Below are 143,474 nucleotides of genomic sequence, written 5' to 3'. Positions count from 1 at the left end.
AAAGACCCAGATAATTTTAAATACGACCCATAAGGCTGCAGCTGTCCCCAGAAATGGAATTCTGATTAAATTCCTATTGCTCCTTTAAGAGCCAACTTAAATGTCACCTCCAAATAATAACTGCTGACATTTACTCAGTGCTTACTCTGAGCCAGGCACTTTGCTAAGGGCGTCTAATGGAGTTTCTCATTTCAGCCTCAAAATAAACCTCTGGGATAAGTATTAGTATTATACCCATTCTACAGATGTGGAAACTGAGAAGTTAAAGAACTTACCCAAGGTCTCATAGCTAGTAAATGGGAGAGCCAGCACTCTAACACCTGGGCCCTCAGTGCTGGTACATGGTAGGCATTCAATAAATGACCCAAATGATGGACAGTCTCTGCTTCCCTTTGTAGTGTTCTCAGTGTATCCTTTATAGCATCCTTCACATTTGCAGTGACTTATTCAGTGCTTGTCTTTCTAAATTCAACAATGCCACCATTATATCCCCCAAGACCTGGTACCATGCCTGGCATATTGTGGGTGTGCAATAAATATTTGTGGAAGGAGAAGATAAAGGAGGAAGGAAGGGAAGAACAAAAAGCCTTTCTAATTTGAGGGTTGAAAAATACAGTGACCCAATATGTACTTTTGGATGAAAAGAAGCGGTGTCACTGAGGGCTGCATGGGTCTTAGATTCAAAACACCAGGGTTACAATCCCAAATCTGCCATTTCCTGACCAAGTAACTCCCACACATAGAACTTGAAGCCTCAGTTTCTACATCTTGTAAAATGGTTTTCTTCTTTGGAGATATGAAAGTTAAATGAAATAACATACATGAATGAGGTCAGCAGAGTGCCAGCTGCTACTCAGTAATCTTTGGTTGTGCTATTGCATAAGAGATACACGGAAGGGATTGACATATTTCACATCATATAACGGAGCATGTAGTCATCACTGATACATAACATATTGCAGCAGACCAATAACTGTTTTGAGTGATTAGGCCAAATGGCCATATGTCTAAACATTAAAATATGATGTATGCAAGTATCATCAGGATCGTCTATTTTACGTCTCAATGCCATCTTTACCGAGACATGGATCAGTTTATATTTATAATGCAAATGCATTGTGCTATTCCTGGTCAGAATAGTTCAAACGTCTGTTCTTTTTTCTCCCCTGCCCTTCCTGCCTCCCAACAAGTGTATGTATTCCTTCCCCACGCTCTCCCTCCAACACCCTTCATCTGCCTGTCACTTTTCAAAGACAAGCTCCTCAGAATGAAATCTCTGCTTTCTTTGTTTTCCTGGTTTCCATTTTGTATCCTAAAATATTCACTTCAAGTTCCGCTTGACAGACGTCCCTAATCTAATCTCCACTTCTGCTTTCTAATTTTCGCAGTCAAGATAAAACAAATAGGTTGGAGTTAATTGCCGGAGCAGCGGGCCGGAGCTCTGAGCTGTGATTTATGAGCTGAGGGCAGGCGCTCTGCAACACATTTTTCTTAATTTATTTTTAATGAGTCTCTCAATTAATTTTCTTGGAAACATCTTAATGATGTTGGAGGCGGGTGTTAATGAGGTCTGCACCAGCTCCTAATTTTGCATATTTTAAAGTGCCTAATGTCATCTTGAACCCCTTCTTTCCATTTTAAGAGGAGTAGAGGGAGGGGGGAGATTATTGTTGAACGGAGAATTTTCACTCTTCATGCCTCAGTCTTTGCTTAACCTTTCAGACTTTATGGGCTTATGGTGTGTCTCAGAGCAATCTCCCGCTTCCTGCTCCCCTCCCCCACCTGCTCTGGGCTGCCCGAGTCTGAGGAGCCACTGCAGGAAATGGAGAAAAGACACAATCCCCAGGAACCTGTGAGTTCTGGAGAACCATCAGTGGCCCTTAGTGAGGATGTCCAGAGGTGATCTAACCTTTCCTAAAGCAGAAAGTGCATAGGGGAAAATACTAGTAGAAGAAACCAATCAAGGGGTGTCTTATTAGCATCTGGCCATTTGTTCAGAGAACATGGTCTTCCAAATGTCTCTGCAGAGCTTGGGGCACCAGATCCACCTCCGCATCCTGCAAGACCCAGAGCAAAGTGCTTGAGTACTATCTCTGAGCCCTCTCTACTACCTTTCAATTTCTTTTCTTTTTTTTTAAATTAAGATATTTATTTATTTATTTTTGGCTGCGCTGGATCTTCGTTGCTGCGTGCGGGCTTTCTCTAGGTGCAGTGAGCGGGGGGCTACTCTTCGTTGTGGTGCGCAGGCTTCTCATTGCAGTGGCTTCTCTTGTTGCGGAGCACGGGCTCTAGGTGCGCATACTTCAGTAGTTGTGGCACGTGGGCTCAGTAATTGTGGCTCGCAGGCTCAGTAGATGTGGCGCACAGGCTTAGGTGCCCCATGGCATGTGGGATATGCCAGGGCTTGAACCCGTGTCCTCTGCATTGGCAGGTGGATTCTTAACCACTACGCCACCAGGGAAGTCCCTACCTTTCAATTTCAAAAGCAGTCTCCACTAAGTCCTCATTGGTCTTTATTATGTATTTTCTAGTTAGAACTTATTTTTCTGATTAAATGGTCATTAAATGCTTATGATAGAAAATTTGGGAAACACGAAAGAATGGATCAAATAAGGAAAACCAAATTCTAGTGCCGAAAAACAGCCGCTATTAAAACTGTGGTGTTTCCTTCTAGACATTGTTCTTTTCCTATTCATGGGCTTTTGGTTTTATTTTATGCAATTGTGATGATGCTGAATATCATTTTTTCCCAGTTAACATAACATAAGTAACAAACTTCTTTCAAGCATAGTTTTTAATGACTGTTTAATATTCCATCTAGCAGATTTGTCATAATTTACCAAACCATTCCACTGCAACTGGGCATCTAAGCTAATTCTCAAACTTATCACACATACTATTGTGATGAACATCTTTGTACAGAAAGCTTTTTTACATTAGGGATTATTTCCTTTGGAACCCCTGAGGAATTACTGATTTAAAGACTATAATCCTTTTTAAGACTCTTAATATGTACTTCCAAATTACTTTACAAAGAGTTATGCCAGTTTACTTCCAATAGTAATACATCAGTGTGTCTATTTCTTCAATCTTGCCATAGTATAGAGTATCACAGTTGTAAAAAATCTTATCTGGCAGATTTTTTTTTTTTTAGGTGTTGGGGGTAGGAGTTTATTATTTATTTATTTTTGCTGTGTTGGGTCTTTGTTTCTGTGCGAGGGCTTTCTCTAGTGGCGGCAAGCGGGGCCCACTCTTCGTCGCGGTGCGCGGGCCTCTCACTATCGCGGCCTCTCTTGTTGCAGAGCACAGGCTCCAGACGCGCAGGCTCAGTAGTTGTGGCTCACGGGCCTAGTTGCTCCGCGGCATGTGGGATCCTCCCAGACCAGGGCTCGAACCCGTGTCCCCTGCATTAGCAGGCAGATTCTCAACCACTGCACCACCAGGGAAGCCCTCTGGCAGATTTAAATGCATTTCTTTAATTTCTCCGCCAAGTCCGCTCTTGGGATAATATTTCAGTTAAACTGAAGGCTGCTTTTACTCGGGGACTAACTAGACCATGAACCCCAATGTGGCCAAGGTTTTTCTCATGGCATGTAGTAAAGACTCAAGAAATGTTTGTTAAATTGCCTTATCCACAAAATGGAAAGTTGAGGATGTATCTCTGAGTGCCCTATTTCCACCTGGATCTGCCCGATGGCCTCTCCAGCTCAGCTTTCCGAAACTGAATGCATGTCTCCTCACCTTACCTTTCCCACCTTGAGTAAAGGTGGCCTCGTTGAGCAGTTCCCGTAGGCTCCAGACATGCAAGTCTTCTGCAGTGTAGCCCTGCTCTCACAGCCCCCCAACACATGCACATTCAGTCCGCCATCAAGTCCTGTGGATGTACTCCCCACATGTTCATGGCTGTCTCTCCTCTTCCTTTCCCACAGTCCTGTTTCAGACCCCTGTCTCTCACCTACACTAGTGCTGTCTCTCACCTCCCAATGGTCTTCTGCCTCCAGTTTCCCTCTGCATTTTAGCCTTTAATGTGCTGCCTTTTCCAACACAAACAAAAACCCTACAGAGATTCCCTCTTGGTATATAAAATATAGTCCGAAATGTCTGTGTCATTAGGGTCTTTCACACAATTTGACCCCCTAGTACTTTACCCACTTCTCAAATATGTCATGTACTTTGTTCAGGCCATTTCTTTAGCCTGGCATGCCCTTTTTCCACTCCCCACATAGCAATTCCGTGCCACCTCTTCCATGAAGGCTTACTCACCACCTTGGCTTTCACCTATGCATCCCTTGCACATGGCAGATGCCTAGTGAATGTCTGGTGAATGAATAAGGCATCTGTAGAAATGTGTTTCCTTCAAAGCTGTTACCCACTATACTTTCTGGACTGCTTTACACTCTAAGTTAGATGTTTATATTTGAAAGTTTAAAGAACCCTTTAACCTGGGGCTAGATGTTCATGTTTAAAAATTTTAAGAACTCTTCAGCCTGGGAAAAAAATTAGTTTCTCAGGGCATTTCTGTTTTCTGGTAGACTCCATTGACTTATTGCTGGACATTTCTTAATTTCCGTTAAAGTATCTTTTGAGTGCTTTTCCGGCTGATTCCTTGTGCTTAGTGTTTTGTCAGAATATTCCCTGAGAAAAGACCACAGGTTCTAACTTTAGGGGATAATGGGTTCAGATAAGATTCTGTACCCAGATGCAGACTTTAATATCTAATGGTCTTACAGTTCAAACAGAATCTCTCAAACATTATCTTAAAGCTGAAGGATTTTTTTTAAGCTTTCTGACCAATAGGAACAATTTACTTACAACTGTTAAGATTCTGGTCTTTGACCCTAAGCACTTGTCAAATAAATTAATAATAAGTGAAGCTCTGACATCAGAGGCATTGTTTTTGAGATACTTTTAGTTCTGGATTTATACAGGGAAAGAACAGAGATCGCTAGTGGATGAAAGCCAGGATGAACAGGCAAGGGTAATAGCAATAGTTTAAGATTTGATGTTGAAGAAGGCTGGCATTGGTTATGTTACATAACATTACTATTGTTTCTAATATTGACCACTATATTTTAGAGTTATTTTTAATACTATAATTAAATGAATCTCTCATTTTTTTATTTTATTTTTATTTTTTTAATAAATTTATTTACTTATTTATTTTTGGCTGCATTGGGTCTTCGTTGCTGTGCGTGGGCGTTCTCTAGTTGCAGCGAGCCGGGTGCACCTTCATTAGGGTGCACGGTCTGCTCATTGTGGTGGCTTCTCTTGTTGTGGAGCACAGGATCTAAGGGCATGGGCTTCAGTCATTGAGGCACGCAGGCTTCAGTAGTTGTGGCTCGCAGGCTCTAGAGCATAGGCTCAGTAGTTGTGGCGCACAGGCTTAGTTGCTCCACAGCATGTGGGATCTTCCCGGACCAGGGCTCGAACCCGTGTCCCCTGCATTGGCAGGTAGATTCTTAACCACTGTGCCACCAAGGAAGTCCTCTCATTTTATTTTTAATGTTTAAAATTTTGTCACCAAATGTATCAATCATGTTAGGTTTTGCTGTAGCAAACAACCTCAAATTTCAGAGACTTGACACAACCAACATTTATCTTTTGCTTGCACAAAGTTTAAGGTAGATATTTTTAGTAGGATGGCATTTCTGGGCATCTCCCTAGTGAGTCAGGGATCCAGGCTCTGCTGTCCCTAGGGCATTCTTGGAGTCCTTCAGTGGCTCCTCTGCACTGGGCTGGCCAGTGAGTGAAGGGAGGGCATGTGAAGGGTTGCACTGCACATTTTAGAGGTCAGATGTGTAAGTGTCATACTTCATTTCAGGGGTGCGCTGGAGCCAACTCATTACAGCTTGCAGCAGCCACTGGTTCAATTTCCAGGCATTTTTCAAGCTGGTTGTTAAACGCAGACATTATTAAAAATTAAATTATATAAACATACAATTAAATTTTAAAAAACAAAGGTAATAATTATTCAAACTACCTCTTTTACTACATTTTTCTATTACCTAGGCCTAAGATTATTTATGTCTCTTGTATCAGTAAGTGAGAAATATTATAGAATGGTGGCTTCTGTGCTTCTCTTCCTGACTTCATTTTCAATGACATCATGTTGGTTGTTTGAAATTAGATGATGGTGGGGCTATTTACACCATGGATATTGGAAAACACTATAAATCAGGGCTTGATTTATTGTTTTGTTGATTGCCTAGAGACTTTTACAAGTTATAGAGAAGGGCTTCCCTGGTGGCGCAGTGGTTGAGAGTCCGCCTGCCAATGCAGGGGATACAGGTTCGTGCCCCGGTCCAGGAAGATCCCACATGCCAAGGAGCGGCATGTGAGCCATGGCCACTGAGCCTGCGTGTCCGGAGCCTGTGCTGTGCAACGGGAGAGGCCACAACAGTGAGAGGCCCACGTACCGCAAGAAAAAAAAAAAAAGTTATAGAAAAAGAAATCTAAAGAGAAATCTAAAAATACAGATTAATTAAAATCATGTTGTATCTGTAGCCATTACACTATAAATAGCACAAAACATTGAGGAAATATTCTTCTAGTATTTGATAACCATTAACTGATTCAGCAAATTAGTTGCCGACAGTACTAATAAACAAGTAAATTCTAACATACATCTTCATTATTTCACTTACTCAATAATGTAAAAGACAATATCAACCAATATTCGTGTTGGAACTGTACTCATTCATCAAATTTGTAACCACAAGTTGGCTACAATACAAGAGTTTGGTAAAAATCAACAAAAGCATTCTGAGAGAATCAATTGGCTATATGGAAATTACAGTGAAGAATACTGCATATTTTAATGTAATGGTTATATTGTTAACTGTAAATAATGTGCTTCACAACCTTTCTATCAGCAAATTTATAATAAACTCAAGCACATATGCATATACTGTTTTATGGGGACCCTGTTGTTAAACAGTTACCAGCACACCACTGCCTCTACTTGTGGTCTATTAGCCAGAACTCAATTACATGGTTTCACCTAGATGCAAGGATTTCACAGTAATTAGAGTAGCTATGTGTCCATGAAAGAGAAAACTGGATATTCATGAGCATAGAGGTCTGTCCCACAGTCTATCCTTCTGGTCACCAAGTATCAGTTTCCTTCTTCTCCCCACATGTAGAACACAGTCACCTCTCCCCAAGGGGGATGACTCAAGGTCCAGATTTCTCCATCAGGTAAGATGTAACTCTTCTTAGCATGGCAACCAATGAACTAAAAGAAGGAGTTATCTTCTCTCCATCCCACCCCCACCCTATATACTGTAGTGAAGCAGGGGCAAGAATTGCAATTAAAAATTCCTAGTCAGAAAAGGAATGAAAAGGAGGTACACTGTAGTCTCTCATTCCTAACAAATGCTGGAGTCCTATGGTGCCGGCATTGTGAAGGCCTCCTACCCTGTCAAGGACCCAGTTCTGCTCTCTAGGAAGAAATCCCTTCATCTATGGATCACATCTGAAATGGGTATTGGGCAGCTGTATATATTTAACAGTCTATGGCCTGCTTTCTGCTTATGCTAGGGAGCCTAATGGTGTTTTATGACTCAAGCAGTTAACAGCTTTTTTAATCCAGACTCGTGGTTTCTTTAGCAGTACAGTTCTCTGAAAAACTAGTATAGGCTTCTGGTTTATTTGCTTCCCATTCAGTCTCACCAGCCAATAATTTCCTAGATATGATTTTCAACCCTGCCTCATATCTCTGCTTCAGTGCCCTCAAGCCAGTCTCCATCAATTCAAAGGCACTAGCTTGAGACCATCTGGAACCATCAATGAGAATGTCATACCTTCAGTCTGGTCTTTGTCACAAGCTGGGTCGTAGTTCACCTGAGAGGTTTCACCAGGCCTCTGTCACGTATCCTCTACTGTTTGGGGTCTGGAAGGAGTGAGTTTTTCAACCCTTTGACTATTCAAATGTCTGGACTTTTTTTTATTCCCATTAGTTTCTGTTTATAGACCTGCCAATTCTCTCCTGAGTTCATCTCCTTCATCTCCTTCTTATAATAACAGCTCAGCAAAAGCAACCAGTGAAAATCAACACACATTACAAACAGTCTGTTTTCTACACCCTTCCTCTAGAGCCGCCTTGCTCCATTTTCTTCTAGCATCTAGCATTAAGAAATCTGCTCTCTCATGCCTCTGTAGGTGACCCGTTTTTCTATCCCCTCTGGAAACTTTCAGGATCTTCTCTTTATCCCAGATGTTCTGAAATTTCACAATGATATTCTTTGGTAAAGGCCTAATCTTCACTTCTTGGTCTGGATACTCTGTGCACCTTTTCAGCCTGAGATTCATGTCTTTAAGTTTGAGGAATTGTTTTGTATAATTTATTTGATGAGCTCCTCTTTCCATTTTATTTCTTTTCTCTCTAGAATTCCTATTAGTTGGATGTTGGGACTTCTAGATTATGGGTCAGCAAATGTTTTTTGAAAAGGGTCAGATAGTAAATATTATAGGCTTTGGGAGCTATATATGCCCTCTGACACATATTTTTCTTTTTTGTTTAATGTACAACCTTTTGCAAATGTAAAAAGCATTCTTAGCTTAAGGGACATATAAAAACAGGCCATGGGCTATATTTGGTCTATGGGCCATTAATTGCCAACCTCATGTAGATATAAATATCCTATGTCTCTTATCTGTTCTCTCATATTTTTTATTACTTCTTGCTATAATTTCTGGGAGATTTTCTTGGTGTCACATTCCAACTCTTCTACCACATTTTTTAATTCAGAAATCCTATTTTTAAATTCTAAGAACTCTTTCTTATTCTCCAAATGTTCTTTTGTATGACAGCTTCTCAAATCTCTCTAAGGATATGAACTAGAGGTTGTTTCTTTTGTTTGTTTTGTTCTGTACATTATATCTATTTCCTCCATGTTCATTCTTTCTGTTTATCTATTTTTGTTTCTTCCTTTCAGGTTTGGGGTTTTCCTCAAACATCCTTGCCTGTCACTCCTATTTAAATGTGAGATTCTAAATGGGGGGAGGCTTTATTTGGGGGTGGGAATAAGGCATGCCAACTAATGGGCTTTACTTTAGGGTTGCCAGGTACAGAATGCTAGTGTGGGGACGTCTAGTCCTAGGGACCTCTAGTTTATCCAGAGAGCAAACTTCTGACCTCCTGCCTGGAGGGCCGATATGTTGCTGCTGCTGTTCTGTGCATTGAGGTTAGGAGGTGGGAGGAAGGTCAGCTGTTCTGGTCACTGATTTTGTCCAGTACCTGTGCCTAAATCCCAAGCCCTTTATGCATATCACCCTCTAAATTAAGCTGCGGCTTCCATTATTTGCTAAATGAGCCATCTCATTTAGTCATCTGCTTTCTAACTTCCAAAAATCATTGAGCTTTCATATCTGTTCAGTCACCCCTTTCACTCTCTTTCTATAGTGGGTTTGTATCTTTTTTTTTCATTTTATTTTATTTTATTTTTTAACATCTTTATTGGAGTATAGTTGCTTTACAATGTTGTGTTAGTTTCTGCTGTATAACAAAATGAATCGGCTATACATTTACATATATCCCCATATCTCCTCCCTCTTGCGTCTCCCTCCCACCCTCCCTATCCCACCCCTCTAGGTGGTCACAAAGCACCGAGCTGATCTTCCTGTGCTATGTGGCTGCTTCCCACTAGCTATCTATTTTACATTTGGTAGTATATATAAGTCCATGCCACTCTCTCACTTCGTCCCAGCTTACCCTTCCCCCTCCCCTTGTCCTCAAGTCCATTCTCTACATCTGCATCTTTATTCCTGTCCTGCCCCTAGGTTCTTCAGAACATTTTTTTTTTTTTTAGATTCCATGTATATGTGTTAGCATACGGTATTTGTTTTTCTCTTTCTGACTTACTTCACTCTGTATGACAGACTCTAGGTCCATCCACCTCACTACAAATAACTGAATTTCATTTCTTTTCATGGCTGAGTAATATTCCATTGTATATATGTGCCACATCTTCTTTATCTGTTCATCTATCAATGGACACTTAGGTTGCTTCCATGTCCTGGCTATTGTAAATAGAGCTGCAATAAACATTGTTGTACTTGTCTCTTTTTGAATTATGGTTTTCTCAGGGTATATGCCCAGTAGTGCAATTGCTGGGTCGTATGATAGTTCTATTACAGTGGGTTTGTATCTTTTTAAAACTTCTGTACAATCATTTTAATAAGGTCTCAGATGTAAACAGAGATAAACACACGTAGTTAATCCACCATATTTAATCAGGAGTCCTATATGTCTTGTTTTAGGATTTAAGATCACCTTGGATGAATGGAATGCCATTTACGGAGATCTGGAAAGCTGAGTACTATTTAGAGTGAATGATCTGAGTGAGGATATTTACTAGGTAAAAGTGGTTCCTCACTGCCAGGGAAAGCCTTCACCATTGAGTGATACAGTGTAGAACATGTTTTGCTTACCAGTAAGACTATCCTGAGCAGGAACAGCTAACTGTGCCCTAACTATTCTACTTTCTACTTGAATCTTCTTTAGTCCACTCCAGCCACATAAGTTGATATTCACATGAACTTCTGATACCACCCTTAGTATGAGAGGAAGTGAATATTTCTTTGCTGAGTTTGCTTTGCAGTGAGATATACTTTCAATATTGCTACCATTTTCATAAAGCACATTTTTTTAGAAGATTGGATGGAGTATTTAGATATCTCATGGTACCCTCTATACAAAAACTTTTGTGAGAATCAAGATATTTAACACTTCAGCCTCTAAAAGGAAGAAAATTCTGACATATGCTACAATGTGGATGAACCTTGAGAACATTATGCTAAGTGAAATACGCCAGTCACAAAAAGATAAATACTGTATGATCCCACTTAGATGAGGTACTTAGAGTAGTCAAAATCTCAGAGACAGAAAGGAGAATGGTGGTTGCCAGGGGCTGGGAACAGGGGGAATGAGGAGTTATGGTTTAAGGGTGTAGAGTTTCCGTTTTACAAGATGAAAAGAGCTCTGGAGATGGATGGTGGTGATGGCAGCCCAACATTATGAATTTATTTAATGCCACTGAACTGTACACTTAAAAACAGTTAAGATGGTAAATTTTATGTTATGTGCTTTACTACAAAAGAAAAGGAAGCGTATTTAACACTGAGCTTTATATTGTATCATCATTAAATTCTTTCAGTGAACACCGATTGAGTATCTAGTATGTACCGGGAACTGTGGTAAGCATGGAGGAGTGAACAGCAAACAAAAGAGACACAGTCTCTTCCCTCCTGGAGCATATATTCCCGTTAAGAAAGATAATAAACCAAGTATTTAAAATGAAGCAGGGTTAAGGAAGATGAGTGACTAGCGTGCTCTTTTGTAGGGTAATCAGGGAAATCCTCTCTGATTATGTGGCACTTAAGCAGAGATCTGAATGATTTTAATTTCTTATGCCATTTTTGAAGAGAATTTATAATTGTGATTTAACCAAACACCCCCACACACTAAAGAACTATACTTGGAGAAAGCTTTTAAAAAAGCTTTTAAATTTCAGTTGTCCCTTGTTCCTACAGTTGATGTTTTTGCTATTTGAGTATTCACCTATGCATTCTCTTTGGCTTTTAGCCCACATGCTTTCATTGTTTATATTCACGTTAATAATTGTTATTTCATGACATAGACTGAACTTTTCATCCAAAGAAGTCAATGTGCTTGAGTTGATTATCTCTCACCTATGAGGATGAGGCATTATTTTCATTTTATTTGTAAGGAAACTGAGGCACAGAGACCTAAAATCACACGAGACGTTTCTGGTGAAGCCACACACAAACTTAAGCCCTCTAGCTCCAAGTCTAGTTTGTTTCATAAGACCTGAGTCACCATGTTACTGTGGGAATTGAATTGACAACTTCTCTGAAAGCACCTAGTACACCCTTAAGTGCGTTGCAAAACTTATTTTTCCTTCGACATCTTTTAACTAATAACCGCCCCCTAGGGTGATAAAACCACCCCTTGTTACCACTCCCTATCTGGAAAAGGACTTCGCTAGCACAGGATTCACTTGGCAGGCATTTTTCTTTCTTCTTTGATTGTTTCTAGCTTCCTCCAGCATATGGTAGTAGGTATTTTGGTGATTTGGGGAACTGGGAAGAGTTGGCTGCTGGATCATTTTAGTGACAAGTGGCCACGAGACTAACTTAATGTGTCCTTTGGCCTGTGGACTCCTGGGGAGCATTGCTCCTGCTGTAGTAGAAAACACTGCACCTCCTCAACACTTTGTTTTGCTTTGGGTCAACCACTGGGAGACTCAGTAGCCATGGGAATGAAATTGCCCCTGGTTTCCTCACAGCCTGTCAGTCACTGTTAAATCAGAGAAGGCTGAAAAATTGATTCTTTTTTTGTCCCTGTTCAAACGTGGCAGCTGTTTAATTTCAATTAACAAACCTTGAAAAAGAATATTATGCCAGGACTAATTACAGCAGGAAGTTCCTTACTCATCTCCACTCCCCCTCCTAATTGAGGATCTGCAGTGTCCCCCAGCAGGGCTGTGAAGTTTGGGTTCTCAGAAATTCTGGTGCCTGGGGCTTTGATGTAGCTCTCTTTTCAAACGAGTGACATTTTAGGAAGCACAAGCTTCCAGGAAGGATTCATCTAACTTTTTAAAGTCTAAAAATTAGCTGTACAAATCAGACTCGTGTATACCCAAACGCCAACTTGTTCACATCAAACCCTTGCTTTTTCCTCTCTATAAACAGACTGTCTGCTTTCAGAGCTCCTCCTCCTCTCCTACTGGGGAAGGCTAACCCCCTTCTCCTCCATGAAACAAGTATTTGTTCTGGTTGACACATTAGAATCTCTAATGTGCAAAGCAACCCCTTACCTGCCACTTCTTAAGTTTCATTGCATCAGTCAAGTGTCTCAGCAGGAAACAGAATTCACACACACACCCCCCACAATGGTACAGATGAAGAGAATTTAAGGAAGGGACTACTGAGAGAGGAGGGGACGGGATTAAAAGAACAGTCAAGGAAAGGTGGGTCGCCCAGAGACTAGCAATAACGGGAAGCTGTTACTACCCCTACGGTAGAAGGAATAAGGAAAGGACAGAGTCAGTGAGAACTAGGAGAATAGCCCAGCAGAAACTGTAGTCACAGAAGGATGTGATGTTCCCAGAGAGGCTGAAGCAGGGAAGAAATCCCCTCCTGCTTCCCAGTCTCCTGCCTGTGCCTCCCTGGCCAACCCAGCCAGGACAGTTAACTGTTGCCTCTTGTGTATGGAGCTTGTTTTCCCAGTTTGTGTGTAGTCAACTGTAGACCATTATTATGTCTTCTATTTGTTATCCCATAGGCCCTAACCTAATACTGAGCACATACGTGCTCAATAAATGCTCTTATGTTATTTGAGTATAATTATTATAGTGTAAAAAAATATAATTGAAAAAAGAGATATCACTAGATATTATTATCATATGTATAATATATAGTGATATTTCTTCTTTCATCCCTTTGTATCTGCAAGGGGCTGATTCCAGGACCCCCTGCAGGTACCAAAATCCACCACGCTCAAGTCCCTGATAAAATAAGGTAGTATTTGCATATAACATATGCACATCCTCCCCTATATTTTAAATCATCTCCAGATTACCTATAATACCTAATACAATATAAATGCTATGAAAATAGTTGTAAATACAATGTAAATGCTATGTACATAGTTACTTTTTGGAATTTTTGAAATGCAGTTGGTTGAATCTGAGGATGCAGAACCCAGGGAGCCAACTGTATGTATTTTTTATTGAGATATACTTGATATGTAACTTGATATGTATACTTGATATTCTGTAAGTTTAAGATATACAATGTAGTGATTTGATACATTTATGTATTGCAATATGATTACCACCATAGCATTAGCTAACACCTCCATCATGTCTCATAATTATCATTTTTTTTTTTTAATATTTATTATTTGGCTGCACCTGGTCTTAGTTGCGGCACGTGGGATCTTAGTTGCAGCATGTGGGATCTTTTTAGTTGCAGCATGCAGGCTCTTAGTTGTGGCATGTGGGATCTAGTTCCCTGACCAGGGATCAAACCCAGGCCCCCTGCATTGGGAGCATGGAGTCTTAACCACTGGATCACCAGGGAAGTCCCTCATAATTATCATTTCTTTTTTGTGGTAAGAACATTTAAGATCTTGTTTCTTAGCAACTTTGAAGTATATTATACAATATCGTTAACTATAATCTCTTTTCTTCGATTATATTTTACACTATAACAATTAATTAGGGCTACCCTGGTAGCATAGATGGTTAAGAATCCATCTGCCAATGCAGGGGACACGGGTTCGAGCCCTGGTCCGGGAAGATCCTACATGCCGCGGAGCCACTAAACCCTTGCGCCACAACTGCTGAGCCTGCGCTCTAGAGCCCGCGAGCCACAACTACTGAGCCCGCGCACAACAACTACCGAAGCCCGCGCACCTAGAGCCCATGCTTCATGACAAGAGAAGCCACCACAATGACAAGCCAGGGCACCGCAACGAAGGGCATCCCCCCACCTCTCTGCAACCAGGGAAAGCCCATGCAGCAACGAAGACCCAACACAGCCAAAAATAAATTTTAAAAAAACAATTAATTATACGCAAATAATCTAACAAGAGCATTGATTGAGTACCTATGTGTAATATGATAATAATATAGAGTGATGTGTGAGTTATCAGTGTAAACCAATGAGTAGGTCTCAACCAGAGAGGACCCTCTGTTAAATAAAGTAAAGAAATAGTGGAGTCAGAGAGAAATGACAGTTAAAGGGCATGTTGGCCAGGTACACTGTGCACATGACTTTCTGGGTGCAAGTGCTATTTGAGAAGCATTTCCGTGGTCTTTTTTAAGAGTGTAAGTGATGAGAGGAGAGAAATTCAGTTTCCAGGAAGAAGGCTCAGCAGGGCTGAGTGCCCAGGCCCAGCTGGCTATGTGGGATCTATTTAAGAGCAGAGGTGGGGAAGGGGGGCAGCACAGGTGAAACATGGAACTAGGATTCTACAAAATCATCTAGAAAAGTTCAAAAAGGATTTTGTCACTACTTATATCTAAGGTATTGCAGAGTCTGAATTCCTTCCTTTTAAGAATTGCTCTCTCTCTCTCTCTCTTGCTAGATGATTGATTAGATGGGGACAGGTGTAAGGAAATGTCACTGTGCCACTGTCAGCTCACCACGTGGTCCAGCTGACAAAACTGCAGATTCCTTTGCTCCCTCTGACCCATCTGACACTAATGCTTGAAATGTGTATTTCCCCGTATTTAAGTAAATGCTAAGGCAGTCGTCATGCTGTTAAGAAACAGATCCATTTTGCATCAATGATGAAAATCCACAAATATCATGGAAAAATTAACTTTGATTCTTTTGGTATGCAGTGTGCACCTTTATCCACAACACATTTTAGATCATGGGCTGAATTCTTCCTCTGCCCCAGATCATTGCTGAGCCACCTGCTTCTGCCAATAGTTGCCTGCCAAGAAAGCAAACTAACTTAAATTTACCTTTGGTCAAGTATACTTAGAATAGAAAATTGTGTATTCAATTTAATAACCTTCCAGGGCAGTGGGGGTGGGGTGGTGACTGGGGGCAATGAATGTCTGTGTGAATTACCAAAGAAGAGTCAAGTTAAAAAGTCTCCTCCATCATGTAAATAAATCTTGGTTGACCCTGCTGCCCCTTCAGGTTAGTATGTGATTTTTCTCCTTTGTTTGGCTGCCAGCATTCTCAAGTGGGTGATTATGTCTTCCTGCCTCCTTTCCTCCGTCACACATTCGTTATTTAGCTCCCAAAAAGCTGACTTCATGGCACTTGTGATGGTTAATTTTACATGTCAGCTTGACTGGGCCATGGAGTGCCCAGACATTTGGTCATCCTAGGCATGTGAGGGTGTTTCTAGATGAGATTAACATTTGAATCCATACACTGAGTAAAGCAGATGGCCCTCCCCAATGTGGGTGGGGCTCATCCAATCAACTGAAGGCCTGAATAAACAAAACGTCTGAGCAAGAGGGAACTCCTCCTGCCTGAGCAGGGACATTGGTCTTTTCCAGCCTTCAGACTCATACAGAAACAGCTGCTCTTCGTGGGTCTGGAGCCTGCTGGCTTTCAAATTGGAACTTATACCATCAGCTCTCCTGATTCTCAGGTCTTTGGGCTTGGACTTACACATCAGCTTTTCTCGGTCTCCAGCTTGCCGACTGCAGGTCTTGGGACTTCTTGGCCTCTAATTCCTTGTAATAAATCTCTTTAATACACACATGCACACACACAAACACACACACACACACACACACACACACACACACACACACCACCACCACCACACTTTTGGTTCTGCTCCTCTGGAGAAGCCTAACACAGCAGCATTGAAGCTATACTTTCAAATGTCACCAGTGCTCTCCCTGTCTGGTTCTGTGGACTCGTCTCCACCCTCACCCTTGTAGATGCTGACACTCACTGTTCTGCCCACCCCTTGGAGGTCCTCCTTCCTCTCTCTGTCTCTTGGTTCTCAGTCCTCCTCTCATAACCTTCCCCAATTCTCACCGCTGCAATTCCCATTTCTCTATTAAATCATAACCCTGAGTTGCCCTCTACCTTTCATCACAGTATCTCCTACCACCTATTAGCCGTTGCTCCTCAATACTCCCATCTCATCTAAAATTCAGTGTCTGAATCTTCTTTCCCTTAAAATCATCTCTTTCTCCTCTTAATTCTTACTGTGGGTGAACACCTCTGTGTCTGTTTCCCCCACACCAGGTTCCAGTAATCACCAAGTCCTATTGGTTTTCCTTTCATCTCCCGACACGCCTTCTTTTCATTCTCTCCGCTTCAACCCTAGCCCAGCCCTCATCCCCACATGCAATAGCCTTCCTGTTGGCCTCCCCGCCTCAGTCTCTCTTGCTTCTCCTTCACCCTGCACACCACTGCCGGATGGACTGTAGCAGAACACTATTTCATCACATCTGTCCCCTCCTCAGTGACCTCCAGTGACTTAAGGAAAAGCCCAGACTTCCTTCCTGAGCCTCTAAGCCTCACCACCATCTGACCCACCCTTCCAGTGTGGCTCTCAAACAAGATGGAACTCCAGGTATTGGAGCCATGTTGCATAGGACTGCCCACCTGATACACCCTGTACTCCTTCCAACACTGAAAAATATAGAATGTAAATGACTTATTTTCTGATTCAAAATCCCCTTCCTACCTGCATTTTTTTTAACTTTGAGATTACATACAATCTGGGTGGAAATATGATTCACAGGAAGTTCACTATAAAACTTTTAGGGAGATAAATATTTCCTAGCCTGCTTTCAGTTGTTACTATTAGCTACAGTCATCATTGCCGTGCTCAGCTGAGTGAGCTGAGAGCAGTGACTCTCAAACCAAACTCCCTGGGTTTGAATCCCAGCTCTACCACCTACAGGCTGTGTGGACTTCGGCAAATCCCTTAACCTCTTGGGACCTCAGTTTCATCATCTACAAGATAGAAATAGCAATAGTCACACTCAGGACTGTTGTAAGGCTTTATAGAAAGTGGTTAGACCAGTATAAATGCTCACAATAAAGGCTGAGCTTTAGCATTCATCACATTGTTGTTGCTGACGGTGAGCTACCAATGTACTGAAATTACCCCATGCAGCTGCCCTCCTGCAATGCTGATACCACAGCCATGAATGAGTGGGCATCCTGATGCCCCCCATCTTGGCTCACCCTCAAAAGTTGTAAATATGTACAGGTCATAGAGGCCCCCTACCTGGAGGTGCCTCTGATTCTGTCTGTTTCTCAGACACTCCATAAGGACTGTTATATAAGTTATTTCATTTCAACCACTCAACCACCCATACAATGAAACTGAGGCTCTCAAGAGACTCAATAATGTGCCTAAGGCTACACAGCTAGAATTTCAGCTCAGATCTAGCTGTGCTTTTTTCTTGTGCCTCTCTGGTTTTGTCCTGTCTCTGCCGTACCCTCCAAGTCACTCTCGCTCACTTCCTCAGACCCCTCCACCCCATCTTCCAATAAGTTGTTATCCAGTCAGGACATTTACTTATTTTTAGTTGATTCAAACAGAGGCAAAGCAGTGAGATATCTTTTCCGGCTCTCTGGTTGTTGTAATTGGAGTTTCCACCTTCCTAAGCAGTGGAAAAAGAAGAGACTGAGGCCCTCAGAGCACCTGATACTTCTAAAGCTTTCCTGCGTATGTTATGCCATGGGGCGTTGAACATGATAGGCAGGACTGACCATGGCTCCTGCTTAATTGTTCCCATGCCAAGGACGCTCAGAGAATTGTAATTACCTTTTTTTTGCAGCTCAAATGCATGATTATCACAGCGTTAGCAAATGGGAGAGGTTTATAATCATTCCACGCAGTGTTACAAGGGCATGCAGTGCAGTCTGGGGAAGCCTGTTTCTTATGTGCCTCCAGTGGTTGTACTGTCATTACCGATTTAGTCAGTATAAGATCAACTAAGCTGAAGTAACAAACCCTGAAATCTAGTGGCTTAATACAACAAAAGCTTTTTTCCTTTTTATGCGAAGTCTGAACATTGGGGGTCCTCTGTGCAGTGCCTCAGGGATCTGGCTCCCTCAATATGGGGCACTGCCATCTCAACAGGAGGCTTCCAGAGTGACCATAGCAGGAAAGGAGAAAACACAGAGGCGGCACATGGGCCCTTAAACACCTTAGCCTGGAAGTGACACATGTCACGTTCACAAATACTTTAGTGGCTAGAACTCGTCACATGGCCCTACCTAACTGCAGATGGGCAGAAGAATGTCATCTTCCTGGGTGACTAGGAAGGAGAGGAGAACAGGATATGAAAGCACACTGGTAACTGCTACCATAATATTTACATGAGAAACTACAGAAACATAAAAACAGAGTTCCCCAAACTTGTCCTGATAAGAATACACTTTTTTAAACTATAAAAGTAATACATCTTCACGATAAAAAATAATTCAAAATGCACAGGAAGGTACCAGGTGAAGAGGAAAGTTTCCCCTCCTGTCTTATTGTTGCCCTCTCCCTCCCATCTTTCCCAGAAGTTTCTTATATATCCTTCCTGCTATTCTTTTTTACACAATAATATGTCTTAGTTTCATATCAAAACACATAGAGCTACCACCTTCTTTTAAATCCTTACATGAATTTGGTATAAATGGCCAAACAGCCCATTTAGGTTTTTTCTCATTTATTGCTCTCATAAACAATGCTGTCTTTGCATAGTTGATGTAGTACATCCTAAGAGAAATTTTTACACGTGGAACGCAGAGTCAGAGGGTATAGGCATTTTAAATCTTGAAATATACTGCCAAATTGCCCTCTCAAAAGGTGATAGGTACCAATTCGTATTTAAACAAAAAATGGTGTACCTGGGCTTCCCTGGTGGCGCAGTGGTTAGAGTACGCTTGCCAATGCAGGGGACATGGATTCGTGCCCCGGTCCAGGAAGATCCCACGTGCCGCGGAGCAGCTGGGCCCATGAGCCATGGCCCCTGAGCCTGCGCGTCCGGAGCCTGTGCTCCGGGAGAGGCTACAACAGTGAGAGGCCCGTGTATCGCAAAAAAAAAAAATGGTGTACCTGATATTTAAATATTGGTGACATTAAGAAATTTTCGTGGATTTTGTTAGACATGACAATGATACTTTTTAAGTTCTTATTTGTTAGGGATAATTACTAAAATATTTATAGGAGAAATAATCTGAAGACTTAAATTTGCTTTTTAAAAAACTTCAAACAAAAACAGACACGTAGATCAATGCAACAGAATAGAGAACCCAGAAATAAATCCATGCTTATATGGTCAATTAATCTGTGACAAAGGGGGCAAGAATATACAATGAGGAAAAAAGAGTCTCTTCAATAAATAGTGTTGGGAAAAGGGAACAGCTACATGCAAAAGAATCAAACTGGACTACTTTCTCAAACGTATACAAAAATAAAATCAAAATGGATCAAAGACTTAAACATAAGACCTGAAATCATAAAACTCCTAGAAGAAAACATAGGCAGTGTACTCTCTGACTCGGTCTTAGCAATATTTTTTGGATCTGTCTCCTCAGGCAAGGGAAACAAAAGCAAAAACAAACAAATGGGACTACATCAGACTAAAAAGTTTTTGCACAGCAAAGGAAACCATTGACAAACAGAGAGGCAGCCAACTGAATGGCAGAAGATATTTGCAAATGATACATCTGATAAGGGGTTAATAACCAAAGTACACAAAGAATGCATACAACTCCACATCAGAAAAACAAACACCCGATTAAAAAATCGACAGAAGACCTGAATAGACGTTTTTCCAAAGAAGACATACAGTTGGCCAACAGGCTTGTGAAAAGATGTTCAATATCACTAATCATCAGGTAAATGAAAATCAAAACCACAATGAGATACCACCTCACACCTGTCAGAATGGCTAGTATCAAAAAGACAACAAATAACAAGTGTTGGCGAGGATGTGGAGAAAAGGGAACCCTCATGCGCTATTGGTGGGATTGTAAATTGGTGCAGCCACTGTGGAAAACAGTATGGAGGTATCTCACAAAATTAAAATTAGGACTACCATATGATCCAGCAACTTCGCTTCCGGGTACTTACTGAAAGAAATCAAAACGCTAATGCAAAAAGATATATGCACACTAATGTTCCTTGCAGCATTATTTACAAGAGCCAAGATATGGGATCAACCTAAGTATCCATCGATTGTTGAATGGATAAAGAAGATGTGGTGCATACATTCAATGGAATATTACTCAGCCATTTTAAAAAATGAAATCTTGCCATTTACGACAACATGGATTGACCTAGAGGGTGTCATCTAAGTGAAATAAATCAGACAAAGAAAGACAAATACTGTATGATCTCACTTATATGTGGAATCTAAAAATCAAAACAAAACAAAAACAAACTTACAGATACAGAGAACAAACGGGTGGTTGCCAGAGGGGAGGGTGTTTGGGGGTTTGGCAAATATGTGAAGGGGATTAAGAGGTATAAACCTCCGATTATAAAATAAATAAGCGACCAGGATGTAATGTACAGCATAAGGAATATGGTCAATAATATTGTCACAACTTTGAATGGGAACAGATGGTTACTAAACTTATCGTGGTGATCAGTCATTTCCTAATGTATGTAAATGTTGAATCACTACGTAGTTCACCTAAAACTAACACAATATTTTACATCAAATATATTTCAATTAAATAAATAAATGAATATTTTAAAAATTAAAAAAACTCAAGCAAAAAAAGTGGATTGGGAATGGTTGAAACAAGACTGGCAAACCCTTGATCGTTGTTGAAGTGGGTGATTCATTATACTCTTCTCTGACATTTGTATATATTTTATATTTTCCATAATAAAACGTTAATTCTTTAGGTTTACTCTAAGAGGAGATGTGCGAGACCCTCATCACAGCACATTATCAACTTCCTGATTAAAGTCAGATGTGCCCTGGGTGACAACACTGTCTAATGTGGTCAGTCAGTCGGGAAGAACTGGAGGGAGATGGAGATTTAAGATGAGGAAGAAACTAGAGTTATAAGAGAAACAGGAGGAAGAGGTTGAAGAAGGAAAAGAAGTAGAGAGGTTGCCATCCTCTCCATCCTCCCTTCCCTCCAGGCGAACCACACAGAAGCTCCTGCTTTCGAGGGTGGAATTGCATTTGGGCTTATAAGACTGTGCTCAGCAAGGGAGGGTGCATGGCAGTGGGTAAGGAGACAGGAGCAGGGTGAGCAGGGAGAAAGAGAGAAGAAAGCTCACCGAGTACGCAGCACCTCCTTTGGTGAAGCCATTTGCCGTGATGGGGAAGGCCTTGGGGTTTACATTCAGAATTCCAGATTCACATCCCTCCCTGGGCCAAGCAGCTGTGCTTATCTTCCCAGCAGTGCACCCCAAATTGTTTGCAGGTCAGCCAGAATCAAGCCAGTATTTCGATGATTCCCCTAGTGCCCCTAAATTGTGCCCATGGATGTACGAGTGTATCTGTGTGTAACTCTGTGTGCCCAGCAGGAAAAAGAAATAATGCCTGTGAGAGAATTCAGAAAGAGAAAACCCTATTTTTTAGGTAGGAACATGAGCACTTAGCAGAGTGAAACCAAGTGTGAGTGTGGTTGGTGATTACATCCTCCTCTGGCAAGTTCACTGAAGAAATGTCTAATCCAAGAACTGTCTTCTCTTAGGATCTGAAACCCCGATCTCTAAGAATTATGTGCAAGAGATCACTATAAATGAAAGGTCCCTGCGCGGACATTCTTAGAACTTCATGAAAGGAAGGCACTCTGTAGCCAGATGACCACATATGTGTACTGAGCGTATGTACTGTGCTCTGCATCTGCATCATTGATCCCAGTCCTGTCCTTGCATCATACCCTTTCATGTATGTAGCAAGAGCCAGCAAAGTGGCCAAGACTAGGATGTGTTGGGGTCAATATACCCACAGCAATCCAGGATGCCCACAGGAGGTTATTTTCATCCTTGACATCCGGCTGCAGTTTGACATACCCTTGTGGTTGCTATAGAAGATGCCACAGAAAGGGAAAAAAATGTCTTGATGAGAAAGTGATTATCCCTTCCAATAAGAGTCATCCATTCAGTGCCAATCCACGGGAGGAAATCCACTCAGCACACAGCCAAACAGTTCTTCTAGTGACTTTCTGCCTCTGCGCTTCCACAGCCCTTCACTTCAATGGGGCAAGAGGTAGAAAGCATCATTTGCTTCTAAAGAGTCAGATCACTTTTTTAAATTATGCAAAAGAGTATTTGAAAGCTGGTCCCCTGTTTGTAAGGTCTCCTGATGAAGCTTCCACTACTCTGTCTTTCTCCTGAGCTTTAAGGCCTGGTCCTTGGCCAGAAAGGCAAACTCCCAGCCCATAAATACCAGAATGACATCCACAGTGTTCTGGCCTGTGGTGACAGAATGAACAGTAAATACAGACTGGCCCGTGTGCCAGTCAGAATAGTATGTACCCTGATGTTGCACTCTCTAATATGGCAGCCACTAGCCACTATGGCTTCTTAAACTTAATTAAAATTAAGCAAAATTTTAAATCAGTTCTTCAGCCACACTAGCCACATTTCAAGTGCTCAATAGTCACCTATGCTAGGGGCTGTCGCACTGGACAGTACAGATCTAGAACACTTCCATCATCACAGAAAGCGGTTGGGCAGCCTTACGGCTCTGATGCCATCATTTAAACTGGCATGACGTCTATGAAAGGCCCCAAAACCCATGTGAAGACAAACGACGAAAACATCGTAAATCAGATGCTAGCCAGGGAGCATAACTACGCATACGTCCTCTCCTCCATTCTTGCCTTCCTGTCCTGAATGTTATTATGTGTCTATGCGTACAGCGTACTCCCAGGTGTTGGGACTCTCAGGATCTGCCCAAACAATTCAGATTCTGCTCCTGCTCTTAAAGGACTAACAATTTGGTTCAGGAGATAAGAACTGTACATAAGTAACGGTAATACTAGTAGACAGTGATCGTTTCGTTGGAGAAGTGTGCTGAGTGTTCATGGAGTTCAGAGGAGCAAGAACGACTTCCAGCTCAAGAAAAGGAGTGGCTCTCAAAGCAGGAGGAACGTGGAGGTGGAAGAAAGACTATCCTGAGCTGGAGGAAGGGCCTGAGCAGAGGCCCAGAGGCAGACAGCTTGTTCCCTGGTGGAACCGTGGTCCTCCTCTCTCCCAGCCTCCAGCCTGAGGCTCTGTGCGGGACCCCTGCCGGCTGGCTGATTACCTCCATGCACCCTGCCAAGCAGTGGGGGATGCATGTCTACTCCATTTGCCCTCTGTTTTGATTGAGGGTCAGTCATAGAGAAGAGAATTCACTCTAGCAAGTTAAAGCAGCGTATTACAAAATTACCAGAGAAGCTTAAAGACACAGACACTAGGTGGAGGTTTCAAGAGTGACTCTGAGCACCAGACAATGGAAGAAACTGCTGTCTGGTTTGCGATCAGGAAGCCACCGTGGCTGGGAAGCAGTACAGTGAGGAAGTGGCCACCATCAAAAACCCGGACACAGTCACAGTGGTGCCGCGAGAGAAACAGTGGCCCCAGAAAGCATGGGCTCCACCCCATGCCACCTTCCATGTTTCATGCAGGGTCATCTAACTGGTAGAACTTAGAGCACATTCAAAACCCTGGGTGCAAAAGCACCTGGTAAATAAAAGAGTGTGGAAAATAATGGTTGCTAGCTTTCCAGGCTCCAAAGCACAGGAAGGAATGTTGGAAGAAGTGGGAATCCATTCTGCCTCCAACTTGCCATAGCCTCATACCCCCCAGTGATGGGAGGCTGGATGGCCAGTCATACTCCAGGCTGGTTAGAACGACTTTCAAAGGTCAGAAACTGAGACCCTTGAGAAGACTGCTAAAAGCAGCAAGCAGGAGACAACACTCATATAATCACATTAAGAGGAAAGAAAAATCCAGAAAATATTTTAAGGCGACTGGGAGTCCTTTAAAAATCAAGAGTTCTAGAACTATCCAACCTCTTTCCTTGGATGCAGCACTGTGATTTCTAGCTTTTTCGAAGAACTGCTGGAGCCAGTGGGGCTGTACAGCATCCCACCCAGGCACACACTGAGGAAGACTGAGGGAGGCTATTTTTAGGGTGAATTTCCAAGTCTGAAAAACGCCAGCAGGAAGCTGGCACCCAGCTCCTGGTTTTGTTTGTCATATCATCCCTGCTGAGGAAAGCAAACAGCAGGTAACTGTAGAACACACCTGTCTATAGCAGCTGTTTGATGTTAGCAGGCTTTGATTGTCAACTGAGCAATTTGCTTAGGATTTGGAAACAAAGGAAGGCAGTTGTGGAGAGCCGGAGGAGCAGGCGACATGCAGCATGCCTACGGGCTCCCAGCAGTCAGGAGCAGAGCACAGGAGTGAGAGATTGACACCAGAGGTGGTGCACTTTGGGGGAGCGACAGCCTCCTACGGGGAAGTAATGGGATCGCTGCAACAAAGTGCCAACTCCCTATTCCAATAAAGCCTCAATGTCACTAAAGACCATGCTACCAGTGAACAATTCTAATGAGTGTCAGGATGGGACCTAGGGGAGGAAACATGCATAGTTAGAGAAAAACATCAGTAAGGGCTCCAGAAGGATGCTAGCCAAAATGGTTTATAGTGACAGATTTATTACTTAAAAAAATGTCTAAACCTGCCTGTCTGTCCTTCAAGATCCAGCTCAAATCCCAAATCAGTTCATTCACTCACTCACTCACTCATTCATTCATTCATTCATTCAAGGGTATCTATTCAACTTACAACACACCATGCTAATCAGGGTGTCCATAGGGAGATAAGTGAAAGAGACAATCTTCTCTAAAGCAACTTCTCTCTAATAGGGAGATAAGACATGAATAAATAACTCCAGTACAGGGCAACAGGTAAAATGAAGTGATGTGAACATTTGAGGATGAGACAGTTAACTTCACTTTGGTGAAGGGAAATGGGGAGAACGATCTCGGAGACCTTCCTGGAAGAAGCGGCCTCTGTGAAAGCCTTCATGAGCACCCCATCCTTGGGTGTTCAGTCCCTCCAAATAACCAGAGTACTTTGCCGCTTAGCCAGCACCTACCTTATAAAGTTAGTGGTCTGTCAGTATATCTAGTCTTCTAAGTTATAGCTGACCTAAATAATGAACTTTGAAAGTATTTTTTAATGAATTGAGATAATATATATAAAGAAGGGTGTTTATCCATATAGTTGATAATTAATAAATATTAGTCCTTTTCTGGGATGGAAATGGGCCCAGAGGGAAAGGTAAATGTTGTAGTTGAATATAAGCTGGAAACGCAGGACAAGCCCTAGACCAAGTGCAATGTTAAGGATTGGTATTGGCAGCTTTGGTTGAATTCTTTATTATTCCTTGTTATAGAGCCAGTCCCTTCTGTATTCTGGAAAAGTGTTCACTATCATGTCAGGAAGAATTACTCTGAAAATCGCTGTTTGTTTCTAACTATGATATACAGAGGAGGCATACATGATTCTAACTGAATTAAAAACCAGATGTAATGTGGGAAGTGCTGAAGATCTTTCTAACAACTGCTGGGAATGAGGAGTATCTATAATGAAAATGTGGACATATTTCTTTTGACTTTTACACCTCTCAAACTCCAATTTAAATTTAAATCCAAATGCCTTGTTCTAAGAGTAATTGTTCAGCATAAAATTATGAACTCAGGGCTTCCCTGGTGGTGCAGTGGTTGAGAGTCTGCCTGCCGATGCAGGGGACACAGGTTCGTGCCCCGGTCCAGGAAGATCCCACATGCCGCGGAGCAGCTGGGCCTGTGAGCCATGGCCGCTGAGCCTGCGTGTCCGGAGCCTGTGCTCCGCAAGTGGAGAGGCCACAGCAGTGAGAGGCCCGCATACCACAAAAAAAAAAATTCATTACAATGCTTCTCTTCATTTCCTCTCTGGCTTCTTTTCTCTCTCAGCCTCCATGGATACATCTCGTCACCAAGCCCTCTGTGTAGAGTCAGCAACGACTACCGGCAGCTCATCCTAATTCCAAACTGCCATTGTCTCTCTTCTCAGTTTCTCTCCATGTTTCCTATCCCAGCGCAGCGTTAGAACAATGGCTTCGTACGAGCTGAGTAAGTGATTTGTGACTACATTTCTGCCCTTAGTAGAGGGACCTACCCTCTAAAGGGAGCTACTGCAGAAACTACCTTTTTTATCCCTCGAAAGACCTTTCCAATAATCTCCCTATATTTTTAAGTTTCCTGTTGCTTGCCCTTTGATGTGGACTCTCTCAGAGCTGGGCTCTGCCTTGTCTTCATTTGGTTATTAAAGCAGGCTTTCTGTCTTTTTAAAAGAGACATTCCCAGGCTTCCCTGGTGGCGCAGTGGTTAAGAATCCACCTGCCAACGCAGGGGACACGGGTTCGAGCCCTGGTCCAGGAAGATCCCACGTACCGCTGAGCAACTAAGCCTGTACGCTACAACTACTGAGCCTGCGCTCTAGAGCCCTCAAGCCACAACTACTGAACCCACATGCCACAACTACTGAAGCCCGTGTGCCACAACTACTAAAGCCCACGTGCTTAGTGCTTCTCTGCAACAAGAGAAGCCACCGCAATGAGAAACCCAGACACCGCAACGAAGAGTAGCCCCCACTCGCCGCAACCAGAGAAAGCCTGTGCGCGGCAACGAAGACCCAACACAGCCAAAAATAAAATAAATTTAAAAAATAAATTTATTTAAAAAAATAAATTAAATAAAAGAGACATTCCTAAAGAGGGAAGGTCATCAGAGGGCTAGGGCCACACGAAGACTGTCAGCCTGCAGAATGCTGCCTCCTGCCTCGGAACACAGGCAGGCTGCTGACAACACCTCAACGCAGGGAGAGGTGACCCTGGGTTGGAAAGCAAGGGCTAGGCCCTGGAAGCAGGCTCCTTAGCCCCTACAACAAGATAGCCACTCACCCTGGGAAGAGCAAAGATACAGAAAACAAAGGCTCATTTGGCATCTCTGATATATTTGGAAGTGAATAAGACAAATAACTTAAAAGGGGCAGGGGAGATGGATGACGCTGCTAACTTGAGACTGTCCATATGAGTCTCTGATTTATCAGCCTTCATAAGAGCGGATAAGCTCTCGAAACGAGTGCTCTGTGATTGTTGGCTGTACCTCCTGCTAATCTGTGTGGCTTTCCTGGCTGGGGGTGCATGTGTGGAGGCTGCAGGTGACTGTCACAGGGACTGAAAATACACACTTTGATTCCATTATTCACTGATCCACTGGTTTGCCTTCTTATGCTGGGGCTGTTCGTTGTGGCATTCCAAGGTACAACCCAAAGCTGGCAGGAATTGTATTTCAGAACAGGTTTGGGGCGGGGAAAAAAGAAAACTATTGCTGAGAGTGGAGCACTGTCATTTTTTTTACCCCTATTATTACGAAAGCTGTGTTCCTTGTTTTAGCAGAATGGAGTCAGAGAAACCGTGCAGCCATTCGGAAAGGAGGAGGGGAGTTCTCCCCAAGGCAGGGGGATGTGCAGGACCCAGCAGGGGGAGGGAAGCTATTATTAAAAATAAGGATAAGAAAATAGAGCTGTAAAGTGGGCGAGTAACTGGACTGAATATTGGTGCTGAACAGTGTCTGGGCACTGTCCGGGGCTGCCTGAGTAAGATTAAAATCTGCAGGGAAATTTTGTTCCTTAGCACTGGCAGAAATTAGGAATAAATTCAATTGCATTCTGCACAATAGCTGGAAGCGATTGAGGTTAAGTGGCCTCGCTCTCTGATGTGTTAGTATTACTGAGCACTCTCTGCCCATGTGACTCCCTGCAATCTGCTCTTGGAACACGTCGCCATGGCAACTGATGATTTCTATTACAGTACATTCAAGTTCACATTCTAGGCCTGTCATATGCTTGGAAATTTCCAGTTAAAATATTTATTTATGAAAAAAGCAAAAAAGAAAAAAAAAGCCACCCCCAGACTCTTTCACGGATAGAAAACAAAAAGATACCACAATGCAGCGTGATTTATCTACAGAAGAGAAGAGATTGTTGCATTTTCACTTAGCTGTTTGTTGCCACCAAACAAAAAATTCCCCATGGGGTGACCGACTTGAAATCTCACCTACTGTGGTTTGTGTGCAGGTGTAATGTTGGTCTGAGTGCAGAGTGACAGAAGTAGCCTGAAAAACCTGCAGATCAGAGTTTCCACTTGGCTCTTTGAGATGCATGGTTCCAATTTCAGCTTCCTACTAAGGTTCTGCATCTCTTTATCTTAGTCAACCCTCAGCTGGGAAAGAGCCGCACTCATTCCTCCGCCATGAGGAAGGGGAGGTAGGATCCCTCATTGGGTGGGTCAATATTCTGGGGTCCCCAGGTGTTCTCAAGCTGACCCAGGAGAGGAGGAGGGCAGCCGGGGACATAACAGGGCACACTGCTCTCTCATAGAAGCCATACCGTGTTCCATGATAAAGATCGATGTGGCTCTCTGTGTACACCTTCCAGGCACTGCCCGCAGGGCCCCAGGGACCCCCAGTTCTTTCAGGAAGACTTCTGTTTAGGCTTGATCATGCCCAGTGATTTCTCCCCAGAGAAAGACAATCAAGGGTTAACTAAACCTTTCCTGAGAAAGAAAACATTGTTTCTTAGCCAGGCACACCCAGGGAGGAGTTGCTAACAAGTCCTCCTCTACTTTTTCCCCTTAGTCAAGCACATTAAATATGTTAATAAAAGATTCCCCAATGCTTTCTCTATCAGGAGCTTCCAGGTGGCTGCGATGACCCTAGGTGCCCAATTACCTGGTGAGGGCATCCCACAACTCACAGATGGTTCTCTCCCTAGCTATTAAAATCTCCAGTATCTTGTGTGTGTGTGTGTGTGTGCGTGTGTGTGTGTGTGTGCGTGTGTGTGTGTTGTGGCTTCTGTGTCTGATTGGAATCATATCCTTGTTCCTAGCTAGGACCCACTTTGTTTAGAGGGCCTGTGTTTTCTTAACTCGATCATAAGAGTCACTGGACTGCTTGTTTAAAATGCGTATTCCCAAGTGTACCTCAGACTTACTGAGTCAGAATCGCCAGGGAGAGGCCTGGGAATCTGTATCTTACAATCAAGCAAATTTGAGTAGCACTGCACTTGGATTGTGAACATACTGGCAATGTGAGGGCTATCTTTCGAAAATTATCTAGTGACATACTCCTGATGTCTATATATAAGGCAGTGGGCCAGAAGTCTTCTGGGAAATTCCTAACCATTATTGGTGTAAAATGTGACGAAAAAGATTGGGCAGTGTTAAAGAAATGTAAAGAATAGATGGATGGTTGTGGTTCTGGAGAGTCCCCAGTAGAAGCGTGAATGAATTCAGTCCTGTTGATACAAAAGTATTTTCTATGCAACAAAATACTCATTCCATGTATAAGAAAATAACTTCTTAAAACTCAGATTAACCAATGTGCCAACCCAGAAGCTCTAAAAAAGGAGTATTGTGCATGTATACCAGATAGGACTGTTTGAGAATGAAGTTTGAATTCTAGGGTTAAATTTCTAGTGCCACTCAGCAGCTTTGTCTATGAGGATTTACAGGACAGGTGTTATGTTTACAGATTGCTGACTGCACATGTAAGAATGTAGGCGAGGCAGCATAAAAGATGGCAACGCTAAAGCCAGAAACCTGACCTGGGAGATGCATGTTCTGTGTTCAGCAGAGAAGATACCAAGCGTAGAAGTAGCCCCTGCACGCTACACTCCGTGACTCTCTACACTCCTGACACAAGTGAGTGATGCCTGGACGTGCAACTGTGTTGAGAGGCTCTAGATAAAGACTTTGGTGTCGATACCACTCAAATTGATAGTTCTCCCATGTTGTTCTTTTGATCCAAAAGGGTAGGTGGTCATGTAAGGTGGCCTGAGGGACACTTGGAGAAATTACAGCAGACATGGTTAGTTTTTTAATCAATTCAGGAGTCCAGAGAAGAACTTCTTTACACACACACACACACACACACACACACACACACACACATTTCTGCAAGCTCTGAGAGAGAGAGAGATTTGACATGGTCTTCTAGAGCCTGGACTGATGGATCCAGAAATTACCTTTTCAGATTCTGGGGTAGATTACAGACCTGTAGGCCCTATCTAACCAAGGAAACAGCAGGACCCCCAGCCCAGAATGGCTCTGGCCAAGCCTAGCTCAGGCTGTCACCTTTATGTGGGGCAGCAGCGTCACCTAGTGATCCTGTGGTTTAAGTACAAGCTCTTTTCCTGGGAACTATCCAATTTGATCAAACTGTAATGAGATCGATTTTCCATATTAATGAGTGAGAGTAGTTGTGTGTATAATCCCAGACTGGAGATGACCCCGAATTCTGTTTCTGTTTAGCTTGGAATGCATTTTATGACTGTGTGGCATTTGGATTTTCCATCAAGTAACATAAAAGAGAGCATGGCTGAGCTCATGCCAGGCAAGATGGGCAGGGGAGGCAGAGGGGTTGGCCAGGTTAATGGGGGGTTGGGTCCTTGTGTCAGTTCATTTCTCCAAGAAGCAGATGCTGAGATGGAGTTAGACGTGCAGGAGACTTAGTGAGTTTAACACCTGTGAAAGGAAAAGGGGAGAGGGATCACCATTCGGCAGGGAGAGCCTTCAGACGGCCGTGCAGATCTGACAGCTGTGAAAAGAAGATGGGATAAGAAGAGCCTCAGCCTGCAGTGCAGCACAGAGAAGGGGTTGGCCATCCCAACTGGGAAATCTGGTGCAAAGATCCAGAAAAGGAGGGCCCTGCTACCACTGCTATGACTGGTCATTGATCGGCCTCTGCCTTGGAGACTTTCAGAGCAGGAGGCGGCCAGTTACCTGCGCTCCGGGGGGCTGATCCCCTCTTGAAGGGAGACCTGAGCAGCAGGACGCTATGGCTACCACAGACTGGAAGGGAGACTGTGCCAGGATCACACACTCGCCAGCCAACCCGCACGTCCACACAGACACGATCGGAAACAGAGCATGCAGGAACGCTGTGGTCTGATGCATTTAAGTTGAGTGTAAACCTAGTACTTGTTCTCATTCCATTAATTAAACCAGAAAGTGCAACTCCTGGGCAGTGTTTATTAATCCCACCTTTCTAAACAACAAGCTGCTGGCCATCCGCAGTGTGACACTGAAACGAAGTTCAACGTCAACAACGTGGAACACCAACATCATCTTAGCTTCTTTGTTGAGGATGGATTTCAGTCTGAAAATGTCTATATCCTGCCCAAGGCATGAACAGTAACCTCACACCTGTGCTGATTCTCTTCTTCCTATAAACGGTCTTTGTTGCTGTTGACCATGAGACACAACTGCCCTGGTGATATGACCTGATCTCTGTATTTAAAAACATTAAGGAACTTGCTCAAGTTCAAAGATTGTCAGAAATCCAATTTGGGTGAATTAAGAAACCCAGATAGCACAACAGACAAGGGCACAAACTTTTCAAATAATAGTTAAGCCACAAAGGCCCAGGATACCTTGAATAAAAAATACAATGAGCACTTGACAAAGAACCTTGGAAAGATCTAAAGGTAGAAGAAAGCCCACTGTGGAAATAGAGAAAAGATGAGGAAGAGCCACACACACACACACACAAAAATGAATGCACAACTCTTTCTAAGGCTTCTCAAGGAAAGAAAGATAATAGCAGTGGAGAAGGCAGAGTGAGTTAACACCACCAAAGAGGTTAGAGGCGAGGAAAATGGTCTGGGGAGGAGGAAGTCTGGGCAATAAAGCGGCTGGACTAATAAATGAGAAGGGGTGTAAAATTAATGATGACTCTGAGCGGCAGAGATACAGAGCTGCTCTTTTAAACAGATCTTTAACAAGAAAAATAAAGGAAGGGAGCATAGATAATTAGGAAGTAATGAAGACCTTTAAATATAGATGTTGAAATAAACCAGGTAAGGGAATACTTGAAAACATGGTACAATATGTAAATCAGCAGGTCTAGATAATGCACATTCCCCAACCTTAAGGGAATTAGTTAATGAACTTGCAGAACTACTGGCCATTGTTTTCAAAGGCTCCAAGAGACCAGGGATTATAAAATGAAAATATTTGACCAGTATTTTACCAAATAAAAAAAAAGTAGCCTTGATAATTACTATACCTGCCACTATACACTCTCCCCACCTCCTAGGGTTGTTGTCATGACAAACGGAATTAGAAATATTAGCTGGTGGTGGTGTGGATGATCCAGGCTGACAGACTGGAGCTGGGACATATGATCAGGGGTAATGCAGATATTTGACTTTTTGTTCAATGGAATGTATTTGGAGGTTGTAGAATTATTTTTGCGGGGTTTTTGCGGGGGGCTGATACATTCCCAGAAAGCAAGGAAGAGAAAGTCTTCATTGTAGGTGCCAATCTATGATGTTAAATTTTCTGAAGTTAATCCACAGATAGATAAAGCAGTGTAGGCAGTATCAAAAATCTCCAAGTATTCTCTTTAATAAATAGACTGCAACAAGTTATTCTTTATTTTAATCAAGATAAGTAATGCATTATTTTTATAGAAAAAACAAAAAATACAGAAAAGCAATCATCATCATTATCATCACCTAACATCTTTCCACGCACTATAGCACATCCTTCCCTCCCTTTAAAATTGCTGCATAGTTATTTAACCAATAACTTTTGGACATTTAGATGATTTCTCCTTCTTTCTTCTTGCTACCAGTAACTCTGCAGCTAACATCTTTAAACAAACGTCTTCATATACTTATTCTTCTCTTCCCTTAGGTTAAAGTCCTATAAAAGGAATTGCCAAGTCAATTGAAATTTTCTTAGAATTTTTGTTCCATATTGCTAAATTATTTTCAAGAAAGAAGGCAGTTACCACTCCACAAACAATAAATCAAAATTCCAGATTCTTCATGTTTACACCAATTAGATTTAATACATTTGTTTAATCTTCCAGTTCAATAACATGTTAAACATCCTAAAGCCATTGAATTTGGATCATTAAATAGAACAAAACACCTAAGGAAATATATGTATTTTCTATATTGGCCTTAAACTATTTGGGGATAATTCTCTTTTCTCTCTCTCTCTTTTCTCCCTCTTTCTCTCCACCTCTCTTCTTTTCTTTCTCTCCTTCCTTCCTTGCCTGTCTGCCTGCCTTTCTTTTTGAGTCATAGCTGTAGTGACATTTTTTTATTAAGGGACAAGAAATTCAAATGGCACTGTTGAGAATAACAGTCTGGCTCTATCTTATAAAGTTTAACGTTTGCAAGCCTCTGAACCAGGCATACATGTTGGAGAAACACTTGCAAAAGAGAGTGAGAATGCCCAAGAATGCACACAGCAGCCCTGTCTGGCATAGCTAAGGAACTACCAACAGCCCAGGTGTACATCCGCAGGAAAAGGGATGAGTAAATTGTGCCATATTCCCACAATGGACTGTCGTACAGCAGTGAAATGGATGAACCACGACTAAATGCAATCACATGCAGGAATCTTAGAAACAGCATTGAATGAAAATAGCAAGCTGCAGAAGATTAGGTACAGTACGATACAATTTTTATAAAGCTCAAAAGCAAGCAAACTTAAAAAGCTTATTGCTAGGGGTACATACATAGGTGACAAAAGCATTTTTTTCATCAGGTAAATAATGAACACAAAATCCAGGACAGTGGTTACCTCTTGGGGGAGACAGGGTCAGAGGAATGAAACAGAAGGAACTCTTAGATGCCACACCGGGAATGGTTCAGCTCCCAGAGGGATCACACTTATTCATTTTATTGTTCTGTTTTATATGTGTTATAAGCATCTGAGTGTATCAACCACAGAGAGGTGGTTATGTATTGCATCACTCGTTAGCAAATTTCATTTGCTAATACGTCAGATAGTGCTCTTATGTCCCCAAAGAGCATAAGCAGTTTTTCACTGCTAAAACCAGGCCCCCATACTTTGCCGGCTAGAGGCCTGCCACCGAGAATACAGAACAGAGCCTCTCTGCAGGATTCCGCAATTCCCCAGAGAAGTGGCTGTGCCCTTACACCTCAAGTGGAGAATTCCCTTCGCTCTGGAGAATCCAGAAGGGAGGAAAATGAGCTGGCATATACTATAGGCACAGCTTCTGGAGGAATTCCCTAAGGCTCAGGGCTATGACCTTACCCATTCTCCTCTACTTTTCTAAAAATAGATCTCCAATTCTGGTGAATGGTTAGAGGACAATAGCCTATTTTTAAAGAAGTCCTAAATAGCAAAATCATTTTGCTTAAGCAATGAGCCAAGTCACCTCTAATGAGGTTGTGGCATTACTGGAAATAAGAGATATATTTAAATAAATAGTCCATACATTACCCCAATAAATCACTTGAAAAATATTCTCGAATGTACTAAATGTATTTTTAGTGGCATGTGCCTGACCTTTCTGGAAGAAGAAAGATAATGCTGAAACATTTTGAGAATGAACATTTATCCAAATTAGTAGTCAAGACACTAGTGAAATTGTTTCACGTTTTCTTAACACCTTTAACTATATCCTGCGTTTCAGACACAACTTATTTTTTCTACCTTTAGTAAAATACAGGATCTGTCTGTGAAGTAGCAGGAATATGAGAGGTGAAAGTTTTTTGATGACCCAATGAGAAATCCTATAATGGTCCTATTACTTCAAGGCCTCGGGCAGGATGGATACAGGTATCCGCAACATTTCATAAAATGACTCACAGTCCATAAAATGTTAGTTTTTTATGACTGTGTTTCCAAGTGTTTTATAAGCAGTGTCATATTCTTTCTTAATAATATTCACAATAAAAATGTAAATAAGACCCATCTATTCATTTAACAAACACATTCTGAGAACCTGCTCTCCGCCTGACGCTCTGCTAGGGACACACAAGTCTTCTCTCAAAGTCCTCACAGCCCAGGATGTCTTATAAAGCCCCCTGTATTAAATCTGCATCTGAACCTCTTAATATTATTTTCCACTGCCTGAAAAAATAATAATAATATTGACCTTGTTCTCCAGAAAATGCTTCAGATTGAGGTTTGGCAGGAAGAGGTTCCACACCTCAATCTTACTCATCTCCAATGCTTCCTCCAACCCCACATCCCTCTCACTCCTCACCCTCTGCTTTTCCCTCTTCTCTGATCATTAGCTGAGGATCACTGTCTTCCCTTCCTTTTCCTTTCCTCTCTCTCTCCCCTCTTCCCTTTACTAGAAAACTCCCAGAAGAACATTCACACCACTCTCTTCTCCCAGGAACTCCTTGTCAACTACAGCGTTTATTTTAGTCCTCTGTTCTACCCACACTGTACTCACAAGGTCAGTTGTGGCCTCCTCATCTCTAAAATAATGGCCTGGTTTTCCTCATCTTACTTGAACTTCTGCTGCAGCTGACACTGTGGACCCTGCCGTCATCTCTCTGCCTTCCCTTTGGAGAGGACCTTCTGCTAGTTTTCCTTCTGTGGGCTCCTTCTCAGCCCTCCTCACCAGCTCCCCTTTCTCTGCCCATCCCACCAGGATTGGCACTCACACCCCAAACCGCACCCCTTCTTATCCTGCTACTGTGACCACGAGGGTTCTCCTTGTGTGCCACATGTAGTCACACATCAGTGGCCCTGGGCAAGTTTGTCCCTTTGCCTGGAATGCTGAGCCTGAAATTCTCATCTTACCCATTCCCCTTTCCTCCATCTGCCCAAATCCCGCTTATCTTCCAGGGACTGGTTTAAAGGGAAGGCAGCATGTAGTGGGTGGGGGCATGGACTTTGGAGCCAGACGATGGGGGTTCAAATCCTGATTCTGCATTGACAAGCTGTGTGACCTTGTCAGTTAATTTTAACTTCTCTGTGCCTTTATTTCCTCGACTATAGAATGAAGATAACAATAGCACCTGCCTCCAAAGATTGTTATGAGAATTAATGAGTTAATATTTGTAAAGTCCTTAGAGTGGTGTCATTGTAAGTACCATGAATGTTTGTTTAAGGGGAAAAAAGTCAACTCTAAAAGTATTTTCCAAATGTCCGAGCTTTTAATCACCTCTTATTAGCCCACTTATAATCATGTATTGTGTTTTTACATAAGTATTTCCCCAGTACACTCTGTGCTCCCTTGGTCAGGGACCCTGTCACCTCTGTATTCCAACCTGGCATGAGGCAATTGTCAGGAAATATTTGTTAAATGAGTAAAATTCATAAGGGATGGGTTTTCCAGGCTACTCGATCTTAATGGCAAATCAGAGAGTGTGAGCCTAGAATGTCCTCGGGAGGTATTTTGGCAGGAGCTGAGGTCAGGGTACTCTTAGGCACTAGCACTTTCCATTCCCCCAATTTCTTCAGCCCAGTAAACTGATCAGGTGACAGGGGCCATAATAGTGCCAAGCCCAATTAATCTAAACCAGAATGGCACACACTATACCTTTCTGTATCACATCAGTTGAGTTTTATTTTCCATCCTTCATACCTGTTTCCTTCTCTGTGTGTAGCTAATGAGCTTTACGTTTAAAACATGAAAAGCCCATAAAACATGTAAATCACAAATCAACAGTGCTTTGTTCAAGAATATCCTATTTGATCAAGAAACTTCCCAAGTAATGCACTCAATTCAGCCACCAGGTGCCAGGTGGCAATAGGCGCTGTAATGGGAGGGCTAAGAAGAATATAAGAGAAAAGCTGTGCCCCCTCCCCTTGGGTGTGAGGGCTCACAATGCCGTAAATGATTAGAACACACCATCCTCCTCCTAGGTGAGCATCTTTAGAAATCAAAGCTATTCCCATAATAGCTTTACAGGTGATGCATCTGTACCTTTAATTAGCCCAATCGAGCATATAACTCGGTAAAAGTCTCTCACCTTTTTTGCTGCTTTCAACTAACTTCTGAACATTTCATTTTCTAGTAAGCTTTCGCTGCATAACAAGCAGTAATGAAATGACCGATATTAACCCATTGTTAGATTAAACAAAGTACATCATTGGCTGATAGCGTTCCATAGTATTGAGGCTTGAAATGGGTCCTATCCTATGATGAAAACATTTGGTATTTGTCTAATGAGACCATTCTTGTACCTACAAAGGAAAAAAGACATTGTATTAAAACATTTCATGTTAACGACGCTGTGTTCAGCACTTTCCGCTCCCAGCCACATCTGAGGGTGAGGCAGGTTTCTCGATATTAAATGCTGCAGTTGGGCCCATATTCTTAGCAAGATGTCTGATTGGCTACTCCCCAAATATAACTAAAATTGGCTTAAAATAGAACAATCACATGCTAACCTGTAGCATTAGCAACTCTATTAACAGCCAATTTCACATCCACACCAGAGGGAGTAAAAGGTAATTTGCTCATTATCAACACCCTCTGGCAGTGGAAGGAAATGACTGTTCATCAGAAAGTATTTTCCAGCGTAACAATAGCCGTGCCCATATGTAACCGCCTCACTCTCCCTTCCCTCCACAAATTGATCACTGGAGAACAGCTACAGGAAAAGGACTTTGAAATATAAATGGGTGTGATATAAGTAGCCTACCTGCCCACCCCTTCCGAAATCAGCCCTACCTTCATCTCACCTCGACAACCCTTTAGGGCTACAAATGAAATGTAGCCCTGTAGTGGGATCTACCCCACTGCAACAGAAATTGTTTAGATCGAAAATGTTCCCAAGTCCCCCCTACTTGACTAGTACCTAGGAGTACTTTGACCAACCAATTGAGTGTGGACAGATCTTGGAGCCCACTGTAACCAGATCTAATCTGTATACTCATCTAGTAATTGAAGAAAATGAACCATTTAGAAATACGGTATTGTCCCGATGGGGCAATTTTAAATCTCACCCACCACCAATATTTCTTCAGAAGTGAAGTTCATTTGTTTGCTTTTAATTAGTGTTCAGGAAACTTCAGCATAATGTGTTTATGTATTAGGATATAATATTGTACTAGTATAGTGGAAAAGTAAAGAAACAGATTTCTTAACCATAATTCAAATAGAGACATGTTCATTGCAGCACTGTTTACAATAGCCAGGACATGGAAGCAACCTAAGTGTCCATCGACAGATGAATGGATAAAGAAGATGTGGCACATATATACAGTGGAATATTACTCAGCCATAAAAAGAAATGAAATTGAGTTATTCATAGTGACGTGGATGGACCTAGAGTCTGTCATACAGAGTGAAGTAAGTCAGAAAGGGAAAAACAAATACCATATGCTAACACATATATATGGAATCTAAAAAAAAAAAGGTTCTCAGGAACCTAGGGGCAGGACAGGAATAAAGAGGAAGATGTAGAGAATGGACTTGAGGATACAGGGAGGGGGAAGGGTAAGCTGGGAGGAAGTGAGAGAGTAGCACTGACATATATACACTACCAAATGTAAAATAGATAGCTAGTGGGAAGCAGCTGCATAGCACAGGGAGATCAGCTCGGTGCTTTATGACCACCTAGAGGGGTGGGAGGGAAACACAACAGGGAGGAGATATGGGGATATATGTATACGTATAACTGATTCGCTTTGTTATACAGCAGAAACTAACACAGCAATTGTAAAGCAATTATATTCCAATAAAGATGTTAAAAAAAAGAAAAGAAAAGAAAAGAAAGACACAGATTTCTTACCTGTCACTCTGCTCAGCTAGCTAATTTTATTTGAAAATAGTCATCTCCTAATTCCAGTCTAGCTCTCTGGGCCTTCTCCTCTTCTTCCTACATCTGTCTACCCTGTCTCCTACACACAGAGTCCAGCTAAACTGCCTGAAGCAACTCTTGAGGTGTCACTCCCCAGCTCAGAAACTTTCAATGGCTCCCTATTGCCTCTAGATAAATTCCAGATTCTGCATCTTAGCATCTAAAGCTTTTCACAAACCTGCCTCTCCTTCTCTTCTGGCTCTCACTGGAAATTCTCATTTCTCTCCAATATCCTAGAATACAGCCCATCTTCCCTTAGAATCAAACGCAAGATCAAATGCAACCACCTCCATAGTCTTTCATGATTGTTCCAGTGGAAAGTGAACCACTGCACCTCTGAACTGCAGTAATCTTTTAGGATACTTTGCCACTTCATAGTGAATTACAGGGGGACTTACCCCAGAACTTGAAAATGAGACAAAGATTTTTCTGGGAGAGCTGAACCATATCTAGAGTCACCTTAGAGAGACAGAATAGCTTTCATATCTTCAAAATCAGACTGTACCAGAATAGCCTACTTAAGGAAAGAGATTATCAATCTTGAGATGCATAAATGGTGGGGGGAACATAGTCACAGAGGAGATGATGTCTGGACCCCTCCTAGTGATGTCCAGGAGACAGAAAGCCTTGGCCAACAGATGATAGTACAAGCTCCATTGGTGAGACCTTTGCAATCTGAGATGGTTATGTGATGCTATCCTAGCCAGTTGCCATTCAATATTGGACTCTTTAGATATCCCTTAGTCCTAATTCTGTCACCCAAAACCCTTTTTGGTTTCTCATGTTGGTCTGCCTATATAGAAAGAGAGTGTGCTGGTCACATGGACTGAGAGTATTCCAGCTCCTGTGACAGTGATTTCTCACTGTATATTAGTTAGTTGGCTATTCATTCCTTCAGTAAATATTACTGAGCATCTACTATGTGTCAGGCACTTATCTACTCATTTGAGATAAGATGGTGAACAAGAGAGTCCTTCATTCTACTGAGTTTACAGTCTAGAGGGAGATATAGACAAGTATGCCCACAATTCTAATAGAGTGTGATGACTGCCTTGTTAGGGGAGTTCACGGGATTAGGGTGGGAGCACGTTCTTGAGAAAGAACCCAGGCTCGAAGAGCCAGATAAGGCTCTGTAGAGGAAATAATATTTACCTGAATCCTGAGGCATCAGCTGGAGTTAGCCTGAAGATGACAGGAGGAGGGAAATAGAATGATGCACATAGCACAGGCAGCATAAAAAAGATTCAGGGTATGTCAGAAACTGAACATAGTTCAATGGTACTATAGTGGGGAATGTGAGTAAGGGCAGGCAGGAGGGTCAGGAGAGCTGCACGCAGATCAGGGAGGGCCATATACCATTTTAAGAGTCTGTACGCTATCATGAGAGCAGTGCAGAATTATTGAAAGGTTTTAAGTAAGTGAATGACATGCTCATATCTCTGGTTGCTGGAGGAACGGGCAGTATCATTAGAGATGAAGAGAAGAGGGCCAATAGAAGATTTATTTAGAAGATACAATGGGCAGGACTTGGTGAGTAATGGGATAAAGGGACTGGGAGTGGAAGTAAGCAAGAGAGAGAGAAAGAGAGAAGAATCAAGATGGTGCTCGAATTTCTGGGCTTGAATAAATGGGGTGGGTGGTAGTGCCTTTCACTGAGGCAGTGTGTAATAGTGGTTAAGAGCACAAGCTCCAGAGCTGGGCTACCTGGGTTTGAATCCCTGCTTTACCACTGACTACTGTGTAGTTTTGAGCAAGTTACTTAACCTCTCTGTGCCTCGTTTTCTCATCTGTAATGAAGACAACCAGAGTCCCTATATCAGAGTTGTTATGTAGATTATGTGGGTTAATAGCGGCATGCTCAGAACAATGCCTGGCATATAACACATGTTATATGTGTTTGTTAAATAAACAAAATAGATGACAAAGGAGGAGTAGCAGGTTTGGAGTAGAGGATTATGAGTTTTGCTCTGGAGATACTGAATCGCAGAAATCTGTGGAGCAGTCGGGACTAGCTCTCTAGATGGCAGTTGCATACATAGACCTGGAGCTCCAAATGGAGATCTGTGCTGGGGATTTTGTTCTGGGAACAATCCTCATATGAGTAGGAACTGAAATCAGTTACCTTCAAGCCTGGGCTCTTCCTCCAAGCATGAACCGCCATCCTGATCCCCTGAACATTCCTTACAAGGCAGTCATCACACTGTATTAGAATTGCGGGCATACTTGTCTATATGTCCTTCCAGACGGTTCACCATCTTATCTCAAGTGAGTAGACAAGTCCCTGACACATAGTAGATGATCAGTAATATATACTGAAAGAATGAATAGCCAACTAATACACAGTGAGAAATCACTGTCACGGGAGCTGGAATACTCTCAGTCCATATGACCAGCATAGGAAGACCCACATGAGAAACCAAAGAGGTTTTTGGGCGACAGAATAGATGCAACAGACCACAGAGGATGTAGGATGAGAAAGGGGAGGACAAGACAAGAGAGAACCTTTGAGACCATTTCGGGAATGGGCAGAAGGAGAAGTACTTGCCAAGGAAATTGAGGAGCAGTCAAAAAGCAAAAGGAAAACCAAGACCAGAAAGTGTTTCTAGAAGGAGGAAGTAGCCACTGGTGTCAAGTTCGTCGAATACAATAAGGACCAAAGAGAGCCCACTGGATCTGACAACAAAAGTTTGACTGCTGCCAATCAGAGTTGCTGCTGTCAGGGTGGGGGTGAGAGGAAGGTGGCAGAGGAAATATAAGGAGACAGCAAATGCAAACAATTCGTTCATGAAGATGCGTGAGTAGCAGGGAGGAGGGAGAGCAGACAGTAGATGGCGGTCAGGAGAGGCTTTTTTTGGTATAATAGAAGATACTTGAGTGTTTTTAACTGACGTTGATATGGGTTGAATTGTGCCCCCCAGAAATTCATACACTGAAGGCCTAACCCCCAGTACCTGAGAATGTGACCTATTTGGATATAGGGTCATTGCAGATGTGATTAGTTAAGATACGGTCATACTGGAGAAGGACAAGCCCCTAATCCAGCATGACTGGTGTCCTTATAAAAGGGAAATTTGGAGACAAATAGGCACACGAAGAGAAGGCCATGTGAGTACAAAGGCAGAGGTGGGAGGGATGGGGGCAAACTACCGGAAGCTAGGTGAGAGCATGGAACAGATCCTCCCTCACAGCCCTCAGAAGGAACCAACCCTGCCCACACCTTGATCTCAAACTTCTAGCCTCCAGAACTGTGAGACAATAAATTTCTGTTGTTTAAGCCACCCAGTTTGTGGTACTATGTTATGCCAGCCCTAGCAAACCAATATGATCGCTAATGGGACTTTCCACCATTTATCATATTAATCAGGAAGTAGATGGCATGCTCCAGCTGAGTAAGTCATGGAATGGTTCATAAAGGGACTAGGCATAAAGGTGTGGGCAGGATGTAAGGAAGCTATAAGGTACGTGCAGTGCCCAGGTAGAGTAAGAATGGGCCTTGACCATCCCCAGAACTCAAGGGCCATGGGAGGGAGCAGACCTACGTGAAAGGGGTAACAGAGCAACTGGGTGGAAGGGCCTGTGACAGAAGTGTGACTGGAGCCTCAGTCACTGCCGGGGACCTGCCAGGGCTGGATCTAAGGACACACGTTCAAATATGGCACAGTCCTGCCTCCCTATGATCTCCTGCAGATGCTCTGTATCAGCCAAGCCATCCAGAGGCCTGAGGGTCAGGGAGCTGGTTGATGCAGCGCCCACAGGTCCACCTCATGGGGCACAGAGCAGAGGAGAGAGGAGTAGAACGTAAGGGACAAACAGAAACCTGGCCCAATGCCTTTTCCCATTTTGGAGCCACTTGACTACATTACATATTCAAGTGTTTAAACTTTTAACTTGCTAATAAAAAGAATCATAGAGAGGGAGAAGCTATAGAACAAGGCTGCACACTGTGTGAGGCCCCTTACAGGAGGGAAGTGGACTATTTTGTGGCACCAGTATCCTCATAGTTATAGTTGTCATTGTTCATTTCTGCTTCACCAGATGCATACTGGGTTCTTGGCACTTTTTAATTGCTGAATAAATTTTTATATTTTCTATTTCTCTTGTTTCATCTTTGGAAATATCCATTGAGAGGGACTTTTTCTGCTATCACCTAACCTCTTGATTATTTAAAGTGACTGAGGTGTATCTCTCTTCTCCTAAAATACCTTTCAGATATGCCAGTGACTGTTAAGGAGAACAGGTCTGGTTTACAGTATGGGCACATAAGAGGCAGGAAGTGACTCCAAGAAAAGCTTCTGTTTATAGCATAATCGGTAAGAATCATTTCTTTTATCTCTGACTACAAACATTTATTTAACTAAACTTACCACAAAAATTATATTATCTAAGCTAGTATATGTTGACATGCTATCATTTTTATATGTTTCTATATTAGATTTAGCCAGTGCTTTGTTTCAAATAGAATCTTAATTCATTACAGAAGTTAGCATGATAATCATTGATAAGAATAACAAGTCTTTTATAATAAAGGCCGACATTCACATGTTCATAGCAGTTCATCTTCGGGTTTTGCAACCTGAATAATTTTTTTTTTTTTTTTTGCTGTACGCGGGCCTCTCACTTCTGTGGCCTCTCCCGTTGCGGAGCACAGGCTCCAGACGTGCAGGCTCAGCGGCCATGGCTCACGGGCCCAGCCGCTCCACGGCATGTGGGATCTTCCTGGACCGGGGCACGAACCTGTGTCCCCTGCATCGGCAGGCAGACCCTCAACCACTGCGCCACCAGGGAAGCCCCTGAATAATTTTTTAATCCCACAAAGTAGCACCAGCTATGTGATAGTCTTTTGAGCCCTTGGGTTGGCTTTTCCAAGTGAAATTAAGGAACTGAGTTGTGACAGTCCATCTCAGAAGTCTTCAGCTTCTCACACCATAATTAGGACTACAGTCCATCAGTTCCCTCCTTCTTGAAACAGAAAGACCAAATATGGAAGTCAGTCTAATGCCTAGACTATCCACGTAAATATCTGCACACTGTATTATTTATCTATGGCAGAAAAAAAAGGGATGTAATAAAATACAGAAATTTTTATAATGGGGGTAGAAGGTTGCTCCTGGGTAAATCATTTGAGGAAAATCAGAATTGAGCTTTGACACAATTTCTCCCTCATATGAATAGTGGGATTAAGGGGAGGAGAGAGAGCGGACCACAGAGAACATCAGTGATGGCAATGAGGAACCCAGGTGAGTCAGAGAAATGAACATGAAGGCAACCCAGAAAAGCAGTATTCAGAATCTTCCTGGGGAAAAGATGTTTGAGAGCTGGACAGCACTGTGGGAAGGAAACTTGTGAAGCAATGAGGAAAAGCCATAGATAGCCAAAAACTTTAATTTTTAAAAAAATTAAAATTAAAAAAGCAAAGACAAAATGGAGAGGAAGTGTGGAGTACCCCACAGCCCAAGCTATCTTCAAATAAAATGCACTTCCATGAATGGTCCTGACAATTCCTAATTTTTTTTAAAGTCACGCCTACATGCTGCAATGCACAGTAATCTTTTTATTTTTCCCTTCATCTGGGGGACAGAAATTCCCTTTGAAGCCTCTTTGTGATCAGAACTGAGGGAGCACCGGGGTTCACGGGGCCTGGCGGCTCTCCTCCCTCTCTGCCACCTGTGCAGTTGATGCACCCTTAGTTACAAAGCCTTGGACTGCTGCTGCTTTCAGTCAATCCGTTTAGCCGAAGGCCTCTGATTTGTTCACATTTACTACAACCCATACAGAGGGCTGGAGGATTTTTTTTTTTTTTTTTTTTTTTTTTACTATTGATCTGGTGCTTTAAGAGGGGAAAAAATCTCCTTGGCTGTCTAAACACTATTGATCCCTGCTTGGGAGTCGCAGCAGAAGTGTAGAAAGGGCGTGGATGAATTGAAATTTCATTTCCGACAACTTGTTCCTGTTATTTTTACCCTTTTGGACGGGGAGAAACAAGTTGCTGCGGCTTCAGTCAATGTGGTCGATAGCTCCACTGAGAAACTCAACACGGCTTCTGCCAGAGGTTTGGCAATGAGACATGATGTTGGATTTAGAGTGTGTGAAGCTGAAGGATGCTGGTGAAAATCACGAGGTCTTAAAGGCAACCAGAGGCAGAGCAACTGGCTTTGGGCTCGCTGAGACCCAGGGGCTTGTGACTTTGAAGAAAAGAAGGCTTACAGAGACTAATGACACCCCCGTTTGGGAAAGGCCCTGAGTAGTCACACGAGAAGCTTCACCGATTACAGGGTCCTCACTTCTGACTCGTGGATGGCTGTATGTTATAACCAAAGGAGAGGTACTCTCTAGCTGAAGCTAAATTTCAGACTTCAAAGAAGAGCGTTAGGTTGAGCTATTCCAGGAGGTTGCCCACGACCTGTCCAGGAAAAGGACCAACGCAGAAACTGGAGCTGCAGGCCCGCAAGGAACTAGGGGATGATACTGGGTCTGCAAGGGCACACATCTGCAGCCAGCGGCCTCAGGAAGCCCGCCTAGCCTGGAGCACACTGACTAGGTGTGGTTTGGTGCCAACAACACCAGCTTTGTTCTTACTTTTATTAGATGCTCAAAGAATACAGGAGAGAACCAGGCACCTTCTTCCTAATGGCAACATCTGGCTTTTATGCAGCCATGCACCTTTGATCCTTAAGGATCCCAAAGCCCTTTACAATCTGCTGTAGTGCTAATGGCCAGAGCAACGATCTCACAGTAAACGTGCCAAGTATTCCCCACACTGGCTCCCTTTTCTCAGTTTTTCAGTGTATAGAACAGTTCTCCACTCTGGGAGGGAAGAGTCCAGTTTGGATCCCAAACACTTCTTTTGTCACGTTTTTTGCAAAGTTTGTCCTCCCTTTTTTTAACTAAAAGTACTTCATCACCATTCTTAATAAACAGTACTTTATTTACATTTCCAATTATTTTACAGGCCTATTTCTGCCCCTATCCCCATCCCTCCCATTCCAGAAAAAGATGGAAATTTTCTCTCCTGGGAGCCAAGAATCTGCATTGCCGATGAGGTTGCAAATTCAGACGCAATAAACAGAATTAAGAAAAACTGAACTGGCATTTGACAGAAATTGTAAAATGACACTCAGAAATGTTGCTCTTGTGGAAATTACTGATATTAAAATATAAATCAGTGTCTTGTGTTTCCCGAAGCACCAGGGGCTCTATTAGGTTATGCAGTTTGATTGCTGAGCTGAACCTAAGAGACTTGGCAGTTCAGTGCTGAAGTTATCCCAAAGAATTTAACCCCTCTCCTGCTGGAGAGCAGGCACCCAGGCAAATGCCTATTGATCGTAGCATCTCCAAAAAGCCTTTGCTTTTCCACTGAACCCTTTGAAAACTGCAAGGAGGTGGAGGGGGCTAACATGGGGAGAGAAGGTAAAGGAATTTGGAAAATCCTTTCTCAGGATAACAGTCTTATTGCATAGTATCAGGAAGAAGGCAGCAGAGGGTAACTCAAGAAGCAGATTCTATGAAATTTTTTATTAATTATAACGGGGAAAATAGTAGACACCAGCATGACCAAGTGACCAAGGTCAATATCATTGGTAATAAGACATACTGATAGGGTGTAAGATGCTAACACTGGGGAAGTTGAGGAAAGGGTATATAGGAGCTCTCTGTACTATGTTTGCAACTTCTCTGGAAATCTAGTATTATTTCAGAAAGGTCTGTATATTCCTGTTTTTTCACCGGAGTCAACCATTGCTACCTTTGTAGAGACAAAGCAAATCACAAAAAACCATAATAAAGGCAGATTGTGTTGTTTTAAAAGGTGAATAGATAAAGTGCCATAGGAGTCTGAGGGGTTACCTACCTGGCGAGGCTGCTGTGAGGATTATTGTTCTTTTATGTTTAGAACAGTACCTTACATATAGTAGCTGCCACACAAGTGTTAATTAGCACATGTGGTTGGAAGGAAGATGACAGAAATGGCTATTGAGTTGGGTCTTGAAAGTGTATGCTTTTTGGACAGAGAGACAGATACCTCATTTTTAAAAAAAGAAAGATACTGAGAAATCAGGTGGGAGAGTTCTCAGTATGTCGGTTGATCCTAATGGCAACCAAGATGAAATGGAGTGTGTACTTCAGAAGAGGAAATTTTACTAAATGGCATGGGAATAATGATGGTGGCAGTAGGAGGGCTAAGTATGTTGCTCCCTTCCCTACGCTGAATCTCGCTACTCCATACCTCAAGTGGAGAAAGAGAAGGAGTGAATGCAATGAGCTGATGTATCAAGAGAAAACGAAGTCAAATCGAGGCAGAGAAAGGAACATTTGAGAAAAATGTTTGTAGGATCAAAGAGTTGGTCCACAATGAAACAGGGGTTCCAGAACCTATAGTAGAAGCAGCTAGTGGAGGTCCTAGAAATGAAGAGTGAATTGTAAAGAGGTCTCTTGGAGAGGACTATAATTAAGGGTACTTTATCCCTTTGCATTAGATCTAGCTGCATAAAACAGAGAAAATCCAAAACAGTGACTTAAGATAGAAGTCACTTATGATAGAAATTGCTCTCTCTGGGGAATTCCCTGGCCATCCAGTGGTTAGAACTCCACAATTCCACTGCAGGGGGCACAGGTTCGATCCCTGGTGGGGGAATCCCTCATGCCACGTGGTGTGGAAGTAAGTAAAAAAACAAACAAACAAATATGTAAGAAATTGCTCTCTCTCTCCAGGGCTGGCATGGTGATTCCATACCATCAGAGACCTAGGTTCTACCTCTATGAGCACTACATCATGTTCCAAATGGTTGCTGGAGCACCAGCCACTAAATCAGCATTCCAAACAATCGGGAAGGAGGAAAGAACAAAGAACGGCACATTACTCTTTAGCATTTCCAGGAAGTTCCCACAATATTTCCTCTTACATCTTACTGGCCAAAACTTAGACATATAGCCATACCTGGCTACCAGAGAGGCTGGGATAGGTAGTCTTTTGGATAAGTACATAGACACCCCAATAAAATTATGGTTCTGTTACATGAACGATTAAAAGTATGGATATTGGAACACGCAACTGGCAGCCTCTGTGAAAAGTACCAAAAGAGATAGCCATGGGGAGAGATTTTCACCTGCAGCAGTGAGTCTGATAAATCCTGGGACCCCTTCTCGTGTTCCTTCTAGACACTTATTTCTTCTGCCATTCCAAAGTCTCCTTTAGGAAGACCCAACGGGCCCTGCTTCCTCTCCAGAAAAGCCTCAGTCCTGGGGTTGAACTATGACCCAGTTAGTAACCCTGGCAAAACCATCCCCTTCTACCACCTCCCCCATCAGATATGCGCTACATGACCAGGGACTTCTTTCTTTTTGAACTGGATTTGGGTCCAAAGAAGTAGACTGTTCATGCCAGGCCTTCACACAGTATGGCTCTGTCCATGCATTCTTGGCAGAAGTAATTTATTGTACAAGGAGCACCCTGTCAATTCATGGTGTTCACATATTTTTAAATGGAAGAAACATTGAACATCCTTTCATCATTTCAATAATTAAGACCCCTAGGACTCATCACCCTTTTCTCATTGGTAGGAGATGGAACATTGGAGAAAAATTTAAAACCTAGCAAAAGTAAAGAAAGACTCATGGCTACGTGTAAGTAAACCTGTTATTTTGATAAATCCCCAAGGATAGCTTTAACTTTAAACTAAATAGCATCTCTTTCTGTGAAAACATAGAAACATGTTTTAGATGAGAAAAATAGGTCCTTGATATTCTTCCGTCTAGGTCATGAAGGAAAAGGAACAGATGGTGTGGCTTTAAGGCCAGTAGTCCCTCCATATACCCAAGCAGTTACCAGTTCCTTGGGGAGAGAGCTAGCATCAGTAATCTGTGATGATGGCGTTTGTGTAACCTAATGAAGGTAGATGGGGTATGAAGTACTAACATGTGTTTCCCATCCTGCCCCTGTTCAACCTGTGTTTCACTGAACTGTTCACTTGTACTTTTTTCCTTCTTCCCCCACAAATAAACAAAGTCTCTCTGAGTTAAGAAAGGGGAGGGAGGGACTTCCCTGGTGGCACGGTGGTTAAGAATCCGCCTGCCAATACGGGGGGCATGGGTTCAATCCCTGGTCGGGGAAGGTCTCACATGCCACAGAGCAACTAAGCCCGTGCTCCACAACTACTGAGCCTGCGCTCTACAGCCCGCGAACCACAATTCCTGAGCCTGCGTGCCACAGCTACTGAAGCCCGCACGCCTAGAGCCCATGCTCCGCAGCAAGAGAAGCCACCACAGTGAGAAGCCTGCACCACAACAAAGAGTAGCCCCCAGGGCTTCCCTGGTGGTGCAGTGGTTGAGAGTCTGCCTGCCGATGCTAAGGGACACGGGTTCGTGCCCCGGTCCGGGAAGATCCCACATGCCGCGGAGCGGCTGGGCCCCTGAGCCGTGGCCGCTGAGCCTGCGCGTCCGGAGCCTGTGCGCTGCAACGGGAGAGGCCACAACAGTGAGAGGCCCGCATACCGCAAAAAAAAAAAAAAAAAAAAAAAGAGTAGCCCCCACTCGCCGCAACTAGAGAAAGCCCACGTGCAGCAACGAAGACCCAACACAGCCAAAAATAAAAGAAAGAAAGGAAAAAAAAGAGGAAGAAGAGAATTTGAACATAAATAAGAGAATTTGACCCTGATGAAATCAATGAAATGGGCACAAATGGGGAAAACAATAGGACCCCAGGTAGGTTTAGCAATCCAGGGGCAGAAAGGCCTTTTGACAAATACCAGGAATGGAGGACAGAGAAGTAAACAGAATCTTAAGATCCTATCCCCTTCCTCTCAACACCTTTCTAGAGAATGGTGGAAATGATGGTAGGTACAATGATGGTAGAGCAGGTCCAAGAGGAGAGGGCCTGAGACAAATCTCACGTGTGTGTGTCTCTCTCTCTCTCCTTCTGCATTAGGAGCTTCGTCAGGGGATGAAAAAGGGCCAGAAGACCCAAAGCCTACAGTAAGACAAAGATGTAATCTATGCAGCCTGATGACCAGGACACAGACATCTCAGCACACTTCAGCTGGGAGAGATGCCCATGACCATGGACCAGGAGCCACTCCTGATGCCAGGTTGCATCCTAGGACCTCAGAAATGAGGCACACTCTGGAGAGACCTAAATAGGTGGAAGGAATCATGAACTGCTTCATTTTTAACCTAAAAATGATGGAGTTTTCTCAGAAATAACTAAGATTCTGTTTTCTGCCATTTGGGGGAAATGGGGTTTAACAAAGAGGTTGAGTAATAGAAAAATAGTTACCTTTTCTTTGCACACCTGAGTTCATACCTGCTACACTAGTCACCCATGTGAGACGCAGTGTTAGGTGTTTCTCGGGAATCTGTAAAGTGCTCTACGTGGGGGCTGAGGCCAACTTCAGGGGCACAAAACATCACTGTGTTTTGTGATATGACACATGACATCACCCTGACCAAGTTTTTGTTTTCACTACAGTTTTTTTTTTTTTTTCCTGCTCACAACTGTCACCAAGAAAAAGCCTGCTAGAAAGGCAGATGGCAGAACTTTTGAATACAAAAAGAGTAGTTCCCTGGGCAGTTGCAACAGAATTGGAGATGCTGGTGGAGGAGATGAGGCACGAGGATGTGAAGGTCTCAACAGTGATGCAGGAGATAGCAGCACAGAAGATGTAGAATCAGTTTAAGAAGAGAGAAGACATTGAAGTCCTGGGCCCAGAGATCAGTATCCATTGATCAGGTAGGGGGCCTCTCCCTCTGTGATGAGTTCTCTCCTCTACAAAATATTTGTCCAGCCACACTCCTCAGAGGGCATTGTGAAGGTTCCCGTGTTCATTTTATGAAGCATTTGAGGCTCCCTCAAAGCACTCTTCCTTATCCATCTGGCAAACATTACTGTCAAATGCTTCGAAAATTTATCATATAACCCTTCCCTTTTTTTCATCATAAACACTTCCAAATTGCCTACTGCTGCTATTAATGACTCACAGGATTCCCATGTCTCCTTCATGGAACACAGTTCAGCTCTCTATTTTTCCTCTGACTTATTTTACTTAGTAAGTATATTTTCATGCAAATATGAGAGCCTGTGCCTGCCACTTTTCCTCCCAAATGCTCTTGGCCCTTGCAACGATAGCTGTGTAACTCCATAGTAGATGAAACCAGCACAAGTTAGACAATCATTTTTCTGTCTTTGAGACAAAATTTCATTTGATTTAAGAATCATTTCCTGACTATCCAGTAAGTCTACCTCTAGAGGAATATTATTCTCAAGGATATGTTTACTCCATTCCAACTTTTGTGTGATGCTTGGGTTAAGTTCACGATTCCTATTAAAGAAGAATGTCCATCAAGGTAGAACCTGAACCAGTAAACTTTAGAGCTAAGAAAGAAAACAGTCATTTAGTACAGCTCCTCAGTTTACAGAGGGAGAAACAAAGGCTTGGAGAGGTGAGTGCCTTTCCAAAGGCTACTCCTTGACCTAGGTGCTGGGTCAGGATTAGCAGTTTACTGGCCTAGAGACCTATTCAGTGTTCTTTTAGGCCATGCTATTTTTAATCTTCTCATTTGCCTAACACCGTAGAGTAAATGTTTGTGTCCCCTCAAAATTCATGTGTTGAAATCCTAACCGCCAAGGTGATAGTGTTAGAAGGTCGGGTCTTTGGGAGGTGCTTAGGTCATGTGGATGAAGCTGTCATGAAAGAGATTAATGCCCTTATAAAAGAGACCCCAGAGTTCTCCCTTATCCCTTTCACCATGTGAATTTACAGCAAAAAAAGAAACAGCCATCTCTGAAGTGGGTCCTCACCAAACACCTAATCTGCTGGCACCTTAATCGTGAACCTCTCAACCTCTAGAACTGTGAGACAAAATTTTTTCTGTTGTTTATAAGATATGCAGTCTGTGATATTTTGTTGCAGCAGCCCAACCAGCTAAGACACCTTGCATGGAAATGATTTGTAACATTCACCAATATTTCCTCTTGGGGGTAAAGGAAAAATGTAGGCGTAGCCATATGACTTGTTTTGGCCAATGAAATGTGAGCAGAAGTGAAGTGTGTCACTTCTACTTTAAGAACCTGTATGTGATTCACCTAGTTCCCTTCCTGCTGGGATGGCAACAGGCAACATGCTAGATGACAGAGGTTCTACTAGCTGAGGACAATAAAGAGCAGAGCCCCAGCTGACTCATAAACGACGTGCAGCACAAATGAAAAATAAACCTTCATGGTTTTAAGTCCCTGAGATTTGTGGATTGTTTGTTACTGCAACATCACCTAGCCTCTCCCTACTGGGTAAGCCCAAGCTACATCACCATTCCCATGATGCATCTCTCTGCATGAAGACATAAGAGGGTAAACAATGCAGCAGATCAGAATACAACCCCATAAAACATTCCAAATTCTCACCAGCAATCTTGCTTCCTCTTGGCTTACATTAGGGATGTGGTTCACTACAAAGAATGAGTATTTTGATAGCTTCTCATTCTTGGAACTATTCTGCAGGTAAGTGCTTGGTGGAAATTTCCTCTGGTCTTAGAGTTTAAAACATAATGAATTAGATTGTTTTAATAAGTGCAGTGCATTATGACTTCAAATGTGTCATCCTATACTTACACACATACATGTGCACAAATCTTTGGTTTTCTTTGAGGCTTTTTATTTAGATAATTCTCAGCACTTTACAAGTTTCCTAACTTTACAAGCACCAACATTACAGTAACTTGATGCTGCAAAAAAATCACATTATCATATATTTCCAAATTAATAGTTAGAAATTATGGAAGGGAAGCTCCCCATGGAGTAGTAAGAGAGCCTCCCTGGCCTTGGGTAAGTCACTTAGCCTCTCTGGACTTCAGTTTCCTCCTCTGTAAAATGGGGACAGTAATAGTATCTACCTACCAGGGTTATCATGAGAATGAAGTTGGTGTGCACATCCCATTTGATTCATAATTAGTAGTTAACTATATTTGAGCCATTGAATACTTAGAAATCTAGAAAGTAAAATCATTTCAGCCCTTTTACTTTCCAAGAAAGATGTGTTCAGAAACTATTTAGCCTACCAAGTGGTGATTTTTCGGAAAAGATGTAAAACCACGGTCCTGTCTTCCTAGCAAAGGCTTTAACACACTTTTGAAAACACAACAGATGGGTAGGCAAGTAGGTATTGCTAACAGTTCGGAAATTTTTCCAAACTCCCTGCTCAGAGTACACATCCAGGTGGGAAAATCTTTAAAGGGCCAGACTCATTTATGCTTTTTCCATCTTAAATTCTTGGACTTTTTCAGGTTTATAACAAAGCTCAGGAAATGCTAAAGCTTAAAGGAGAATTGAGAGGTACCCAGCAAATGAAAGATGAGGTAAGCATCCTCACTCCTCTATGTACGTAGAGTTGAAACTTTGCTACAAGGGACATCTTTTCCAGTTTCATGATTCAAAATTCCAATAACAACATCCCAACATGTCACAGACAGAGGTGGACAGCAAAGCATGACATTTAAAAGCCCAGACTTGAGCTAGGTGAGTCTGGGTCCATATCTAATAGCGGTGTGATATTGGGCATGTTACTTACCCTCTCTGAGCTTCCTTTGCCTTACCTAGAAAATATGAATAATGAGCACCTATTTCAAAGGCTTGCTGTGAGGATTAAGTAAGATACTGCATGTAAAACACCAGTGCTTGGGGCTTAAGCACTTATTAAATATTGTTGCCGACATTTTCTCTTTATCTGGAATGATATGGAAACGGAGTGCTCTGTTTGGTCAAACTGTGTTATTTTGGTCAAACTGTGTTTATGTATTCCCTGACTTGTTCCAGAAAGGACTTAAAGGGGATGTTTTGGTTAGTATAGGGTTGTCCCACATGACATATGCTTTTTAACAGACCTCCTACCAAGAGGTCAGCAGCTTCTAAAAGAGGTGTTTCAGCTCCTTTCCTGCTGGATTACTAGTGGGAGCCATTGAGGATTCACTGAAAGTTCTGCAGGGAACGAGGATCTGGTATGGATTTTCTAGAAGGGCATTTCTTCATTCAGCTGATATCTCTGGGGCACCTTCACTGTGCCAGGCATTGTTCTAGGGCCTGGGGATAAATCAGTGGACAAAATCGACAAAGATCCCTGTTCTTGTGGAGGTTACTTTCTAGTGAAATAATTTCTCCAAGGATATGATATGATGGAGAAAACTATGTGGCAGTTGCCCAAGTACCAACAAGAATTGGCCCATCTTCCAAAGGTGGTGGACCACCTGCCATATGCCATGTGTATCCTAAGCCATATACTTTGTACAGTGTGCCAATTTTTAAAGAATTTAGAACACAATGAAATATACTCAGTCTTCACTATATGAACATAATTGGCTCCAAAATTTTTGCTCACAGGCAAAACCTCATGTAAGTGCCCATTAATTCCCATCACAAGTAAACAAAAACTGTAATTTTTTTTTTTTTTTGCGGTATGTGGGCCTCTCACTGTTGCGGCCTCTCCCGTTGCGGAGCACAGGCTCCGGACGCGCAGGCTCAGTGGCCATGGCTCACGGGCCCAGTCTCTCTGCGGCATGTGGGATCTTCCCGGACCAGGGCACGAACCCACGTCCCCTGCATTGGCAGGTGGACTCTCAACCACTGCGCCACCAGGGATGCCCTGTAATGTTTTTATAGATGGAAAAGCAAGCTCAGGAATCAAGTTAGTAATATCAATAAGAATGTTTGAATTTACTGTAGATAATTTTAAACTCTTATTAAACAAGTAAACTGTAAAACTTCCTGTAGCAATGTTAATTTTTAAGATTTCCTGCTTTTAATGTAAAATAGATAGCTAGTGGCAAGCAGCCACATAGCACAGGGAGATCAGCTTGGTGCTTTGTGACCACCTAGAGGGGTGGGATAGGGAGGGTGGGAGGGAGGGAGACACAAGAGGGAAGAGATATGGGAACATATGTATATGTGTAACTGATTCACTTTGTTATACAGCAGAAACTAACACACCATTGTAAAGCAATTATACTCCAATAAAGATGTTAAAAATAAATAAATTTAAAAACTAAAATTGTTGGTAGAACAAAAGATTTCCTGCTTTTTCTTTTTTTAAATTTATTTATTTATTTTGGGCTGCGTTGGGTCTTCGTTTCTGTGCATGGGCTTTCTCTAGTTGCGGTGAGAGGGGGCTACTCTTCGTTTCAGTGCACGGGCTTCTCACTGTCGTGGCTTCTCTTGTTGCGGAACACGGGCTGTAGGCACACAGGCTTCAGTAGTTGTGGCTCGCGGGCTCCAGAGCACAGGCTCAGTAGTTGGGGTGCTCGGGCTCAGCTGCTCCACGGCATGTGGGATCTTCCTGGACCACGGATAGAACCCGTGTCCCCTAGAAGTGGCAGGCAGATTCTTAACCACTGCACCACGAGGGAAGCCCAGATTTCCTGCTTTTTAAAACATAAGTCTCACTAGAAACTGATATGTTTTGAATGGTAGTCGTGGCTAAAGGTGGTTTTCCATTGTTTATTGAAGACTTGTCCTTATCCTCACAAAGGTAATTTCCCAAAGATGATGAATTTTATGGTATTGTTGGTGGACTCCAGTATTACTCTCGAAAGTGCCACCAAGCTTTCTTGTTCAAGTGCCAAATCCTGGGAAATGCTGCCATCTTGAATCTTGGTAATGCTTCTAGGGCCTGAGAGTGCTACTGAATCACAAGCTTCAGTTTAAGATCAGCTCCCCACAAGAAGCAGCATGAGACTATCTGTCAGTATTTTGAAGCCTAGAGCAAAATTTCTTCCTGGCCTTTGAAATACATGTTCAAGAAGGCATGCTCTTTGAAAAAAGACCCTTTAATCAGTACAGAAAATTTGCTTCAGTAAATAACCTATTTTCCAATCACTATCATGCGTCTGGTAGCAACTGTAGCCTCAGCACTCACCATTTTGCCTGTGGTTGGTAGCTGCTGCACATGTCACGTGACTTCAAATCGAGTGACCAGGTTCCACCCCCATATAAGCAAAACTGGGTACAGGCACACATCGTTGTATTGAGCTTCACTTTATTGCACTCCACAAATATTACACTTTTTACAAATTGAAGGTTTGTGGCAACCCTATGTCGAGCAAGTCTATCGACACCATTTTCTTTTTTAACATCTTTATTGGAATATAATTGCTTTACAATGGTGTGTTAGTTTCTGCTGTATAACAAAGCGAATCAGTTACACATATACATATGTTCCCATATCTCTTCCCTCTTGCGTCTCCCTGCCTCCCATCCTCCCTATCCCACCCCTCTAGGTGGTCACAGAGCACCAAGCTGATCTCCCTGTGCTATGCGGCTGCTTCCCACTAGCTATCTATTTTACGTTTGGTAGTGTATATATGTATCGACGCCATTTTCAATAGCATTTGCTCACTTTGTGTCTCTGTGTCACATTTTGGTAATTCTTGCACTATTTCAAACTTTTTCATTATTATATTTGTTATGGTGATCTTTGATCAGTGACCTTTTTAAAATTTTTATTGGAGTATAGTTGCTTTACAATGTTGTTAATCAGTGATCTTTGATGTTACTTTTGCAAAAAGATTGCGACTCACTAAAGGTTCAGATGATGGTTACCATTTTTTAGCAATAAAGTATTTTTAAATTAAGGTATGTAATTTTTTAGCTATAATGCTTTTGCAAACTTAATAGACTACAGTATAGTGAAAACATAACTTCTATATGCACTGGGAAACCAGAAAATTTGTGTGACTTGATTTACTATGATATTTGCTTTATCTCAGTGGTCTGGAAGCACACCCACAACATTGTCGAGGTAATGCCTGTATCTAAGTGCACAGCTTATGTAAGTGAAACTCACCTAGCAGTGGAGGCTTGTGATTTCGGCCGTTGTTGAAGACTTCAGATCTAGGACAGGATCAGATGGTGCCTGAGGGTCAGCATTAGACTCTCAGTTCTTCTCATGCCCCAGTACTGGTTACAGAGCTTTGAATGATGAAATGTCAGATTAAATCAATTCCTACTGCATATTGATACTCAAAAGGCATCTGCCTGGAATTTAGCGTTCATAAAGTACATAAGATTAGAAATAGTGTACAGTGACCTCTGTGCACAATATTAGCAAGAAATTAAGTTTACTGGAACCTCAGAAACACTTGCCTTTATGGAGTTCTGAGGTGAGCACAGCCTCTTCTTACAACTACCTACAGTAAAAGTAATACATGGTTCATGGAAATCACCTTATTACTCTCCCAGGGTTTTCATTCTGTTCTGATGAATAAAAACCCTTGTGTAATTTGGCCTTCAGGAGTGAATGGTTAGGTTCTGATTTCAAAAGCAAATTTCATTTGACATCCAGCAAAATACATTTGTTATTCAGCTGGTTTAGGGCATCCTCAAAGAAAGGATTATTTATTCCAAACCTCAAAGAAATTGCCTCAGAGACTCTGAGTCAATGCTAATGTCCAAATTAGATGAGATCATCTACATTAAAGATCCAATTCTGAAACCCTAGTGGTGCAACAATATTGGGCTAGCAGGCCTACTGCTCAGGGGACATCTAAAACTAGAAGGAGTGGGCTTTCTTTTAATTGGCCTGAGAGAGAGGGCATTGAGCTTTTAACATAGAGAGGCTCAAGTTGTATATCACTGGTACTTTGTTAATAAGTCCTCAGTGTGCAACATATGCAACAATCTGGTGACATGGCCCTCACCTTAGGATGCATATATTCAGCATCAAGGCAAGAGTATAGGGCATTTGACACTTCCATAGAGTAGGCATTGTATTGTCACCTTATCTGCTCATAGATGCGAAAGACAGTCCTGTGGCAAGGGGGGAGGGGATCCCAAGGACCCCACTCCCGTGAGCCTCCATACTCTATTCCCAGTATGGCGGTTATGAGAAAAGGGATTTAAAGCACTAGAATCAAACTGCTGCTCCTTGTCAGGTCAAGGATTTTGTTTTCTATTTAGAGAGCAGTGTCGGTACACCATTTTTTAGCTGCTCTACACATATTCTCTTAAGAGAGTCCCTGGTAATTGTCTTAATGGTAATTACATGCTTGGGGCAGTTGACATGCACTGTTATTTTTCAGAAAGTGGGGAACAAGGGACAGGAGCAAGAGAGGAAGAGGGAGAGTTTTGAGATAATGAAATGCTTTTAATGACAGAGCCACACCGTTAACCTAATTAAACTGTAAAGTGGTTTTAAAAAAATCCAGGTACTAAATGGAAATGAAGGCATAAATCAGCTGAGACAGCGGCACTTCTGGGAAACCTTCTGAATTCCGAATACTCTGACATTGCCGTGTAGGATTCTCGTGGTTATTCTCTGTCCACCCCACCTCCCCGGCCTTGTGCAGAGGTCTCTTAAACTGACCTGTCCAGTAGGCTTGATTTATGATGTCCATATCAGGTCTCCGGCTACCCCAGGAGTGTGCGTTATATAGCTCATATATTTAAGAAGCCAGTGCAGTCAGTGGGACATGGTGGCAGAGCACTGGCTGCAGGGTCAGGAGAGCAGAGCTCTCCTCATTCTGCTGCTAACCACCTGTGGGACTTTGGACACTGTCACTTGGATCACTTTGCCATTTCTGTGCACTCATGGCTTCTGTGTGCTTTTGCACCTGCAACTCTCTTAGAAGAATTGCCCTTGGGCTTTTGGGTTCACTTTGCTCATAAGAGCAGAAAGCTGGAAGTCCTTGGGAGCTTACGTCCCATGAGGCAGCCCTTAGCCATTGACTGGCTGATGCTGAGGCTGACAGCCCAGCTTTCATTGCATCTAAGCAGGACAGATTCTGAGGTGTAACTTACACTCCGGAGTTTCCTGTGGAATTAGGCTGAAGCCACTCCCGCAAAACTTTGTCTGAAATTGTGCCCTTGCTCGGTTTCTTTCTCTTCCCTGTCCTGCTTCCCCCACCTCCTTGCTGATTTCTCTTGGGAGTGTTTCTTGAATAGATGCCATGAATCCTCACCAAAGAGGCTGCTCTGGGTAATTTAACATAAGCAAGCACCTACTATAAAAGCACCAGTCACAGTTCCAATATCTAAAACTTGGAGGTGGTAGTGCTTGCCCTCAAGAGCGTTACAAAAGGTTTGCACGGTGATAGGACTCAAGCACTGGACAGGTTCACAGAGGGCTTCTTGCTAATTTCTTTTTACACCGTTGTCACCCACAACACTGGGAGTGGAAGGTGGCGTCCTCTATGACAGGGCACCCACCCTCTTCCCACAGCTGTACACCCCCAAGCCCACCCAAGCCGCTATGCTCCCCATTCTCTATTTTGATCTTGATCACTAATTTCCATCTGACCTAGCAGTAATTAACAAATCTTTTTCTCTCATAATCAAAGACAGGGATCTTGTGCAATCAGCCCAGAGATTTTACTTTTATTCCCATTGGGGTACGTCTCCAAAGAAAAGCACTAGGTTTATAGGTGAGGGAGGTCTTCGGTTTAGTGGGTAGAAGGGAAAGTTAAGAGACTTTTCAGAAGCCACATCAACTCCATCACTGATTCACAGTAGTCTTGACAAGTCCATTTGACATCTCACTATGTTCATCTCATCAGTGACAGAGCCATTAATATTTATAGACAGTCCACTAGGTACCTGAAATTATTCTAGGCACTGACTTTCTCTTGAAAAGCAGGGGAAGCGTCTATGATGCACCCACAGTAGTGGGTGAAGATTAATTAATGTAAATAAGTAATTGTCTGAATAATGCAGAGCACCCAGACACCTCACAAATGGATACTGTGTAAACATTACGCTGGATGAGTAATGACAGCTAAGGGTTGATGGACAAATTTCCAGCAAATTTAAAGTCTCTGTCAACCAGTGAATGAAAGGAAGCATTTTCTTGATAGTTCATAATTGATGCTTTTGTTTTTCTGACTGCTGAGGCGGGGGAGAGAGACAGAGAAGTGAGCAGCCTGAACAGCAAGCTCTTGAGCCTGCAAGCTGACATCAAGAATCTACACGATGTCTGCAAGAGACAGGGGAAGACCCTGCAGGAGACTCAGCTCTGTGTGGAGGAGGAGATGATGGATAGCGGCCACGTAAGGGCTTCAACATCCGTTTCCCACCTCTGCCCCCTCCGCTTCCACCTCTGCCCCCTTGGGCAGGACCAATAATAGAAAGTTCTTCCACTGGTCATTCAAGAGCATTTATTGAGCAAGCAATGAGAAAGAATTAAACACACACACCCTAACACACACACACACACACACACACACACACACACACACACACACACAAATGCCATCCCTGCCCTCAGAATTTTTCCATCTAGCTATCTCCAAGGTCATCTACATCTGAGCCTCTGTCTTTTCCTTATCTGGCCTTTCACACCTGGCTTTGCAGCATCTGAGGCCCATTGCCCTGAAAAGACCAGATCATAGTTATATAAAGAGAGTAGCATCTCTTAATGGATTTTAGACAAACTTCTAAATCACCCATGAAAATAACAACCATCCCACTTGCTCCAAGGTGTCACTTCCTATCGGTGCAGCAGGAGCTCTTTATTGCCACACCTGCAGCTCTCTGCCTACAAGCTTTTCTTCTGGAAGCAAGAACCCAATCATAGGACAAGGTGAAGTACAGAAGAGTTAATACCCCTAGAAGCAGCCCTCAACCAATGACTGATGGGTAGATGGTTGATTAAATAACCTATCTCCCTTGCCCTATCTCACTGGAGATAACTCCAGGCATGCTCTTTGCTCTGTCCCAGAGTTCCTCAGTGGGGCCCAGCATCAGTTGCCCAACAGTGCTAACTAGGTTGGTAACACACCCTTTCACAGTTTCCTTCCCTGCCTTGTTCATTTCCCCGCTCCCCCTACCTGAGTTTCCTAAAATCACCTTCCACATAAGCTGCTACTTGACGTCTGGTTCCTTGCCATAGGACTTGCTTCCAGAGGTGCCCGAGCCAAGATAGTCAGTAACACCTGTCCTGAACAGGAGGACCTCCTGGCATGATCATCTTTCTTGAGACTGTGATTTTGAACTAATACTTATCCATAGCCTAGGCAGTTCATCAGCTGAGGCAACTTCATTTCACCCTGAGGTTTTCTCCCTTGGAGACTCTAGCTCTAAACTCTTTAAGCCAGCCTCTAAATTTTTCCACACAAGCTGGGGAGCCAGCTGGGAGATATTTTCCCATAGCTCTGTAAACACTTTGGGTTGCCAAGAACTCCTAACTTGCAGTCTTCATTTCTGCTTAGGGACTTGAGTCCTTGGCAAACATAAGGCAGGTACTTGTTGCACAGACCTGTTGTTAGACCTCCAAGTTAGCATCTTAGGTGCTGTGTAAACCATCACCATCATCTTCAACATTTGCAGTCAAGGACCTGGTCTCTCTTAATTGTGTCTGTTAGAGTTCTCCCGGGACTTACCACCTCCCTATAAGAACTACAAATTATTCCTCTGCAATGCCCTAAAAATGCTAACAACAAAATAATTCTACCTTGTCTTACTGAGCACTACTGTCCTTTCTGTAGGAAGTCACAAATATAGAAAAATCCATTGGTTTTCCTAAATGGATCCCAGGAAGAATATTACCATAATTTATTTTCTTCCAACATTTTAAGATATTTTCACCATTGCTGTTGCAAGTTTATTTATTCCCCCAGTCAGGGAAAGCCATGTGGCAAATAAATGTACCTGGCAACTTGGAGGGAGAAAGGTATTGTCACATTTTTATTCTAATTGCCCAGAAGAAGGTCGAACAGCTTGAAGCAAGCTTTAAAACATGCTCTTTTTTCCCCAGCACTTAGTGCAGAATTTAAATTGCAGACTACGAATACAAATACACAATTAGATGTAGATGTAACACTCATCTACTCAGAAAATCATGCAAGATCTGCCTTCCACCAGGAAATATAATATGGGAACAAAGGGGGAACCCAAGACTTTCTGAAATTTTGACTAATATCTGACAAGGAGCTGGAGAAATAAGCAGGAGGTCATAGTTCAGGACACAGTTGTGTGAAAAAATCAAAATATTATATCAGATGTTATGTGTAACTAAAGGAGTGGCAGGCAGAGGGTAGGTGACCTTGTAAATCAAGAATACGTTGTGCTCCAGATCCCACGAACAGAGAGAGCTGTGCCTAGGGAAAACCAAGTGAGGTGCCTAGGGTACAAAAAGTGCCAACCCTGAGACTGAATGCCTCCTTTAAATTTGCACATCACTTGCCTCACTCTAGTCCCAGCCCTGCTCATGTATCAAAAGTGCCTCCATTAAAGTGAAAGGAGAAAAGGACAACAGAGATATCATAGTAAAACGATGATGAAACCAGAAAAAGAGCAGTTTCCCAGGCTCCTTTGGCCCCGGTGGTGGCATGGAGAGAATACCCTGATATTCAGTAGAGTTTGGATTGCCAAACTCATCTTTGCAGTGGACTGAGGAATTATTTTTAACAGAAAACTGTAAGAAATTTGATTTCTGCAGATAAAAGTAATTCATTGAATATATAAAGATTTAATACACTCGATGGAAATTATCACACAAAGATATCATTTTGAACGATTGGGAATAAAAAAACTTTAAGAGAAATTGCTAAATGCAATGTGGGATCTAGGATTGGCTCCTGGAACAGAAAAAAAAATAGTAGAAGAACTGATAAAATCCAAATAAACTATGTAGTATAGGTAATAGCAATTTACCAATGTTAACTTCCTAGTTGGACAAATGTACCATGGTTATGTAAAATGCTAACATTAGGGGAAGGTGAGTGAAGAGTATATGGGAACATTCTGTACTACTTTTGGAATTTTTCTGTAAATCTAAAATTATTCCAAAATAAAGAGGGTTTTTTTTTTTTTAAGTGAATCTCTTGTAAATAGAGATCACTGATAAGAAAAATGTCTAAACCATGAAGATGTGTCCAGAAGAAATGGATGTCACTGAAACACACAGTTCTACACTCTACCAATATAAGAAAGTACAAGAAATGCAATTTGTAGAAGATATAAAAAGTAATAGGTGAACCTATCTAGTGATATAAGGCTAAACCAGGCTTACATGGGAAATATCTCACTTCCTACCTCAAAAATAGGGAAAGAAGTTCTGACAATGACTGGGAAAAGATGGGGCTTTTCCTCTTAAATGAAGAAAAATAAAAATTATCAGGGATTCAGTTTTCAGAGCAATGCTAACCTGAACAGAAGAGTCAGCGCAAACTAGGAGAGAGAATAAAATGGTTTAAAAGTATTTTGAAAAGCCGGCTTTAGGTAAAGCAGCAGGGCCTGATGACATACTTCGAAGAGAAGTAGCCGCACAGCACAGGGAGATCAGCTAGGTGGTTTGTGACCACCTAGAGGGGTGGGAGGGAGGGAGACGCAAGAGGGAAGAGATATGGGAACATATGTATATGTATAACTGATTCACTTTGTTATACAGCAGAAACTAACACACCATTGTAAAGCAATTATACTCCAATAAAGATGTTAAAAAAAAAATAAGACCCAACGCAGCCAAAATAAATAAATAAATAAAGAGTACTTAAGGAATTGGCCGGTGTTATTACATAGCTGCTAGCGATTATTTTTGAGAACTCAAGGGGATAAAGAAAGTCCCTGTAGACTGAAAAAGGGTAAATGCAGTGCTCATCTTTTTAAAAAGGGAAAAAGGACAATCCCGGTAATTATAGACCTGTCCGCTTAACTTCAATATCAGGGAAAATATAGAACTTAACATCAATCAATTAGCATCAACTTGAAAAGCACAAAGTATTGGGTGGAAACCAACATGAGTTTTCAAAAGACGAATCGTGCCAGGCCAATTAATTTTCTTCTGTGATCAAGTGGCCACACAGGCAAGGAGGGAGCAGTAGCTATAATCTCTTTGACCATAAGTAGGGCTGAAAAGTAGTCTAAATATGGCAACAGTTCCTACAGGTGGCCAAGTCTCTATCTTTTAAGACAACTGAGGCCTGGACAGAAATCTATCTGAGAAACACTGGTAGACCAGATGGCCTCCGGAATCACGTCCAACCCCGGATGGCCATTTTAGGAACTAATCTTACTTCCATGAGATTATTTCCAACTTGCTCATTTTCTCCAGATCTCAGTTTAAAGGTCAAAGCAGAATCTAGTAAAATATCTATGTCTTCACTCTAAAGAAAACTTTTTTAAAAAAGAAGACAAAGAAGCAGTAGAAAATTCATTGATGCCTTTGTGACACTGCTTTTTGGTACAAATGTAAGTGAAATTCAGGCTTAATCCATAGTGTGTCATTTTCTATTCATGTAGAATTAAGAAAATAATCTTTTGAATACTTAAGGATAAATAAGTAGAAATTTAATAGGTCTCAGATAAGTCTAGGCATTTCTCCAAGTCTTTGAAATTTGATTCCTAAGCCCATAGGTATCTACAGTGTGCAAATGTTTAATCCTCATCCAAGAAAACTCTAGTTTCTCTGCAGGTATGAGCAGTTCTTGGATCTTTATAAGCAGGCAAATTAGATCAGGTACTACCTTTGCCCTGTACTGAAAGATTTTAGCGAACTCTCATCATCTGGTTGGTCTCTTATATTACCTCAAACCAAAATTAAACCCAGAAGTTTTAACATGTCCTCTGAGGAAGAGATGATTAGCAGTTCCCCAGTATCACTGCCAGGTTACTAAGCTTTATACTAGGAAAGGACATTCTTTACCCACAGGAGGCTTTAAAGTCAAAGAACAATTATGAACACACCAAAGTATAGATGATGTACTTGGAGGGGAAGCCCTAAGGAAAGAGTTTGGCTTCTTTAAAAGAAGAGCATTTCTCTTATTCTTTTGGGTAATGAAATAAGGGGAAGCAGAGAAAGAATATAATGAGGAGACTAGTCAGTTTTCAACTGGGTCATACACATCCAGCAGTGGAGAGGCAGGTCCAAATCAATACTTGCACACAAGCACTAGAAGGACCAGGAATCCTGTTTCTTAATTTTCAGAGATCAAGTCACTGTCAACAAAGCCAAGAGAAACAGGATTGGAGCAAAATTTGGTAAGGATTTTATTGGGTATTAGCTTTACTAAAATAAGCCCTTCTGCAGTAACCATACACCAGATGTTCACTCCTTTGCTTTAGTTCTACCCACATTAAGTACTTATTCGCGACCATGTCTTTTTCCAATTAGCTCCCCACCCCACAGTTTACCTGTATAGACAGAGGACTTGGTCTCTTGAGAACCTCCCCCATATATGTTTCTGTGCATGCACACCTGAGCACACACACAGACACACACACACACACACACACACACCCCGCTTCCAAGTCCCTTCTCTCTGAACCTCATTCACAGATGAGTTGTAAGAATAGCACAATTCTTATCTTGAAAAGAATGAAAGCACTTAACTAAAAACATTTATTATAAACGTTGGCAATTGTAGCTACACAGAGTAAATACAAAATTCAGCTTTGTTTGGCCTAGGAAAGAATTCTCTCAGGCCAAGGGTTCAGCTTGTCTTTGCCTGGGATTTTTTTTGCCTGGTGACCATTGTGGTGCATTTTCTGTTTTCTCTTTCAGATTGAACTGACACAGTCAGCTGTTGTCTTTCTGGCTCTGAACTGGGCTGATCAGCCTCTCTGATCTTATCTGTGCTGTCTCCACCCACTCTCACTACAGAAGAGTTTCTCTCTTTTGGGTCCCAGCTCTTACTGAATTAATCTCTTTAACACTCCATCTCTCCAGTTACTCAGAGCAAAACCATGGAGTTATCCTGCCTTGTATGACCATTATCTCCCACCATCCCACATCTAACGCAGAAGCAAATCCTGTGGAGTCTACTTTCAAATATACATCTAAAATCCAGCCATCTCTCCCAACTCCTCCCTTGGTCCATGCCGCTGTCACTTCTCACCTGGATTCTTGCAGTAGCCTCCACGCTGGTCTCCCTGCTTCTATCTTTGGCTCCCTACAGTTCATTTTCAGTCTAACAGCCAGTGTGTCCTTTGTGACATCTACAGGAGATCACATCACTTCTCTGCTCAGTACACTCCACTGGCCTTTCACCTCCCTAAAAGGAAAAGTTAAAATTTTCAGAAAGGCCTACATGGTCCTAGAGGACCTCACCTCCCTTTCCTTTCTCACCTCATCTGGTACTGTTCTCCCGCTTACTGTCTCTGCTCCAGCCAGAACAAAGTGGCTTCTCAAACACCACCAGGCACCTCCCACCTCCAGGCCTTAGCGCCTGCTGTTACCTCTCACTGGAGTGTTCCTGTTGTAGATTCCCACCAGGCTCCTTCCCTGCCTCCTCCAAGTCTGGACTCAGATGTCACCTTCTCAAAGCGATCTTCCATGAAAACAAAATTAATTCAAAATTACAACTTCCTCCATCCTGGCATTCCTCATCTCCCTCCCCTGCTTTACTCTCCTCCACAGCACTTTTTCCTCTTAATAAACTACATAACTTACTTCTGTAATTTGCTACCTCTCTCTCTCTCTCTCTCTCTCTCTCTCTCTCTCATTCCCTCTCTCTGTCTCTCTCTTCCTCCACACATTCCCCCCAGTAGATGCAAAATTCTTGAAGGCAGAGATTCTGTTTTATATACTTCTGTATCCCCATTGCCTAGTCGAGTGCTTGGCACATAGCTGGTATTCCCTTAATATTTGCTAAACAAATTAACTAAATGAAAATATATTCACACAATAGCTACCATGTTAATGTTCATAGCAGCATTACTCATAATAGAAACCGAAGCAATCCAGCTATCTATTAACTGGTGAACAGATAAACAAAATATGGTATATTCATACTATTCAGCAGTAAAAATCAGTATTCAGAACAGAATCCTGATTCTTGCTACAGCCTGGATGAACCTCGAAAACATTATGCTAAGTGAAAGAAGCCAGACACAAAATATGACATATTATACAATTCCACTTATATGAAATGTCTGAAAAGGGCAAATTCATAGAGGCAGAAAACAGATTAGTGGTTGCCTGGAGCTGGGGTAGCAATGGGAGTGACAAATGGGCATGAGGGAATTTTCAAGGCGATGGAAACATTCCAAAACTGGATTGCAATCATGGCTGCCCAACTCTATAAACTTGCTACAAATCATTGAATTGTACACTTACAGTAGTTGAATTTTATGATATATAGAGAATACTTCAATAAAACAATTAAAAAAAGTTTATTTTAAAAAACTTTGAAATTACTCTGTTAATGAGGCCAAGGCTACAAGCTCAAATTCTTGGGAGCCAATGAGATTGCTTATTCTCTATTTTGTTTCTTTCTTTCCTTCAATTCCTAGCTGTGTATGAATCTATAATCTAGGCCCTATAGGAGGAGACATAACCCCTGCCCTTTGGGAATTTATAATCTAATTAAAAGATAAAATGCACAGAGATCATTGCAATGCAAGGCAGAATATGAAATGCCACATTAAGGACATGCCAGGAAAGTGTTAAGTAGGAAGACAATAAGCAGAGAAGGGCGCTAAGGAGGGCCTACAGGCCACCCTCTTCACCCCCCTCTCTTCCACATGTCACCATGTTACTGAAAGTAGGATCCGACTGCTCGCTACTCTAAAGCCAGTACTCGAGACGCAAGGTTGGTAAAAGGAAACTTTGCTTTATTTCAGAGGCTGGCAACTGGGGAGGAGGGCAGACTCACATCCAAAGGCTGACTCCCCCCACTGACAATCAGTGGGCAAGAGCTTTTAAAGCGGAGTTTCGGGGGTGTATATGTGGAGGGAGGGGGCTGCATGCAGAAACAGCACAGTCAGCCCTGACAGTCATCTTGAAATTGGTCATCGGTGGGTCTGATCAGCGTCATCTTGATTGTTTTAAGTACAGTTAATCTTCAGTTGCAGGGTGGGTTTGTTCCCATTTCTTTGAGCCCATTTCTCAGAATTGTGGCAGCTTATGTCATGGCTACAGTCTGGTCATCATGTAATTAACTTTTTTCACCTGGGGGTTTCAGTATCTACAAGACAACTCAAGGGATATGGCTCAGAATATTATCTATAGCCCTTGAGGAGGAACTAAATGTCCTTGACTTTGTTTAATGACTAAACTATTATTAGTGGGTCTTGTTTGACTGCTTTACTTTGCTTCTGCATTTTCTCACTTCTCTGATAAAACTTATTCTTTGGCTAAAGTTTTTCTACAGACAAAAGGCAGGCAGAGCACATGGAGGGGAGGACCATAGGGTCCTGCTCCATTTCAACCAGGAATATTGGGCAAGAAAATATAGAAGCATCAGTGCAAAGGTCTCAATCGTACTAGAATAAACAACTCAGGGTTGTGTCCTATTAGCAGAATACCTGATACAGTGTAGGTGTTCAACATATGCTTATTGAATGAATGAATGAAAATGTAGGTGGGGTGTGGCAGCATTTCAGGTTGATTGTAGACTGGCAGGGAGAGATCTCACACACACACATACACACGCGCACACACACACACACACTCAGCATCTGCAAGGTCACATCTGCCTTCAGAAGGAGACAGAGTCAGTGCCCAGATGTGCCTGAACAATATCTCTGCCTCCCGTTTCCCAGCATTCCAGAAAGCTACTTCCCCAAGAGTTTGTCCTTTTATCTGGGCATTTTTAATAATCAAGTTTAGTCCAAGAACCATAACCAGAAATTCATTCCCTTCCAGGTCGATTGTGTTATCTTTATACGTGAAGACAAAACATAAGCATATTATCGAGTGTATCTTTATACTACTCTCTAGGTTCTTTATGTGAATGTTTTCTCTTCTGACCTACATAATAGGAATGGTAGATCTAAATAGTAGGAAGAAACTATGGTTTTTTCCTTCTTTTAAATCCTTCCCATAGAGTGGAAGTGCAAAGTGATGTTTAATTGTGAATAGAGTGAAATGTTTAATAAGTGCTCTGGAGATGAAAAGATAAATGGATGCATAGATGGATGTGAATGGTTGAACAAATGAAAAAAATCAAAGAATGAATGCCTGCTTGGTGACAATCTAAAGCCTTTCTGTATATTTGATCTCAATTACAGGATAAGAAGCAAGTGTCAGCATTTGAGGAGTCACACATGGAGTTTGAGCCCAATAAACAGTGTCATCTGAGACAACTCCAACAGCTCAAGAAAAAGTTGCTGGCCCTTCAGCAAGAACTGGAGTTTCGCACCGAGGAGCTGCAGACTTCTTACTGTTCCCTCCTGCAGTATCAGTCCATCCTGGAGAAGGAGACTTCCGACCTGGTCATTCTCCACCATCACTGCAAGATGAAAGAAGATGAGGTATAGATAAAGTAACTATGGAAATGTCCCATATGCCCATGTACCTACAGAAATCAGGCCAAAGCTACTAGAAAGCAAGCATTGGACTTAGAGAAGAGCTTCACAACATCTTGAGCAGGTTTTATCAACTTTCCCTCTTTAAGTCTTGATTTTTTTTGAAGCTGAACAGAGGGAACTAAACAGAACGGCATAATTGGGTGAAAGCTCCAGTATTAATGCACATGGGGTATGTGGTATGTGTGTACACGTGTGGGAGGTGTGTGTGTGCACGCACATATATGTGTATGGTGTGCATGTAGGTTTATCATCTCCATTCTATTACCATGGCAATTTAAATGCAAAAGACTCTGGTTCTCTGAGGGTTATGAAGGAGGTATAAGGTCTATTAAGTCAATCATTTTTAGAAAAATCAGGTTTTGGTCATATATACATTCCTGGCACTTGCACAGTTGATAAGATAACAAGACACTGAGTCTGAGTCAATCGCTGACAGCACCAGATCAGTCATTTTTTTCAGACTAGAGTTTTAGATCACGTAGACTTAGCTTAAGTACATTCTGGACATTCATTTCTATTCATGTCCGAGGATAGTATTTTTTTTTAAACCAGAGAGTATCATCCTTGTAGAATCCCAAGTAAATTCCAAAGAACAAAACCATAGAACTAAAATCAGTTGGGAAGTGATAGCACTGGCAGTAGTAAAACCATGGGTTCAAAGGAATGGGACAGGGACTTCCCTCGTGGCTCAATGGTTAAGAATCTACCTGCCAACGCAGGGGACACAGGTTCGAGCTCTGGTCCGGGAAGATCCCACATGCCGTGGAGCACCTAAGCCCGTGCGCAACTATTGAGCCTGCGCACTAGAGCCCGCGAGCCACAACTACTGAGCCTGCTCTCTAGAGCCCGCGAGCCATAACTACTGAACCTTCATGCCACAACTACTGAAGCCCGCGCACCTAGAGCCTGTGCTCCACCAACAAGAGAAGCCACCGCAATGAGAAGCCCTCACACCGCAACAAAGAGCAGCCCCTGCTTGCCGCAACTAGAGAAAGCCCGTGCGCAGCAACGAAGACCCAATGCAGCCATAAATAAATAAATACATTTATTAAAAAAAAAAAAAGGGAATGGGACAGGCAGCCTCCTCTGGCATTTTCTTCCTCTGCCCTTAAAGATAAAATTCCAAGGGCTATCTTGAATGGTGCTGTTTTAAGAACTAACTCCAGGGGTTTTATGAAGGGCCTTAAAGAACATGGAATTTTTTTTAAAGGAAATATTATGGCCAATAAGAATTTGCTGAAAAGGACTGGGAGGGAAAGGAACAAAGAAAGGTTATCCTACATAATATAATCTGGGACAAAGCCTGTGAGCATAAAACATGGTTTAATAAAGCTAATGCAGGGCTGTGTTAAAACTGTCTGGTTCATCTTAACTTAAACAAGAGTCCAGCCTAGATAAAGTCACCCTGAATTAGTTGGGATTCTATTTGGCTGCATATAACAGAAAACCCCATAGTAATAGTGTCTTAAATAAGATAGTTTATTTCTATGACATATAAAAGAAGGTCAGAGAGAGGTAGTCTAGGACTGTTATGGTAACTACATGTGTCATCAGATACATAGGGTTCTGTCTTTCAGCACCACCATCATCAGCCCAAGGCTTCCATTTTCTAGTTCACCTAAGACAGCTGCTGGAGCTCCAACCATCACATCTTCATTCCAAATAATCGGGTGGGAGGTGGGGTGGGGAGAGAAAGGCACACTCCTCCCTTTTAAGGACACTTCCCAGGAGCTGCACACAACACTTTCACTTATATACCATTGGCGAGAATTAGTCACATAGCTACAGCTAGTTCTTAGGAAGGCAAGGAAATGCAGTGTTTTAGTGAGGCTCACTATTGTCCCAAATAAAGTCAAGGTGTGGGATTCGGCAGGCAGCAGTCACAAAATGGGAAAACTTTGGAAAAATTACTTTAGGCATTCTGCCAAGTTCCCCCAATATTTTGTTCACAGAAGTATCAAACTTCTGTCTAATGTTGGGTTTCCCAACAACAGATCTTAAGGAGATGAATATAAGTACTAGTCAATTCAGGAGGTGATCCCAGGAAGCATGGTGGGAGAATAGGGAAGTGAGTCAAACAAAGGCAGGAAGCCCATAAAGAAAATCAAGAAGATCACTGCTATGGGAAACTGAGGTTCAATCCCTCTGGAGAATTCTGGGAGATAATGTAGAACACCCCTCAGATTGATCCCAGCCAACCACTCCAGTCATTGGTTGAGAGTTGCACCTGAGGGTATTAAACTCCCCAGTGCTTGTCACTTGCCTTGTCTTGCTCCTCTGCTTGAGTGGACTCCTGGGGCCAGAGCAACGCTCAGGCAAAGAGTTGAAGATGCTTGTGGTTGGAGTGGGGTTAGCATGCAAAGGGATGGTGGGTGTCAAGGGGATATGAGCTTCCGTTATAAACGTTTGAATATAAAATATTCCTTTCCTCTTTTCCTTACCAAATAAACACCTCAAACTAAATGATTTTCTCCCAAGACGAATCTCAAATGACAGGCAGCAAATATATTAGCTTAGACCAATAAAATGTGTTCTGTCTGAATTCTACTGAACTATTTGAACCCAAATGAAGCCTTCCTGATGACCCTCCTACTCTTAACTTTTCAACACATATAATTCAAGCTATATAATTTAGCTCACTCAACAGTTGTTTGCTAATTTTAAATCGTATCTCTCCCCGATTTGTAAGAGTTTGTAAATTCTTTGAGGGAGGAGCCTATGTTATATAGGTATACATACCCCTAAGCACCCAAAACAGTGTTCATGAGCATTCAATAAATATCTGTCAGTTGGTTGACTAATTAATTGATTAGGAAGAAAAAGAACCTAAATAAGGATGCTGCAAATCCCAGAGGATCTTCGGGTCATGTTCCCCCACTATCTCTAGGGAACTTTGCTGACATGGGCCTGTGTGCACGAGGGGCTCCACATTTTCTAAATTAGACCTCTAGAGAATACATAGGAAAGAAAGAATACTGGCATTTTAAGCCCTTAAAAAATGGAGCTATACATTCATTCTTATTAATCAACTAACAAGTCCTTATTGAATTAACTACATACCAGACAGAATGAGAAATAGATATGGTCCCTGCCTTTAAGAAGCTTACCATCTAAACAGGACAAACTTAAAAAAAAAATTTCTAATCATTAACATTCTGATTTTATGTATTGTAGTTTTTAGATCTGAGCTGGGCCTGTTCTTTGCATCTGGGTTTCTAGTTAAGATATGAGACTCCTCTGCATGTGGTCTTATAGCAATAGCCTTTCCTCGTTAGATGCTTCTATGGGTTCAGTGTTGTTGTTTTTTCCTACACCAACAGGTGATTCTCTATGAGGAGGAAACAGGAAATCATAATGAGAACACAGGGGAGAAGCTCCATTTGGCCCAGGAGCAACTCGTCTTGGCCAGGGACAAAATCCTCTCCCTAGAAAGGAGCTTAAACCTCTACAGGGATAAATACCAGACTTCCCTGAGCAGCATCGAGTTACTGGAGTGCCGAGTGAAGATATTGGAGGGGGAGCTCAGCAGGATCGTCGGTCAGGTAGGACTTAAACCAGACCACTCAGACCAGGAGCTCCCAGGTGGTCCCTGTAACAGTCCCAGCCTCTCTGCCAGAAACCCAAACCTTCAACCAGTTGTCATTCCTTCCCTTGAATTTTGTAGCCCTCAGTTTTGCACTTCCAGCCTTCACATCTCCTGTAAGATTGCTCCTTAGGAATTTTAAGACTCCTTAATTAATTTAAGGAGCCACAACTTCACATAAGGCAGAAAGTGAATTACCAAATGAGCTCTCAAATCTTCCATGTTGCCATGGGGGTCCGGCAGGGAGCTATTCCAGGTCACAGGACTCATGGAAACCATAGCGTCAGGATTAAATAGGAGGAGAAAGCCAAAAAACATAGCAAAGAAGTGACTGAACTTGTTTCTTTTTTCTTTCAATTGCTTTTTAAAATTACACAAGTAATACAACAATCTAGGCTCTCTAGACAGAATTATGGATATTAAATGTAAAAGCCCACCTTCAGCCTTCTCCGCCCCACTCTTCTCCCGCTAGGCAATCACCCGAAATGTTCTGGCAATCTTCCCCATCCTATTGCTATGTAAAAAGTTAGAGTTTTCTTTTTACATAAATGAGTCATTTTATAAATATGGTTCTACACTTTGCTTTTTAAATGTATATCTTGATGATTTCTTCTAGTTACTACCTTGTATTCTGTAGTATGACTGTACCCTGTACCATCTACTGACCTGTTTGTCTACTACAAACAAGCTGTAAATGAACATCTTTATCTCTACGGGGTTAATTCCTGAAGTGGGATTTTGCTGGGTTAAAGGAAATGCTTATTTTTAATGTTTAAAGATACTTCTAAATGGAACACCAAAAAGGTTCTACCAGTTTACACTTTTACCGACAATAATTTCCCTACGCTCACAGGGTATGTTTTCAGTCTTTTTAAGTTGTGCTAAACTGATGGATGGGGAAAAAAATAGATTTTCTCAATTTTTATTTCCTTTAGTTCTAATAGCTGTGGGTTGGGTTCCCCAGGAAGCAGACTCTGAGACAGACTGGTATGCAGGACGTTTTTAGAGAAAGCTCTTGGCATCAACACCTGGGAAGGGGAAGGAAGCAGGGTTGGGCAGATGGAGAAGCTGGGCTCTGATGGTCCCAGCAAAGGCCTCAGCCAACCTCACGGAGAGCTCTGGGGCTGGAAGGACCTTTAGAGCTATTCTAAATTCGGGAGAAGGGAGCTGGCCTTTATAGCTCCATGTTGATCAGTGATTGGATGTGAGCTGTCTTCCTAGGGAGAGACATGACCTTGGGCAAAAGTTTTCTTCAGCCCAGGCAATCCCCAAGAGGGCTGACAGCTGAGGCTATCTTAGGGCATCACCCCCAGCAGCTGGAGGAGTAAGTCCTTCACTGCTGAAGGGGATCTGTGAGGCCCATCACAGCTCCCACCTTGTGAATGAAGTAGTGAGCCTGTTCATAAGTGTATCGGTCCTGTGGATTTCTCTTTTACGAATTGCTTTTAAATCCTTAACCAATTTTTTATTGGGTTGTTAGTCTTCTTTGTGTTGACTTATAGGAGGTTCTTAATATATTACAGGTAATAATGCTTCATTATATAAGTTATAAATATTTTCTCCCAGTTTGTAACTTTTCATTTTCTTTTATTAATGGTATTTTTCAACATACAAAGCTTTTGAATTTTTATGAAGTTAAATCTCTTAGCTCTTCTTTATAGATTCTAGGTTTTATGTCTTGTTTAGGAAGGCCTTCACTACCCTCAAAATTGCAAAAGTTTATCTTATATTGTCTTTTAGCACTTCTTAAAATTTTATTTATTTTATTTATTTATTTTTAGCTGTGTTGGGTCTTCGTTGCTGTGCGTGGGCTTTTCTCTAGTTGCGGTGAGCGGGGGCTACTCTTCCTTGTGGTGCGCGGGCTTCTCATTGCGGTGGCTTCCCTTGTGGCGGAGCACGGGCTCTAGGTGCACGGGCCTCAGTAGTTGTGGCACGTGGGCTCAGTAGTTGTGGCTCACAGGCTCAGTAGTTGTGGCACGTGGGCTTAGTTGATCCACAGCATGTGGGATCTTCCTGGACCAGGGCTCGAACCCGTGTCCCCTGCGTTGGTAGGCGGATTCTTAATCACTGCACAACCAGGGAAGCCCTAACACTTTTATAATTTTGTATTTTTATGTTTTTAGCTTTAGTCCACCTGGAATATACACATACATATATATATATAATGCACACACACATATATATATATTTTATATATACATAATGAGAGTATCATCTTACTGTTTCTTAACTTTTTTATTGTTTTCCATTCCTTTTTCCACATAGACACTGAATTATTTATACACTCATGAGCAGCTTTCATGCTCAGTGAACATGAACTATTTCCAACTTTGCCTGAAAAAGCCCAGTTAGGGAGACAGTTTAATGGAGAAAGTATCTACCATCCAAACTAGGACTTTTTGCTCTTTTTTGCCTGTCTGCGTCAGTTCACCCCATTATTAGTGCAGACCAGTGAACAGGCAGTAACCTTCATGCATGATTTCAGATGATCTAGAGAAAGACATTTTTTAAAAAAACGCACTTCTAGGAAAAGAGCCATATTCATGGTGATGAGAGTGTCAATTGGTATGTTTTCTTTGAAGGACAATTGTGCAATATCAAAGTTTTAAATAGATCCAATTTAAATAGATTACTACTTCTACAAATTTAATCTATACATAAACTAGAATAGGTACTCAAAGATTTATGTGCAAAAATATTCATTTCAGCTTCGTTTTAGAAAAAACTTGGAAGCAACATATATTCCCATCAATAGAAGACTGGATAAACATATTTAAAAGCAATTTAAAAGAGCAAGATAAAAGCACATGTACTAACATGGATAAATTTCTAAGGCATCTTGTTGAGAAAAAAAATGTTTCAAAAAGACAAAATAATATATGTATTCTACAATATTCATTTATATGTATGTAAATGTATAGAAAGTTCTAGAAGGATATGCACAAATTGTCATCTCTGGAGAATGCAGCAAGTATGGGATTAGAGGTGGTGGTCAAAGAGAAATTTAGACTTGCCTGTAATATTACAATGTTTTAGAAAGATTACATATATATGTGTGTGTGTATTACTCGTGCAGTTTGAAATTAATTTTAAAAGAAGAGTAAGATAGATCCACAAACAGCAATATGGAAAATATCCTAAATAAGTGGCCAAGTGAAAACACAATGTTTAGAATAGTATGCAGAAGGCTTTCATTTGGTAGGGGAAGAGTAGGGGGTTATATACTTATACATATACGCATATATAAATATGCATAAATTATCCCCAGAAGGATATACAAAAAACTGGGAACACAGACCGTCATGGAAAAGGGGACCTGTGTCATGGAGGGTCAAGACTGACTTTTCAGTGTATTCTCTTGTGAACGCTTTGAACTTTTTACCGTGTGTGCACTTAATTTTTTTCTTTTGTTAAGGAAGCTCTGATTCACATATATGAATATAAACTTTTAGAATACAGGTCTAGAGATCTTCCATGTTCATGGCATATTGAAATTGACTCGAAAATTATGAACAAAATCAACCTATTATTTTTAAATATCCCAGGAGCCCAAGAGTAATGGTGATCATTCAAAGGTGCATATATGCACTTCTCCCTGCATGATTCAAGAGCATCAGGAGACCCTGAAACGACTATCTGAAGTCTGGCAGAAGGTCTCTGAACAGGATGATCTAATAAAGGAACTTCGAAATAAGCTAGCCTGCAGTAACGCTTTGGTAAGTGTCTCCTTCTAGAACATTTTCCCAAGAGACCCAAAATAAAGCCATGAGGAAAGAGAGGAGGGGAAAAGAGTCACCTAAAGTAATCTATTTTCCAGTACTCCTCAAATGTCTTACATATTCATGTCCCTGCCTCTTGTTCATATTCTCCATGGTATGCATCCCCCAACCCACACTAAGTTTGAGATTCTAAAGAGACTTAAAATCTCACGCAACAACCAGGGTGTCCATCAGTAGGGAAATAGTTAAAGAGATGAAGAGAAATCATTAAAGAGCTATCCATATTATGGAATAATACACAGCCAAGGAAAAAGACTAAGCAGATCTGTAAGGGCTGCATGGGAGATATTTGCGATACACCGTTGAGAAAAAGTTGCAGAATCTTATGTATAGTTCAATCCCACTTTTGTTTTTTAAAGTCTTTGATCGTAATATAGAAGTATATACTGTAAATTGCCAATAGTGCCCCCTCCCCCTTAGTAGAAGTGAGAGAGGGGACAATAAGTGGATAGGAGAGTCTCACTTCTTATTTTCAATGCTTGGGTTCTATGTGAATTATTTTCAACAAACAAGAACAAAAGTTTCATATTTTTTTAATTTTAAAAAACACGTACACATTCACCCACTCCAAAAGAAACTTCCTTCTTTATTTCTTGAACTTTGAATCCTATCTTCTGAGAGATTCAGTACGTCTTTCCGTCACAGCCTCCAAAGAATCTTCTTCTGCCTCATAAACTGGACTGCACAGAGGATCAAGAGGGAGTCCAAGATGTGGCCATTGACGGACTTGAGACAAATCACTGTCTATGCCTTAGTGAACCTTGATATAAGATTGAGAACATAATTCCTTCTCCTTGGTTTATATAATATGAATTATATAATGCTGCAACAAACTTGGGCTGAGAAAGGAACACCCTGCAAAAATAGCACTAGTAATAAGCCAGTTGCATTGATCATCCAGCATAACTGACTTGTGCTGGGTTGCAGGTTCTGGAGCGTGAAGAGGCTTTGATAAAATTACAAGCAGACTTTGCTTCCTATATAGCCACCCACCGACATCCCTCTAGCTCCTCAGAAGATTGTGAAGACATCAAAAAGGTGGGAGAACTTTTGCTTATGTGTGCCTGGTAGGATTGGGCTGAGTTGGGTTTGATTCTGGGTTCTCCTACTTGTTAAAATTTTTATACTACATTTTATATTTTATTTTATATTTGTGTCACTTTGATTAGCCCTGCCACAAGGATAGTGTATATAATGTATGCCACGCCCCCAAGGAGTGTGTCTGGCATGATTAGATTTTGGAATTGAATTTTGGAATTGCACCTATCTCTTAACTCATATCCAATGGTACATCTAAACAAGACAGAGGCTCCTTTTGGCTTGCTAGCTTCAAAAGAACCATCCAGCCTTCTAGTTTCTGGCTGGAGTTGAAAAGCAACAAATTTAGGGAAGATTATTAATTCAAATCCACTCCCTTTAAAAAAAAACTCTTATGTTTTCAAAATTCAAAGCCATCTCAAAAGTTGATTCTAATAATGAATAAGCATTTAAACCATGGAAACAAATCACACGATTTGACCAACAAATATGACAGTGAAAACTAGGTCCCTTCTAGGAGGTCTGAAGTCAGTCATGCCTGAACTCGAGGTACAAGGCAAAGCCAGCCACACGAGGCCATGCTGATGCTGAAATAGTGGCAAAGCGGAGTGGCAGAGAGAGTCAACACATCAGCTCTCCAAGGGATCCTCTAGCTGGGGAGTGGAGATGCTTCTTTTTCCAGGACTTTCTGATCCCACAAGGTTTGGATGAACTTTGGAGCTCTTCCTTGTACATCTGTCAATATTTATTTTAAAAGTCAGTCCCATGTTATTCACATCCTGACCTACAGCAAGATCTCATACACTCCATGTTTGTTTTCTTTTTGTCTGAGAAATGTCTTTATTTCTCCCTCACTTTTTAATTTTTTATAGTGGTAAAAAACACATAACATTAAATTGACCATCTTAACCATTTTTAAGTGTACAGTTAGTTGTGTTAAGTATATTCTCATTGTTGTGCAATAAATCTCTAGAACTTTTTCATCTTGCGAAACTGAAACTGTATCTACTAAACACAAATTCTTCTTTAATACTCCATTTTTTAAAATGATACAGACTTCCTCAAGAAACAGAATCCACTTTCACCCACCATTTTGTATATCCTACCCAAAGCCTTCACATTATTTGAACATTCTATTCAGGCTAGAACTACCCACATCACAGTTAGTGCCAGCCGTCCTCTCCTCCCTCAGCTGGCCTGGCACACACTGGGCCTTTGAGTCGCTGTAGGGCCCACACCCAGGTCAGACGGTGATTGCCCTGCATTTCTCCAGCTGTCCCCCTCTGTCTTCTTGCTGCAACCCTCCTTCATTGTCAACTGTGAAATCACATAACTATCTCCCCAGCATCCCCTGATGCCCAGACAACTAATTGTTCCTTCTTGGCCACGTGTACATGTTCCTTCCTGGTTTCTCTGGTTACAGCCCCTTCCCCTCTCCTTCAGGGTAGAAGCCAAAGTTCTTGCTGAGGGACTAAGAGCCCTCTGTGATGTGACTGCCCCCTAACTTCCTCACCTCCTCTCCTCCTCCTTCTCTCTCCATCACTCACTCCACTCTAACCACATGGCCTCCTGCATGTTCTGCCCCCAGGGCCTTGTCATCAGCTAGCGCTGCCTGCTCCCCCAACTGCAGAGCTCGTCCCTCAGATACCTCAACATGGCTCACGCCCTCACCTCCAGCAAGTGCCTGCTCAGAGGCCACCTTCTCAGTGAGGCCAACCCATCTATCCTATTTAAAACTGTAACCCACAGCCTCGCCCCTGCCTGCCCCATACATCTCCATTCCCCTTTTGCTGTTCTGTTTCTTCCATAGCACTTATCAACTTTTGTTTTCTGTAAGTCACTACTTTACGCTCTTTGTCTGTCTCATCCCACCAGAAGGTCAGCTCCCTGGGGTTAAGAATTGGTGTCTGTGTCGTTTGCAGCACCTACAGTGCACACAGTGCCTGGCACACAGTAGGTGTCTTATCAATGACACTGAGTGTTACAGGGAGGAAGAGGGGGCTCCTTTTGTGCACATTCCATTCCGTGTGGGCATGAGAAGAAGTCTGCCATGTCCTTTCTTTTTTAACTCTCTTTTTACTTTTTAAATTGAGATATAATTGACATACCAGAAAACTCACCATTTAAAGTGTGCAATCAGAATGGACTTGAGGACACGGGGAGGGGGAAGGGTAAGCTGGGACGAAGTGAGAGAGTGGCGTGGACATATATACACTACCAAACGTAAAATAGATAGCTAGTGGGAAGCAGCCGCATAGCACAGGGAGATCAGCTCGGTGCTTTGTGACCACCTAAAGGGGTGGGATAGGGAGGATGGGAGGGAGGAAGATGCAAGAGGGAGGAAATATGGGGACACATGTATATGTATAGCTGATTCACTTTGTTATAAAGCAGAAACTAACACACCATTGTAAAGCAATTTTACTCCAATAAAGATGTTTAAAAAAATAAAATAAAATAAAAATAAAGTGTACAATCATTGGTTTTTAGTGTATTCACAAAGTTAGGCAACAGCACCACTAATTCCAGAACATTTTCATCACTCCAAAAAGAAACCCATATCCACGAGCAGTCACCCCCCCATCCCCCCTCCCGCAAACCCTGGCAACCACTATTCTACTTTCCGTCCCTACGGATTTGCCTGTTCTGGACACTCAGAATTCTATAAAGCTTTCTTCCCCCATGTCCTCACCCTGCCCTGCTCTTCCATCTGCCCAGATACTGAAGCACCTGCAGGAGCAGAAAGACAGCCAGTGCTTGCATGTGGAGGAGTACCAGAACCTCGTGAAGGATTTGCGCACAGAGCTAGAAGCCGTGTCGGAACAGAAGAAAAGCATCACGGAGGGTAAACCGCGGGCCAGCGGGCTGCAGCAGAGGGTAGGCAGCCAAGGAAGCCGGAGCCCCGCTCTGAGCAAGAAGCGCTCTGTCTTGTCCCGCTGCAGACATGTTGAAGCTGGAGCTGGACCTGCACAGGCTGCAGGAAGAGACATCTGCCCGCTTGGAGAGGAAGGACAAGGAGGTCGTCATCCTGCAACAGCGACTGCAGGAGCTGCAGGTGCAGTTCACTGAGACCCAGAAGCTCGGTTTGAAGAAAGACAAGGTAAGGCGAGGAGCTCCGTGATTGGAACTGCCAGCAGGGCCCTGTGAGGCCAGGCCTCGGCAGAGGCGGGCTCTGTGGCCCCACACTCGCTGTGATTGCTTGGGGAACACCCATACATGCGCAGTGAGACTGCGGTGCTTCAGGCCCAGGGGCAATTCTGAGCTCTTCCTTGGAATTTCTCATGGCACGTAATAAATAAATAAAACATCAGGGGCCTTAATAGAGATGTGGACTCTGTGTAAGAAAGGGGTTCTTCCCCAGCCCTGCAATAGTGAGTTTGGGACACGCTCGTATTATTCCCTTATGCTTTTGTTTATGCCTAAGAGTAGAAAGAAATGCTATAAAATAATGTGTAGCCTTATTCACAATTTCATGTGAATTTCAATTCTTTAATTACAAATAACTTACAAATATGCAAACCAGGCAGTTTGAAAATATTAGTGGAAATATGCCCTACAAGGTCTGTAGTTACCAACGTAAATCAAGCTCCTAGAAAAGCGTAAGACTGGAACCAAGGGCAGAAAGACTGAAACCAGCGCAAGTTTTTGTAGTCAGTACTGTTTCAACTCTAAACTTTTATCAGAGCTAGTAGAAATAATCCAATTGATTTGAGTGGCTGGTCATTCAAACTTCCTATTTCAAGATCTGGAGGTGATTCACCAGTCAAAATGGAGGTATTTGGAGAGATGTTGAAGAAGCAGCAAGGAGTCTGGATAAGCAGCTTCGAGTCACTCATATATTCATTCAACAGATACTTTTGAGCTCCTATTATATGCCAAGCACTCTTCTAGGCATAAGAATATAATAAAACATGTGCCATCCCTACTTTCATGGAGCTTACATTCCAGTCTTTAGAGACAAACAAATAAAACTAATATACAATAAAATGTTAGGTACTAATGAATTCCTAAAACAGCTTGGTGGCTGTTTTCCCCAGAGTGGTCGGGGGAGGCCTCTTTGATAAGGTGACATTTGGGCAGACATTTGAATGAAGTAAGGGGGCCACCCAGGCCAAAGTCTTGAAGAATATTCCAGGCAGAGGCAACATCAAGGGCGAGTGCCCTCAGGTGGGAGTCAGCTCGGAAGCAGAGAGGGTGGGGCGGCAAGAGGTGAGGTCAGACAGGTAGCCAAGAACCAGATCATGAGCGTCCCGGGACGTCGTTGTAAGGACTTTGGTCTTTTTCTAACTGAGATGGACCCAGTAGAGGTTTTGAACAGAGACATAACAAGATCTGACTCGCATTTGTAAAAGCCCAACTCTGACTGCTACAGGGAGGCAGGGAGCCCAGGTGGAGGCTATTGCAACATCCAGGCAAGAGAAGACAGTGGCTGGAAGAGGGCTCAAGACAATCTCTAACTGACTTCGCCCTGCCGCTGCTCAGGCCTCTATCAGCATTAACACTTTGCTTTCCTCAGCTCCTCCAGGAGAAAGATGAGATGCTGCAGGAGCTAGAGAAGGACCTGGCGCAGGTTAAGAACACCCTCGTAAAAAAGGAGATGGAGTTGGAGAAGCAGCAATGCATGACAAGAGAACTCGAAGTTGCCATCCAGGAGGAGAGACGGGATAAGTGCAAGGCCGAGTATGGGCACCTGGGAGCTGAAATCAAAAAGCTGAAGGACTGTCTCGAAGATGCCAAACAGCAGCACAGGCTGGCTGGTGAGGCCCCCGGGCAAGCACTGTCCCCACACACTCCAACCCACGGGGCCAGAGCAGCCCCCTCCTTTCCCCAAATGGCCGTGTCCCTCTCCCTCACCGCTTTCTCACTCCGATCTCCTCATGATCTCATCTCATCTCACAGCAGTTAGGACCGCCCTCTAAGCTCCTTCCTTCACCCCAACCTTACCTTTTCTCTGAAGCCCCCATCACACAGCAGGTGCTCGGGTTGGGAAGGCAGACCACTGCTCTCACACGCCCACCGTTTTCTCTGCAGCCTCAGCTGAAGGTCCTCTCCTTTCCTCACCACGGAGAGCACAGGGCTCTGTACCTTGCTTCTTTGTACCACATTCCTCTCCACCTTCTCTGGGACCTTTGTCACACCATTCATTTCTTCCTTCCCTGGTTTTTAACACTCTCCTTTTTTGGTCTACACACACATTTGCTTGCAGTGTGGGTTGTGTCCTTGCTCCTTTGCCCAAAGTGCTTTCTCAGAAGTCACCAGTAACTTCTTGCCTTGGAAATGGGGTTGCCTTTGAGTGATAAAAATGTCCTGGAATTAGATGTTGATGGTTGCACAACTTTGTGAGGCTACTAGAAACCACTGTACTGTACACTTTAAAAGGATAAATTTTATGTTATGTGAGTGATGTATCAATTTGGGGGAAAACAAGAAGGTCCAAAGCACGTCTTCCTTCCTCGCCCTCCTCTAACTCTCTGGGTGTCCACACTGTTGGTCCCCCGCACCTCAACGGTTGTTTATTAGCTTTGGAGACACAACAGGTCCCTTGTTCTTCCATAAATCTCACCACTGTTTCCTCTTTTCCCTCCTGCCCTGACAGTGGTCACCCATCTCTAAGATTCTGCCCTCTCCTCTCCTCTCTACACTCATTCCTTGGTGAGCGCCTCTGCTCCTTGTAGCTGCATTTCTCTGCAGGTGACTCCAATGCCTAGAGCCCCAGCCCTGACTTGGCACCTGGTCAGTCTTGTCTTTAGAGACTAGCTCCACCTGACCAACCCACCTTCCCCACTAACCCAACATTCCCAAAGCTGAACCTACTCTCTTCCCTATTAAAAAAAATCCTCCTCCCTTCTTCCGGGTGTATAATTATCTCCGTAGTGACACCATCTTTCTTCCAGTATCCCAGGCTTAAAAAAATGGAGAGAAAAGTGATATTTAAGTAGAAATGATAGGAGAAACTACCGGAAGTGGGGAGATATTTGGTGTAGAGAAACCCCAGTAAGCACCTTACTCCTTCATACCCAGTGGAGGCAAGGACGTGGGCTAAAAGGATATTGTCAGAAGTCTTTCTCCATTCTAATCCATTCCAATTTTCCTAAAGCACTCTTTCCTTTATGGCAGGTCCCTACTCAAGAACCCACTAAATCATGTCTAAACATTTCTCTCAGGCTTTCAGCGTCCTCCAAAACCCCCTCTAGTCCATCCACTTCCTCAATTCTGTCTCTCACCATTCCTTCCCACTTTCCTTTCCAGTTAAGCTGATATCTTCCCATCATCTTCCCACATGCCCTCCCCATTCCCTTCACTGTGCCCCCCACCCCGAGAATTCCCTTTCTTCTCCTTCTTCTAAGGCCCAGCTCAGCCTCTGTTCCTCCATAAGTCCATCTCCAACTGTACTTCCCCGCTTTGGTCCTCCTTCCTGAGTTCACAGTCAGTGTGAGTTTAACATTACTGTGTTCTCTATGTCAGCTCCCTCACTAGAGTCTAAACTCTATGAGGGTCAGGATTTGTCTTCAATGACAGGATGAGTCGCAGAAGAGATACCAAGCAATTTCAACCAATTTGTTTAATTTTATTCAAGAAGGAGTTCACGGCTGGTGGGTAGTTGAAGACAGATAATTTATCAGAGCTCCTTAGGAGTGATAATGAGATAGAGAGAGATGAGGACAGATTGGAAATTGAAGTAAGTCACAGAATGAAGGAACAGACTTTTGTTTTTTTTGGCTACATTGGGTCTTCGTTGCTTCACACAGGCTTTCTCTGGTTGCAGTGAGCAGGGGCTTCTCTTCATTGTGGTGTGCAGACTTCTCATTGCAGTGGCTTCTCTTGTTGTGGAGCACGGACTCTAGGTGCACAGCCTTCAGTAGGTTGTGGCACGTGGGCTCAGTAGTTGTGGCATGCAGGCTCAGTAGTTGTGGCTCGCAGGCTCTAGAGCTCGGGCTCAGTAGTTGTGGCACACGGGCTTAGTTGCTCCACAGCATGTGGGATCTTCCCGGACCAGGGCTCAAACCCGTGTCCCCTACATTGGCAGGCAGATTCTTAACCACTGCACCACCAGGGAAGCCCCAAGGAACAGACTTTTTAACTGGCCTCATTTGAGAGTCTGATCTTCACACATACTCCCTTCACACATGGACATGCCCCGGGCTATCTCCTGTCTTCTGCAGCTCAGCAAGCAGCCCAATATAAAGAAGAAGCCATTCTGGCAAAGGGTAACCTGGAGGATTGCCATAGGAAACTGCAAAGCTGCATTTGCCTGGAGAAGCAGAAGGCAGAGACCATCCAGGAGCTCCGGAGAGAACTTCAGAAGCTGCAGAAGGATTCCCTAATGGCAGAGGAGGAACTCGCGCCCAGCAGGTACCACAGGTTCCCCTCCAGACAGAGTCTCTGTCCCTCGTAAGCCAGTTGGGACCCTGTGGGATGCTGCCCAGGAGTTGGGTAGCAAGCCCCGGGCAGCCAGCCCACAGTCCACCGACGTGGACCCTGAAGTCCATCCACCTGTTTTTGCCATTTTGCTTTAGGAAACGGATAGAGGAGCTGACATCAGAATTATCTGAGTTCTCCAGAAAGCTTGAAATTTCAGAGAAGGAAAAGAGGCAGCTTCAGAAGACAGTGACTGAGCAGGATGTAAAACTGAATGACCTGCTAGATCGTATAAATCACATTCAACACCAGGTGTGGAGGGCAAGTAGGCAGCCAGCTCAAGCATTTGCTCTGTTTCAGATTAAATGCATTGCTCTTGGGAATTCCCTGGCCGTCCAGTGGTTAGGACTCCGAGCTCTCACTGCAAAGGGTCTGGGTCAATCCCTGGTCGGGAAACTAAGATCCCACAAGCTGAGCGGTGTGGCCAAAAAAAAAAAAAAAATTGCATTGCTCTTTATTTGGGAAGATGCCACCACCAATCCATTGCAAGCTACTTGTCCAGAATTTGTTTTAGAATGCTAAGCCAGCCAGGCAGCTCCAGTTCCCACAACCAATAATAAGCATTTTCAGGGGCCAAGCTTAAAAACAGTCAAACGACAATATTATTTCTTTTTCTAGGACTCAAAAGCTATCCTCTCAGTCTATCTAAAGTTTTTTAACTTTGAATTATTCCTTTTGTGCTTTTCTAAGATTTTTAAAAATTTATTCAGAGAGTATTTTATGTGGAAAGACTTGGTAAGTAAGTGGGACCTGGATCTATAAATAAAATAAGTTGGTATTTCTAATTGAACAAAGAAAAACTATTGCTGAACCTAAGAGGAAACTTTTTTATTAAACACGCTAAATAACCAAGGAGTTGTCCTCATTTTTTTTTTTTTTTTTTTTTGCGGTACACGGGCCTCTTACTGTTGTGGCCTCTCCCATTGCAGAGCACAGGCTCCGGACGCCACAGGCTCAGCGGCCATGGCTCACAGGCCCAGCCGCTCCGCGGCATGTGGGATGTGGGATCTTCCCGGACCGGGGCACGAACCCGTGTCCCCTGCATCGGCAGGCGGACTCTCAACCACTGCACCACCAGGGAAGCCTCATATTTATTTCAGCCATCCCTGTGCACAGTTGTCTGAGCTGGGGGTTTTCTCCGCAAAAATATGGTGCCTGACTTGCAGCCCCGTGTTTGTTTTCTCAGAACAGGAAGCAAGCCTCCTCCAAATGCAGTCTAGAAGAACAGCTTCAGGAGGAAACCAGGTTGCTGGAGGAGAAACAGGAGCAGCTGAAAAAGAGTAAAGAGCAGGAGAAGCTACTGCAGCAAGAGCTCGAGATATTCCGACAGGAAGGAAAAAAGAAAGAAAAGATGGTGAGGAGAATCTGGGAAGCCTCGGGATTAAGAATCCAAGGCCAGACCTGAGCCCAGCTGGGCCTGGTGGGATACAGAGGCTGAGGGTGCTCAGACTTCAGGAGAGAAGGGAGGGAGGGTGAGAAAGACAAGTGAGGAGGGCAGAGAAGGCCTGAGATACATGGGGTGCAAGGTGGAGCTGTGTGTGAGGGCAGAAGGAGGGGCTTCTGCAGGAGTCTAAGATAACACCTCCATCTGGGCTTTGTTTCCTTAATTGGGGAGCAGTCAAAGGAGAATTTGAGAAAGTTGGAGGAGGAAAATGATAATCTCAAATCACAGTTAAAGCAATGTTCTGCGCAACTGGATTCCTCTCTCTGCAAACAAAACAGCACCCAGCAAATCAACCAGGAGCTGACTCGTAAGGTGAGTAGACAGAAACCCCAAAGGGGTGAGAAATTTGAACCCTATGACCCTTGACCTGAAGTTGGCACCTAGCTCTCCTCCATCACAGAAATGCCACTAACTGCCCAGCCCATGTGCATTCTGGGGCACCGGAGCCCCCACTTCCCTCCTGAAGTGTCACCCACTTGCTGGCCAAGAAGTATTTCTTCCACATGTAGAAGATCTTATTTAATATCTGGTGGAGCCCCAAACCATCTGGGCTTTGGCATCAAGGCTTCCAGAGTTGCATTTTAGACCAGAGTTGAGTGAGCCCATTGTTCGGGGCAATTTGCTAGGGAACACTTCCAAAAATAGTCCCAAAGCACAAAAATGGGATGAAAGGGGACATGGTTATATTTCATTACACGAATAAAGACAAAAGGAGTAAATGGCATCTAATGTACGTGAGGCACTGTGCTCACATTCAGTCATCATTTACTGACCGTCTACTTAAGTCCTTGGCATGCCTTCCATCTGCTGGTTTACAGAGGAGAGAAAGGCTGAGGCTCAGACTGACTAATTGGTAAGTGATGGGATGGAGCAATATTTGAACTTGGGTCATCTGGCTCTGCCACCTGACCTCTTTCCCTTCATCCTGAATGGCAATACTTGCCCCAAATGAGCCCATTCCATACTTCTGGACAAGAAAAAAATACAGCATCTTGATTAGGTAGTCTCTTGAATTGTAAATGAGAGACCAAGCAGCTCTGAGTCCTTCATAATAAAGAGTTCATCTTAAAATACTATGACCATTCTAAGTGTACGAATAGCACTACGCAATAGAACTCTCTGTGATGATGGAAAAGTTCTAGATTAGAGTTACCTGATACTATATGCACTAGCCACATATGGCTATTGACTGCTCGAAATATGGCTTAGTATGACTAAGGAACTGAATTTATAAGTTTAATTTTAGTTTTATTGAAATGTAAATAGTCTCATGTGGCTAGTGGCTGCCATATTAAACAGCAGAGGTCTGAGGCACTGATGTTTCTGGAGTTTTGTCACTCAGAGATATAAATCTCTCCTCTAGTGGGATCCAGAGTTGAGGCCTGAATCACTCAAATCCCCAAGGAACTGCTTTCAATATAAGGAATACTGCCTAAGTATTTAATATAGGCCTGTTATCACATTTGCCAAATGAAAGGGAGTTATGTAAATGTGCAACTAGAAGCACTAATTTCAGAATTCCTTTGATGGGAATCCAGAGGCTGGAGGAGTTTATGTGTGTGTAAGCATGTTCAATTTTTTAAAAGCATGCCCCACATATAACAGACTTTTTGAATCAATGGAAACAGCCATTAGAAAGAGGCTTAGTTTTGCATTCTAAACTGCATTTCCTTTCATCGGTAGTCCATATTTCAATTTTAAACACACTCTGTCGGAACTATATGTCCAATTCATCCCTAGTATTGCCCAATGCACTATTTCATTCAGTCCAAATAAATCATTTAGTATATTTAGTGAGCACCTATTATATGCCATGCTCTGAGCTACAGGTAGTGGGGATACAGCGATGAAGAAAGCACACACAGTCCTGCTTTCATGGTGCATCAAGTCTAGTGGATTATGTCAGGAGTTGAGGCATAATGCATACCACTGAAATGTTGCATCATATTTCCTAACCTAGAATTGGATTCCAGGTTAACACTAATCCTAACCCTAACCCTAACCATGAGACAGTTAACTATTAACAGAAACCATCCAGTTACAAATGGAGGACCCATGCTTGGCTGGCACACGTCAAAGGCTGCGGAGTCTGTGAAAGGGACTTTTCGTGTATTTGACACATCATGGCCCAGTACTTCCAGTACTCCTTGTATTGGGAAGACATGCTATCTAGAAAGGAAGTGTGGGAGAGGGGTGCAGAAGAACCTGGAAAGGCAGCTCTTCCTCTTCCAACAGTGAGGGGAAGTGGGCATTATCACAGTCTGCTGGGCAGGTAGTTAGTGCAGGGAGGAGAGAGCCCTGTGCCTGTCCATCTGTGGACACAGAGGATGCCTCCACGGCCATGAACCTTGACAGTTATGTTCCCCCTCCCTAAAGATAATCCTTCAGAAGGAGACCATGGCGAGTCTGCAGATTCAGCTGGACAAGGCTGCGGCGAAAGAGAAGCAATACCTCCAGACCACGGTCAGTAAAGATGTCTATGAGGAGGTATGCCGGAAGTCAGCCTCCTGCCAAGACGACCTAACACAGGCCCTGGATAAGGTGGGCTACACCCTCTCATCTCCGGGGCTGTTTAATATCCAAGTTATCCCAGCAGCATGAAAGGTGAAGGAGTCAATTTCCTGCATAACTGGCTGTCACCAAGGCCATCTGCAAACCCTTGCATTGGCTGGGATGTCTGTCCAGAGAAGGCCTGCTTCTCCCTAGTGAGGCTTTGGGGAAGAGGGGGATAGAGGCCAAATCTAACAAGTCTTTCTGCCCATGGGTGACCCAGGGGCAAGGTTTTCCCAAGACCTGGATTTTTCAGGGAAATTCATGCCGCATCCCTGTGCTAATCATGCCTGGCTGATGAGCTCATAGAATTGGAAAGAGAGGAAACGGGAGAGGGGCAGGGGAGATGCAGAAGACTGACCGTTGTCACTTCTCACCCCTCCCTGGGACTCTAGGCGAGGTGACCAGGACCAGGTGTGTCTGTGCCACCCTGGGCAGAAGAGAGTAGGGGCTGTGGGACTGGTGGAACCCTTCTCCATTCAGGACTCAGCACAGAGGCCCAAGCGCAATGACAGCCGTTCTCCCCCCAACCCTTTGTCTTTACCAAAGCTCAGTCATTCGACCTCAGAGACAAAGAGTCTTCACCAAATTCTGACACAGGCCCAAGACAGGAAGATTCAGCTGGAAGAGGAAGTCATTGCTTACGAGGAGAGGATGAAAAAGCTGAATGTGGAGTTAAAAAAACTGCAGGGCTTCCAGCAGCAGAGTGAGCTAGAGGTGAGGAGCGGCCAGGGGCCCCGGCTGCCGTCCTGCCCAGGGCCCCAAGGCCTCTTCTTGCCCCACAGCTGTGTACTTCGCACTGAGCCGGTCCCTTCGGCTAACAGGTGCCCTCCCTTTTGCTGGGCTCTGGGAGCTTCAAGAAGGCGGCAACTATCAGAGCAGGGGCGCCCTCTGCTGGCCGCTGGAAATAAAACACTCCCTCATGAACCTCCCAGAGAAAGCGCCCTCCCGCCTTGTCGTGGGTCCTCCAGGGTCAGGGTGGCAAGCTGGGGTCTCCCTCCTCACTGTGCGCTACCGAGCAGGTGCAGGCCTTCGACAAAAAGCTGGAGGACATGAGCAACCAGGTGCTGCAGTGGCAGAAGCAGCACCAGCGGGACCTCGAGGTGCTGGCCGCTAAAGAGGAGCAGCTCAGGGCGTTCCGGGAGGAAATGCGCGCCCTGAAAGAGAGCCTCCTCGCGGACGGGACGGAGGTGGGCACTCCTCAACTCCCAGCCGCTTCCTCCCACTGCCCCAGAACATCCCACGACCGCCTGCGTGACAGACACCCTTTGGTGGGGGTGGGGGTGCCTGGGAGCAAGGAAAGGACACCCCCTCTATTCAGTACAAAGCGGGGTCTGGGTGTTCCAGGCCCACAACGGCTGTCTCGACCCAACCATCTTCCCGTGACTTTGTTGATAGAGATATTGAACAGAGCAAAGGTCCCAATCCAGAGGAGAGAGAATGCCATCTCCATGTCAGGTACACCAGCAGCCCCGACTTAGATAATCCACGGCTCAGTCACCCTCCAGAGCCCCTCCTGACACTTTCAATTACCCTGCAGTAGAATCGGCTAAGAGCTCTTTGTGCACGTCCAGCTCTCTGAGCAGTGAAGTTTGTAGCAGGAGGCTCCCGGATATCCTTGGGGTGGCCACAGGGCCTTTGCCCAAATTAGAAAAAAATTCCTCCCTTTCCACCAGATATTTTTTCTTTCATCTGTTTTTAAAAAGGCTTAATGTATTGCTGTTTTAGAATAGGTCACTTGGCTACCTTTGGCCTGAAAATCATTATTATAAATGTACAAACCTACTTTGTCTCTACTATAAGTGGTGTCTGCTCACAGATGTCACCTTTGTGATAATGCACTGCTGGAGGTGGAGGCCTGCAATGGCAATTCCAACTCTGGCCTCAGGGTTGGACAGCAGAGTCAATGTTTCTTCTCCCAGAAAGAGAGGAGACCTGATCTGGGAGAAGGGAGGTGACAGGCCTGTGCTCCCACCCCCTTACTATCTCATTTACTTCTTGTACCGAAGTCCTGTTGCCTGTCCCAGCGGTCTGCGCCTAAAGACACCTGCAGGCTGCACCGAGAGAACGATCAGATTATGTCCAACATGGAGCAATGGGCAAAAGAGCAGAAGTAAGTGCGGAAGAAAACAATAAGGCAGGCTTCCAAGGGCTGGAATCACACCTGTGCCAGAGAATAGTGTCATACACACACACACAGCCCTCCAGGGAAACTGATCCAGTCTCAGCCCACACCCAGATGCTGGGAATAAGATGAAGGGGCCGCAACCCTTCAGGCGGGTTCAGAAAGCCCCGCCCACTTGGAAATGGAGCAGCTTCCAGACAGAAGGGATGCTCCTGTGGGTCAGATTTCCTCTTCCCAGCCTGGTGTCGGGCTTCACTGCCTGGATCCCCTGAACTCACTTGGGATCACAGTGATTTTGCTTGGGAGTGTAGAGGGTCCTCTTAATTGCCAGCTGCTAGGAGGGCTCTAGCTCCGGGGACGGGGGGGATGAGCGGGGGGTCTGGGCCCCGAAGAGGCCTCGCCAAGAACACCCAATGTCCTTTTCAGCCAGCTCATGCTCTTACCCACAGGGGTCTGGGGAACTCTTTTCTTCTGTGAATTTTATTACAGGATCGCCAATGAGAAACTAGGAAACAAACTCCGTGAACAGGTCAAATATATCACCAAGCTGACTGGTGAAAAGGAGTAAGTCATCCCACGCCCCCCTGGCTGGAGCTTGGGCCCCAGGGAGAGGAGTCAGCCAGGAACCAGGGCTGGCTTTCTCACTGGATATGTGGAGAAAGACCCCAAGTCCCAAATCTGCATCCATGTGACCTTGGGCAATACCACTTGACCTCTTTGGGCCTTAGTCCCCTCACCAACAATAAAAAAAGGGGTTAATCATCTCTATGTCCCTCTCCACTGTCACCTTCCACAGTTCTCAGAAGTCAGAATGCTGAGAAGGAAACAGGAACTGAAGAGCAGACTGTATTAGTTAGGGTAGTGGCTAAGCTGTGGTAACGGAGAGCTCTCCAAACAAAGGGACATAGAACATAGAAGGAACACCTCTATGAGGTGAGCAGTCAAGGTTGGTGGGGTCCTTCTGTCCCATGTGGTCATTTGGGTCCATCTACTTGCAGCCTTGGTTCACCCTCATGGTCAAAGCTGGGTCAGCATAGAGTGTGGTATGGGAGGAGTGTTGGAAGTTTGGGAACAGAGGCAAAAGTATGGATGTCTAAAACTGAGATTTCAGAGGTGGCATAGTAACAGGTAATGACAAGCTCCAGGGCAATGTTTCCCAACCTTTTGTCAGGGAACACTTAGAAAATGAACACCTTTGTTTGACACACTGAGAGGGTCTTGGATGGGGTTGCTTATGGTAAAGGTGACCAACCAGCAGCTGTGCCAAACCCTGCTCCAAGGGCTGAGGTATCGCAGCACACCTGGGACCCATTCATGCAGCCCCAGTTAGAAAGCTGTGTCCTGAGCTTGGACCATAGGAAAGCGTCTGGGTTGAAGGAGAAGAAAAGATCACTGGAATAAGGAGGTCAAGGAACTGAAGGGCCAGGGCTTGGATGAAAAGTACAGGATGCTGAAAGCATCAGGGATGCTGACAGGAGTGGACCAGAGAGAGTGGCAGAGAGCCAGGGAATGAGGGCATTCGAGGACCCTACCTCCAGGCCCAGTGGCACAAGGAGCATGGCAACAACATGAAGAGCTACAAGGGAAGGGGTGTCTTCACTGCCAGCCAGATTTATACAGAGCAAGAGGGCAGAGAATACACCCAGAGAAGCAGTTGAGGATGAATTCTCTACTTGATTTCCTCTAGAAAATATCATAAAATATTTCACTAGGACAGAAACACTTTCTGAAAGGATTTAACTAAAGGAGAAATTGTCAGAATCTGAAGGTAGCCGGGCACCAGGCTTTTTCTTATATTGTGCCAAGTTCTGGCAAGTTTTTTGGGTTTTTTGTTTGTTTGTTTCACAAAGAACTCATTCTTGAGTTTGCTTGACCCTATTTGAAGGAACACCATCTTTTAATCATAATAACAAGAGCTCAACTAATATTTATTGCTTACTCATGAGGAGCACTGTTCCAAGTGCTTTACATGTGTTAACTTATTTAATCTTCATAATACCTCACACATTCAGTGCACGTATAATCCCCATTTAAGGATGAAGAAAGGGAGAAACTCAGGCTACATAATTTTCCCATGGTCTCTTGACCAGTAAGTGGCAGAGTCAGAATCCCAACTTGGGAAGCCTGGTTCCAGAGCCCACTGTCACTCACTTCTCTCAACACTGGTTTGGAGAAATAAGGCTGTTAGTATTAACAGTTGCCATTTATTGAGCCACAGGAGGTATGCTCAGTTACCTTTCCCCTCACCTACACTGGAGCTGCCATTTCTTCCATAAAATGGGGACAAGTAACTTGCCCAAGCTCTCGACAGAGCTGGGATCCCCTGTGTTCTCAACCTTTCAGCAAAGGGAGGCAAAAGAACTTGGGCTTTGGCATCAGAACTGGATGTGAGTGTTTCCTAGGCATGGCTGTGAGAAACTGAGGACACGTGATCAGAGTTGTTCTGGCTCTTTGAATCCAATTTCTATCATTTGTCAAACTGGATTTTTATATGAACCCCAGAAGGCAGATCAGACTCAATGGTCCCCATCTAACAGATAAGAAAACTAGCCCAGAGCTGACATGACACAGTGGGTCAGGAGTGCTGATTCTGGGTCCACCCCAACCCCAGGCCTGGGCTTCTTCCTGGGGATGCACATAGGCCTCCATTTCCACAGAACATGCGTGAGAGCACGAGCTCTGGAAGGAACTGGGCGTCCACGGAACTGGAACAGACCAAACACCCACCTGTCCTTCCCTCTCCTTCCCCAGCCACCTCCACAATGTAATGGTCCATCTGCAAAAGGAAAACAAGAAACTAAAGAATGAAATAGAGGAGAAGAAGCTGAAAGCTGGGCCCTCAAGGGTATGTACCAAAGCCCTATGGCCAAGCAAAACAGACCCCACATCAAGGGGGAAAGTGTATGGCACCTTGGACTGGAGAGGGATAACCCAAGATGTGAGCCGAAGAATGGACATCACCAAGTCTGTCGGGATGCCCCACTGCTCAGGTATGTCCACCATGCGGCTTTTGCTACTTACTATGGTGCTGTCTTTCTTAGTCCATTGGGTCAAAAAAGAAAAAAAAACGTATTTTGAAGAGATCACTGGATTGGAAATTCAAATAGGGGAAAAAAACAAATCTTTTGCTTAGCTATTCTGGACCAGAGATCATTGTTTTCTCCTCTGTAAAGGGGGAGGCAAATGAATTAAGGCTCATCCTGATTTAAGAATCTTTGATGTTACCCAAGTGCCTCCTATCTCAGACCTATCCCTTCCCCTGACCCAGTCCCTTTTGGGAGGTGTGAGGATAAGAAGGGAACAGGCAGAATAGGCATTTTTCTCCTCTAACGTGTTTTGGAAGCCTCACAAGAATGCCCTGGTCTCCTGTTCGGCCTGAGTCCAAGGCTACCTTTTCTGCCACCTGTAGACTCCATGGTACCCCCAAGGTAAGAAGTCACCTGCACCAGAGCTGCCTGGCCACGAGACTAGTCCTTGGGAAATCACTTCATTAATTTCTCCTCAAATCAAGATTGTCATTTCCTCCCTGTTCCCTCAGGTTCCTCATATTGCTAGAATCAGCGCCTTGCCCTGAGCATCATTTCCATGCATGTTTTTCAGAGGACAGTGAGTTCCTATTCCTCTCTTGACTTGGATCAGCTCTAACCGGAATATGTCAAGGTCCAAGCCTATTCTACAAGATGCTAACGTTTCATTGAGTTTTGTCTACTTCCTGCGGCAGAGTGAGCCTTGGAACCCTACTACCATCTCCAGGCCCAAACTCTAAAATAAAGACATGAGCACAGCAGCCTCAGTGAGCTCGTGGTGTCTTGCAGACAATTCTGCCCCCTCAGGTCCCCAGCAATGTGTTCATCCCTATTTTCCCTAAATTCTAAAACATATAGTTCTCTTTGACATACATAGGGGAGCTGTAATTCCCAAAGCAAGCTTCTGGATTATCTGGATTTGTTTTTAAACCAACAAGAGATAATTAGTTCCTTTTTTATTCCTTCCATCTCTGTCTGGAATTTAAGAAGAAAAAGAAATATCTAAAAACCTCCGAAAGGAAAGTAATCCTGAGACCCAAAAGAGAGGAAGAGAAATAAATGATGCATTTTCCAAAGGCAGGAGGGAGAGATAGCCATCTGCTTTCTCCCTGGCTGCCATATTCCTTCTTTTAACAATTTTATTTTTCTCCCCAGCCAGCTCAGTACAAGAAAAATTCCATTATAACAAACTCCAAGGACAGCTAAACTATTTTATTGTGGCTGGATTTTGTTAAACTAAGTACATGTCTAGAATTTCTATTTCTAGTCTATAGAAAATTGAAATAGCTAAAGGTAAAGTAAGAGAAGGAAATGAAAGGGCTTGCATTTCTGGAAGAGGGGAAAGGAAAAGTGAAGGAAGAAACCCCCCCTAGTTGATAGCAATTCTTAAATATCTTGCCTCCCTCCCCCGCCAAACAAAAGCCAAGAAAATTTTCTGCTAATAGCAGCAATGTGTTATATAGGATGCCCCTGCTAGGCCTTGGGAAGGGCAAATTCTGGAAATGCAGTGTGAGGCAGGAGTGATGGGCACATCTGGTGGTTTCTATTGTGATGGTCATTGTCTGGTTTGTAATGCTGTTTTGACTGTGTTCCTTCATTTGGTTTAGAATAAGATACGTCTTCTAGAGAAAACAAAGACTGAAGGGTCTGGTACTAATGAAATGGCTTCTAGTTCTAGCCTGTGGCCCATTTATTCAAGTAAAAGTTCAATGTCACTAAAATCCCCAGTACAGTCTACTAAAAAGGCATTTTGTCTCTTTAATTTACAAAAAGTTTTCATATATGTTGGCCAAAGGGACAATATCTGGGTACTTTGAATGTTGTACTTTTTCCAAAGTTGTCTTTCACTTCCTATAGTGTGATTACACCAGAGGAAAGCAGGTAGCACGCTATGGGGAGCAAAGGGGCAGGAGAGCCAGAACCATGTCAATACATCACCCAGCCGTGTGGCCTTGCAAGCCCAGCCAGGTAGGAGACCCAGCTGAGTGGAGGGGCTGGGCTTGGAGAAATGAAGAAAGGTAGGAGAAAGGGCAGGGAGCCCGAATGTTGCCTGCCTCTAATGCTTTAAGAAATAACCAAAGAAGTGAGTTCTTTAAAAGCTGACATTAAAAAGACATGGTCTCTGTATGAAACTATAATGGTGGATGCATTTGTCCTAACCCATAGAATGTACAGACACCAAGGGTGACCCCTAATGTAAACTACGGACTTTAGGGGGTAATGATGTGTCAGCGCAGGCTCATCAGTTGTAACAATCGAACCACTGCGGTGGGCGATGCTGATAGTGGGGAGGCTGTGCAGGTTTGGGGGCAGGGGAAGCAGATATAGGAGAAATCTCTGTACCTCCTGCTCAATTTTGCTGTGCACCTAAAGCCACGTTAAAAAAAAAATAACAAAAAAGAAACGATTATAAAGCTAGGACTTAGCAGAGGGGATTACAAATAAAGCGCTTCAGCCACCCAGTCGGAGGGTCACTCAGATTCTGCTACTTTGGGGGCCGCAGAATCCTTTGTGACAGACCCTCTTCTACCTACCTGGAGTATAATTCTTCTCCCCCTGAGCTAAAGGAACCCAGAACAAACCCCAGCCGCCACCTTACTAAAGGGAAGGAGGAGCTCCCTAGAACCACCATGTGGCCACGTACACTTGCCTTTGAGCCTCCTCTGCACAGCCCATATGAGGAGGAAGCTTCCTGCCATAGGCAGGGCCCAGCGAGCTAGCCCTGGGGTCCCCAGAATGAGCCCCCTATCTCAGCCTGAGACCCTCAACTGCTGATATTTCTAAGATGTCTAAAGTATCCTGCTCCTCTCAAGTAGGCATTAAAGGGTAGACGCACATGGCTGAGAGCAAGGCAGGGGACCCCTGTCCAGTTCAACAACCTTACTGTTCTCTCACACCAGTCTCAGGAATCCACTTCCGGGTCATTGCCAAGAAACGCTTTTGTACCTCTAGAAAAAGAATCAGTTATCATCTGAGGAAGAGATGGTGAAGAGCAGAGTATTAAAACGGAATATTAAAGCTGGAAGGAAGGTAGATCTGAATGGAAAGGGTCCATAGTTAAAAAGAAAGCATTGGAGACAGAGTGCAAACAGATTCTTGGGCAAAAGTCCAGAAGCCAAAGCAGATTCGGGTACAGCTGCTGGGGGCGGGGAGCCTCCCCACTTATTTTGTGGCATCTGTGTATGCCACATGTGCCTCACTAGACGTCGCCTCAGCAGACCGTTGAAGCTGCTTAACAACAGAAAAGACTAGTGATTCTAGCGTAAGCATCATCTTTTACGTGAAAACCGATAAGCAACATTTTACACTATTTTCCATGAATACACAACACATAACGGAAGAAACTTCAGCCATTCTGAGCGACAGAGCAGCCAACCCGCCCTTGGGAAAGGACAGAGGGTGCGCGGCTGCTCACCTTCCTCCCACTTCCTGGCCACCATGGCCGCCTTGCCCCAGCCCTGCCAGGTGCTGATGCCCCAGGCCATTCTCCTTCCCTGTCAGCTGAGTCCCACCCCATCAACCCCTCCTCTAAGAGGCACTGCCTGGAGAACAGAAGGGCGAGCTAAGGTTCTAGAAGGATCCATCCAAGGAAAGTCAGCGTTCTGCCTGTTCTCTAATGTGTGATTTAGGGCAGTCAGGGGAAAAGAAGAGTCAAACACAATAACATTTTACAAACAATAAATTTATTTCCAAATCCTGAATTATAACCAAATTATAATTCCCCCTAGGTCTATTGTGCTGTTTTACACAAGAATTTTAAAAAACATAGTCAAAGCCGTGTCATTCATACACCAAGTGTCCCGGGGACAGTTTATTTGAATACGGTGGGTCCGGCCACCTCTTGTGGTCCTGGCAGCTGCTCTGCGGCCCCACGCCTGCACCGAGAAACTCCCACCTCCTCCACGGCAGAGCCTGGCCGCAACAGGTGCCCCCAGGGCCATGATGTACACAAATGAAAGCACACAGATGAAACGGTTTTGTCGGCAGGCCTGGGCGCTCCAGCCACGGGGCTCATGACTCAACACCTGGCCCCCCTCCTCTTCAGGGACAGCATCAGCTCAGAGCCCAAAGCGGGCTGGTGTGCGGCGAGGGGTCATGGGTTCCCCTTGCTCTTTCCGACCTGGGGTGTAGATCTTTGTAGACCTGGAGACACAGAAGAGGGGTTAGGAATCGCACTGCTGCTCACTCCGGCCAGGACACACAGGAGGACGAGGAGCCTGAGGTCTTGCTGCTTCTGTGTGTGAGCAGGCTTTGGGGCTGCAGGGTCTCCGCCCCTAGCACACTTCCACTCCCCTCGCCTTCCCTATGTGTGATCGGGAGCAGAATGAGATAGCACCTCTTTCTCCTATCCACTGAGGCAGGTTATGAGATTTTTTAACAATTCCATTCATATCCCCTAGGTGAGCTCTGAAGGGAGTCTTCCCTCCACCTCACCAGGCCGCCACTCCAGCTGTGGCTGGGCTTTGTCCCCAGTTCCTGGAAGTATCTCTAGACCCTTGGAATTTCCCAAGGGACTGGAGTGTCTCTGTTATTCACGGTGGACCACATCTGATAGTTTATGCAAATGAGATGACTCAGGATGGTGGCTGCCCTGCCAGAAAAACCAACCTGTGAACAGAGGGCTGTGCTTTGAGCCTCGTGCTATCAGCCCAGACTCTGGGGAGGGAAAAGAGGTTGGAGACTAAGTCAACACATGGGTCCTGCCCAATAAAACTCTGGGCACCAAAGCTCCGGTGAGCTTCCCTGGTGACAATACTCTGTGTAATGTGCCAGGAGGGTAACATGACCCCAAGGACAATGGAAGACTTCACATCTAAGACCCTCTCAGACCTCACTTTATACATCTCTCCCTTTGGCTGGTTCTGTGTCCTTTTGCTATAATAAAACTGTAATATGTATAGTACTTTCCTGAGTTCTGCGAGGTATTCTAGCAAATTATCAAACCTGAGGGAGTCCATGGGGATCCCCAAATTTGTAACAAGTTGGTGAGAAATGAGGGTGACCCTGGGTACCCCCCAACTTGCAGGTGGTGACTGAGGTGAGAGCAGTCTTGCAGGGACTATGCCCTTCACCTGTGCAGTCTAACTCCAGGCACCAGGGCAGACGCAGGTGCCCAAGGCTCTCCTGGCCTTGCCTCTCCACTGTGATGTCCAAGCCCTAGCCTGTTGGTAAAGCTGTGAGACCTACTCTGCCGCTCCAGCCCACCTTGGGCCCCATCACAACATAACAAACAACGACCAGGAGTTGCAGCTCTATCACCACTCCTTGAAAGTATGTCCAAAACCCTCCCGTCTCCACGTGACCACAGTCAACTCGTCACCAATTCACCTCTGCACATTTAACTTCTCTTAAATCGCGACCCTGCCTCAGGGCCTGGCCAGTCCAGCTGGTGGGCTCCATCAGGACAAGAGTCCCGAGACCACAGCTCACCTGACACTACCCAGGGGACTGCGCTTTTCCTGCTCCTGCCGCCGGGCCCGCAGCTGCTCCTCGGCCAGTGCCATCTCCTCCTCCATGGCAGAGGCTTCCTCTTTGGCCCGTCGGCGGTTCTCCTAGAGAAGGGAGAGGTACTGGGGTCACTGGGGATTGGCGGGTGAGGAGGGCCAGCCTGCACCCATCTCCCTGCTGCCAGCCAGGTGCTGGGTAGACCTTGCCAGCTCCCAAAGGCAGGGACACACAGCTCCCTGCCCCAGCACTGAGGCCTGCTTTGCTCACTGATCCAAGACAGACATTGGATGATTGAGTCCTCACCCTCTCATGCCTCAGCCCTCCACTCAATTTGCTAAGTGCTTACATGCTCTAACCAAGTTCATAACCATGCCAGGAAGTACAGGAAATAGAGAAGACATGACATCTGGCTGGAGAGGACGGACACAGGAAGATGTGTGCGGGCCCGGTGTGAGGAGGACTATGCTGAGAAGGGGGGAAGCTAAAGTCCACAACATTCTGCAGCCCTACCTCCAGCTGGTAGCCACCAGTGGACACCAAGACTGTCAGGAGACCGAGAAGTAGGTAGAGAATTTATAACGGAGGGTCTGGTGGGACCACTGAGCAATCTTAGTGTCTTCAAAAGTGGCACCACCAGACCTTATGTGCCTCCTGACTGGATCTAAAAGGAGGTTCACAGCACCACATGCATTTATGCATCCTTACCCGAAACAGCTGAATCTGAATCTAACCAAGGCTTTAGATTAATGACTAGCTTACAGAAAGCACACAGGATAGAGGCAAAAGTTAAATACGTTGAGGAAGGAATCAGCTCAAAACAGAACGTGGAACATTCTACAAGATGACCAACCTGTTTTCTCCAATAAGTCAATGCCATAAAAAATGAGTGGGGGCAGAGCTTGTTCCAGAATAAAAGACTTAATATATGTAATGACAAATTTCAATGCCTGGATCCAAATTCAAGCAAATCAATTATAAAAAATTATCTTTGGAATAAAAAAGGAAACATGAATAAGAAGTGGAGACTTTAGCAACGTTAAGGATTAATTCTGTTGAGTAAGATTTGCATGGAGGTTATGTTTTAATTTTTGAAAGTCCTTTTAGAGGCACATATTCAAGTGTTTACGGGTGAAAAAATATAATGTCTGAGGTATGCTTTAAAATATTCCAGGAAAAACCAATATGTATGGAGCGGGGTGGGAATAAGAGAAACAAGGTTGGGCAGAATGTTGATAATTATGGAAGCTAAGTGAGGAACTCGTGGCTCATTATACTGTTTCTGTCCACTTTTATGAGTATTTGGACTTTTCAATAATAAGTTGTTTTTTTTTAAGGCTCAGCAGACCAAGCAAATGGAGTGCGTGGGGGGAGATCAGACAGACTAACCTGCCTGGATCACAACTTTTATGTTTGACAGGGAAGTGAAGGGAAGCCAGATGACGATGTGTCTTTAATACCAGGCTGAGAGGAAAGCGGATCCCAGAGACAAACAGATCCTCCATAGAAAAGCACAGGATCCTTACCTGCCGAGACTTTCCTGCCTGTTTCACGCTGTAGAACATGGGGCCCAGCTCTGCCAGCCACTCTCCGTCCACAGCAGTCACACACTGCATGTACTCCTGCAGGCAGAAGGGCCACAAAGCGGTGGTCACAGAAGGACCAATGCTTTGAGCTGTCCCTCCCAGAGCAGTTCCACAATTAGGAGCTGTATGGGAAGGGCCTACCCCTAGCCCTGTGAGGCTGAAAAAGGCAAGGGAAAGCCGCAGACACTGGGATTCTAATCCCTTCTCCCATCCAAATTCCTCCATGCTTGAGAAAAAGGCCCCTATTGTCCAACAGAAAAGGCCCAGCCCCTCAGAAAACCCTTCTAACAACACCAAAAGGGCTTGCTTGTCCGCGGCAGCAAGTAGGAAACAATCCTGCTGGCACAGCCGAGGCCACTGAAATCTAGAGGTTAACTGTGTATCCATATAAACTTCCCCAAACCCCCAACTGAAAACCAACCTCAATTTCCCTGCAAGCAAGGCATGTGGCCTTAAGCCTCCCAAGCTCAAAACCCATCCCAGAAGGCGGCAAAGGGTTATTACAAAGGCCTGGCCCAGCCAAGTGGGCCTACAGTCATACAGGCTGCCTTGGAAAAGACTCACCTTGGTGGTCATGACCAACTCGTGATACACAATGTAGTCTGGGGTGTAGCCCATTCCAAAGAGGGAGCTGGTGGGGTGCAGGTGGCAGGGCATGCCTGTCCGGATATTCACATACTCCCCGATTCCCTACGGAAGAGATGCAACAGGTGGCTACATTGCAAAACACTGCACATCTGGGCCGCTACCCAGTCCAATACTGTCTTGACACAGGCTTTTGGGGGAAGCCCAGATCTGCAGGACTGTACAATGAGACAGGAGACCTCTGCCCTCGAAAGAAGTATCAGGCCCAGAGGGGCCATAGCTCCACTAGGCTCACCTTGAGCTTGGCTGCCTGGTGGAAATAGGCAGCACAGATACACTTTCTGACAATGTCCCAGTCGGTGCCACACGAGGCCAGGCTCATCCGCTGCTGCACCATGATGTCCTTGAGCTGAGCCCGCACCTCCCGGACCTAGAGCAGGACACAGGTAGACAAGGATGGAGCCCTCCTTCCCTGCATCCCAACCCTCCTCCCAATGTGCTGCTTGTCTCGGCCACTGCCCCCACCTTCCGCATGGCCTTGGCATGGATGAAATGATCGTTACACCAGATGGTAGAGTAATTGTTGTTCTTCCACTGCAGGTAGACATTCAGGTAGGTCAGATGGTCACTCTCAGGGACTGCGAACTTCTCCCGGATTTGATCGCTCTCCTCCTCTCGGCCCTAGGAAGGAAAAAGGGAAGTCCAGGTCCAATGAGAAGAGCTATCTCACACTATCATCTACCCTCACCACAACTAAAAACACATCAACATAGTGCCCTGACAATATAGGAAAAATAAATTAGTTTACAACAAAATATTTATTCTAAAATGTGAGGGCTCAGGCACAGCCATCATAGAAAAAACTGCAAAACATTCCCTGAGAACCATGGATCTTGCCCACCCCTTCCCCTACCCCAACCTGCTTAACATAAAACAGCAAAACCACTCTTTGGAAACTGATTCCTGCCCCTCCCTCCACTCTGTCTTAACAACACAGAGAGAAACTACTCCCCTCTCTCAACCTTCCCTGAGCCCATAACCTCCCGAGATCCCTGGGAGGAGAGGAGCCGGACAGCATCTCCCACCTTGGGCCTGTAGAAGATGGCTGGGACCGAGAGCATGGAGACGATGAGCAGGATCTCGGAGCTGCAGCCCATGTCACAGGACACGATGAGCATCTTGGACAGGGCCGGGTCCAGCGGGAACTCCACCATCAGCCGCCCGGTCGAGGTCAGACCGCCTGGGAGAGAGGAGCAAATCCGCACGGTCACTGGACACAGTGCCATAAGAGGGAGAACCCAGGCGCCAGAGCCCACGGGGCCCTGCCCGGCTCCCGGGGCCACAGCACCTGTGTTGTCCAGGGCCCCGAGGATCCAGAGCTGATACATGGAGTTGAGCATGTTGTCCTCCGGGGGCGGGTCCATGAAGTGGAACTGCAGCAGGTCCTGCACCCCCAGGGACTTGAGCAGCAGCACCACGTTGGCCAGGTTGGTCCGCTGGATCTCGGGCACCGTGGTGGTCAAGAGCTCATTCTTGTAGGCGCTCTGGGTGTAGAGCCTGTGGTGGAGAAGACGCAGTCCTGACGCACTTCCCACCATGCTGCCCGGCTGAGCCCCTCAAATATGCCCAGCTGTCTACACAGGGACCAACACTGGGCTTGTGCACCCAGAAGAGGCAGTGCAGATGAGAGCCACAGGTAAGGAGGAGAAGTCCTCATTTCTTTCCCCCACCTCCCCCTTCCCCTTACAATCACGAATCTCCACCTACTCAAAGCTCAGTCCTGCCAATTCACCATTCTGCTGGAGTCTCCTATGTACTTGTTTCATTTCTGGAACCAGTGAGCCTGGGACTAGAATTATGGCTGGGGTTTTTTTTCTTTATATTTTTCTAGATTTTCTGAATTTCTATAGTTAATACATTATTTTTACATATCGGAACAAAAAAGAGAGAGAGAGTAATTGGAGGAGGAAAAAAAGAACCGGTGCTGTAATTTGTTCACATTTATCTTCTGGGAGGAGGCACACTGTAATCACTGGTCATCCGCTGCAGATACCTTCAACACAGGTCTTCCTAAAACCCAAGGCTGCTCAGACTTCAGGGCTGCCTGGGAAGGCAGCTTCTTCCACTCAGCAGCATGTGATGAGAGGACCAACAAGTGGCTGCCCCACCATTGGTTCCCAGCCTCAGGGATCACCTCTCTGCAGGATCACAGTCCAAGCCTTCCCACCCCAGCTGAGGCTCCACCCCAGAAAGCAGGCTAGCACAGGGCTCCTACCTGAAACACTGACCTGGGCCCGTCCTGCCGGCTCGCCCCGACCTCTGGTTGGCATTGGCCTGGCTGATGGGGTAGATCTGCAGAGCATCCATGCCAATCCTGGGGTTGAAGACCTAGGAGGGGACAGTAAGGACCTGACTAAGGACAGAGTGAGGGGAAAAAGGGAGGCAGGCTTGAGACAAAGACAAACCCTGGTTGCTACACATCACAGAATGAAGTGTCTTAGCGATGTAAGCAGCCATCTTTCGGAACCAGGAACCTCAAGAAATTTCCAGCTCCGCAATCTCTATCGAGCTATGTAAACTGTGTGTCTACCTCGAGTTATCACAAGGATGGAATGAATCAAGCACATGGCAAAACCAGCACTCAATAACCACCACCACCACTTCCATGAGCAATCGTCGTTTGAGGGCCAAGGACCCAGGGCCTGCCTTCCCACCCCCTTGGCTGAGTTAGCTTTGGGTGAAGGCCCAGGGCCCCGGTGCCTGTCTCCTCTTACCTTTAGTTTACAATAACCAGAATCAATAACAAACATGATGCCATCGACAGTCAGAGAGGTCTCAGCAATGTTGGTGGCAACAATACACTTCCGAACGCCATCCGGAGCCTGGAGCCGGACAGGACACTCATGGAGGGAAGGCTGTAGGCCTTCAGGTAGGAAAAACCCCACAAGGAGAAAAGTACACCCCACCCATGCCAGAAAAGTAACACCCTCCCTCTTGCCCTCCTTTGGGGGAGTCTGGGGGAATCCCAAGGTGGGGACCCATCTCACCTTCTGGAAGATTTTGGCCTGGAGGTCAGAAGGCAGCTGGGAATAGATGGGCAGCACAGCCAAGGCGGGCGCGTTCTCCAGTTCTTCCAGATGCTCCACAATCTGGTCTGAGGTCACCTGAGGGCACAGAGAGGAGCTGTGAGACACAGATCCCCCAGTTCTCACAGGAAGGACACACCCGTTCATCCCAGTCATGACCGAGGCACACACCTCGATGTCCTCTTGGCCAGGCATGAAGATAAGGATGTCCCCGGGGGCCCCCGACAGATGCACCTGCAGAGACTGCTTCACTGCGGCCTCCACATAATCCTCCTGGGGGGTCTGCAAACCAGTGAGGGACACCGTGAGAGGGAATGCAGGCCAAGCCCCCACTGGGAACTGGTGACCCAGTTCTGGTCAGGGGCTAGAGCCGATGAACTCTCAGGGCTGCCGCACCTGCAGACAGGCCTGATGGCCCTCCCTGAGCCCTGCACGTCCACTCCAAAGAAACAACCAAGCGAAACCTCCCCAGAGTGCAGCCCTTCGCCTCCAAGCCCTATAGCCGCAGGCTCCCAGGGTCCCCACAAAACCTCTCCCGACTCAGTGTGCCACTCCACATCCCCCAACCAGCTCCTCATCAAGGGTCAGGGCAGTTCCAAAACAGGGCCTCAGTACCTTGCTGAAGAGGATGTCAACAGGGAAGGTACGACCAGGGATATGGAAGATGGGGACATTCCCAAAAAAGGAAGCAAATTTCTCTGCATCCATGGTGGCCGATGTGACGATGAGCTTCAGGTCTGAGCGCCGAGCCACCACCTAAAAGAAGAAGTCAGTCAGAGGCTTCCCCACAGTTTTGGGACCCTTGGCTTCTGCCCTCCAGTCTCATCAGCATCACTACCAAATGAAACAGAAGTCAAAGCTGACGGATGGCTCATTAGATTCCTAACAATCCTGAACTGAATCCGTGGAGCCACAGCCAGGAGAACCACGGGTCACTCAGCTGAGCAAGAACAGAGTAAACCACCACCAGCTCTGAACCCCGCAGCCAAGGGCCTCAGGGGCAACTCGGCCTGTCAAAGACCCCCTCAGCTTCCCCAGGCTAGACCCCAGCCTGCCTGGAGTGCCTCGTCACTAACTCCTGGCAGGGCGGTGGTCCAAGCCCCACAGGCACAGAGGCTGGACCCGCAGCCCTCACCTCCCGGAGCAGCCCAAAGAGCACGTCGGTGTTGAGGGAGCGCTCGTGGGCCTCATCCATGATGATGGCGCTGTAGTGATCCAGGTCCGCTTCCCGGAGGGACTCTCGCAGCAGGATTCCATCAGTCATGTACTTGATCAAGGTGCTTTCTGAAGTGCAGTCTTCGAAACGGATGGCATAACCCACCTGGAGGCCAGAGAGACCGCTCAGAAGCTCTGGGCGCCCAGTCGCCCTTGCACACCCCGAGCTGGGTCCAGGCCTCAGCAGATCAGCCCAAATGACAGAAGCTACCGGGCAAGAACGACACAGCTCAGTGCTTGCGCCCACTCACCTCCTCACCAAGGTTGCCCCCCATCTCTTCACTGACTCTCTTCGCCACTGACATGGCAGCCACACGGCGGGGCTGGGTGCACCCGATCATCCCATAGTCCGTGTAACCGTCTTCATGCAGGTACTGGGTCAGCTGAGTGGTCTTACCACTCCCTGTCTCCCCAACCACGATCACGATGCTATTATCTCTGCAAGGAAGAGAAGATAAAGGGTGAATCGGCCCGAGTGGAAGGCCACCTCCTACTCCCACCTGTAGCTATCCAAGGAGCACGCCTGTGCAGGGAGGAGGATTTCCCTGGGAAAACGGTCTTATACTGAAACACCCTCTAAAAAGTGTGGAAGACAATATGGTTTAAACAAATGAACTAAAACAAAACGATGCCATCTTGCTTACTTCAAGCAGGGTAGCCCAGGGCACCCAAGTGAGGGGAAAAAATCCTTTCCCTTCTCCATCAGCTGTCATACCCAAAAGAAAAAGAGCTGCAGAGTACACACAGGAGAAAATGGGACACCTGATTCAACAGTGGAATCCCGACCCGGGGTGGACACAGTTACCTGATAATCGTGAGCAGTTCCTGCTGCACAGCAAAGATGGGCAGGTACTGCCTCTGCTCCAGAATAGACTTCTTCTTTGCGAATTCACTGCTGGCTTCGCTCTTTTTCTTCATGTGGTCTGCAAACTTCTGCTCTGTCCTGAGAACACACAGCAGCCTAAGCGCCCTGCACGGCTTCCCACATCTTCTCTCCTGACTGGGTTACTGCCCTGCTTCCTACACCCAGAAGTGAGCACTGCTTCAAATATGCAGTAAATCTTTGAGACGCCACAGCTGCCAGGTGCTGCTCATCTCCTCTGTCCTAAGGGACCAGACTGCTGTCTGAGAATCCATCGTCCAAAACCTGCTCAATGCCCCCAGGACACACAGCTGCAGAGGGCTCAGAGGAGCTACAGATCAACGAGTGGCAAATCCTCTGCCCTGAAAGACTTCAGCCAGAAGAGAAGCTGAAATCCACAGGTCATCACCTTATATGGAACAACCCTGGGCAATGTCAGCACCACACTTAACAGGCTGAAAAGAGGAGTTGTGGTTACAGTCATGACCAAGGTCAGACTCCCTCCCACCTCTTGGTGGGACAGCAGAGTCCATAAGGCTTTATTTTTAAAGAACTGTGAGAACAATCCCACTTGACGTTTACCTACAGCTTCCACTGAAAGCGCTCAAGTATCCGACACACGTACATCCCCAGGCTGCAGAGCGAAAAAGGTACCAGTCCTACCTTACCTACATTAGTCTACAGTCTCCACCCATCCCTTCCCCAAGAGACTTTTCCTCCATCAGATTTGAGCCCACGCTCTGTCAAACTTCCTGTTTCTAACATCCCAGTCATTCCTGGTCAGCTAACAATTAACACCTATGGGATTAAATTAACTAGAAACTAATAAGGGCTGATCAATAGCACCAACTTCTCACTTCTCACAGGGTTATAGAGAATTATTAACTCAGATGACAATTTTGTAGGATTTCAGAGTGTTCAATGAGATTCAGAAGGGACATTTGAGTTCAGCCACCTACACAATGAGGAAAGCCCAATAAGCAGTTATCCAACATCTGCTTAAATACCTCTATGAATGGGGAAGTCACTACCTGAGAAGACAATCCTTTCTATTCTCAAACCTCTATTAAAAATAGTTCTTCCTTAGATTGAACTAAAATCTAAGGGTGCAAAGCACACTTTCTCACACTGAGCATCTGAAAGGCACTCTGGCAGAGTGGCTAAGAGTGTGGGCTCTGAAACTAGACTGTCTGGGTGTGATCCGCACTCCACCATTTCTAGCTGGGTAACCTCAAACAAGTTACTTAACCTCCCTGGACCTCATCCTCCTCGCATGAAAAATGGGAAAGATTACACCTGTCCCATGGGACTGTCATGAGAATCCAATGACTGAATATCTGTGAGTTCTGTGGTGCTGCCTGGCACAGAAGAAGCTCCTGCAGTATCAGGGGCGACAGTAGGAATGTTATCTCAGAAAAGTCGAAAAGACCAGGAGGAAGGGACCAGAGACTCAAAATGACATCATTTTCCTATTGGTGAGTGACGAATCCTATCAGACCCCTTGAGGCCCCATCTTCAGAGACACCTGCTGCTGGCGAGACTCCTACCTGTAGTCCACTTTACCGTCCTCTGTCAGAGCTTTATCCGGCTCTTCCTCTTTTTTGACACCCATTATATCTCCCAGTTTGGTTCCAGCCAATTCCCAGTGTTTGTGTTGAGCCTGAAAAAGACACAAAAAGTCAATCTGCTCCATCCCGTGACACAACTGTGGTCCATGGAAAATCAGTCCCATCTGACAACAGGCTTCATCTAGCAGGCAGTAAGTTCCCACAAGGTAGCAGTGGCACCGAGCCGTGCCTCCCAATCTTATGTCTGAAGCTCCTGAGAAACCAGGCCCCGGATTATCTTAACTGAGGCCCTGGAGGAGGAATGCAATACCCTCCCACAAGGGCTGTTTCTTGCTCAATGAGTTTCCTCTAACTGCCAATAGGAACCCTACCTGTGAGGTGGAACATGATCTTTAAAAAGAAGAAAAAAGAAAAAAAAACAAAAAAATAGGCAGATACTCTCTGGCCCTAGAAGACGAGAAACCAACCTTTTTGCGTTCCTTTTGCTCCCTGTGCTTCCGCACCGTTTGACTGCCTTTTCTAGCGATAATGGCCAGGTCAGAAGTGGCGTCCTTGACTGGAATCACAGGCTCTGGCTGCAGGAGGTTGAGGAAAAAGAGAAATTCTGCACTGACCATTAAACTCAACACAAAGGTCCACTTCGTACTGGCCCTGGTAAACGAAGGGTTGCTACCCTACCCCTATCATGATGGGGCATTTTTCCTCTCCTTTCCTTTCTCTTTCTTTCTTTCCCCATTTCAGGCTTCTCTGAGCGTTCTTCTCTCTGACAACAGAGGACCCTCACCTGCTTGGTGAAGACGATGCGCCCGTCCAGAAAGGGAGGCACCAGGTTATGCACCATCAGATGGACCTTGGCTGCACTGTCCTCTTCAAAGTCGTCGTCCACCTCCAGCCGATGCACCACCCCGCTGGTGAGCATGCGGTTGGTCTCCCAGCGTTCGTTATCCTGTGAGGACACAACGGGAGGCCACGTTAAGACTGCAACTGCAAGGCCATCCTGAAAGGTCCCAGGTGAGGCCACGCAGAGGGTCCTGACAGAAGGGCCACAGGGGCTGCAGAGATGTCACGGGCCTCTCTACCCTGCAGCTCCTTAGACAGAAGAATCGCTGATCCCAAACCACCTGCAGTACTCTTCCCAGAAGCAACCCGTTGTATCTAAGGCAGAACCTCTATATGGATACACAAACGGTGACTGTCCCTGGCCCCGCTGAGAGACACAAAGGACACACCACAGAGCCGGGGCCTGACCTCCCAGTTCCCATCAACAGCACCCCTCCAGGAACTACTGCAGAAGACGGAAGTCATGATTTGGGTTGGGTTTTTCTTAAGTTACTGATAAGTTCCCTGCCCACCCCTCTGCCTCCAGAGGAATCGCTAAGTCTATGACTTCAGCAGCGGGGAGACAAGCTGTGCCGTTGGCAGGTGCATGTGACCTGCCGCTTCTCCAGCTGAATCTGCTCCACCTGCTGTGGGCAGCCTCACCTCATTGATCTGCCTCCGCTGAGCCGAAATGCGCTTCTGCTTCTGTTTGTGCAGATGCTGCTCCCGCCTCCTCACGTAGTCCTCAGAGGAGTAGGCCAGGGGGTTGTGGAACTCATCGTATCCCTCATCCATCATGTACCAATCCCGGTCAGCTTGCTGAGGCACAAGAGACAAAGCAATAAGAACAAGGCGCAGATCGAGTTTCTGTGCAAGACGTGGCCAGAAGGGGAGGACGTGTTTGGTAAGAAGTCACTGGTGCAGCATAGCAATCCTCGTGAGAGACACAAGAGAGGCTGTAAGACGAGCCACCTAGAGGAGAAGCAGTTTACAGCACAGTCCACCATGACGGCGCTTCTTACGTTTACCACACGGTGGCACCAGCACACAGCCGGAAAAGTTAAGTCTGACCTGCATTTGGTGAGAAGTTTGACCACAGAGCCTTTGCCTGGAAAGAGATTCCATGGCTTCGAGACTGAACGTGGCTCAACGTCCGGTTCCACTACAGTGTAACCCATGACCCTTGTGCTCAGACACCCTCGGTCACCTACTCACTGACAGATGGCCACCACCCCTCATTCAGTCCCTCAAAGATGTAGTTTTTACCCTCTGGTCATCCTCCCATTGCTGCCGCTCCTCTTCTGTGTCGAATGAAATTCCTTCTTCGCCATCCTCACGTCTCCCTGCGGGAGAACACGTAGCAGGTCAGTCTGCACGGTCCCAGCTCATCCCCAGTGGCCTCACACAGACCTGCCGAGCAGCACAGCCCCAGCCCGGCTTTGCCCAGCCCCACCAGGAAAAGCGACCCTGCTTCCTGCTTCCCACTTCCACCCTGCCTTACCTCGGCCCCTGGACAGACGTGGGGTGGACCCCAGATGTCTTCTGTCATCGGCCCACTCATTGTATTTGTAGGATGGGGTTGGCAGAGGTGTGTCATCCGAGTACCTGCTCCTCACAGACCTGGGAAACAGTATAACCAGCCTCACTAAATAGTCACTAAGCTGAGATGTGTTCCCCAGCCACCATCTGCCCTCCCAGCCCCAATCACGCCCACCCTGTGCCGCCCACCCAGAGAACCTGGACTGCACCACCCAGAACGTCACCTGTCCCTATCTCGACTGGACAGCCGATGACTCCGCTCAGAATCCCGATAGGAAGGTGTTGGGGAGGGCGATTCCCACTGTGAGCGCTTGGAGGAGCCATAGCCACTGTCCTCCTCATCCCAGGTAGACCTTGAAGGGGTGGCTGCATCTGGGCCACAAAAGACACATCCACAGGGAACGCCTAAGACACGGCTACAGAGCCATTAGGTGAAAGTCAATTCACCAAATTTCTTTTACTATTTATAAACTTTGCACCTATTTGCAACGGATAAGATGGTTTTGACAGCTTTTAAAGAGATCTGAATTTTAATGTCCCAGTTTTCATCTGTGCTCATAACAACATTTTAAGGAATATCCAATTTATCTCTGCAATCACATCCCTCTTGAATGTACATATTTCTTTGTATTAAAACTTTCTTCTGCCCCTACTCCACCCACCCCCAGCTCCCTATTCTTTCCTACCATTTGGAAAACTGGCCACTCAGCAAACTGGCAAATCATGTTAAGGGAGCATATCTGTGTCCACAGAGAAGTCCACAGCCTTCCCAACTGAATCAACTGACTCAGAACCAAGTATTCCCAGAAATTCATGGTGAAATCAGGAATTCCAACCCAGTTCCACTGAGGATGAGAGTCACTCACCCTGCCTCTCATACACTTGGCTCTCTCAAACCACCACAAGCAACAGCTCAGACTACCTTTAGGCCGGTGTCGGGGGCTCTCAGGTTCGTTTCTTCTGCCGCTGCGCTCTGACCCTCCATCTCGCTCCGACCTGCTGCTGTGCCTGTTTCTATCCCGCTCATCTGTGAGGAGTCACCGGCAGAGCTTAGAAAACAGGTGTCCCATCCTAACTTCCACCCATCTTCACCCTAGAGAAAGGACAGGCCTCCCCACTCACTCACAGGTGCAACCTCACTGCTCTAATGCGATCCATGGGCTCCTGAAACTCACATATCCCCATTCTTTCAAGGGCAAAAATTAGTTACTGGCTAGAAAGTTTCAAACTCACAGTAAGTTATTTTCCTGCAAGAATTCAAAAAAGAGTAGTTACAAGTCTATAATGAATAGTTATTTAATAGTTACAAGCCTACAAGCTACAGAAATCAAACAACACTGAGGAAAGCCAGTATTGGATTTTACGTCTAGCTTTGATCCACAGCACCGTCCTTTTTCTCTCACCAACACTAGTGTCAACTGATTTCTCAAACATATTACCCATTTTCACCTTTATCACCAATTTTCCGGATAAAATGAGGACCACACACTCAAGCAAAGCAGCTATGTTGCAAGTAACAGCTCTTTTCTTAAACTGCCTGCTAATCCCAATACCAACAGAGTCAAAACCAACCAGGCTGACATGAAAATGGAGTTCCCTAATTAACGGGTGTTATAAAAACTCCCACAACAGGAAAAGGCCGACATGTTAATTCAGGTGCTTATCAGGCACTAGGAACTCTGCTGGGCAGTTTACCTCTGTCTCTCTTGCGGTCACAGTCTCGATCCCTCGACCTCTCCTTCTTCCGATCCTTTTCTTCTTTGGACGAGGCGTAGACACCATGTTCCCGCCACTCCCGCTCTCTCTGCCGACTGCGTTCCCAAAACTCTTCACTCACACCACCAGGATGGGATGGAGTCTCTACCCGAGCAGATCGATAATGTCTGAAACAGGGAGGGCAGCTGGTAAAGGGCTTATCCATGGAAGAAAAACCTGCCCCAAACCTTTGGCCAGGCCAAATATGTGATCTGGCCTTTTCCACTTTATCTCCCTGGTACGGCAGGTTTGCATATGGCAACAACCGTAAGTGCTTCTAACCTCCATCATCTACTCTTTAGGTGCCTTTGAATCTTCCCCCAGATCTGAAGAAAATACCAATTCTTATCTAGCCTCAATGTTATAGAATCACAGTAAAATCATAAAGTCCTAAATGTCCAACAAGAAAACTGAGAGATAAACATGAGATGCTATTTTCTGGCCTCCGTTTTCATTCCCTTTGGGGCAGTCCACCCGAAGGCTCTTACCTGTCTTTCCGGCTACTGTGGCCAGCCTGGTCACTGCCCTCCTCCTCAGCATCCTTCTGGTCGTCCTTGCTCTCTTCCCAGTCCTTATAGGAAGAGATTCTGGACTTCTTCTTGTCCTCCCCATCATCCTTCTCCTCTCTCTCCCTCCTTTTCAGGGAAGCCAACAAGTCTAGTCCCAGCAATGAAGGGCGGGGAGCAGGGGCCTTGAAGACATGCTGCTCACTAGATGCACTTTTGGTCTTGAAAATAAGACCGCCAACCTGGGAGTCCACATCAGTGCCTTCCAATCGATGGATCGAGGCATCCTCGCTGGTGTCCTCCATGACAGGCTCTGGGATTTCTCTGGAAGGAAAACAAACCATTTGATATCAGACATAAGAAGGGAAAAGGCTTGGCTCTGCTACATCCCAGAATAACCGTAGGTATATGGATCTCTGGGGGGTTGACCTCCCCTCAAGATCAGAACTCCTTTAGTTACCTCTTACCAAGACCTGTCCATCGAGTCATCGACAATCTCAAAAGATCTTCCTACTTCCACCCCAACTCACGTCAGAAACAGATACACACACACACACACACACACACACACACACACACACACACACACTCACACACACCAGGATCCAAGAGGGTATCATCCAGGCAAAAACAGACCTCACTAAGGGACACTTACTAGAGCATTATGGCATCTATAAAGGGAGTTTAGGGAAAACACCACTAGATTTTAAATCAGAAACCTCAATTAGAACCCAGGCTCTTGACATTTTCTACCTGCATGATTGTAAGCAAATAACTTAATCTTTGGTTAGGCATAATTTCTACACCTGCAAAATGGAAGTACTTTTTGCTCTATCTAATCCATGGAGTTATTGTGAGAATCAAATATGAAAGTGTATGTGAAAGCACTCTGTAACCATAAAAAGTTACATAAATGTCATCGTTACATTATTTCACTTGCTGTGCTCCAAGGTATTGATTTGGGTCCCTCACCATTTTTTTACACAAGTTCTTCGTCCTCTCCCTTCCTTTAAACTACAGATATAGCAGAGTTGTTGACGTATAAGACTACCATCCATGTGATCCATACTTTAATGAATTGTGTTTTGTAGAAAACACTTCTCTCACAGCAGTCGAAATCTATTTAGCAACATTCAAGTTCACCAAAAAAAAAAAAAAATAATGAGAATCACGAGGCTAGTAAATGGTATTTCTGAAAAGTAGGTAACTGTAGGATTTTCTGGCATTCAACTTATAACAAATTCCTCTTTACCTCCCACTATACACAATCTACTTATTCTGAGTGCTTGAATAATTTCCCTCATTCCAACAAGCCAGTAAAGCAAAGAACTGTCAAGGGATAGGGTACCACCAGAATCCAGAATGTTTCACCCAGCTCTAATTAACATACACAGCTCTATAGAAGAATATTGTTAAACAGACTGAACATATAGTATGAACAACAGTTGCATTTTTTAAAATGCCATCAGGCAGAAGAGAAAAGGGAAAGCTACCTATTGGTGACATCTGTATTCATGTGAGGAAATCTAAACAGGAAGGTAGGATTTGCATGTTCTGCTCAGTAGTCTGAACTAGAAAATATACTTCTAGAATGTCATTTTATGCAGGAGAGAGAACCTTGTCTGTCTTGTTGACTGCTTTGCCCAGTGCCTAGCAAAATAAACGTTTGAGGAATAAATGAATGAATGAGTTGAAACTGATTAAAGGAAACAGGGAGCCAGAAATTTCTAGGGACAACAAAGAAAGATGCCAGCAGCACAGGAAAAGGAGTCTGACAAACAGGTCAACTAACAGCTGAGAAAAGTAAATAAGAAGCTAAGTGTTGGCTTGTGAAGAATAATTAGTGGCAAAGAAGCCACAAGAGGTACAAGAAAAATAATGAAGAAAAAACTGGATACATTCATTCAACAATTACTGAGTGCTTTCTGTGAGCCGATCGCTGTTCTGGGCATTAGAGATAAAGAAGAGAACAAATCAGACAAAACTCCCGACCTTTTTGGAGCTGACATTCTAGTAAAAGATATCACCTGGTAGAGATACCACTGTGACAGAGAAGAGGAAGACAAAAGGAGCCCTGCTGGGCTCGGTGTCCGTCTGGGAGTGGACTAATAGGAAGTGAGCAGGGTGACCCCCCGGGCAGCATCCCTGGACTTCTGCGAGGCCAGGCCAGGAAGCTGGATCTGACCTGAGCAAGGAGAAAGGCCGGTCTTGCAGGACCTAGGCAGCATCCCTAAGGTGAGTAACGCAAGTTGGGTGACAGGGACAAGACTTTCCAAACCTGGGCCCGAACCTGAGCGAGGGGCCGATATCCGCCGCTTGGAGCCGCCACGATTGGCGAAGAAAAGGTCGGAAATGAAGAATGGACACTCACCTCACCAAGCCCGACTCTCGGGACCTTCTGTCCCGGATTCTGGGGCGCTGGCGCAGCCACTCCTCGCTCAGACCGCCTCAGAGAGCCAATATCCGCACCTTGAAAGCCGCCATTATTGTCCCATAAGACTTTGCGCGGCCCCCTCTATCCGTCCAAAGATACCATCGAGAGCAGCCCGAAAAACGCCCGTTCCTAGTGCGGGACAGAACGCTTACAAGGCTAGACTGTCTTTCTCTGCGGCTCTGATCAGAGGCACTTCCGAGTCTCCTGACGACCAATCACGCTTAGTCTAAGAGGCGACGCCCCGCCTCTAGGTGGAATGTGGGAAGGAGAAGTTAAAGAGATCGGTCATATTTATAGGGGCGGAAGTGACCCTAGGGCTTCCGGTCAGGGCCAGGGAAGGTGGGCGGGGACTAGAATAACCTCTTCCGCTTATTTGAGCTGGGCCTAATGCGAGTTCATCACTGCGCCTGTGCGTGTTTTTCCGTTTCCGTCCCCTTAAAGTGGTCAGCCACAGTTGCTAGGCAGCTCTAGCCTGTGGGTTACTTTGGTTTGGGGTCGCAGCCGCGGTTGGGGGAGGAGGAAAGAGCCTCCCCAGTCGGCTTTTTGGAGAAAAGGTGAGGGTTGCCGACAACCCTGAAGTGGAAGAGAGGGAGCTGACGTGTACAAATAAGTAAGTATCGTTTTCCCTGGCAGTTGTGGGCCAGGAGTAGCCCAACCACTGGCATCATTAAAAGTATGTCGGGGCTTCCCTGGTGGCGCAGTGGTTGAGAGTCCGCCTGCCGATGCAGGGGACACGGGTTCGTGCCCCGGTCCGGGAAGATCCCACATCCCACATGCCGCGGAGCGGCTGGGCCCGTGAGCCATGGCCGCTGAGCCTGTGCGTCCGGAGCCCGTGCTCCGCAACGGGAGAAGCCACAACAGTGAGAGGCCCGCGTACCGGAAAAAAAAAAAAAAAAAAAAAAAAAAGTATGGCGGACTTCCCTGGTGGCGCAGTGGTTAAGAATCCGCCAGCCAATGCAGGGGACAAGGGTTCAAGCCCTGGTCCGGGAAGATCCCACATGCGTGGAGCAACTAAGTCCGTGCGCCACAACTACTGAGCCTGCGCTCTAGAGCTCGTGCTCCGCAGCAAAAGAAGCCACCACGCCAAGAAGCCCACACACAGCAACGAAGAATAGCCCCTGCGCGCCACAGAGAAAGCCCGCTCGCAGCAACGAAGACCCAACGCAGCCAAAAATAAAATTTTTTAAAAAGTATGTATGTCGGATATTTGGGGAAAATAAAGACGCGCAGCCCAGTGTACGTAAAAGTCACTCGTCTGTTCACACGCAGAGATAACATCTCTGATGGTCTTTGGGGATATTCATTTCTAGTTATTTTTCTATGTGAATATGTACATGTGTATTATAGTTAGATTTTGTACAAAAGTGGGATCACACTTTATATACTGTTGTTTTATAACTTTGTTTTCTTTATCACGAGGGTTTTTCAGTTATTCATCTCTAACACGGCATATATTGACAGTGTGCTGGTACGTTGCAGTGGCTATACTATCATTTATTTCCTCAGGTTGTTTGCAGTTTTTCACCGTTATAAATGTACGTTGATCTTTGTGCATATGTCTATTTATTTACTAGGAATAAATTCTCAGAAGTGGAATTGTTGGTCAAAGAGTATTCAGGTTTCTTTGTAGAAAAGTTTTGCTTCTCTGCATTCCAGCAGGGACTCTGAATGCCTGCCCCTTCACTCACACTCTTGCCGTTATCATTTAATCTTTGCCAAATTAATGGATTTGAAAATATATCGTTTAACTTGCTTTCCTTTGCTTACTGGTAAAGCTTAACTTTCCCAGTATATTTGTCCATTTTTACCTCCTCTTTTGTGAATTTTCCGTTGGTATCCTTTGCTGTGGACATTTTCTTAGGTGTGGTCTCAATTTCCCTCTCCTCTTTCCAACATTTATCCAGTCCCACCCTCTTACAGGCTTATCTCCCCACTCCCGGTTGACAGCTTTGCTCTCCCACCACTTCCTCTTCTTAATCAGTAACTTACAGAAGTTGCTGTTTGTTTGAATTCTAGTGGTGGGACAGATCCATCTTCTTTCTGACTTTCCCTTTCATCAGTAATTTGTTCTGCCACTCCGACTTGAAGAAGTCCCTTCTGGCAATCATCTTCTCTATTTAAAGTATGACCTTTTGGGACTTCACTGGTGGTGCAGTGGTAACGAATCCACCTGCCAATGCAGGGGACACGGGTTTGAGCCCTGGTCTGGGAGGATTCCACATGCCGCAGAGCAACTAAGCCTGTGCACCACAACTACTGAGCCTGTGCTCTAGAGCCCGCAAGCCACAACTGCTGGAGCCTGCAAACCTAGAACACGTGCTCCGCAACAAGAGAAGCCACCGCAATGAGAAGCCCGCGCACCACAACGAAGAGTAGCCCCTGCTCGCCTCAACTAGAGAAAGCCCGCGTGCAGCAAGTGACCCAACACAGCCAAAAATTAATTAATTAATTTAAAAAAATAAAGTGTGACCTATTACTAGAACAATTTCATCTCCTATGTGAATTTTTAGTAATTCATATCTTAAAATGTGACTTGTCACCAAAAAAAAGAGAGAGAGAAAGAAATCCTCCCTTTTTGTAGCATAAGACACATTTGGGACTGAATTCAAAATATTAAATATCTTAATGGAGTCTCATGGATGGATCAAAAGTAAAGCTCCTTGATCATAGAGTTTCTCAATCATAAAAATAGGACTTGTAGTAGAAGGAACACTGGACTAGAAATTGGATGGCGTGGATTCTAGTTCTTTTTTTTGTAGCTAGAAGTGTAACTACGAGCAAACTAGTCTGAAAATGAGAGGCCCCTTCTATCTCAGTATTTTATTATTTGTTTTGTGTATGTGTGTGTCTGGTTTTTACACACTCTTAATTGATCTGTTTGCCGTGTGATGAGGTATACTCAGTAAGACATACACCAAGGATCTTTAAACCAGACTCATGATAATAAAAATGTCCGTCAATAAAAGACTGTTTAAAAAAGGATGGAACGGGCATGAAATAGTGTGGCACTGTGACAAAAAATGTGTGAGTTTTCTACACAGAGATACGTGATGGTCTTCACATGTGAGGTAAAGTGCAAAGTGCAGAAGAGTGGGTAAAGTGCGTGTGCTGGACGTCTGTCATTTGCTCCAGCAATCTCAGCCACACAGTTCTGGTAACTACTCCCTCCCATGGCTCCTTCAGGCCTGCGGGCGAGAACAGCGCCCTGTCCCGCTGCTACTAGCCCAGGGTCCTGCACTACATCCTGCTGTTTTCCTATACGTTTCCTTAATGAAAGTCTTCAGATTACCAAATTTGAGGAAGTCACCTCTTTCCTGCTGGAACACTGACTGAAAGAATACACTCTCTTTTGAGTAAAAAAGGGAGAAAACTTTGGAACCCGTTTATATTTTCTTGTGAATGCATAACAAAACTCTGGAAGGTATGTGAGAAACTAATGAAGGTTGTTACCTTGTAACTACTTACAGGGCACTGGGAACTAAGCCAGTTGAGGGGAGACAATATACTTTTCTATATTGTTCCTTTTTAACTGGTGGACTTACTTGCCACCAGTTTGTGCATTTAGTGTGTTCCTTTTACTTTGTTGTTCCTGTGTTGTGTGAAACCTTTTTTCCTCTGGAAAAAAAATACATACACATTACCTACTACAAAAATTAAAAATGTTTTAAAATTTGGACTGATGCACTTAATGTCTTTAAACATTTCAACTTTCAGGACTGACAGTGAGGATTGATATTTGGATTATTTCAACATGAGCTTCCTGTTACCCAAGCTGAGTAGCAAAAAAGAAGTGGACCAGGCGATAAAAAGTACTGCAGAGAAGGTGCTGGTTCTCAGGTTCGGGCGAGACGAGGATCCTGTCTGTCTGCAACTAGATGATATTGTAAGTGAATTTTTTAAGTAAATCGTTTTTATTAAAAAGCTATACATTCTCACTTCCACATCTGCAAAATGAATGAAAGGGAGCAGGCAGGGCCCGGGGATATAGCTGTTCATTTGTTAGCACACTTTCACTAAGAGCCGATCGTGTGCCTGCCCTGCGCTGGACCCCCAAATCTGTGATTGTGCTGAATCTGCCCTGGGTGCCCTTCCTCAGTAGCAGCTGCCGAAGCTCAGTTTCACCAACAATTCAGTGGAAGACCAGGAACATTATTAACAAGAGTCTATGAACATTGTCTTACTCAGTGCTCACAGCATGGGGATAATTGCTATTACTGTTCCCAAGGGGGGCAGATGAATGCCAGGAAGGTCAGGTGACTTCCCACAGGCACAGCACCACTAAATTGCAGAGCTGGGATTTGAACTTTGTTTTCTCTGCCTGCAAATATGCTTTTCGAGTGTGCTGCCTCCAGTGTGTTCCTGATGATAATCTCTGATTTCACAACACATCTTCACAGTCTGATGAATAGGAAGGGGAGTATGGGACAGAGTAAGTTGATCCTTGTCTCTGTTTATTGTGGAGAGAGACTTACCCAGGACTGAGACCTCACCCACCATTTCTACTGCTGCCACCCTCAGTGTGGGGCTTCCCTGGTGGCGCAGTGGTTGAGAGTCTGCCTGCCGATGCAGGGGACACGGGTTTGTGCCCCGGTCCGGGAAGATCTCACATGCCGCGGAGCGGCTAGGTCCGTGAGCCATGGCCGCTGAGCCTGCACGTCCAGAGCCTGTGCTCCGCAACGGGAGAGGCCACAACAGTGAGAGGCCCGCGTACAACCAAAAAAAAAAAAAAAAAAAATGAGGGTATGATGTGTTAATCTGGGGGGCAGGGGCCACAGCATTTTACCCTCAACTACAGAGGGTTTGGAATATCACAGAGGTCAAGAATATAGACTCTGGGGCTTCCCTGGTGGCGCAGTGGTTGAGAGTTCGCCTGCCGATGCAGGGGACGCGGGTTCGTGCCCCGGTCTGGGAGGATCCCACATGCCGCACAGCGGCTGGGCCCGTGAGCCATGGCCGCTGAGTCTGTGCGTCCGGAGCCTGTGCTCCGCGGCGGGAGAGGCCACAACGGTGAGAGGCCCGCGTACCGCAAAAAAAAAAAAAAAAAAGAGTATAGACTCTGAAGCCAAGCTGTCCGAGTTCAAATCCTAACCTTACTGCGTACAGCCATGTGACCAGGGGCACATTACCTGCCCATACCTCGGTTTGCTCGTCCGTGAAACGGTGACTGTAGCAGTGCATACCTCATAGGAATGTTGTAAGGATTAAAGGAGCCAACAAGTGTAAAGCACTTAGAACACGTAGCACATAACAAGTGCCATGTAAGTGTTTGCTATTTTTATCATAATTATCATCTATGGGGAGATTGGAAGGAAGAGATGTGGGGGAATTCCATTGTCTGTAGTACATATTTCTGAGTTGTTTTGTTTTTTATTTAAGCGAGTATGGATTTTATAAATCCATAAAAAGTTTATAAAAACTTTACAATCAAAAATAGAAGAAAAAAAAAGAAGCAGAAATATATTCACACAATTTGCCTAGGGCCCTTTCATTACCCTGCCAACAGTGATTCAGACTCTGAATGATAAGGTTACACTGTGTCTAATGTGGAACTCAAACAGGCTAGATTCTTGGCCCGGGAATTTTTTTCAAACAGAAAATTCTCTTCCAGTAAAAAGGTTCACAGAAGAAACGTTGCTGCCCTCAAGTTGTAACCCACATCTCTCTCTTCATTTGTAGCTTTCTAAGACCTCTCCTGACTTAAGTAAAATGGCTGCTATATATCTGGTAGACGTGGACCAAACCCCAGTTTATACACACTATTTTGACATCAGTTATATTCCATCTACCGTGTTTTTCTTCAATGGGCAGCATATGAAAGTGGATTATGGGTAAGTTATATTGACATGAAGTTATTATAGTCTTAAAAGTTTCTTTTATCCAGGCAGTTTCAGTAGCTCACCTATTTGCATGTGATGGGGGCTTTGTGAGTCTTATGCTGGTACTGTTTCCTGAGTTGATGCACTAATTTTTTTATGTGGAACTTTGGTACAAAATGAGAGTGTTTCCAGTATGAGTGGTGAATTTTAACTTAAGTGTGAGAGAATAGTACAGTTTGTGAAGCACTCGCCATCTTTCAGTGTAGAAATACAGAACAGCTTTTTAAAAAGTTTCCCAGGAATTTTATTTAGAACAAAGTAGGTCATTTGTTCTTAACCTTTTGAAACTCATAGACTGCATCTATAAAAGAAGTAATCCTTCAGCAAATTAAGACATGCTTTTGTCTTGCCAAATTTCCTGTCTTCTTTCACTCAGAGAATTTTGAAGTCATTCTTCAACAAAGTCTGTCAAGAATAAGTAACATGAGGGACTTCCCTGGTGGTCCAGTGGTTAAGGCTTCACCTTCCAACACAGGGGGTGCAGGTTCGATCCCTGGTCAGGGAGCTAAGATCCCACATGCCTCGAGGCCAAAAAACCAAAACATAAAACAGAAGCAATATTGTAACAAATTCAGTAAAGACTTTAAAAATGGTCCACATCAAAAAAAAAATCTTAAAAAAAAAAACAACATGAAATCTTTAATGCCTTCCCCTCCATCCAGTTGGCATCCCAATACTTATTAATTTTGAATGTATCCTTAATAATCCTATCATTTCTTACTGTGGTCAAGGAGTCCACTTGTCTAGATCTGTGTGCCTGCTTTGTCATCATTTATTTGAAAGTGTATTAAATATAATCTGTTTTAAGTGTTTTATAGCTATTTATTCTCCTAGAATACAGTTGATATATGTATTAGTTTGGTGAATATTTTCAGAGGGTGATTTATGATACTACTTACCACCTTAAAATGTATACAATTTTTAACCCAGCAATTGCATTTCCAGGGATTTATCTGAAGGAAAATAGTCACGAAAGTGGCCAGAATTGGCTACATAGATCTTCATCCATCCCACCATTATTTAGAAGACAAAATACTTAGAAAGAAGCTAGATGTCTACAGAAGCATACTAGAAATTAATTTAATATGGTATGGGAGATGCATGTTTAATGACTTTGAAAGAACTATGTTATATGTTCATTGAAAAAAGCACCTTATGAGATAGTTTACATGATATGATTCTCGTGACTCTGAAAAAAAGAAATGCATACACACACACACACACACACACACACACACACATAAACACAAGCTTGAAAGGGTATATACCAAAATGTGGCCTATGGCCTCATTTTTTTTTTCCTAACTGCTTCTACAGTAAACATACTTGATGCTTGAAAAGTAAAAAAAAAAAAAAAAAAAAAAAAGGTAACATTGCACCTACCACTCAGAAGTATAAGTGACTAGAACTCAGAGACAAGGACAAGTTAATGGACTTTGCACAGTGTCTAGTCAACAACAGCAACAACAAACTAAGCCCATGCTAACACCCAGGGAATACTACTTGATGATGAGTTGAGAAGTGATTAAATAGGTTTTGAAGCAGAAGCTTTGCACCTGGTAGGGCTTACATGCTCTCCCAGCGGCCCACAACACTGGTTTTAGTCGTATATCAAATGGGCCCTGTAATCGCAAAGGGAAAATCAGTGTCAGGCTTTGTGTCTAAAGGCTCCCTGATCAGAAGAAAATAACAGAGCTGCTATTTATTTTGTTTATCCTGAAGGTCTGACAAGTAATTATGAAAAGTTTTGAGCGAGGTTGTTTCTCTCCTATGCTATTTAGGTCTCCAGATCACACTAAGTTCGTGGGAAGTTTCAAAACCAAACAAGACTTCATAGATTTGATTGAAGTAATTTATCGAGGTGCAATGAGGGGAAAACTTATTGTTCAAAGTCCTATTGATCCCAAGAATATTCCCAAATATGACCTCCTCTATCAAGACATTTAGCACTTTCACTACTGTCAAAGTTGAAGAGACAGGCCCATCGTGACACAGTGCCTGACTCCAGCTGTGCTGTTTCTCTGGGGTCTTTCGGAAATGTGGTCAGCATCCCGGCGGAGAAGAGGTTTGACGTGTATAGAAAATACCGGCCCCCAAGTAGAAGACCACACTGGTGCTGTGACAATTGGGAATGCCCGAGTGTCTACTCCCTGCAGAGCCCAGAGCAGTCAAGTCAGCCGTGGTCAGTTTCCCCAGTGTGGTTATTTTAATTTCTCTTCATATTATAGTTTTCTTTATTCTTTAAGATAATACAGAATCCTTCTAAACCTTGGCTAGTACAATTTGATTTAACTATGTTTATTCGATACACAAGTAAAATAGAAAGTCAATTCCCGTAAGAGCAAAAATACTCCTTTTCTACCCTATGTGTACACACCCACCCCTTCCATCTTCCTCAGCTCGCCACTCCTCCACTCGTGTATTTATCTCGTGCTCGACTATTATCCCAGTTCTTCTGGAATAAGTCATTCTTTACTGAGAGCAGGCAAGTTTGTTTTACCTTCGAGCCTTTCTGGCTCAGACTTCTAAAGGTGTCCTGGCTTGCTCAATTTACCAGCTTTTCTATTATGAAATTGCCCAAGAAGTGAGAATTTGAACCTTCACCATCCAGCACCCAATGTGAGCTAAACAAAGAATTAACTACCCTTAGTAAGTAGGAGCTGATCTCTCCCAGAGCTCCGTCTCTTCCTGAGGAGAAAACTGTACTTCACGGACTCAAGACTGGAAAGAGATCTCAGAATTGCTAGAAAGAAGTATCCTGTTTACAGGACTTGCCTGTGTTAACAGCTTTATGAAGAATTCTCCCAGGGTCCTCTGGCACAGCCTGCCACCACTTGGGCAAGTTCCTGCTCCTCTCAGAACCTCGCGGGGCTAAGGGTACTGCCTTTCTAGAATAAGAGAATAGATGCAGAGCCAGAGGGCAGTGTGCCAGGCAGCACGTGACCTGCTTGCCAGCTTTTTGCCACCTTGATGACAGAAACCCATTCTGTGCAGGGCAGCACTGTCGGTGCAAGTCTGTCCCCCTTTGCCAGGTGCTTCCTGTCCAAGCCTTTTCTGACAAATGTGGCGTAGAAGGAAGGCTGCTGGGTACCTTGTGGCCTTCATTGATAAAGGAGAGAGCCACTCCAGGAAGGAGACAACAAAACCCTGTCAGCACCACCTCCGTCTTCTCCTGGCCCCCACTTCCTGCTTTCATGGTGATCGTGGTGCATGGAACTGCAGCAGCTGTCTTAGGACCACGAGGCAACCAGCACTGGGATGAAAAATGAACATGCTGAGAAGACCGGTGAAGAGAGCCTGGGTCCCTGATAACGATACTGAGCTACTGGGTGGACTCTAGACATGCCTCCCTTAAGACTTCTATGAAAGAATAAAATGTCTTCACTGCCTGTCACTGTGAGTTGGATTTTCTGTCCCTCATAGCCTAAGTCACAGAGCATTTGAGGTGTGGGAAGTGCTCAGATAACAGCAAAACCTCGGAACTTTCATGCGTAAGATTCTCATATCTTCTCTCCTACTGAGGGCTTTAGGGAATGTTTCTCTGAAGTCCTGGTTTACATGTTTTTGTTCCCATCTTGGTTGCTGTCCATTCCACAAGTATTTATTAAGTACATACTGTGTGCCCCGTCCTGTGCCAGATGCTACATAAAAACGAATGACTCCTGGATGGAAGAAAGGCTGCTTAGAAGAGACAGTGCCTGAGCCTTAAAGGAGAGTAGGAAGTACTCATGGAGAAAGGGGAGGGCTTTTCAGGAGAGGGCACCAGGGGAGGAAGGCCCGGGGGCTGGAGACAGCACGCGTGTTGAGAGGGCTCCACGGAGTCCAGCGTCACTGGAACCCGAGGGGGAGGCCAGGCGGGTGAGAGGTGCCGCTGGGAGGAAGGCAGAGGAGATGAGGGAGTTGGGAAAATGCCGAAAGTTTTCTTTTCTGTTCCTCCTGAGGGGTGGGCAGGAGCCACTTAATCAGTCAGATTGCTTTTCAAGAAAACTTAGCGCTGAAGGTACGATCAGAAGACATAGGTGCCTCCTGAGAGGCATCATTTCATGTGTTTGTATTATTTTTCAGTTTCTAGGGATTGTCTTTTCCACACGCTTTAGAATATAGGTCTAAGTACTTCATTGGCCTACGAGCTGTAACCTGTTGAAAATTATTGATGGATCTGGAGAGTGCATGTGAGGAGAACGTCACAGGGAAGGGCAGAACCCTAGTGAGGAATAGTGACATTTTAAGCCATGAGCAGGAGAGGCCCTATTTTGGGATGACAGGACGGTATATTGGTGAAGGGCCAGCGTACTGAATAAAGGCTTACTGCTCACTTAGAACTTCTCTTCTTCAGTTAGAAGAGCTTCATGTGCTGGGTTCTAGAACCTTTTTTCTGGGAAACCCTTAATAACGAGACCGTTCTTTGTGAAATGAAAGACTCAGATGGCTTGCGTTTGACTCCTGGTAAAGGGTAGGTTTCTTCCAAGTGGGAAAAGCAGCCCCTCCTAAGGAAGAGACTTCTAACTTTACCCGGCCCCAGAATGTTATTACTGATGGGCACTTTAGAGATCGTCTGGGTTAAGCCCCTCATAGGAGAGACCTGGGGACTGATGGGCAGGGAGCTTAAGGAACTTGGCAGATTTATCGTCGAGCTGTGATTTGGACCCAGCAAGTCCAGAAATCCTGCCTTTATACCATCTTACTTTGCCACCTGAAGCACTGGTGTGTTGGAGCACAAACAACAAAGTACTGTCTGTGTTAAAGCACTTGTTTTCATGCCTCTTTGAGCTAGCATCTTCCTCACCAGCCTCCACTCCTTCTCCTCCTTTACTCTGAAGAAGCGAAAGGATGCGGTGAAAAGAGCTCGGGATTTGTATTTAGACAGACCTAGGTTAAAGGTTCAGCTTCACTATTTGATAGCTGTGTAACCCTAAGCAAATCACTTAACTTCTCTGAGTCTCTATTTCCTCGTCTGTAAAACAAGGATAACAGTGACCTCTCTGAGGCCTGCCATTGGATAGGCACTCATTCAGTGATCATGAGCGCTGCAGTGGGGCAGTTTGTATCACTTTAGAGATTTCCAGTTGCCCTGGGGGTTTTCTGCCACACTCCCAGTAAACTCTAGAGCACTTGGCTGCTGCCATACTATAAATGAGAGAATTTAAAAAGGCCCAAGGCCAGAAACAGCACAGAAATGAGTCAAAGGAAGCTCTTTATTGATCGACTCAGCAATGCAGGGCTGGAACCCATCAGCTTCATGCCACGTTTTTGTCCCCTCTGCTACTGTCCAGTTTTCCCTCGGCCTTTCAGGCAAAGGCTTCCAGCCAGCCTTGCATTAGTTGTCAGCTATGGTTTTCTGAACCCAGTCCAGAGTGGAGGACACCTTCACATACACACCGTACTCGGCAGTAGCACAGCTCTTGTCAAAGCTCAGGATCCCAGCCGCATACCAGGTGTCGTCAGCCTCGTCGTGAATTGCAAAGGCGCTGCCGGCATCGCCATAGCAGGTGTCTTCCTGGTACTTGGACAAGCCAGCACAGAAGGTGTGCTCATTCAGTATCGGCTGCACCCCCACAGGGCTCTTTGGTGTCTTCTTTTCGGGTACTGTGCTGCCTTCGTAGTGCTGTACACACTTGTCTTGGTCAGCCACTGGCAGCATGATGTACTTCAGATGCTCAGTAAAAACTAAGTTGGCATTTTGCCCCCAGCCAGACACGTAACCCACACGCCCCGCTTCCACGTAATCTTTTGAAGGTAGGCAGATGGGCATTACTGTCTCATCAATGGGCACCTTCTCTCTGAGTTTGATGAGCCCAATGTCTACCTCGGAGTAGTCAGGGTGGAGAAGCACCTTCTCAATCTCCACAAGCTGCTTTCTCCCCACATAGAGTCTTAAAGTAGGAGCAATGTCTTTTGCTTTTGTTGTATTGTCATGACCCAAGAAGAGATTTTTAGCTGTGGTCAGCAGCCATTGTTCATTGATCAGCGTGGCCCCCGAGGTGAGATTATTGCGGGACACCATCTTAGCCTGCCAGGGAAAGCTGCCTTTGGCATCCAGTGAGCCGCCGATGATCCTTTGCACCTGAACCGCTGGATGCTTGGGCTTTCCGCATACTGTTGAGGAGAGTAAGAAGATTATGAGCAGAATGTGACCGTCTCCCAGTCTTTCCCAGGGAAGGATAAAAGGACCGACTCTTGCTGCTGTCTGAACGGTCACTGTTCATTTCTCCAGAGCTGGAAATGTTTGCACGCTTTGCCCTTACCTTCTGCTCCTCTTGTTCCCAGTGTTTATAGTTTAAAATGATTCTTTTTTTTTTCTTTTAATGTTTACATCACTAAAGAAGAGTTCTATTTCCTGCTTTTCTAACTCACAAAGAAACAAGTAGCCCTGAAGTTTTCAAACTCTGGCCGCTGAACTCTATGTATATTTAAACAGTCTATCACAGCAAGATGTCCATAGCTCCCTTAAATTCATTGTAAGCACAAGGAGCTACCATGATTCATTCTCTCTGAATAAAGAGGGATGCGATATTGCATTTCATAACAGGCAGGTTAGCAGTTCCGCATCCCTAGTAGCAGAAGACGGTAGGCAAGATCCTCTTGTTCCAAGAGGGAAAAGGAGGGAGCGTCAGCTCTTCCTAGTAACAACAGAGTCCTGACCCATCTCCAGCCTCCTGTGTCATATTCTCACGGATTAAGGTTTTGTTATGCCCTCCCTTGACCTGTTGTTCCTGGAGCTTGCTTTACCCTTGGCCCAGGGCTCTCTAGGTGGGCTCTATGTACACACAGAGTTTCCTGATCCTCTGTGGGCAGTGTAGACAGTGGATTCAGTCAGTGCCCCGCAGGCCAAATGAACAAATCCTTAGTGAACTTCATGGGGAAGTATTACCTGCCTGTGCACTTCTCTGCCCAGCCACCTGTGGTTCTCCCTGGTCCCTCCCCTTGGCTCTTGTGTGCCCAGAGGAAACCACACAGGGAGGATGTTCCTCTAGGACATTTCAATCCCTGCTGGTGCACCGACCCCTCAATACCCACTTTTCCGTCTCCTTCCCAGGACCCATGATTTCCTACCTGCTTCGCACTCAGGGAGTTGCTCTCCAAGGTCCTTATTTATCCACTGCTTCTCCGTGTTTAAGGTGTACACTCCTGAAACAAAAAGAAAAAAAATGAGCCAAAAGGGAAATTGTATCTGGACCTAGCGTGGGGAGAGAAGGTATTTAAAGAGGAGAATCAGAGAGGCAGGAAGGGGGAGGGCAGGGGAAGAGGAGGAAGGGAGGAGCGCTGTGCTAGAAGCCAAGTGCGGGGGCCACGGTGCAGCCCAGCAGGGCAGAACAGTGGTCACGGGGACCGTGGCGATCATGGTGATCGTGGCAAGGCGGTACGGGGTCCTGACTCCCTCTTACAGGCTACCTGAACTTGGGCAAATTACTCAACCTTTCTGTGCCTCAGTTTCAGCAGCAGCAAAGTGAGAGTAATAACAGTATCTCTTGGGAATCCCCTGGTGGTCCAGTGGTCAGGACTCCGCACTTCCAATGCAGGGCGCACGGGTTCGATCGCTGGTCGGGGAACTAAGGTCCCACGAGCAGTGCAGGGCGGCCAAAATAAATAATAGTATCTCTGCGGAGGAGTGTTGTGAGGACCTAGTGAGCAAGTCCGTGTGAAGCACTTAGAGCAGTTCCAGGAGTGCAGTGCTCACTAGGTAAGGGCTCCCTGCCGTTATCACCGTCACCGTCATTTTGTCCACGTAGATGTCACCCTGAGAGGGTAGGCTACCTGGCGTCACCTCCCTCCCATTAACAAAGGAGAAAACTTGAAGCTGAGAAAAGTTAATTTGCCCAAAAGGCCACAGCTACCGGTGACAAAACCCTTGTTAGAATCTAAATCTCCTGGCTCCAGAGAACACGGGCACTTTCTGGACAGTCACCCTGGCTCCACTCCTTGTGGAAATGGTGGGACAGAGGAGGGCCCGGGGACATTCGTCCCAGCCTTACCATCTCCAGTGCGTAGTTTGTAGTAGGTTTTACACCGATAGCGAACCAAGTGTTCCAGGTAGCCATTGGCAATCTCGGGGGGCTTTAAGCAGCTGTCATCTGCAAAGAAAAACAGGAAGAGAAGGTTCGTAGTCAGAAGCTTCCCCTAGAGACCCAAAAAGTCAGAGGAGAAGCAGCTGCTTTGCACATCAACCTCCCTCCACCCCAAATGGAAGCCCTGGGGAGGGCAATCTCCCCTTATTTCTGGCTGGCTTCCCAATTTTCTTCATGATACTGAAAGACCAGAGATTAAGGTGAGAAGGAGCAATTGGATCTTCCCCAGGAGAGGGTACAGGTCTGAAGGGGCAAAAGTGGATGCAGCAGTGCTGAGAGGTACAGCTCTTGTCCAAACACAGAGTCCTACCTGTGGCAGTTGTGGTTTCGCTGGTTTGCACCGCGAAAAGCTGCCCGCAGAGCAGGAGGGCGACAACAGCTTGCAGGGCACTGCAGAAAAGACGGAAAGGAGCGCGCAGCTCATCTCCCCGCTTCACCACACACACACACACACACACACACACACACACACACACACACACACACACACACACACACACACACACACACACACACACACACACCCCTAGAAGCCCACACACACACACACCCCTAGAAGCCCACACACACACACACACACACACACCCACACACACACACACACACACACACCTAGAAGCCCTTCACCCAGAGAAGAACAACCAAGATAGCCTCAGTTTCTGGCAGCATTCAGGAAACATTAAATTGTTAATATATGAGCTCTCCAGCAAAGAGAAATCTCACTTGGACACCCTAAGGTGCTGGGCTACAAGGATACTGCTAATGAAAAGTGGATAACTGGAAGATGGGGAAGTGGGAATTTATTATGCTCTTCTCTCTACTTTTTGAAATTTTCCATAATAAGAGGTTTTTTTTAATATATAATTTAAAACACTGATATAGCTTTTTCTATTATTTTATAATTTGACTTCAGGAAATGGTATAGCAAACCCCAGGATTCCAGGTTACCTGGAAGATAACTGGCTCCCTGAAAGGTCGACTGTGCACATGGGCATCAATGCACAGGCTATATTCACCAGTTAACCATCTCCCTGAAGGATGTCAGCTACTCAAATATTGCTTGGTTAAGTTTCTAGTCTCGTTATTTCAACATTTCAAAAAAATTTTTTATTTTTTTTTAAATCTGAGTGCCTGAATTGTGTCACTCAAATGTGTCACTATTGATCTTTCTTATTATACATTTTTAAAAAGAAAAATCTGCTAATAGGCATATTCAAAATGCCAGGGGGAATTCCCTGGCGGTCCAGTGGTTAGGACTCAGCACTCTCATTACCAAGGGCCCAGGTTCATTCCCTGGTTGGGGGACTAAGATCCCACAAGCCGTGTGGCGTGGCCCAAAAAAGAAAAAAAATGCCAGGAGGCCTACCACAGGAGCTGCTGGCATCCCCCGCGAAAATATCATAACCTCGAGGAAAAAGCTATTCCTTAGGGGCTTCCCTGGTGGCGCAGTGGTTGAGAATCTGCCTGCCAATGCAGGGGACACGGGTTCGAGCCCTGGTCTGGGAAGATCCCACATGCCGCGGAGCAACTAGGCCCGTGAGCCACAACTACCGAGCCTGCGCGTCTGGAGCCTGTGCTCCGCAACAAGAGAGGCCACGATAGTGAGTGGCCCGCGCACCGCAATGAAGAGTGGCCCCTGCTTGCCGCAACTGGAGAAAGCCCTCGCACAGAAACGAAGACCCAACACAGCCAAAAATAAATAAATAATTAATTTAAAATGAATATCTGCTTATAAAAAATATTTGTTAAAAAAAAAGCTATTCCTTAGAGAAAGTCACGTCTCATGGGAAAGACAGCACCATCTGAAAGAATTACCCTTTATGGATACGGAAAAGCAGAGGATTTAACACAGAAAACACTTTATTCACTATAATTTAGCCCATTTGCCTTATTCCTTTGTTATATTTTTTCATCTCTCCTGTAGGCCTCTCCTGTACCTGGGCTGTCATGTAGATAAAAGATACATACAAAGAAGGATGAAATAATCCAGAGGAAAGGGGGGACAGGGCTGAACTGTGGACTCACCTCATCTTTGGTACGTCTGCCTCTGAAACAGCAGTGCTGTGGGGCACCTTCTGATGCTTTTATGCCTCCGGTATCTCACTCCACCCCCTTCTTGATTTCATAATCCCTGTGTCTACACACTTTGGCCTTGCTAAGGTCACTCGCATTTTCCAGTAACAAAGCCACAAACAACATCTCTGTTAAAGAGTCGAGCTCTTGCTTCACGCTTGAGTTTCCCCTGGTGTTCTTCATGCTTGAGCCAAAGAAACCTGGCCACATCATGACCCCATGTAGCTGCCAAAGTGTTTCCCGAAATCAGCCACTGTGCAGGACTGGGGGAGGAACCGTCAATCTGTGTCTCTTTGTTTTGGATGATTTTCAGCACTGAACAGAGCCTTTTTGGGGTTATTTCAGATCCCTTAGAGACACTCCTGCAACCTGGCTGAGATAGGGCTCTAAAGTAAGCATGTCCTTTTCAGAATCATTTTCCCCACTCTGTGTTGCCATCTCCTTATTGCTGCAAAGCTCTCCAACCTGAAATCAGTAAAATGTATTTATTATGTCTTCTCTGATCTCTTTTTCCAAGAAATCACACAACATTGTTAAAGCTATAGTGTAGACGCAAACTATACTCAATGGCAGTGGTTATCGTGGTTTTATAGTCCAGTAATCAATCCAAATAGGCAGGTGAGAAAAATAGATGTGCTTTAGTCAGATGCCTGCAGCTGTGTATCCCAAGTACTGTTCAACTGAAATTTAATATCAACTCATTTATAAAAAGCCAGTGTTTCTTAAATTAGAGTGTGCAGAAGAATCCCTTTGGGATACTTAAGGTGGCACTGATGTAATAGCAGAATAACTGAAAACAGCACAAATGTCAATCAATAGGAGAATGGCTAAATAATGTTGGTATATTTGTATAACAGGACATTATACAGCCGTGAGAATGAATGAACTATGAAAGAACATGGATAGCGTTATAAACATAATTTTTAAAGAGAACTTCAAGTTTCAGGAGATTATATTAAGTAAGAATGATACCGCTTCTATAGAGCTCAAAATCAGGCAAACTCAGTAATGGATTCTAAGATATGACACCAAAATCGCAAGCAACAAAAGGAAAAATGGGTAAATTGAGCTTCATCAAAATTAAAAACTTCTGTGCATCAAAGGATAATATCAAGAAAGTGAAAAGATAATCTATGAATAGGAGAAAATATTTACAAATCATATAGCGGATAAGCATTTAATATCCAGAATAAAGAACTCTTACAGCAACAAAATAAAAAACAAACAAACAATTAAACATGAGCAAATGACATGAATAAGCATTTTTCCAAAGAAGATATACAAAAATGGTCAACAAGTACATGAAAAGATGATCAACATTGCTGGAAAATGTCATTAGGGAAATGCAAGTCAAAACCGCAAGACATCACCTTACACCTACAAGTATGACTACAATCACAAGAAAAACTATATATAATAAGTCTTGGCAAGGATGTGGAGAAATTGGAACTCCCATACATTGCCGGTGGACATGTAAAATGGAGTAGTATCTGCAAAACAGTATGATGGTTCCTCAAAAAGCTAAACTAGAATCGCCACATGACCCAGCAATTCCGCTTCTAGGTATTTAATCCAAAATAATTGAAAAGGGACTCAAACAGATTCTTTTCTTTTTTTAATAAATTTATTTATTTATTTTTGGCTGCGTTGGGTCTTCGTTGCTGCGCGTGCGGGCTTTCTCTAGTTGTGGCGAGCAGGGGCTGCTCTTCGTTGCGGTGCATGGGCTTCTCATTGCAGTGGATTCTCTTGTTGCAGAGCATGGGCTCAGTAGTTGTGGCGCACAGGCTTAGTTGCTCCACAGCATGTGGGATCTTCCTGGACCAGGGCTCAAACCCGTGTTCCCTGCATTGGCAGGTGGATTCTTAACCACTGTGCCCCCAGGGAAGTCCTCAAACAGATTCTTGTACACCAATGTTCATTGCAGCATTATTCACAATATCCAAAGGTAGAAACAACCCAAATGTCCTTCAACAGATGAGTGGATAAAAATACATACAGTGGAATATTATTCACCTATAAGAAGTTCTGATACATGCTGCAACATGAAACTTTGAAAACATTATGCTAAGTGAAAGAAACCAGAAACAAAGAGACAAATATTATGTGGTTCCACTTGTATGAAATGTCTAGACAGAAAGTAGAATAGAGGCTCCCTGGGGCCGGGGGAAGGGAGGAAAGGGGAGTTATTGCTTAATGGGTACAGAGTTTCTGCTTGGAATGATGAAAACGTTTTGCAAACAGTGGTGATGGTTGCACAATATTGCAAATATAATTAATGCCACTGAGTTGTATACTTTAAAATTGTTAAAATCAGAAATTTCATGTTATATATATTTTATCACAATAAAAAAATTCAAAAAAAATAAACTTTTTCTTAGCCAAAGAAAACTTTTTAAAAACAACCAAGACTGAACAATATAATGTATAGGCATAGATGCCAAGAAGACAAAAACTTTATTTTAAAAAATTTTAATAGAACGGAAGACACAAAATGTAAAATGTTACCTCTCGTAGGGAGGCAGAAGGAAGGCATAAGAGAGAAGCACATAGGTAAATATAAACATAAATAAATTATTGTTAATGATCCAACTTTTGGGCTGGGTAATAGGTTCATGAAAGTACACTTTATTGTGATTTATTTTTAAAAAGACATCACACATACACATATATGTATATCACATATAATTATAGGTATCAAATAACATTTAAAAATATGAAGGAGGGGGAAATCACGTGATAGACTTATTAAGAAGCAAAGCCCAGGCCCCTTCTTCCAGAGATTTTGATTCGATAGGTCTGTCAGGGTCTACAAATCTGCGTTTTAAATGACCATAACTTCTCCCAGCCCCGTATGCACGCTACTGCGTGACGGTGCAGCTCCATGATCCTGTGAAATGGAGGGGGAGGCTTTCTCTTTGGGCTGCAGCTACCCCTCCTAAGGGATCTAAAATGAAACATTTCTGGGGACATCTCTGGGGGCGCGGTGGTTAAGACTCCACATTCCCAATGCAGGGGGCCAGGGTTCAATCCCTGATCAGGGAACTAGATCCCACATGCATGCTGCAACTAAGAGTTCACATGCCACAACTAAGGAGCCCACAAGCCGCAACTAAGACCCAGCGCAACTAAATAAATAAAAACTTTAAAAAAATAAAAATAAAATAAAATGAAACATAGTGAATACATTTTATAGGGAGAACAGAAAGCAGAAAAGTTTAAAAGATCAATAAGTCAGGACAGCAATTAGTGGAGGAGCTCAAAGGGCAAAGTTTTGACTTTGGAAGAAAAAACTATTTTTAAAAGTTTGTTCTGCCGATATGGAAGTCTTGAAATTTTGTAAGCTACAGAAAAATTAAAATAAGAAAAAGTCCTCCCATTATTTCACCACCCCAAGACCCAAGACAGCCAGTAACTAACCACTATTAACACTTCAGTGTCACTTCCTTCCAGGCTTTTCTCTGTACACATTTTTACATAGTTTTGATAATTCTTTATACAGAATTTTTGCGTGGTCTGCCTTTTTCACCCAATGTTATAGGCATTTTCCATCTTGCAGCAAATCTCTGTGAACCATTTTTAATGCCATATTTTATTTCTAACTTAAATATCCCCTCATTGTTGCAAATTTAAGGTGATTCTAATTTGTCTTTTATAAATATCTTATATAAACACAGGGAGGTGAGGTAGGAGGCCAGGCTCACTTTATTCCGTATGGATATACAATTGATTCCGGCATCATTTACTAAAAATCTTAAGTGTTCAGCTTGATGAATCTTCATATAACTCCTGTGTAATCAACACTCAGATCAAGATTTAGAATATTTCCAGCCCCCAAGAAGCCTACTTTGGGTTTCTTCCAGTCAACGCCCAACCCCCCAAAAGTAACCATTGTTCTGACTTCTCTATCTTGATAGAATAAGTTTGCCTGTTCTTGAACTTCATATAAATAAAATCAAATAGTAGTCATTCTTTGTTTCTGGCTTCTTTTGCCCATCATTATGTCTGTGAGAATCATCCATGTTGTCATATTAGTTTACTTCTTTTTTTTTCTTTCATTGCTGAGAAGTATTCCACTGTATGAATAAACCACAACTGATTTATCCATTCTCCTGTTTATGGATATTTGAATTTATTCCAGTTCAGGGCTATTATAAATAAAGCTGCTTTGAACATTCTTGCATGTCTTTTGGTGGATGCATGCACTCATTTCTCTTGGATAAATACTTTGTTGTGTCAACGGTAGGCATATATCTAGCTTTGATAGACACTACCAAATGGTTCTCCAATATACAGTCCCAGCAGCAATATGGCAAAGTTCCAGTTGATGCATATCCTCACCAATGCATTATAATTTTAGCCATTCTGGTGCATATGCAGCAAAATATAATAATGACTTTAATTTGCATTTCCCAGACATCAAATGATATGTAGAACACTTTTTCTATCCTGTTGACCCATTTAGATATTCTCTCTGTGAAATGTCTTTTCCCTGTTGATTTGTTAGGAGCTGGGGTTTTTTGTCTTCTTTTTTTTTAAGATATTTTGAACACTAATCTTTTGTTAAGTAAATGTATTGTCAACATCTCGCATTCTAAGGCTTGTCTTTCACTCTCTTAATCGTGTATTTTGATGAACAGAAGTACAGTATTTTTTTTAATTTGTTTATTTTTTAGTTTTGGCTGCGTTGGGTCTTCATTGCTGCGCATGGGCTTTCTCTAGTTGCAGCGAGCGGCGGCTACTCTTCGTTGCGGTGCATGGACTTCTCATTGCCATTGCTTCACTTGTTGTGGAGCACAGGCTCTAGGCGCGCAGGCTTCAGTAGTTGTGGTGCACGGGCCTAGTTGCTCCATGGCATGTGGGATCTTCCTGGACCAGGGCTCGAACCCGTGTCCCCTGCGTTGACAGGCTGATTCTTAACCACTGCGCCAGCAGGGGAGCCCCGAATTACAATAGTTCTGAATTTTAATGTCCTAATTTATCAGCTTTTTAAATTTTATGGTTAGTGTTTTTTGTCCTGATTAAGAAATCTTTGCCTATAAGATTATGACAACATTCTCTTAAATTTTATTCTAGAATTCTATCTTCACATTTAGGTCTATGATCCATATGGAATTAATGTTCATGTATGATGTGAGATAAAAGTTCAGGTTCATTTTTTTCCATATAGATAAGCAATGGCTCCAGTATCATTTGCTGTAATGATCATCCTTTGCTCCTAATTTGCAGTGGTATCTTTGTCAGAAGTTAGATGACCATATATGTGTTGGTCTCTTTCTGTATTCTTTATTCTGTTCCATGAATCTATTTGTTTAATCTTAGGCCAATGCCACAGTCTCAATAAGGAGTAGTTAATAGTAAATCTTGCTATCTGGTATTTCAGGTGTTCCAAATATATTCTTCTTCCTCAAGATTGATCTGACTGACTACTCTAGGTCCTTTGCATTTCATCCTCATATTAATTTTATTTTTTAATTAATTTTATTGGAGTATAGTTGATTTACAATGTTGTGTTATTTTCTGCTGTACAGCAAAGTGAATCAGTTATACATATACATATATCCACTCTTTTTTAGATTCTTTTCCCATATAGGCCATTACAGAGTATTGAGTAGAGTTCCCTGTGCTATACAGTAGGTCCTTATTAGTTATCTATTTTATATATAGTAGTGTGTATATTTCAGTCCCAATCTCCTAATTCATCCCTCCCCCCCTTACCCCCTGGTAACCATAAGTTTGTTTTATACATCTGTAACTCTTTTTGTCTTGTAGGTAAGTTCATTTGTACACTTTTTTTTAGCTTCCATATATAAGCAATATCATACGATATTTGTCTTTCTCTGTCTGGCTTATTTCACTCAGTATGACAATCTTTAGGTCCATCCATGTTGCTGCAAATGGCATTATTTCATTTTTTATGACCGAGTAATATTCCAGTGTGTGTGTGTGTGTGTGTGTGTGTGTGTGTGTGTGTGTGTATCCATATATATATATATATATATATATATATATATATAACACATCTTCTTTTTCCATTCCTCTGTTGATGGACATTTAGGTTGCTTCCATGTCCTGGCTGTTGTAAATAGTGCTGCAATAAACATTGGGGTGCATGTATCTTTTTGAATTATGGTTTTCTCTGGATATATGCCCAGGAGTGAGATTGTTGGATCATATGGTAGCTCTGTTTTCAGTTTTGTAAGGAACCTCTATACTGTACCAACTTACATTCCCATCAACAGTGTAGAAGGGTTCCTTTTTCTCTGCACCCTCTCCAGCATTTATTGTTAATAGATTTTTTGATGATGGCCATTCTGACAGGTGTGAGGTGACACCTCATTGTAGTTGTGATTTGCATTTCTCTAATAATTAGTCATGTTGAACATCTTTTCATGTGCCTCTTGGCCATCTGTATGTCTTCTTTGGAGAAATGTCTATTTAGATCTTCTGCCCATTTATTGATTGGGTTGTTTGTTTTGATTGGGTTGTTTGTTTTGTTTTGTTTTGTTTTTTTGATATTGAGCTGCATGAGCTGTTTGTATATTTTAGAGATGAATCCCTTGTTGGTCTCTTTGTCTGCAAATATTTTCTCCCATTCTGTGGGTTGTCTTTTCATTGTGTTTATATTTTCCTTTGCTGTGCAAAAGTTTTAAGTTTAATTAGATCCCATTTGTTTATGTTTGTTTTTATTTTCACTACTGTAGGAGGTGGATTAAAAAAGATCTTGCTGCGATTTCTTGTACCCCTTTCATTAGATTTATTCCCAAGTATTTGATTTTTATGCTATTGTAAATTATATTTTAATTTAATGTGCTAATTGTTTATTACTAATATAGGAAAGTACAATTAATTTTCATATATTGACCTTGTATCCAGCAATCTTGGTAAATTCACTAAGCAAATCTAATACTTTGATTAATGTTCTACATTTTTAGGTACACAGTCATGCCATTTGCAAATAATGGCTCTTCGACCTCTTCTTTTCCAATCTTTTTTTTTTAACGGTACACGGGCCTCTCAATGTTGTGGCCTCTCCCGTTGCGGAGCACAGGCTCCGGACGCGCAGGCTCAGCGGCCATGGCTCACGGGCCCAGCCGCTCCGCGCGGCATGTGGGATCCTCCCGGACCGGGGCACGAACCCGTGTCCCCTGCATCGGCAGGCAGACTCTCAACCACTGCGCCACCGGGGAAGCCCTTCTTTTCCAATCTTTAACCTTTATACCTTGTTTCTTTTTCTCACTTTATTGCACTAACTAGGATTTTCATTACAGTGTTAAATGGAAGTAGGGAGTGGACATCCTTGTCTTGTTCCCAAACTCAAGAAGGCAGAAAACATTCAAAATTTCACTCTTAAGTTAGTTGTAGGTTTGTTTTGTTTTGTGTTGTTTTGAGGTTGTTGTTGTTTTGTTTTGTTTTTAGGTATCCTTTATAAGATTAAGGAAGTTTCTTTCTATTCTTAGTTTGTTGAAGTTTTGTTATTTTTTTTAACATAAAGAGATGTCAAATGCTTTTTCTTTATCCACTAAAATTTTCTCTTTATTGTGTTAATGTGGTGAATTACATTGGTTGATTTTTGAATGTTAAACCACCCTTGCATTTCTGAAATTAACTTCAATTTCTCATAATGTAGTAGAATTTTTAAATATTGCTGGGTTTCATTTGCTGATTTTTCTAAAGGATTTTTCCATCTGAGTTCATGGTAACTATTGGCCTATGATTTTCCTTTCTTGTAATGTCCTTATCAAGATTTCATATTAAGGTTATGTTGATCTCGTAACACAAGTTGGGGAGTGTTCCTTATTTCTCTGTTCCATGAAAGAGCTTATGTAGGACTGACACTATTTCTTCCTTAATTGTTTGGAGGAGTTTGCCAATGAAGGCCTACAGGCCTATAGTTTCCTGTGGGAAAACTTAAAATTTCAGATTGTTTCTTGAATAGATAAGGGACTGTTCAGAGTTCCTGTTTTTTCTAGTCGTAGGTTGTGTTTGTCTAGAAATTTACCCATCTCAGCAAAGTTGTCAAATTTATTGGCATAAAGCTGTTCCTAACATTACTCTATTATATTTATAATATCAGTAGGATTAGTAGTGATGCCCTGTCCTGATATTGGTAATTTGTGGGGGATTTTTCCCTTTTTTCTTGAAAAATCTTGCTAAGGATTTATCGATTTTATTAATCTTTTCAAACTTCAAACTTTTGCTTTAGTTGATTTTTTTCTATTGTTTGCCTCTTTTTCTTTCAATGATTCCCACTCTTAACTTTATTATTTCCTCTTTTTTTCTTACTTTAATTTTTTAATTTTCTTTTTTGAACTTCTTAAAGCAGAAACTTTTATCAATTTTAACTTTTCATTTCTAATGCATGTATTTAAAACTATATATTTTCCCCTACATGCTGCTTTACCTATATCCCATAAGTTTTAATAAAATTTTTATCAATCAGTTTAAAATATTTTCTAATTTCCATTTTATGTCTTGTTCATTCCATGATTATTTAAAAGTATGCTGTTTAACTTGCAAACATTTGGAGATTTTAAAATTATTTTTCCTCTGTTGATTTCTAGTTTAATTACACAGTGGTCAGAGAATATACTCCATATGATTTTTTTAAATTTATTTATTTATTATTTATTTTTGGCTGTGTTGGGTCTTTGTTGCTGCACACCGGCTTTCTCTAGTTGTGGCGAGCGGGGGCTACTCTTCATTGCAGTGTGCAGCTTCTCATTGCTGTGGCTTCTCTTGCTGTGGAACACAGGTTCTAGGCGCTCGGGCTTCAGTAGTTGTGGCACGTGGGCTCAGTAGTTGTGACACTCGGGCTCAGTAGTTGTGGCTCGCAGGCTCTAGAGCTAATGCTCAGCAGTTGTGGCACACAGGCTTAGTTGCTCCGCAGCATGTGGGATCTTCCCAGACCAGGGCTCGAACCCGTGTCCCCTGCATTGGCAGGTGGATTCTTAACCACTGCACCACCAGGGAAGTCCCCTCCATACGATTTTGATCCTTTGAAATTTATTGAGACTTGCTTTATGGCCTAGCATATGACCTGTTTGGATAAGTGTTCCATGTGTAGTTAAGAAGACAGCAGTTCTTGGGTATAGTGTTCTAAAAGTGTCAATTAGGTCAAGTTTGTTAATTGTGTTGTTCAAGTCTTCTATAGGCTCACTGAGTTGTTTCCTGCTTTTTGTGTTAGTTACTGAAAGAAAGCTTATAAATTTGTCTCTTTTTTCTTTAAGTTCTGTTATTAGGTACATACAAATTTAGGTTTGTTATGTCTTCCTTTTAAGTTGACTCTTTTTTTTTTGGCTGCACTGGGTCTTAGTTGTGGCGCACGGACCCTCTCGTTGAGGTGCACGAGCTCAGTAGTTGTGGCGCGTGGGCTTAGCTGCCCCGCAGCATGTGGGAACTAGTTCCCCGATCAGGGATTGAACCCACGTCCCCTGCATTGGAAGGCGGGTTCTTTACCACTTCACCACCAGGGAAGTCCCTAAATTGACTCTTTATCGTTATGAAATGTCCTTGTTTATCTCTAGCAATTTTTCTTGCCATAAAGTCTCTTGAACTGATGTTACTGACTCTTTTGGTTAGTGTTTTCATGGTATATTTTTTCTATCTATATGCCATATAATTGGTATTTGATTTTTTTAATCAATTCTGACAATCTTTGCATTTTAATTGGAATGTTTAGTTTATTTACTTTTAATGTAATTAATAGAATTGGTTTCATTTACCATCGTGCTATTTGTTTTATATTTAATCCTTAAGTTCTTTTCTCTTTATTTCTCCTTTCCTGCCTTTCTTTTCTTTGTATTACTCAGTTTTTAAAAATATCCTCTATTAGCATTTTTTGTTATTTATTCTTGTATTATTTTTCTAGTGGTTACCCCAAAGATTTCAAGGTATGCATCCTTGACTTATTATAATCTACTTTAAATTAATGCCTTTACCACTCCCCAAATAATACAAGAACTTTACAATTTAAATCTCTTTACCTTCTCCCATTCTTTATGCTACATATTATAACTCCCATAATCATTTTTTAAAAACAGTTGCTAGCAGGTAGATATGATATAATTTGAAATGTGAGTAAATAGAAGCCAAGAAGACAAATTCACTGTTGTGGAAATTAAAAGGAAGGGATAAAATCAAGAGAATTTTCAGAAAAACAAATTGTAAAACTCAGTGAGTGATCAAATATGGGGAGGGCAAAGGAAAGACAAGGCTTGAAAATGACTCAGGGTTATAACCTTGAGACTCAGGGTCTCAAGTGAATAGATACGGGAAGACTAGGACTGGGATTTTGGGGTGTGTATGGGAAGAGAAAACACTGAGCTCAAGTTTTGAAATGAATGTTATGTAAAATTGGGGTGTGAAAGATGAAGCAGAGGACCAGATTTGGAAATCATCTAAATATATAACAATTTCACTAGAACTTGCATGAGGAATGAGTTTATCAGGACACCAAATATAAAAGGAGGCATATTCATTCATTCATTCATTCATTCATTCATCAAACATTTATCAAGTGTCTACAATGTGCCTACATGTCCTAAGTGCTGAGGACATAACAGAGAACAAATCAAACAAAACCCCTGCCCTCCTGGAGCTGACATTCTAATGGGAATATAATGGATGATTAGTGGTTGGAGTTAAAAATACATCATTAATTGAGACAGAGGAGTATTCACTATATAAGCAGAATCTGTAAAGATGCTGTCCATGAAACCTAGGAGTTGAAGAAAAGCTTGAATAAGGCAGAAATACTGTACTTCAATGGCTCCCAAACTTTGCTGTACTTTAGAATTTCCTGGGGAGCTTTTAAAAATCCTAATGCCCAGGTCATACCCCATCCCTGTTACATCCGAATGCATGGGGGTAGGTGCCAGGCACGAGCATTTTTTAAAGATAGCCAGGTGATTCCAAATGCAGCGAAGTTTGGGAACCACTGTCATACTTCATCGAGTTTAATATGCTACGAATTGTAAGAAAGAGAAAATTCTGCCAATTAAGCTCTGACAAAATGCTTAAGATACCATCAATGCAAGATGCATCTCAATTTCAGAGGTGTTATAATGGAACAATAATCAGCATCTTAGAATTGATGAGACTCTCTGGTCACAAGTGCATGGGCAGCCATGGAATGAGACCAATTGGATTTTCCCAGCAGTGCACATGACCTTAGAACAGAATGACTAGTTGGGTGTTGAATTCAGAACAGCACATGTTGTTCAAAATTTCAGTTCGTCTTGATAAATTAAACAAAGACGTTCCTGCTATTATGCCTCTTTCTAGGTTATCTCCCTTTTCCTCAGGGACCAGGAACTACGAAATCCTAGTATGCCCAGAACATGGACATTGGTTCCCAGAGATACTTCCTTAGTGCCAGCAATTCTCTTTGCAAAGACTGGGCCACTGGCAGACATACAAACAGATATTTTAAGCCTTTTAAAAAGCTTCTTAAACTAGCACCAACCCTGACACTTTATAAATGAGGAACTTCCAAGTTTCAGACTTCTAAATCAAATATTATCCTCAGACCAGCTTCCTATCAGTAAAGACAGCCAACCAGAGATGGTAAACCCACAGTCTGTCAAAACTTCAAACATAATCTGCCTTCCCCAGGATGAAATTGGTCAGAAGTCAGAGCATAAGGATCTTAGGATAAGTTTAAAAAACTATATTCCAAAGAGTTCATATAAACTTTCCTCAGTTTCTGCAACTGCATTCGTAGGACAGAAAGCAAGGACTTCTTCTAGGTCCCAGGAAACA

At 43.9% G+C, this 143,474-nt stretch overlaps 4 protein-coding genes across 8 annotated transcripts; 2 read left to right on the top strand and 2 right to left on the bottom strand.

Moving 5' to 3' along the window:
* Positions 1-43,330: 43,330 nt before the first annotated feature.
* Positions 43,331-95,609, top strand: PMFBP1 (polyamine modulated factor 1 binding protein 1). Its single transcript, XM_073796850.1, has 22 exons — positions 43,331-43,434; positions 50,043-50,843; positions 53,390-53,461; positions 59,978-60,133; positions 69,036-69,278; positions 72,656-72,877; positions 76,464-76,634; positions 77,625-77,735; positions 80,454-80,580; positions 80,678-80,835; positions 82,252-82,492; positions 84,899-85,088; positions 85,253-85,406; positions 86,341-86,508; positions 86,773-86,910; positions 88,975-89,139; positions 89,698-89,865; positions 90,171-90,338; positions 91,158-91,261; positions 91,763-91,837; positions 94,025-94,263; positions 94,874-95,609. The coding sequence occupies exons 3-22, from the start codon at positions 53,411-53,413 to the stop codon at positions 94,900-94,902; spliced, it is 3,078 nt and encodes a 1,025-aa protein (XP_073652951.1). The 5' UTR covers positions 43,331-43,434; positions 50,043-50,843; positions 53,390-53,410; the 3' UTR covers positions 94,903-95,609.
* Positions 95,610-97,965: 2,356 nt separating this feature from the next.
* Positions 97,966-115,903, bottom strand: DHX38 (DEAH-box helicase 38). Of its 4 annotated transcripts, XM_019935587.3 has the most exons (27): positions 115,637-115,901; positions 113,248-113,589; positions 112,700-112,887; positions 111,927-112,031; positions 111,229-111,376; positions 110,967-111,085; positions 110,732-110,808; positions 110,129-110,284; positions 109,431-109,592; positions 109,114-109,221; positions 108,626-108,738; positions 107,022-107,159; positions 106,468-106,654; positions 106,137-106,322; positions 105,617-105,757; positions 105,173-105,283; positions 104,963-105,079; positions 104,690-104,797; positions 104,191-104,303; positions 103,264-103,472; positions 103,001-103,155; positions 102,441-102,596; positions 102,211-102,345; positions 101,895-102,020; positions 101,271-101,366; positions 99,730-99,851; positions 97,966-98,442 (listed from the first exon to the last, which is right to left on the bottom strand). In XM_019935587.3, the coding sequence occupies exons 2-27, from the start codon at positions 113,568-113,570 to the stop codon at positions 98,358-98,360; spliced, it is 3,684 nt and encodes a 1,227-aa protein (XP_019791146.1). In that variant the 5' UTR covers positions 113,571-113,589; positions 115,637-115,901; the 3' UTR covers positions 97,966-98,357. The 4 variants fall into 4 exon arrangements, with proteins under 4 accessions (XP_019791146.1, XP_019791148.1, XP_019791147.1 ...); XM_019935589.3 differs by lacking the exon at positions 99,730-99,851 and having other exon boundaries at positions 115,637-115,903; XM_019935588.3 differs by lacking the exon at positions 111,927-112,031 and having other exon boundaries at positions 115,637-115,903.
* A 197-nt stretch (positions 115,904-116,100) lies between these two features.
* TXNL4B (thioredoxin like 4B) lies at positions 116,101-124,964 on the top strand. 2 transcript variants are annotated; one of them, XM_004314043.4, is made up of 4 exons: positions 116,101-116,309; positions 119,414-119,582; positions 121,376-121,527; positions 123,357-124,964. In XM_004314043.4, the coding sequence occupies exons 2-4, from the start codon at positions 119,451-119,453 to the stop codon at positions 123,520-123,522; spliced, it is 450 nt and encodes a 149-aa protein (XP_004314091.1). In that variant the 5' UTR covers positions 116,101-116,309; positions 119,414-119,450; the 3' UTR covers positions 123,523-124,964. The 2 variants fall into 2 exon arrangements, with proteins under 2 accessions (XP_004314091.1, XP_073652948.1); XM_073796847.1 differs by lacking the exon at positions 116,101-116,309 and adding an exon at positions 116,330-119,120.
* A 1,788-nt stretch (positions 124,965-126,752) lies between these two features.
* Positions 126,753-131,742, bottom strand: LOC101323115 (haptoglobin). Its single transcript, XM_033843967.2, has 5 exons — positions 131,667-131,742; positions 129,952-130,031; positions 129,549-129,647; positions 128,629-128,703; positions 126,753-127,671 (listed from the first exon to the last, which is right to left on the bottom strand). Exons 1-5 carry the CDS (start codon positions 131,669-131,671, stop codon positions 126,893-126,895), a joined length of 1,038 nt encoding a protein of 345 aa, XP_033699858.1. The 5' UTR covers positions 131,672-131,742; the 3' UTR covers positions 126,753-126,892.
* Positions 131,743-143,474: the final 11,732 nt, after the last annotated feature.

Source organism: Tursiops truncatus, chromosome 19, assembly GCF_011762595.2.
Source record: "Tursiops truncatus isolate mTurTru1 chromosome 19, mTurTru1.mat.Y, whole genome shotgun sequence".
Classification (NCBI taxonomy): domain Eukaryota; kingdom Metazoa; phylum Chordata; class Mammalia; order Artiodactyla; family Delphinidae; genus Tursiops; species Tursiops truncatus.
Note: the sequence above shows the minus strand (reverse complement) of the source record. Positions and strands in the feature narration are given on the sequence as shown.

Coding starts and splice junctions, on each gene's coding strand:
- DHX38 (XM_019935587.3), bottom strand. CDS start 113,570: ATGGAGGACACCAGCGAGGATGCCTCGATCCATCGATTGGAAGGCACT. Junction 112,032..112,699: donor TGACCGCAAGAGAGACAGAG/GTAAACTGCCCA, acceptor GACTCCTCACAG/ATGAGCGGGATAGAAACAGG. Junction 105,758..106,136: donor TCTTTGGGCTGCTCCGGGAG/GTGAGGGCTGCG, acceptor TTCTTCTTTTAG/GTGGTGGCTCGGCGCTCAGA.
- TXNL4B (XM_004314043.4), top strand. CDS start 119,451: ATGAGCTTCCTGTTACCCAAGCTGAGTAGCAAAAAAGAAGTGGACCAG. Junction 119,583..121,375: donor GTCTGCAACTAGATGATATT/GTAAGTGAATTT, acceptor CTTCATTTGTAG/CTTTCTAAGACCTCTCCTGA. Junction 121,528..123,356: donor CATATGAAAGTGGATTATGG/GTAAGTTATATT, acceptor TATGCTATTTAG/GTCTCCAGATCACACTAAGT.
- PMFBP1 (XM_073796850.1), top strand. CDS start 53,411: ATGCTAAAGCTTAAAGGAGAATTGAGAGGTACCCAGCAAATGAAAGAT. Junction 69,279..72,655: donor GCAAGATGAAAGAAGATGAG/GTATAGATAAAG, acceptor CTACACCAACAG/GTGATTCTCTATGAGGAGGA. Junction 91,262..91,762: donor CAATGGGCAAAAGAGCAGAA/GTAAGTGCGGAA, acceptor ATTTTATTACAG/GATCGCCAATGAGAAACTAG.
- LOC101323115 (XM_033843967.2), bottom strand. Junction 128,704..129,548: donor CAAACTACGCACTGGAGATG/GTAAGGCTGGGA, acceptor TTTTTGTTTCAG/GAGTGTACACCTTAAACACG. Junction 127,672..128,628: donor ACTCCCTGAGTGCGAAGCAG/GTAGGAAATCAT, acceptor TCTCCTCAACAG/TATGCGGAAAGCCCAAGCAT.